Source organism: Corvus moneduloides, chromosome 1 (assembly GCF_009650955.1).
Source record: "Corvus moneduloides isolate bCorMon1 chromosome 1, bCorMon1.pri, whole genome shotgun sequence".
Classification (NCBI taxonomy): Eukaryota; Metazoa; Chordata; class Aves; order Passeriformes; family Corvidae; genus Corvus; species Corvus moneduloides.
Window position 1 is genome coordinate 118,403,856 of NC_045476.1, and position 111,709 is coordinate 118,515,564.

General features: G+C 39.1%; 2 protein-coding genes across 6 annotated transcripts; one reads left to right on the plus strand and one right to left on the minus strand.

Moving 5' to 3' along the window:
* Positions 1-21,614: 21,614 nt before the first annotated feature.
* TRAPPC8 (trafficking protein particle complex 8) lies at positions 21,615-74,634 on the minus strand. 4 transcript variants are annotated; one of them, XM_032124272.1, is made up of 31 exons: positions 74,313-74,634; positions 68,770-68,964; positions 66,059-66,142; positions 63,187-63,276; positions 61,681-61,855; positions 61,127-61,280; positions 59,961-60,042; positions 58,273-58,520; positions 56,599-56,714; positions 55,114-55,264; positions 53,689-53,789; positions 52,114-52,219; positions 50,443-50,574; positions 48,214-48,438; positions 47,082-47,190; positions 46,145-46,339; positions 45,824-45,954; positions 44,626-44,700; positions 43,789-43,915; positions 42,588-42,745; positions 41,352-41,794; positions 38,863-39,010; positions 37,485-37,581; positions 36,960-37,028; positions 36,803-36,843; positions 35,102-35,287; positions 34,480-34,581; positions 27,831-27,878; positions 26,345-26,490; positions 24,683-24,772; positions 21,615-22,659 (listed from the first exon to the last, which is right to left on the minus strand). In XM_032124272.1, the coding sequence occupies exons 1-31, from the start codon at positions 74,467-74,469 to the stop codon at positions 22,425-22,427; spliced, it is 4,416 nt and encodes a 1,471-aa protein (XP_031980163.1). In that variant the 5' UTR covers positions 74,470-74,634; the 3' UTR covers positions 21,615-22,424. The 4 variants fall into 4 exon arrangements, with proteins under 4 accessions (XP_031980163.1, XP_031980181.1, XP_031980173.1 ...); XM_032124290.1 differs by lacking the exon at positions 66,059-66,142 and having other exon boundaries at positions 74,313-74,633; XM_032124282.1 differs by lacking the exon at positions 27,831-27,878 and having other exon boundaries at positions 74,313-74,632.
* A 24,126-nt stretch (positions 74,635-98,760) lies between these two features.
* RNF138 (ring finger protein 138) lies at positions 98,761-110,599 on the plus strand. 2 transcript variants are annotated; one of them, XM_032124322.1, is made up of 7 exons: positions 98,761-99,260; positions 100,135-100,300; positions 101,789-101,904; positions 104,795-104,860; positions 105,351-105,456; positions 106,244-106,351; positions 107,743-110,599. In XM_032124322.1, the coding sequence occupies exons 1-7, from the start codon at positions 99,148-99,150 to the stop codon at positions 107,809-107,811; spliced, it is 744 nt and encodes a 247-aa protein (XP_031980213.1). In that variant the 5' UTR covers positions 98,761-99,147; the 3' UTR covers positions 107,812-110,599. The 2 variants fall into 2 exon arrangements, with proteins under 2 accessions (XP_031980213.1, XP_031980203.1); XM_032124312.1 differs by having other exon boundaries at positions 98,763-99,260; positions 104,792-104,860.
* Positions 110,600-111,709: the final 1,110 nt, after the last annotated feature.

A 111,709-nucleotide genomic window follows, 5' to 3' on the forward strand; every position in this document is an offset into this window, starting at 1 on the left:
GACTTTAGCTAAGAATATAAAGCTTGGACATTACTTAATGTCCCCTTAAACTACAACAGATTGAACTCTCTCAAATTTCAGGAAGGGGATTATTAAATTTAAGAGAGTCTGTATTTCAGGTATCCTGAGTGTCAGCTTTGAACATAAATACAGGTGCTACTATGAAGTCAAGACAAGAGGGATATTGCTCAGCTTTTCCTAGAAAAATCTGTTATGAATAGAGTTACAATAATGAGAAAGAGCTTCTGTCAGCTGTCTTCATGTTGGTCTGAAATACACAATGGTACAACTCCGAAAAATGCCAGTGTTACCACTTGCTTTCCTGCTCTGGGGCCAGACCTGTGACACCTCCCTGAGACCTCACTGCCCATGCATGTGAGAGCAGGAGCAAAGTGAGGACACAGACATGTGAAAAAATGTCAATATATCTGCTAGTGCCATACCCAGATAAGTAAAATCTCCCACATACAAGGTTTGTCACATCACACAATTTAAGGGCAAAGACCTCAGTGAAACTTTCTTCTACCACAATCAGAAAAAAAGGAAAAAGTCTAGAAAAGGCCAATCCTTTTATTTGTTTGGTTTTTTTCTCCTCTCACAGATGTATTGTCTTAACCAGTATTAGAGAGATTATCTGAAGCTGTTCTTGGCAAATGGAAATTACCACAAAAATATGGTGATGAAAGCTCAGCAAAATCCTCCAGATATATTCTCAGGCCCTTGTTTGAGATAATACATTTCCATTGTTGATAATTTCTCACCTTCTCTTTACTTCCATTGAGTTTTTGTTTGCAAAGGGGAATCTCTTGTTTCCTGCTTGATCACTGTGTACTGCAGCTGGCTCTTGCTCCACTGACAGCAGCTCCCAATGAAGTGGCAGGACAGCTTTACATGTTTGACTTGAGGGAAACATGGGGTATGTGAAAAAAAGGCACCTGGAGAATTTAAGTCATCTCAGCAAACAGCCCAGTTCACACAGCACTTAAATCCACTGCATTTTAACTCACTGCTGTGTACCAACATTAAATAGTGACCTTGTAGCTGCATTTCTTTCTTTCAGTGTAATAAGAGAGAGTATTTAAACTCAGCTTGCCATCTTCCCTACAGGTTCCTATAAGCTGCTTATTGTCACTGTAGCCCATCACTTGTTTCTACACAAAATCTTCTCTCCTCAGCTTCTGTAATCCAGGACACCTCCAATGAAACCAAAGAAGCTGCATGTTCATTCACCAGGTGTTCACTCAGGGAGAATTTAAGCCTCGTGCATAAGACTAATAACATTCATTACATTTTAATTTTACCAATGTTTGCTCCTTTCATGAAGCAAATGCAGCAGCAATGCTTCACATCAAAAGCCTCAGCTCCAGCGCTTTCCTGGTGGCCAGTGCTGCGGCATGGGACTGCCCTCTAGAGACAGTAACAAAGACAGCGACAGGACATTCATCTGCTTCTGTCCCAAGGCAAGCTATTCATGAGGAAAGGCTGAGCTCACTTCAGATGTTAGTACTCTGTTTCCAGTGTTCTCTCTCTCCTAGCAGAATAAAATTTCCTATTTGTTAAAGAAAAGACATTCTACCCTAGAATATGCAGTTCTTCAGCTCATCATGGGTAACTGGAAAACCACTTGTGCTCCTGGTTTTCCAAAGTAGTCTGCTCACTTGTCAGAGATAGACTTTCTTGGGTTTTATCCTTGTTGTCTTTGGAATGAATTTTGGAGAATGAAATCCCATGCTGAGAAAAGAAGAGTTTTCCCAGTGCTGGATGGACTCACAGAGGAGCACTCAAGCCACACATTCCATGCTTTAAAAGAGTCCTTCAGACATGACAAAACAGCACTGGTATTCCCCATATATGCAGTGTCCCACATCCAAAAAGCATCCAACCCTATTCTTAATTTGTCTGTGATAAGTGTGGCCCTCTCTTTTCTGAATAGCTAAAAAGCTCTCACCCAGACATGCTGAGGTGATGGGTGTTTGTGCCTCTGACAGTGTGTGTGTTGTACCACAGTTTTCACTTGCCCCTCTAAATGAAAATCACTTCGAGGTTGTTGTAGCTTATTTAATTCTTTCTGTTATGGAAACTCTAGTCCCTGGAGGCTACTCTACTCAGCTTCTCTCTGTCATATTTCTAGCACCAGAGCTTGTGCAAAAACAGTGTAAGAATTACAGTGTCAGCCTTCTGTGTGATATCAAAATAAGAAAATAAAACCAGATATAGGAATTTTAAAGATCAAGTAAATAAAACCACATCCTTGTTGATAAAAATAAACTCAGAAAACCTCCATTAAACAACATTTTGAGAATCCCATGAGCAGTCATTTCCAATTGTTCTTACTTGCAGTGTTTGGAAATCCTCATTTTTCTGAACACTCCAAATATTTCTTCTGATTCTTTTACAGTAAATTTTTATCTAAAATTTCACTTTCTCAGGACCAGTAAAGCCATTTTAATCTTGAACTCCCAAGCTGCTAAATCTTCAGAAACCTGCCACCTAAGCAGTTTCCAAGAACTTCCCCTTTTGTAGATATTTGCGATAGTTTTAGAGCTGAGTACAGTGATTAATTTTGCACATTAGAAGTCAACATCTCTGAGTGGATTACATAAAAAAGGTTTAAAATCAAACAAAGGAAATTTAATGTAAAAATTGTTGTCACATAAGAATTCTGTATCTGCTTTTAAAAAGGTATGAAATGTGGAAAGGTTCTAAAAAATGTGCTGAATTAAATTTCAAGCTGGTGCTTTGAGACATTCCAAGAGAGTACCATGCTCACTCTGCCAGCAGTGCTGACAGCAAGGGAGGTGAAGGACTGGAAGGTGATTTGAGTACCTTGAGAACACCTCATTACAGCACTCCCCTTAACTTCTAATATCTCCTCAAAAAGGCATTCTTCAGGTTTATTTCCCCTATTTCTGTATCACATGTCACATTACTTTGTTTTCAGTAGCAATTCTCTCAGGAATTCTGAAAATAAAAGAAAAATGAAAGAACAGAGACTAAGGCGGGCCCAAAGGTGCAGAGGTGAGCATGGCAGATACTCCTCAGAACAGCCAAAATTCCCCTGTTTTGGCTGGTTATCACTGCTGGTCTTATTCACTGGATTCATACTGTAGTTTTGGCCAGGAGGAGAGGGGAAAGTAGACTTCCAGCAAATGAGAAAACATTTTCATCATGTAGTTCTGGTTTCTTTAGTTAGCTGAATATTCTTACCAAGGCTTCCAATTTATCCAGTGTAATTGGCAGAGTATTTGTACTTTTGTTCTACTTGTTTCAATAACTGAAACAGTAATGGGACTCTATATTTTATATAAATCTCTGAAGGTTCTCAAGTACTCTATTTTCCATCTCATTTGTAAGGTGGAAAAGGACAGACAGATTTTCTACTTTCCATCTACTTTCTACTTTTCCATTGTTTGCTACAATGCCTTTGGGAAGCAGCTATTTTCCTCATTTTGACTTTTTTTTAAAAAGTCCTATTTAACACCCCTTATTTGGTTTTGAGAATCCTTGCCAAAACAAAGCCTGAAAATGAGTGACTCGAAATTCAATTTTCTTTCACACTGTAGATTTAATGGAACCCTACATCAAAGTAAGAATAGAGTTTGTGGCCTGTAGGAAAAGCCAAGAGAAGGCAGTTTTCCCCCTCAACAAGAATTTAGCAATAAAGTTCAGTGTCAGGATCAGGTGCTGCCACAGGAACCTCCTTGAAGCCAGGAAGTTCAGTGAGAAGAAGTTAGTTCTGAGAAAAGGGAGGTAAGGATAAGAAAGAGGTGGAAATAAGATGCCTTGTTATCCCTGCAGGAATCTATTGCTTCAATTCCCTTTTTTGTTGTGAGTAGGATAAATACACCAGGAATTTCTCATTCTCTCTCTGTGCTGCAGGCTCTTCTGAAGTTATTTTGGTGCTGTCACAGCACCCTCTAAGAATCACAGATGGCACTTTAAGAGACCTGTCAGTCTACTACTAATGGAACACTCTCAACTAGGATTTCTGTACAAATACAGCTGGCATTGGATGTTAATTGCCAAATGAAAAAAGATACCTGGCCTGAAAATTTCCTTCAAGCCACCAGTTAATAACACAACTGCTGCTTTCCTCATGAAAATGTCATATCTCTTGTGCTTCAGAGCTTACAACGCCCAGCTTCACCTCACTGCGATATGCACATGACCACGTACATCCTCACAGAAGGTGAAAAAGCACTCCTTAGAAATTACGGTCTGCAACAGATGAGGGAATCTCTTCTCTGGTGTCATACTGTCAGTCCCTCTCTTGTGAGGAAGAATTCAATTCCCTTCAAATTTACGTCCTAGACTGCCAAAGCGATGTGATCAAGTACACCAGACCAGCTAGAAAATGAACAAGGAGGGGGTGATGACTGAAGGGGAAAAACACTAACAAGGAGCAAATGTGATACTGGAATGATGGGCTCCAGAACAAGCCATGTTTGCCAACTCTGAACCAAAAAGACCCTTTCTGTAAGCATGTGATTTGACACTGACACCACAAAGATCAGCCACTCGTGCTGCCTGGTGCTTTACAGACTGACACTGCTCCTCGCTCCCCGCTCTCTGATACAGATGAACTTTTGACAGACATATGGAAGGATTTTAGTCCTTTCAGATTAGAATTAGCTCTGAACAGATCCAAATTATTTCTCCAGAAATGTTGCTTATTTCCATAATCATCCCAGTTGCCAGTGATAAACTGACAATGGATAATGAATGGGAGATATCTCCTCACTATTGTTTCAACTTCTTCCTTGAAAAATTAAAGTGGAACAGGGAAGACTTGTAGCTGTTATTTTTCTAAGTTGGAAGAGGTAAGATTTCCGTATCTCAAAACACTTTGAATTATCTTACATTAGAGATTGTGAGAGAATTTTTCTAGCAGCTAGAAAAAGCTGCATGTTTCTCAGACTGGGACCCTGAGTCTGGGTCAAAGGAAGAGTTTAAAGCCAATGTTTATGAACAACCTTCAGGAAATATTACTGTTCTAAACTGACCTACTGGTCAAGCTTGAAGGAAAGGGGAAAGTTTTTCTGGGAATATGACTCATCAAAAGTACATTTCTTCAGCGCATCAACAGAAAGCAAATAAATACCAAGACTTGCAGAGCTACGTGGTGAGACTAGACATGATTTTTTGACTCACGCCAAAGGGATGCTAAAATTATTTTAATACTACAGTTCTGCTCACGAAATTTGCACAGTTGTTGGGTTTTGCCACACAACAAAGGACAAAAACTAAAATATTTTCCAGGAATTTTTTATGGCTCCAAATTCTTGCAAGTGTTTGGGATAACTCCTTGGAGGAAAGAGCCCAAACAGAAAAGGGGAGTAAACAACCATTAACCAGGAAAAGAGGATACCCAGCAATGTACAGAGGGAGGTCTTCAAGTGAAATGGAGTCCTCATTCCTGAAGGATAGGAGACCATAACTCTGAAATTGTTTCTCTGAAAGAGAGCTAAAATTGCCTTCTCCTGGAGGACTGGGCATGATCTTCCAGCTCACCTATACTGCCAACCAAGGAGCTGTATCGCTCCTCTTTGGAAGCAAGAGAAAACACACTGTAACTTACAATTGCCTGGTCTGTGGCTTCCTCCAGCTAGGCAGATGATAAAAAGCAGATTTCTTCAGACCCGAGTAGTTCAAATGGAAGAGAACAAGAAGGAAAAACCCTTCAGTCCCCCCACTTGGTCCAGGAGACAGGACAGCATAATGCCTATTCCCCTCCACAGCACTGCTCTTTCCTAGAGCCTTGTGCCAAGAAATAAGAAAGTAAAAGGCCTACAGGATCAACATCAAGCATCTGTTTTACCAGGGAATCCTCTTGCTCAGAAGCAATCTTCAAATCTCAGAAGCATCTTCCAGGCTGAATATGTAGGCAAAAAATCTTGGTCCCACTGCCATGGGACACTGACACCATGAAGTTCAGAGCCTCTATCTCCCATTTGGCCAAGGGAAAACAGCACAAAATGATTTTTCTTCCTATCACAGTCAGGATCACAACCTGTAGCTGCTTAGAAAATCCCAGTTGTATAAAGGTTCTATCTCTGAGAGAAGGCTGGATTTTTGAAGAAAAATAGCATATTTCAGTCATGAAATATCTTGGCTATCAGTGAGAATTTGATATTGGGGTTTGAAGGATGCCAGAAAGCATATGTGCCATGCATGAATCCTGATCGCTACCAACAACAACTGTTCCTGACAGCCCTAATACTTATTTACAACATTCCCATATTTAAATCTGATAGGCAAAAGGCAAAAACCTCAGTCTTCAACATTACATGACATAGAAAATGCCAGCATCGTTCAGCTATGAGCAATCCTCTGAAACACAAATACTGCCAGACTTGTTTCAGTTGTTACCCATTTCCAAGAGACGTCACACCTACAATATCATGACATGTGTTGATGATCCCCCCCATTCATTCCTACATTCCTCTGTAAACAGCAAAACTTTTTGGTTTGGGAAGATAGAAATTAAAGTCTGACCAAACGCTTCCCAATGTTGTAATAGCCCCTGCATGTAACCCAGAAGATTTACAAGTCCAGTCACGTAATACCCTCGTTTAAGCTTCAATTCATTCTGACACAGAAACCCTTAGTATAACTGCATAATAGCTGGCCAGAACATCATCTTTTAATGGAAAAAAAAATCTGTTTAAAAGAAGTGTTCCTTGTTTAGTTAAAAAGCTTTGGTCAGCTCTGACAGCAGTTCTTACGCAAGCCAGACATACCTCTCAGCTGGAGAAGAAGCGTCTCAAGCAAAAAGACAAAAGCTCTTGGCATGAAATTCTCTCAGACCAGTGCCTGCTCCCCCAGTCTCTTATACCCCGTCTCAGGATCTCACACATTCACAGCCCCTTGGCTTCTCTGCAGGGGAAGCTGTGCTCCAGTGCTGTGCTGCACCTGAGACCTTGTGTCTTTGAACATATCCCCAGATCAATAACTTGGCAGTTGAGATATAAGAGAGAGGAAAAAACCCAAAGTTTGCTTTCCACAGCTCAGTCCTTTCAGATAATGTTGAATGTTGCAGATTCTCAGGTCTCACTTGCTGTTCTTCTGTGTCTGATTAGAGGCAGACCATGTGCCCCCCAGCCCAGTTGCCAGGGCAGCTGGGCTGTCTCTGTTTATCACCATCCCACAGGAGAGGTGATCCAGCACATCCCATGTTTCTTTCAAAGAACTGACATAAAGAGCCAAAGCTCATCAACTCAAATTAGCTTCCAGCTCACATGCAGCGAATCATCAGCCTGCAACTGACTCCTCTTCTGAGGCTCTGTCCTGCAGGAAAAGTCTGAATACAGGAAAACTTGCCCTCCATGGAGGAGGACCAGGTTAAGGAACATTTACACAAACTGAACACACACAAGCCTGTGGCCTCTGCTCCGACACAACTGTGAGTGCCAAGTGACCTGGCAGATGTTAGAGACAGGTCACACTCTATTTTTGAAATGTCATGGTGATCAGGGTCAGTTCCCAAGGACTGGAAGAAACACTGGTTTCCCACTTCCTTCTTCATTTCTTTTTAAGGTGTTCTAAAGTGAAGCTAAAATAAAGCTACTCTTTCACAATAGAGAATACAGCTTTACCGTGTGTTCCTATTTATATAGACATACACACATATAAATATCATGTGCTTGTATCTCCCAAAGAGGATATCTTCACCTTACAGCCATTTTTAAGCATCTGTTCTGCTCTTCCCTCACTTTTGTGTAAGAAAGCTTTTCAAAAGAGCCAGAAGGGCTTTGAGCCCTAAGAGCACTCCATGAAGTGTTGGCACTGATCAGAAACAAAGGTAAAGAGCTTTCACTTTACAGAAAACAGATAAACAGGAAAGACCAGCATGTGCTCAGGCAACTAAGATCTTTCTGCACTCTCAACTAAAACCTGTGGGCAATGCAGTGAACACTTCTTTTAGTTGGAAGGTCACCACCTGCCCCATTCCATTACACACGAAACCTTAAGGTTTGGCATTGCTTGGTTTTGTAGAAACAGTCCTAATTTCTGGTTGTTCAATGTGGATCTCACCTGCAGAGTGACAAAACATGGCCAGCTCTAGTTTGCTCTTCCTGATAGATACTTTTATGGAGCATTTTTAAGAGTGTCACATGAAGGAGCCTGTATGGTCCCCTTATGGCAGTGTTGGTGTTCTACTAGGCTCAGAAATATGTTACTGTTATAAAGTTTGTCCTAATGTCTTCCTGATCTATCCAGGATGGCTACACAAAATAAATTATCCCCTTCCTCTTTGCAACAGCCTTGAATAATAGATAAAATGCTGTTATAGTCCCATCCCTCTTCTTCCTCCTCTGAGCTAAACTCCTTTTTCAATATTTTTCATGCTTTCCTTTTAGGTAGCATTTTCTTTAGGCTCCCAACCCATAGCTTTTCTGCACTCCAGACTTCTTCCTTCAGTCTACAGTTGTCACCATGACCTCCACAATCCATAGGCAGGATATCTGTGGCTCCTTAACCAGGCACAAATTTGGAAGAAGTTCTGCTCACTTTTTTATTCTGTTTATAGAAACTGGAATCCCTCTGCAGTCACTGGTGGCTTTGGAAATGGGTAGTTTTTTAGATTTTCCACTCTAGCATCAGAAGTTTTTTCCCCTGTGTTTAACAGAGATCATTAAAAACACAGTGGATTATAAATGTTAGTACCTCATGGCCTGATCCCATTGCCATCCCTCCCAGCAGTTACTCTGCTGACAGATAAACACTCCAGAGAGCTCAGGGAACAGACAGAACAAGTGCCTATGGCCCCATCAAACAAGTCCTTTTTCTCTGAACAGCAAGGGTTTGGGGTTTGGGCTTGGTTTGGTTTGGTTTAAATCCCTGTCTAAATGAAAATTAACTCACTGGCCCTGTTGGGCTGGTTTTTCCTTCCATAGCCATCAAGAGTTACTCTGTGGCAACAGTACCAGTGAGGCAAAACTCAGCTTCACAGTTTTCTGTTCTTTAGACAAATTGGAAATAAAAGGAGGTATGCTAACATCCAAATTACCCCTTTTACTAGCAGTGCACACACTACAGAGGTAGTAGCCTAGCTACCTCTGAACACTGCTGTTCTGCCTCAGGGGAAGTTCCTGAAGTGTTGGAGATGGGACGTGCCACAAGAAAACCCCACCTCTCTCACCAGGGATCTGGTACAGTCTCTGTGCAATCATGAGAGGCATCACTTGAAAACACCTGCAGAAGGAACAAATTAATTATGAAGCAGGCCCAGCTCAGTGGTCCACAAACTCAAACCAGCAGATCATAAATTATGGTTCTCTCTAGACGCTTCATTTTGCTGGCATTTTGCCCACAGAAAGTAATGGTAGACATAAAATAGTGGAGTGCAGTTACCAGCAAATTCCTTCTTCTTGTAGAAATTCTTTTATATGCCTTTGATATTCACTGTGCCTTTTCTCATCCTGCTACTTAGTTTAGGGGATACAGAGACTACAGCCACAGATAATACCAATATATTGTGGAACTCCCCGCCTCTAGCTGAGTAACAACTGCTCTCACACAAAATCCATCAGCCCTTCAAATGACTTTGCTCTGCACCAAATACTTAAGACATTCAATTTTCTCCCTCAAGCTCTTTACTTAAGTATTCAGGGATTTCTCTCGTCTCATTTACTTTGTCCAACTTCTTAAAAGGACAGGTACAATCCTTTCACCCAACTGCATCATTTTTGCATTTGTCATTGTCCTCAACTGTTTCGCTTAGCTGGCCCTTACTCTATCTTCTTGCCCACCAAATATATTTTGCATTTTTTTTCCAATTGGCACCCTTTTGTATTTTAAAGTCAGATTTGAAGATGACACATCTCTTCAGCCTTTTTTCTCATATTCCTTTGTAAACATTTTTATTGGCTGTAGTGTCTTGACATTATAGAACTTACATCACGTCACAGGAAAAAATTATAAAGAACTCTCCTTCCATGACCTTCCACCAGGACGGCTGCAACAGAGCCCCCAGATCATCTTCATGGCATCAGGCTTAGTCATTCACTGCCTGAAGAATCCTTTCTGTATGGAGTCTAATTCTCTGTGACTCAAAGGAACATTTCTTATGTCTCATATGATATTTCTGTAAGCCCTGAGGCCTTGCAGGATGCTTGGGAAGCTGCTTCAAGGTTTTTCTCATAAGTGAGAGTTTTTGGAGTTCTGAGAGGCTTTTGAAACTTCAGTGATTCCAGGTGTGGTGCCATAAATATGCAGGTGCAGAAACATTATGGGTCACTAAAGGAACCTGACACAGACCTACATTAATCCATGTAATACATTTGCAGCAAAATTAATGTCACCTGGATTATATCTCCTCCCAGGTATTTCCACACGATGCTCTCAGGCACATGGTGTGATTCTTGGGGCTGTCCTGTGCAGGGACAGGAGTTGCACTTTGATGATCCTTGTGGGTCCTTTTTAACTCAAAATTCTCTGTGGTATCTATTCCCTGAAGAATTACTTTGTCAGCTTTGAGGGAAGAGGACGATGGTGAGGAAAAGAGTGGAATACCTTAACTTTGAGTTTTGTCTCCTCAACAGACATCTTAACCACTTCAGCTAAATTTATATAGTGGTTTGCTTTCATGCTCTGCCTTGCAGGCTGGTTTCTCTCCTATAATTAATAATTTGCAATTCCCTAACCTAAGGGGAAAATACTGCTCATAGAACATCCTTGCAGCATCCTGAACCTGTCTGAGGCCATGAACAGCCTACATGTGGCAGTGAAAGGCTTTGAAACCCTCTGGTGGTGGTTGGACATTTTGAGTTGACCCCCGTCTATAACTTGGTTTGGAGCTCTGAGAAAACCTGCCCAAATGTGTGAGCAGTTGGACACCACTGCTGACATTTCCTGCTCTCACACAACAGATCTTGCCTCCCTGTGTAGGAAAAGGTTAGTACACATTGCTCTAAAAAGTGATGTTACCCTTTCACCACAAGACTGACTATTAGTGAAAAAACGAAAGGCAGAGAAATGTCAAATCCAGTTTTCTATTATCACGTGGGAATAAAACCACACTTCCTGGTGTTTAAATTTCTCTTCATATGAACTTGCCTGAATTGAATTTATATTTACCATTGACAAAAAGCAAGTTGGAAACTCACAGCTGAGATGTTTAATAGCTAAGAACTATTTTTTGTTTCAGGTCAAAGTACATCCAGTTTATGAGGTGCTAAAAAAATTAAGAACAAATCCATCTCCTGTACCTTCACTAATCACATCTCATCTTCTCTAACAAATATTCAAAGACTCAGAGAAATAATTTTCTGAGCTGTCACAGGCAACAATACATTAAAAATACCTCTATGCAAAACCACTCTAAGAATAATAAATTATATTGACCCTTCTACTAATCTCAGGAGCACTAAACTCATGCAGTGTGGCCACCCTGAGAATAATTTAATTTTTTTTTTTGATCATGAGTTTTTATGAGGGTAAATTCCAAACTTCCATTATTTGCCTAATGTTTAGGAAGCATTCAAGCTTTTAGCTCAATGGATACTAGCCTACTAGTGAATCTACAGTTTTCCTGTAATTCCCCGAATCCCAGAACTGACATTCCAGCCATGGCAATGAGGCAACACGGAACAAACAAGTCACGAATGGAGAAGATCAGTAAGATGAACATCTGTTCAAAAGCTCCGTAACTTCCATAACTACATCACAGACAGAACACCTCTCATGATGCATCAGCAAATGTCCCAGGACACCTCTGCAGCAGGAGCACCTGTCAGAGCTGCCCCAGGAAGGTGACAGAGGACAAGGAGGGGTGAGTATGAGCACTCCAGGCCAGCTCAGGGCTCCTCTCCTTTCCGCCCCTTACTTGTACACTCCCAAGGAGTGCTCCGACATCCAGAGTCCTTCTGGCTCTGGCGCCGTCCGTATTGAACGTCCCATCCCTCCAAAGCGCCGGGGAAAGGATGCGCTGCTTGGGCTGTGCAGCTGTCATCCATGTGCAGGTTTGCGAGGCGTTCACGGGCGGAATGAGGAAGGGATGGAGCCTCACGGGGAGCCGGTCCCTGCGCCCTGCAGCTCCTCGCAAGCGCCCGAACCCTGCGAGCGCCGCCGCCCGACGCGAGGTTCCCCCCGGCCGCCTCTGCGGGCTGGGGAGCCGGGCAGCCCCAGCGCGGCACCGGAGCATCCCGGCGCCCCGCACGCCGAACCCCGCCGCCGGCTCCCCTAGCTGTGACACACGATGTGACACACACAGAGCTGTAGCTGCTCCTGTCAGCTGGGAGAAATCTTCACCCTGAAGTCCACAGCACCGAGACTAAAAAACCCCAAACCCAAAACCCAACCCAAACCCTTTATCTCCGCCATAAAATCTGGTGTGTTCTCACCAGTTAAAAGCCCATCCCTCAAAATCTACTTCTGCATACAGAGTGGTGAAGGGGCACCCTATCTGCTTGACCAAGGCAGCTCTAAATCAAACTTGATTCAGACTTAGGCTCTCCCTGTTGCCACACTGGGCTCTGGGGCTCATGTCACATCGAGGCCAGTGCAGAGGAACCAGGGCTGCTCCACGGTGTCTGCAGGGACCCAGGACTCCACAAGCATCATGGGGCTACTGAGCCAACCTCTTCTATCCTTCCCTGGGGCCATTGGAGGCCACTGGGTCAAATACAAGAAAGAAATAAGAGTAGTACACACACATCGACACTGACATCTGGCAAGAAACACAGATGGGTTTGTCACACATTCATCAGAAGCTGAACCCAAAATGTCTCTGAAAATAGAAACTGGCCCCAAAAGAGCAGTACATGGTGCTGAGGCAGAGGGTGGAGGGTGGCATGTCAGCAACACTACCAACCACACAGCATCATTTCTGAGTGTCCTCTAAACCATGACTCACCAGCACTGAGTTGAAATTCTTGCTTTTAAATAGTCACATTTTATCATGTTCCAAAAAATTAAAAAGAAAAAACTCCAATAAAAAAAAAAAGCACCTCTACTTAAAACCATTCTTATAGTGATTTTTGTAACCAAAAAAAAAAGTAATTATTTTCCTTAAAGTTCACATTTTATTCCCATCAAAGTATGATAATGAAACAGAGGAGAATACAAACCAAAGCCTTCTTGCCATTTTTTATTTTCCCTCCACTGAGATATGCCTTTGATTTATTCCAGTTCAGCAAAGCAAGAAGCCACATAGACTGTTGATGTTACAAGCAAAATTATGGCATATTATACAATTCCCAATACAAGCACATCTCCTAGAAAATTTAAATCCTGTTTTCAAAGCTAGTACCCATCTGGAAACTGTTCTGACTTTGACAACAAGCCTCCAAGATATCACCAGTCTCTGAATTCATGGAATATGAGGTGAAGTAACAATATGTACTGAAACATTCTCTCCCTCCCAAAAAGCAACACTTTTAAAGAAACTGGGTTTCTTAGGAAGCAGTATAACCTTATTGTCATTTTTGACCTGAAAAATTAGTAGTCAGGGAATTTGGATTGATTTGCACTGATGATTGAAGTGAAGCAATACTTTGATGGAATGCAAAGAGAGAATACCAGGATTCCTAAAAGTCACTACCTCCCCTGGTTCTTAAGCTGCCCCTTCCCATTTTGAAGTTCTGCCCGAAATCTTCCTGCCTCAGATTTCTGTCTGGGACACAATACAGATACTCCTTCTGTAATTTTTAGGTGTGTTTTGCCAGTTTCATTTTGCTTTTGCAGAAGCCAGTTGTCATAAGCAGCAATTTCAGAGAGGTCTATGATTATTTGTCGAAGCCTTCTGACCTCCAGCCTAATTTTCTTTAACGCTGCATAAAGGATAATAGAGGTTTAATCTCAGAAAAGAAAAAAACAAAACAAAACAAAACAAAACAAAAAAACCTTTAGAAAAGCTTTCTATTATAGGACACAAGTCAGATGTATACAAGTGGATTAGCTTCTGAAAAGCTCTACCAGCATGTTCCTGGGGTTTGCCCGAAACAGCCACCAGATATCTGCCCCTGCTGGTCTTTCCTGATAACTTCTACAGGAACCTGAGGGAGAAGGAGGCTAAGGCTTTTATGCTTATCTCCTTTTCCCACACGAGCTGAGGAATGATGGTTATATCTTTCCTTCTTCCGTTCCATCATCCATAATGAACTGAGAACAGGCAATTTCAAACAGCAAACCTACATAACTTTTCAGATACCATTTTCCACCCTCTTCCTTCTCTTCTCTTGACCACAGGTGCAACAACTGCTCAGAGTTCTCATTAACCCTATCACTTTGTCTTAGCTCCAGTATCAGGACAGAATAAATTTAATTTGGATTAAGTATTTATTTGGATTTTTTCCCCCCTCTGACCCTTTTTAGTTGCCTAGTGACTGTCCTTTCAGCTTTCAGTGCTTTCATCTGGGATAGAGTTAATTTTTTTTTTAGTAGCTGTGTTTTGGATTTAGAATGAGAATATGGGCTTGGAGATTTTTGTCTTTGCTCCTAAAGAAACTTGGCAAACTTCAATTCATTTCATAGCCACAGACACTCTATTATAATCAGTGGTTTCCAATGTCAAACAACAGTAGTCTGTCAAACAGTTGGTTTTGTACTATTAACTTGTAAAAGCAGCATTTTGAAATGAAGACATTGACTTTTTTCTCCTCAGTCAGGAGCCAGTGCTATCAGGGCTGGCATTTCTTATTTCTGTGTCCTTGGAAACGCTGCATTGATCAATGCATCCATCATACAGGTGCTGTGTAAGGAACACCAGACCTGACTGTACAACAATAAGCAGCCACACATGACTAAACACCCCTGACAGGAATAATGACCCGTTTAACAAACTTGACTGTCTACAGCAGCACACTGGATTTTTACTAAGATAGTTGATGCAGGGCATTCATAATGAGCAGGACCAACTCTGTTTGCAGCAGACAATTCTATTTGGTAAACTGCCCCAATAAACAATCAGTCCTCATTTCATTTACCACAAAAGTGGTGGAATTTAGCAACTTGCTTTTAATTGCTAAGTTCCTTCTAAACTCTTTTAGCAAGCAGGAGTTTCTGAACTGCTGTCTCATCTGCCCCTGAGGATGCTCATGCAGGTGTGTTGGTCTCACAGCTCACCCTGGGATTGTTCATGTGATCAGCTAAAGAGCAGCTGCTTGAGCTCTTGTTTTCGTATGCTTTTTCCAGAGGTGCCTGGCACTGCAGGGATTCCACAAGGCTGGAACCTCCCTGTTATGCCCTCCTCACTTGCACTGAGACACAGAGCACTGACAGCTCAGGCAGAGCATCAGCTCACGGAGGAAGGATGTTAGTTTCAAACCAACACACTTAAATGCACAAGTTTTCATTGTAAAAATTCCATTCAGGGCAAAAAAAAAAAAAAAAAAAGACACCACAAAGCTGCTCCTTCACAACTGCTTCTCATTTCCACCAATACTTACTGCAGCCAAAGTGAGGAAGAGGATGGTAGCACAGTGAAGAAGGTTTCCACTACATATCTGCCCTTCCACTGTCATCCCAATGCGCACACACTTGTTAGTCTTGTGTAACAGAGCCATACCACTGTGCAGAGACCTCCACTGAAAGGGATTTAAACATCTTGCTTGTAATTGGAATTTCTCCATGCTAAGGAAATGAATGCATTTTCATGTCAACTTTCACCAATGTTAAGTTTCACACACTCAGAAATTATATTGTAAAATGCTGAAAATATCTACCAAGCCTTCTGAGAAATTCTAGGCCATAGCCAGTTGCATAAAAGACTGAGCAAAACAACAATATTGCTTTGGACAAAAGAAAACTTTTCTGAAGAGTATGTTCAACACCCACTCATATTTGCTGAACTCTGGCTTGCAAAGTGAAAAAAATCTTATCTGGTAGGAAAAAATATGGTGATAAGCAACAATAAATTATTCCCTATCTCCTGGCAATCTTATACTGATCTGTTGTTGAAAAATTTCTAGATATTACTCTAAAATATATATATATATATTTTGAAGTGGCATTTCAGTAAGTTAATGAAATATTCTACCCTAATATGCATCTATAGCAGAATAAATAAATTTAGTAGTGTTTTTAGTGCATCTGAGGATACAATTCATCCAGAATGTTTAGCACTCATTTGACCTACAGATGAAGAGAGTGGATTTGAAAAGCAGCCAGGAAGACAACATGAACCTTTAAGGCAGTGACATGTCCCCTCTGTGGTCTGGAGAATAAAAGCTGTGATCCCTGAAGACAGATGTTAAAATGAAAAACATTATTAGCTGTGATTCCTGAGCCTTGTCCTCTTAACCTGACGTGTTCAATCAGTTCTGTCACAGCAGGAAAACTTTTTGGGATAGTCTTCCCTCATAGGCCTCCCACTGCTCCTCCCAAGCAGAGCCACAAGTGCTCTGAACTGCCACTGCCCTTTCCTCTCTCCAGCAGCTCCCTTAGTTGCCCATGGCATTACAATCAGGAGGGATTTTTATAGAAGTTTTTTTGGTTGGGTTTTTTTTTCGGTCTTGTTTGTTTGTTTGTTTTTTAAACTTGTCTTGTGGCTGCAGAACTTTTGGTACAACTGAATCATGTTTTCAAGTATTTCCCCAACATCATGAGAGCTGCCAGTGCATACTACAAAAATCTGATATTTTCAAAGCATCTCCTGGGTCCAAGAGCTTAGGATTTAGCTGCCACTAAAACTAAATGCAACGAATACAACCCTGGTGTCAGCAACTGTAAGAAGTGGAGCCCATGTCTTGAGCACACTTTTGTCCCTCCCTCTGGCATGTCCCCAATCACAGCATCTGCACTGAGAAGTGGGGAAACCTGGGCATATCACTGATCTTGTCTTCACAAGGATAGGAAGAAATATTTTGCCTGTGAATTTCAGGAAATATTTCTTTTCTTCTTCAGAAGGGGTTCTTTCTCTACAAACTCCTCAACATACAGAAATACCTCCTTCATCCTAGGGCTTCAGAGTAGCTGGGGATCATGGGGCAGCTGTTTAAAGATTATCACCAAGTTATTTCCCTCAGTAAGTAAAAATCTATAGTCACAGTCTTGTTTTCTTGTTTCTTTTCTTAAGCAGAATTTTCTTCATCCTGCAGGAAACAGGGTAAGGAACTATGCCACAATAATCAAGAGGAGAACACCACATCTATTCTAACTTACAAAGAGGAAAACCCAGAGGAATAACACTTGCAAGCATCAGCCGAATTGATTTATACACTGCTATAGTCTGAAGGCAACAGTTTTAAAACTGCATTCATTTTTCCACTTCTTCAGCTACCACCAAGCAATTAGCAGAACTCATTAACCGAGTGACATTTTACAAATTAATGATTTACTCCTGTAAACTAGAAATGCATAGTAAATAAATCTTGAGTTAAATAGGATCAGGAAACAGTCAGTGTTTAATCTGCATTCACGGTTTTAAAAATAGAAGTGTTGAAAAAACTATCATCTTCTGTTCCAGCCTAGCTTTTACTCTATAAGAGTCATTTTTCCCATGAAATTGTTCGAGGGTAATTTTGAAAAGACGGCAAACATTAAGATTTTAAGGGACTGAAGAAAAGGCAATGTGCATATGAAGAAAGACCAAAGTTCCCTCAGTGGATTTCCATTACTGCAGACATCTTTATATTTTAGTATACTCAGAAATAATCCCTTATCTCACTGGAGCAAGAGTGTAGTAAGTGAAAAATATCCAGGAGTCTTTACTGTATTCATTCAGAGACCTGACTTCTGATACACCTGGGCTGGGTGACACTTTTGGTATAGTCAGCTCTGTGTCACAGTAGATTCTGAATTAGAAGACAATCTTTTAAATTAAAAGTTCTGTCCCCATTACTCCAACTTTGGCTGTCATTGCACCACACGGTTCCATTCTCCTCCAGGCACTCTCACTGGCAGGGTAATGGCTTTTCTGTAAGGCAGCTGTACTTACACTTTACAGCTGAAGAATAATGAAAATGTTGATTCTGTAGTTTAGTCAGAGAAGGGAAAGTTTAACTTTAGATCAGTAAGAAAGCTTTGGTGTATTACCAAGATTCTTTACATTGTGTGGTTATTGTGACCTCAGGTTTAAATAATAAAAACCTCTTTATTTATTTTAAATTTTCATTATTCTATTTATGCACTATCCTTCTTCCCAAGGCATAGGCATTTTTCCAGTCAATCTAGCACTTTGACAGAATTTTTCTCCCAACTTAACTATATTATCTTTTTATCTTAACAAACAAGTTATACATGTATGTCTCTGTGTTACACAGGGAAAGAAATTTGGTAACAGCTCAAAATACAACCTATGCAGTGGGACCCACACTGGCCATGGGTATCAAGTATTATTTCTGCTGAACAGGAACTATGTCAGTGAATCCAAACATGAAATTCTTCTGTTTTTATATTGGAACCTTATGCATTTCTTTTGGAACAGCACACAATTTGAGTGACTGCCAAAGAACAGTTACTTTGAACCTCTCTATTCTGCTGGTGGACTTAGCAAAATCCTGTCACAAAAGTGAAATTTAAGTGTAGCTCAGTTTATGCCTCAGGAAACGGTAGAATTTCCTAATACTAAGAACTTTTCCAAAAAATCATGGAATTGTACTTAATAGCTTAGGTACCTTCCCTGTCCAGAGGGAAGAGATGTAACTCCAGGAGTCCAAAGTTATTTAGTAAAAAAACCTAAGATTAAAGTTTTTGGGGGGGGAAAGCTGATGTTTCAAGGCACAGGTCACTAGAGCATTTGTATCTGAACAAAAACTAGTTACAGTCAAAACTGAAAGTGGATTGGTGCTAATTTCCTTTGTTAGCTTCAAGGCTTGGATCCTGAGAGTCAGTAATAATTATCAATGACCTCTGACATGAGGGATAAAAAGGAGTACCATTTGGCTATGTAAGGACTCAGTGGGGGAGAAACAGATCTCCAAACCTTCTATTTGTAAGTTTCTAAATGCAGAACTGACCTCTCCCTACATTATTTTCCCCCTCTGCTATTTTTACCTGAATCTTTGATTATACCAAAAGGATATAAAGAGTTGCTGAATCTGTCCTCCATCAAGTATCAGGTTCTTGCTAGACATAGTAATAAGTTCATTTTCCCTCTCTACAATAGTGCATTATCTTTAAAGCCATTGTAGTGGGTACATCTTTAGAGTTACTGCAATTTATCCATAACCTTCCCAGTGCATGTCTGTGGTGCTTTTCCCAAAAACTGCCAACATTTTTGGGCATCACAGTCAGTGCTTCTGATTTTACTTTTGATTTTTTACATACTCCCTTATCTCATTTATCACTGTAAGAAAATGGGATGAAAATTAATTTTGAGTGGAAATTTTGGAAGTCTCTGGGAAATCTAATAAGAGAAATTCCCTTTTATTTAGGAAAAAATTCTTGTTATTAAAATGCAATGGAGAAACTGGTTCAATGTCCTTTTTCTACTTAGAAAGTTAATGTTTTATTATTTTGAAATAAAAAAAGATTTTATTTTTCTTTCCCCTCATCTTTCATTCTAAATTTTTCACTGACCCTGTGTGTCTAGTCCTACTTGTTTCACTGTACAGACAGTCTTTCCAGGACAAGCGAATGATTTCAGAAACCTGGCAGCTTTTAAACTTCAGGAAACTGTTTTTAAGTTAAGGGGACTTCAGTGGATTTTGTATTAATTGGTATCAAGCCAGGCTGTGTGACAAAGACCAGTTACCTTCAAACTTCCAAACCTGGAGCTGTAACCAGCTCCTGCAGAGAGCAGAGGTTTTCATGCATGCTGAGTATCAGGAGAATATTACCTGTCTTAAACCATGGTATGGATGGATTTCTTATATAATTTGAACTTTTAAACTTACACTTTTCTAGTAAGACAGCAATAATTAATTAAAATTACACCAACCACAAGAGTAAGTAAATGGCAACTTTGTTCACAAGTTAAGCAATTAACACTTTTTGCTACAAACTTTTAGGTATTTATTGCTAGTTAAGTCATTATTCCATTACTCAATATTTAGACAGGATTTTAATAACGTTGTTTCAGATAGAGACAAAGTGAGTTTCTGTCGTAAGTAATTTAAGTATTAATTTAAAGGTATGATAGTTTTTCCTGTTTTGAAGTACAGAAAAGTTCAGGTTACAAGATGAGGCAACAAGTTCCAAAAACTCCACAGCTTTATCAGCATAACCATTCCTTCAAAAAATTTTTAGAATAAAGTACTGTCTTAGTTTCAGCCAGGACAAGTACACAATACTAAAAATCTAAGAGGAATACTCCATTTAGAACGATTTCTACTATTTTTGAGGAAGAAGATGAGGATTGCTGCCTGAGACAATAAAAGCACAAGAACTTGCTATGTTATCATAGTCATCTCCTACAGGATTCACAATGACTGACTTTGTAAAGCCTTTTATCACTCCAGATTTGCATTGCACAAAATAGCAATCTGTCAATGCAGCATTTCAGCAATTTTTGGCAAACCAGCCTACAACCACCTCAATTCCCCTAGCAAAGGATGCCATGAAGTATGGAAGAGATGGCAGAATTCACCTAATCTCAGGTTTTCCGTCATCACTGGGAGTCCACAGAGTGGACACAGAGTTTCCCATGTGAGAATCCACTAAAGAGGCAGGCTTAGCTCTACCACCATGCTAGCTCCTCTCCTAAGCAATCATAGAGTAAAACTTGGTTTTTTAGAACTCCCAAAGACACACTTAGAATTTCTCATGACACACCAGGAGAGACAAGAGCTTGTCTCCAGCTAACCACTGCTACTGCAATTCCAAGAAAGGAAAAGCTCCACTGTTATATTTGAAATCCACAAATGCAGGTTGCCAAGGACCCTCCTCCCCCTAACACCCACAGCTCTTGCTGGGTCTCAGACTGATGAATCACAGACTGCTCAGAGATGTGCAGGTGAGCGTCAGAGCTCACACATTTGGTCTGGAGTCCAGGAGCTGCTTTGCCCTGCATCATCTCATCTCACTGCTCCGTCATTCAGAGACTCTCAAATCTTCACCTGCCTTTTACCTGCCAGCCACTGCTCCATGGCCAGATCTCACTGTGAATCGCCATTTGTACCATCTCCAGCCTCCATCAGACAAGCCCAGTTCCTTCTACAGGGTCTCTCTTCTTTTCATTCACCATGTCTGTTCTTGATAACCTGCTTTGGACAGGCTGTCTTAAAATAGACACCAACTGTGACTGAGAACATTGTGGCTTACTGTGCACAGCTGAATGGCACCAAATATGCCTTCTCTTTCCCTAAATGGGTGTGAAACAGAAAAAGCCATGATGACACAGCTTAAGGCTACAATGCTGAGAATCTTTTAGATTATTCTTTTGAGTTATACAACCTCAGAAAAGAACTCAAGCCCTGAAGCAACACATTCATTTTAGAGAATATTTCAGTAGTCTACTGATTTATCAACATGATCCACAGTCCTATTAAGTTTGACTGTGAAAGGTCATGTGCTGTGAATGGGTTCCAGACTTTCAGGAAGTCTAAAGTCCTGGAGACAGTCATACACAGTAGTACCAAATACAAGTAAAATTGGAAATCTTACCTAGAAAGAATAAAATGCATCAGAAGGTAGATGCACTGTTTCATACACCAGTGGTGTCCTATGACAGCAGCAGCACCTGTGGATTACTACAGCTGTAGACAAAAGGAAGCAAAAAGGCCACCAGTCCATACAGTGAATATGGTGTATGCTTTATTCTATTTACAGTACATTTGTTATAAATATAATACATTTCTTGAAAATCTTGAGTAGATTTTTTTTAAACAGATCAGTTGTTATAGTTACATAATAAAGTAAGTGACAATTTAAATGACAATCTCATGGTTGTGAAATAGTGCATTCTGTTTTGAGATGAATGAGAAAATACTCAAACTGGTTCAAGAAATTATTTTTTTAAACACCCTAGGTGGACTTCTATGTAAACCTTGAAAAGTCACCAGTTTCCATAAATATGAGAACAAAATTTTAAACCAAAGAACTGAGAATCAGAAATGGATTTGAGAGACCTTATTGAACTTCACAGTAAGGTTGGGATTTACCATGACTAATGGCTTCAGACAGGAAAAAGCCAATGAGGTTTTCTTCCTGAACCATATCCTAATACAGCCACAAATATTAACACACCATGCTGGAAGTTGTAACAGCAGTCAAGCTGCACTTTTGACAGGGCATTGGACATACAAGTATGTTCAGATCTGGAGTTAGAGTGTTTAATGTTATGAGTATCTTAATTACCAGAGAAGAAATACATTATAAAAGGATGAACGTATTTTCAGTCCAGCGTGCATTGCATCGAGAAACAAACTGACAAGTCATCTGAATATTTTGCTATTTTCTTTTCTACACGATCTTTAGTAACAAGTTAGATGTCTGAGGTGCTATTTCAAAAAAACTGCAGCAAAATGTCAACCAGCAATGTAAGAAAAGAATCCCATTTATTTTGTCTTTTAGTGCCTTTTTTTTTCTTTTCCAGGAAGTGGTCAGATATTATTGATAATAATCAGTGCAGGCATGGAGTTCTGCTGACTTGTTTCAAACAAAGTAACTTGGTCCACGAGCTTGGCAAATACTCTGGGGGTTCCAAGGTTATAGACACCTGTATGAACGAAGCAAGCCTTGAGCTGCAAGCTATAGACCTCCTGGCCTTTAAGCTGAAGCTTGTACTGTGTTTGCCCAAGCCACGTAAAAGATCCATGTATTTCTAGTGCTTCAGAGCTGAAAAAAAAAAAAAAAGATAAAAATGTTAATTCTCTGCACTTGAAGCATGTATTACCGATTTACAAGACTCCCTCCAACTTCAAGTTCTCTCGAGATTTCAGAATGCACTGTGTATCCCTCACCAGACGCTCACAAAGATTTGTACTTTCTAAAAACTTCTTTTCAGAAGTCAGGAGCTGGGAACTTAGGTTACTTTTCTTGCTCTCTTTGGATGAGTGCCCACTGCAATTTGTCTTTGATGTCTTGGAAGCTGCTGAGTCTTTTTGACTGCTTGCCTACAATCACTGCCCTTAAATCACTGCCTTCCTCAGATGCATACTGCTGCCTTTGTTCTGCACACCCTCCTTATCTTTAAGAGTTTTAGGTTTATCTAGCAAGACAAAGCTAGACTTTGCAAGGATTAACAGTTGCCAACATAGCTACAGACAGAACTCCACTTAACATTTTATCAAGATACTAAATGCAACTTCAGAAAAAAAAAAAAGGGGGGGGTGGAAATCACATGTGTCTGTCTTCTTTCCTACTACATCCATATCCACACACACCTGTCCCCACAAATATTTGCAGATTCAGGATACATAGGGATACCCTTGGGTAAGTTTAGGGATGCTTATGTCCATCTATCAGCTCAATTTAACTCTGGGTCTTACCAAATATTTTTTAATGTTCTCTGACTCACTTAAAACTCCTTAGAGTGGCTCTCCCTTAGCTCAGATGAATCATTACAAATCTTTAAAGCATTTCTTTGGTTCCTAATGTACTGTACACTACACACAGGACATTAATTACACATATATGCATAATGAAGAATTCAGTGTTTTCTCAGCTTTCTACATAACTGGCATGTAACACTAACGCTAGATGTAGTAACAAGATCTGAACTGTCGGAGTTTAAGGAATTCCTATTTAAGGTATTCTTAAGCTTATCCCATGAACTAAATTAGACTGCATGTCACACAGGAATAGACAACATGGACATACACTGCTTTAGAGACATTGCACTAATACATTAGGAGAGGGTGTGTAGGGGTTTTCTTTATTTTTAACTAGTTTCAAGGTCCATGAGTACACCATCCCTCCAAAAACACATCTCACAATGTAACAAAACATGACCATCTTGTGAAAAAAAAAACCGATCAGTGAATGGCTTCCTAATTGTACCTGAAAAGTAAACCACACTTAAATTTTCTGTCTTCCATTTCTGAGCCTGTTTATTAGGCTCTGGGCTTTTAATATCTTACTTGCCCTCCATGGACTGTTGACAAGAAGCCCATGTTCCCCCATGACTAAGCCCTCCTCAATGTATTCACAATCTCTCTCCCCTCCCTGGTGGCAAACAGACCAGGTAGTATTATATCTAAGAGGGCAGAAGGGAGGAAGGGGAGCTGTCACCTGCTTTACCCATGAGTTAAAGTTGCCTTGTTTTAACTGAAGTGGCAGAATTACAATGGTATAGATATCATGGTACTGAATTCTCTATCCCATAAAAAATCTTCAGTAAAATTTTTAGAAGCAATTCATAAACACTTCCTCAATGCTACATTTTCACACATACTACCACAGTTCTAAGCAAAAAGGCGGTCATAAGAATCAGCTGCTAAACTTAGAGGAAGTCTTAAAAATATCCAAGGTTCTACGAAATTTTACAATTAGCCAAAACTGCAGGAGGAAGCTGTTGTCTACAAATTACTCTGTTTTAAAAATGAAAACCCAACAACTTATGTTTAATAAAGGCTGATGAAGCTCCTATTTCAGTAGTTGAAAAGCACTTCCCTTTTTCTAGAAAAGATCTGCAGAGTTTTAACTATTCAAGAGTCACAATTAAAGGCCCTGTCTTAGCAAAGTTGAGACTGAAGACTCGCAGTTAACTATATGAACCCCTTTATCAACTTCCATTCTTTCAAAGAAGCCACTGTTGAAAAAAATCCTATTCTAGATATTCAATATAGTTAAAACATTACAAGACTCCCCAAGCTAGGAAGGGTTCTTAAATATTGCTTGATTAACATTTGCACACTACCTTGTTGGTTTATGCCGCAAATCGATCATCACATCTACAACAGCCTGGGAACAATTGGAAAGTAGGAGAGTGACAGGTACCAGACAGAGGCTGCGAAGAGAAACAGTTTCGTATTAAAGGAAAAATAATCTTATTTTGGATAGTCTTAATTATACCCTTAAATAGTTAAAATGAATTCCAGTAACATGGAATTTTTATGTAGTTGTCAATTATGCCAGAGTCAAGACAGCGTAGGCAGCAATATAATCACTTACGCTGGCTAGAGCTATTTGTAATAAAAGTTGGCAATTAAGGCAAACAGCATTGGCTCATTTGGGCCAAGTGAAGTTACCATCTCCTTTCATAGAGCTGAGAAAGGACAGTGAAAGCGTAAATACTACCTCAGTTTACAGGAACTCTGCTTGTGTGACAAGAGACATTTCAGAATGGGAAAACATGGTCCAGTATGCTATTTTCTGAATTTCTGGTTGGCACATTTTGACGGGATACTTTTCTTCTGCACTGCCTCCTGTAGAGGAGTTGCTGGCATTGGGCCTTAACTTACAGCCTGAGCAGTGCCCAAACAGAACAGACAGCATATGCACATCTGGATTTAATGTAGGCCTTTATCCTCAATAAAACTAATACAGTTAATTGATACTTTTTGTTCACAATTACTATTATTGTTTCTATAAATAATGCTGCAGCAAGAAAGACCCCAAGAAATTGACAGGCAGGAACACAAACTACTGCAGCTGAAACAGCTGTGTGTATTCAGTAAGTGATTTGTGTCACTGGAATTCCTTGCCACTGCTTAACAGTTTAAATATCCTAAACTTGAATTGTAAAAGAAGAACAATTAGCAACTATACCCAATAAGAGGTGAATGTCTTACAGGGATAATGCATGCTTTATCACTGTCATTAATATATAGCACCTTATAAAACATTTAGATGTTAGATTTTAGCAACAAATCCCTTTCTTTGACAACTTACATTAACCTGCTATAAAAAAACTGTAACACAGTAGAGTTTTCAGATAAAACAACTCAAGCCTAAATACGTATCTTCATGTTTCAAGTACAACTCATTTAATGTTCAGAACTTAAGCCAGGGGGCTTTGTTCATATCATTCCAATTTTGAAAAACTGGTGGATTTTACAGGCTCCAACTAATTCACTCTAGCAGCGGGCTTTTTAACAGAGGTTAATTCTGATATTCTTCCAGGAGACAAGCCTCAATGATCTGAACTGTTACCATCTTTCCTTCTGACGTAAGTCAGAACCACATGCAGCTAATCTTGGCAAGTGAGATGCTGTAGACATAACAGTTCCTTTGGCCTAAAAGTACATCTATCTTTCTGTCTGGCTTCTCAAAGATATCACAGTGTATATTCTGACAACAAAAATAAACACAAAGGGTGCAGACTATTTTTCTTTCAGTAAGTTTGATAAAGTTACTTGTTAATGTTACAACTGTGAGCTATGTTATTACAGCCTGGTTTTTCTTTTACATGAAACTTTCATTTCACCTGTAAAATTCTGAAGCAGTGAGTTTAAAAATTGAACAAGATTTCACACTTGCATATCAGACTTTTATATCATAAGCCACATAGCATCTCTCAAAAGGATTTATGCCCAATTAACAATATTTCTAAAGTTTCTAAAGGTAATGTTCCACTAACCTTTTTTGATGAAAAGAATGATTGAAAGACTCTGGATAATGAAGACTTGTCTTAATAAGATTAGAAAGCTGCTCTGGTGTTGGTCTTGCAGGTACTGGTGTGTTTTCTGGTCGAAAAAACTTTAAGAGAACCGTTTCTGGTAGCTCCTGAAAGAAATTCAGAATAACATTCAAAACATAACATAAGGTACAAGAAATCCAGTTACAATTTTCCATTATGAACTATAGCTCATAAGGGAAACAAGTCTGCAGCATCATGAAGCTCACATTTTTTTCCAACGTGGTTTGTATTTAAGCATGCTGGATGAGGAACTGACACAATTTATCTACCACCTTCTTTTGAGACAGATCTCACAGTTGCTTGTGAAAACATTATCTGTGCAAGCTTCACAAAAGCACACTATTGTTGCAGTGGTTTGCTAGTGCTTGGGCTTGGCTTCTAGGGAAAAGGGACAGCATTTACACTGTTCCCTGTTCAGCAGCTGTACCTAACAACAAAAAAATTCATCACCTGCCCCAGGAAGTTCAAAACAGGAAAGTCAATGCACAAGTTTCCCAGAACAGATCCAAAATAAAGCAAACAGAAATTTATAGGAACATGTTAACACTGACAGAAGGATTTAATAACAGAGTATCTTTGAAATTGCTTAACGAGCACTTGCAGATATGAAAGTTACCTTTGCCCCCAGCTGAAAGCCCAAGACAAGCACTGACACACTACTTGGGATTCCCCCTAACCCTTTGGATAGAATGAGTTTCTGAAGCAGAAGAAATTAAGTGATACAGGAAGCTGCAACCAGCCTGCATTTGGTGCAACATTTCTGTCCAACATCATCTAATCTGGTTTGTGAACAGGATTTTTTTAGGCAGGGGCTGTTCTTTAGTATTTACTTATGAACCTATTCTGCAGAAAATCTATCTTTAAAAGAAAAAAAGAAATTGCAGCAGTAAATGTGACTGCCTACTAAAAACATGAAAAAATATTTTTAAAAAGCCACCAGTAAGTTGGTACAGTGTAATAAAGTTAATACGTTTCATTAAAAGAAGATAGATTGTACCTTCTAAGTTGAAAAGAAACACTACAGGCAATGAAACCTGACTTAAAAACCAAACACACTGGGCATTCAGAAACATGTATGAACACCTTAGTCACTGTGCTGATAATACCAGGAAGACACCAAATGTTTTAACAGGCTTGCAAGTCTTTCCTTCAAAAGGAAATGTAGTTTCCTCAAAAAGTAATTTGAGAGGAAAAAGAGATATTCCACAGTAACAATAAAATATATTTTAAGTGTTGAATGAATTTGGTGTTTCTATCCTACCCTATCTAACAATGCAAACTGACAGCATGAAACACAGCAGAGATTATTACAGGTTTTCATTTAAATTATTCTCTCCCCTCAGATAATAGTCCAACCAATTTTCAAGGCTGCCTTCAACCACACAGCAATATCCTACACACTGTAGTTTGCCCTAGAGTCAATTACCTGTTCCAAGTCCTCCCAATCAGAATTCACGAGTATTTTTTTAAAACCCTACAAAAGACAAATACGAATATTTACCTCTACAAGTAGACAAGAACATCATGAAATGCAGCAGGAACATTTACTGGTGAAAGTGCAGACTGCTGTTAATATTTCAAACCTTTAGTTCTAATATTACACCTCTGTTGAAGGACTGGAAAGCAGAAAAATTAATCATTTACCAGCAGAGCTAAATCTTAATTCCAGCCAGCCTCTGGGTGTCAGAGTCAGAAAAGATGTCTGTCTCTCCAAGTTCAGCTGCTCAAACTCTAGGCTTTATGTGACTGTGTACCTCGAACAAAGGCTAAGATATGACATTTAGCCCATGATTCTCTTACCTAATGAATGGTTCAGGAAAGAATTAAACACTTCAAAATGGTAGCCAAGATGTGCACACAGAACAGAAAGCTACCTAGAGACAGCTAATAAATGCTTAGTTTAAGGATGCATTAAACTTCTGCCCTACTCTGGAGCTTGTGAAATTGGATCAAGGCTTAAAAAAACCCAAACCAAAAGCCCATATCTACTTGGCACCTGTAGCCTCCCTTCAAGAATATACACCAAGCAGTAACAGCCTTATACTTAGAAACAAAGCAAAAGACAAATCAAGAACGAAACAGGTGATATTTTGTTGCTGAACTCCTAGATTATCAGCCCAAGTGGAGTATTGCCTTTTAAAAGGAAAACAGAAATTCTGACGCCTAAAAACTGCTTGCTGACCCAGAGTGGTTCTTTGCAAAGCCGCCAGAAGCATCACAAGCTCCAGTATCCAGCAAAAACTGTATACAAGAAAGCCACATCAATGGTTAGGATTGTTCCTTTAAAAAACAGTTATGGTGTAATTTGAGTGTCTCATCCATACAAACTGGTAGAGGTAGAGAGGCTTGACTGGAAGAGACTTTGTAAGGGATTGGAAGGGGGGGGGGGGTGTTTTTGTTACTGTTTTACATTTTATACCTGCATTTTAAAGCTTTTTGGGTTTTGACTAAAAATACACAACAGGCAGTAGCACTAGAATGACAATGCTCCCTCAGTTAGGTTCCAAGAGCTACAAACTGCACAACTGGTGCTTGGAAAGTTGTTTTCCATTTTTAGAAAGCTTCTTGTTGCCCAAAGCCATTTACAAAGGCCAGCTTCAAACAAACACACTCAAACACAAGATTGCTGTTTCCTGTAGAATAATCTCAACATCTTCACTTATTTGTGTTACAAAAAAGTCTCAACCTTTAGAGTCTGATATTTTGCTATTTTGAAATAGCTACAGATCATCCCTGTATACACTTCTGAAATGGTTACACAGGTTTCAAATCTCTCCTGCAATTATACTTAGCTGTAAGTTGAAAAGGCAACATTTAAACCATTCAAAGCATCTTTTAATAGACGTAATAGACAGATCTACCCATAATACATTCTTTAATATCTCTGAATGCATTTCCAAATTGAAAAGTTCTTCCTTTCCACCAGATGGACAGAAGTGATAGTATCTTCACATACAGTCACTTTAAAAGATTTTTATACCTAATATTACACAACTTAAAGTTTTCAGTTTCATAAACAATAATCTTAAAGGCTGGGTCAATGTGCTCTTAAGCACACCAGAAGAAGGTAAGCACCACAATTTGATTTCCAAGTGGTATGGAAAATCAGGATATTTGCACCATAAACCACAAGTCACACATAGCCAAAAGAATTACTGACATGCTCAGGCAAATAGGGGGGACCAATATGCACAGCATGGAAGAAAACCTAAACAGCAAACTCCTGAATGAAGCTAAGCAGAAGTAAAAGCAGAATATATGAAAGCAGTAGAATAAGAGTGAGACATCTAAGTGATGTGCTTTTCTCCCTTTCCCATTTTAGACCTGAGAACTTCCATTTTAAAACCTCAGTTTTAAGTTGCTTCCTTCAACATGTGACTCATCGATACTCATTCTAGCTCTCAACTACAGAAATGACAACTCCAGGAATAGTACTTTACTGACACCAAGAATAATACATTTGAAAACAGATACCATCAGCTCTGAAGTCCATAATGAGTAAAGCAGCAGATCAAAAGTTGCAACTATTTGGAATATTTAATTTATGACAACAATATAAGCCAGTCCTCCCAAACTGGTACTGTATCTGCTACCTTAATTGATACAACGGAGTGAAAAATGCTTATTTCAGCTCTTTATGTTGATTTACCCTTAAGAACTTTGCTTTTTCCCTACTGAGGTGGTTTAAGGAAAGTCTTAAATCCATTCCAACAATCTCTGTTTTATTCAAGCATCTCCCCCATGTATTCTGTAAAAAAAATCCTGAACTAGCAAAAGATGTCACTTCCAGTAATAGTTAGGAAAAGCAGTTACTTAAACCCTACCCTCTTCTACATTTCAAGAATTCCTGCTTCCAACCAAACTGTTGCTGACTCACTAGCTCCATGTATTTTAAGAAGCAGAGTTACCAAAAATTATCCTCTCTGAAGTGAAATACTGCCAGAAAGCCTGCATCCATCCTTTTCACATTTTATGGATTTTACCTTATGCTAGTGCTGGTCTAATTCACAGGACAAAGTGTGCAGCCCAGAAGAACACCAAGTGCAGTCCTGAAGCACACCTGAAAAGGATGGAAGCTACTCCCAACACGCCAACATTCAAATGACAAACCTCTAGGCTGCTTCTCACCTTCCATTGGTGTGAAATCTTGGCAAACCAGAAGTGTGGCAAATGCCCTAGGTACCACACTATTACTTCCATCCCACCATATTACACTGCACTTTTCCTTTGGAATCTTCTGGATTGAATTCACCAGATTAGAAAAACAGGGGAGAGAGCAATAAGAAATAATATTAATCAACAGCCCCGAGTGTGACTGGATGTTTAATGCATTTCAAGTTTTTGTCCTTTCACTAATTTAAGGTAGAGAGGTCAAGAAGAAGAGACAGAATAGCTGTATTTCAGATGCAATCTTAAATTTACCTTCAGTTAAAACTACCTGGTTCCAGAAAGCACATTTCAGAACAGAAACAGAACCTACAGCACAATCATTGTCCAAAAAACCAGCCATGATTTACAAATACTCAGCTGATTTTTTAAGTGAGGTTTTTATTACTTGGCCTGAAATAGATCTATTCAAAGCGATTCACTTTACTAACACCTTATGTGATTTTTCTCTTCATATGGTATTGCCTGTGACTATTAACACAACTATTAACTTGTGGCACCTTCTGATTCAAGGCAACAAACTACATTTAGCATTTTTCCCCTACATTTAGCCAAAGGACTTTTTTTTCAAAAATACAAATGAAAGGAAGGATGACAAATGTTTTCCGTAATATCCAGAGAGATTTCTATATGAAACAAATAAATGCTTTGACGAAGTCAATATTTTGTAAGTGTTCCTTCAGCATACTACATGTTATGACTCCAAACCTCTAGAACATAAAGGTGTAAGTAGTTCATCACCTCTCCTGGTAGGCCTACTGTGTTTAGTAGCCTATGCTCAAAAGTAGTGCTATTTTGTTATACAGAAAAACCTCTAGTGTAAACAACAATAAGAAACATTTGTATTCAGTGACAGAAAACCAGCTTTAAAGCCACAGTTAGTGTAGTGGTTGGAATGAAAAAAGGTTAGTAATCCTACTTCTGTTTTGAACAAACGTGGGAAGAAAAGGGAGCACATGCATTTGAGCATCAAAGATCTTGTATAGAATTTTCCTATTACTCACACTTTTAATATGTGGGTTCACATAGAAATTTTACCCAGAGAAACATTTTAGCCTTTCCCCAAGCCCCACTGTAACCAGAGGTTTTATCTTGATTTTATCAAATACTACAGCAAGTTATGCTACTGCTATACAGGAATAATTGCACCCTGTTGCACCTCCCTGCTGGGCATTAGATGTCCCACAAGGAACTAAGCAGAAGTAACCACCCATCACAGTGGCTCAGTCAGCAGTCTAATACCTTACACACGTAATTAGGATGACTTTTTATCAGTTCACCCAACTACCAATCTACCAGCAACTGCTGGAACCATTTAAACATAAGAGTGCCAAAGAATATCAACCCCCTGGTCTTCACTACAACGCTTTACTGAAGCTTTGTTTCCCTGAACAGTAATAGAAGCTTCTGTAAATCCAAAGTACACCTCTAGAAGCTGGCAAAGAGTTAATCTGACTGTAACTGTAACTGACAATGCAGCAGAAGCCGACCAGTACCGAGAATTTAACTAAAATATAAATTAAACGATCTCAATTTGTTCAACAGGGTTATTTGATTAATTTGGCTAAGATTTGAGTCATTTCTCACAGGACTAAAAGAAATAAAGGGGAGGGCAGAGAGAAATTTTGTTCATGTTTCCTCCATGCCTATTGTGAGGCTCTTTGGGTTGGGGATAGCTGTCTGTCTGCCAGACACAAAAATTGGTTTGCTGGATACAACGGCACTAAGCAAAAGAAGTCAAGAAGAAAGTCACTGTACAGGAGTAACAAATAAAACTCAGCATTAAATGCAGAGTGAACTCTTGCATCCTAGGTGACACCCTGTTCAGAATCTGCAATTCATTTTTTTTTCCCCAGATCAGAGCAGCCCTGTATCATTTATGAACTGGTAACCCACACATGTTGGTAAGAAGCATGCACCTCCATCTCCCTCTGCTGTTGAGTCCTCAGAAAACAACCAACTGCAATACTGTCAGCACAAGGCAAATCAGGAACAGTCTAGAGTAGAGTTTCCAACCCTGTTCATGACTTAAGAGAATAAATACAGACTTAAAAGATAACACTATATACCGAAAATATTAAATCAGAAGTTTGAGTTTGGGATTTTCTACCACCACTCCTCCCCAGCTTTTAACTGCTTGTGTTGCTTGAATGCAAAAGCAAGATAATTCAAAGACAATATGCAATTCTTAAGAGATTAAATATATTATTTTCTCTATCTAATCTAATTCTATTTTAGCAATTATTTTAATTCTGAAATGTGGACTGAATAAAGTAAACTGCTGCAAAGTCTCAAATCAATTAATTTATCATACCTCACTTCCTACCTCAGAGCAGTTTATCTGCTCTCCTCACAGTGTTAAGACCCAATTAAAAAAAAAAGTAGTACATGAGCTTCTCAATTCTTAGAAGTCCTGAGATTACAGGTTCTTAAAATCTATGCTAACTCTGGGCTTTGGTTATCATGAGGATACATAATTTACGTGTTTGTTGAAAAAATACCCAACCACCAATTACTCTTACACCAGATTTCAACTGCATGACAACGCAGATACTTTTTTGCTTCCAACTAAGGTACAGAATGCTTCAAAGGAAGTGTGTTCCTCATGCTGAAGAAAGTGAATACAATAATCAATGTAGAATCTATATGAAGACAGTTGCAACAAAACCTGATGAGAAACAGATTTTAGACAGAGAATGCTAATATAGTAGCATATATTCCTCAAAAAAAATTGAGGGTACCTACGGATCCTCCTTGTTGCTGGTGGCAGGATTACTTTCTTTAGTTTGAAATTGCACATGGTGTAAATAAATAGAATTCCAGTCAACAAGAAATGCAAATTTCTATCCGTACCATATTCAGTGATTTATTTTAGGATGCAGATGCGATTCATTTCTATTTTCTCTTCCTACCCATTTGTGAGATACAGAACTTAGTAAGATCAGAAGTTCACAGTATTTTCTCTCCTAACCTTAGATGTCTACAGTGTGATCTACTCTTCTACATACACATTAAGACAGGAAAATCAGGGGGCAGTTGTTATTAGACTAATACAGCCTCTTGTACTGCTCAGCATAGCTAGAGCCCATGTGTGCAAATTCCCATTTATTTCATAGCACAAAGAACTAAATGGAAAAAATTATCTTAGCAATGTACAAACACTTAAAGGCTTACGAACCAAAGCCAAAGTGCACAGGTTCAGAGTAATTCACTACTTGCATTATATCATAGTATTTATAGGAAGACATTTGTCCTGTATTGTTTTCTTGACAAAATTAATACATAGTACTTTTTCCTGCAACTTTAAGAGCTCACTAAAAGCTATATATTATGTTTGCAATATTGGTAAGAACATAAGAATGGCACCAAAACAAGAAGGAACAGCAATGTGCTGCTCAGGAGAAGACTAAACAAGCACAAGATTCCTCTTATTCTGCACACTAAACTGAATTTAGTATAGAAGTTTTCACAGAATCTTAGCTGTAACTTCCATAGTTGTTACCAATTCATGTACCAGAAGACAGCCACCAGTTTCTTACAGATGGTGTTTTCTTTCATCAAGCAAAACAACTATAAACTTCACCATCTTACTTTGTTATGAAATAATCATTACCTTTAATACCATTAACAAGTTTCTAGTTCTAACTGAAATACCACAGAACAGTTCACTGCAAACAACTGCTCATCAATATACTTACTTGCATATTGCTTTTCTCATGTTTCAACTGAGCATGGCTAGTTCAATACAGAAGACTAAGCAAAGCTGGAGTCAGTCAGCCTGAATTATTTAGTAATAACACGTATCTGATGTTAAGATTATACAAAAGCTTCCACTTATATACTAGAGAATTTATTAAGTCCATTTAGAGAAAGAAGCAATTGTAAAAGAAAACTTCACAGTAGATTACCTGCTTCTGAGGAAATGAAAAGGCCTCCTTCCCAATTGTGTTAAGGGCAACATGATGCTGGCCCTCCAAAATAAGCTGCTTGTTGTCTTCCACAACATATGCCTACAGAATATAATACAAAGACATCTGCAGACCAGAAACTATCATAAGATTCATAATATAGAATTGCTGACTGCCCCCTAACTGAAGTGGAACATGCTGTACTTATCGAAACTTAGAGGCTAGCATGACATATTTATGCCAATTTCCACTTCATAATATCTGCATCCTGGTAAATGAGACCCTTTTCTTCAAAGCAGACTGGGTCACTCTTAAAGTTCTATAAGAGCAAGCATTAACAAACCCCTTAGTTTAAGATTTCCTAATTTTCTTTTTTAAAAGAGAACTTACAAGAACTGGGTGTATCCAGAGTAACGTAAAACCATTTAAGGACACTTATTACAGTAACAGATACTAAAACTATCTTTTCTTCTTACATCATTATAGTTCATTTGATTGTTCCCAGAAAAAAAAATTCGGATTTCATATGCATATGCCTGAAAGTTCAGGATGCCACATTAAACTGTTTTCTAGCTGTAATGTTTCATGTCTAAATTACCACAAAGGCCACAACCATACATACCTTCCACAGTACCACAATGTTCAAATCCACTTCACTGCATCTTTGTATCAACCTGACTGTTTCATCAAACGATTGTTTCACTGCCCTTTGAGATGCATGAGTATGAGATTGCACATGTGTTCTTTTAAATTCAGAGGATAAGCTTTGGAAAAAGAAGTCTCCACAAGGACTGGCTGAACTTACTATCTACAAGAGAAAAAAAGGAACAAAGTGTTCAGAACAGGATGCGAGCTGACACAAGTTGCTCTAATAGAGCTCATCACTGTAGCATTTCAGTTCCATTATCCTGCTTTGCTTCCCTTTGTAAAGCTACAGGATGCCAGACACCTTGGTTTCCATGCCTGGCCTGTTAGAGATCACCCCTATCTAAAGGGCTGTCAAAGGTAATATAGGGAAAACAAGAGCTGTAACTTGCCAGTTTAAAACTACAAATACAGACTTGGAAACAGGAGCTCTGATTATTATCACAAAGCAGCCTACTGTGATGTATCAAGTCTATTAGAGAGAGCTGAAGCATCCAACTAAGTAATATGAAAATCATTTTTGCTTATTAATATTTTCCTCAGCTTAGCTAGAATTATTTATCTAAATTAGGAACATACACTTTGCTAGCAATAGCACAGATAGTAGACTGCACAGCACATCCCCATAGATACGTGGCACAAACAGAAGTACTGTGCTGTTTGTCATCATGTGTGCCAAGCTCCTCCAACACCAAAAGCCTGGTAAGGAAACTGGTTTTTAAGAGCAACAGCAATGATACTGTATCCTGAAGCAACTTTAGCTTCCCAATCCCTCATTTTCAAAAACGCTAGCTTTTCCAGAATATGCTGTTGCAGAGCTGCTAATTATTGCACTAGCAGAACACTGGTAGGGAAACAATCTGCTTTTGGAGCAACTTCTCAGAAGGGAGCACCCCTCCCCATCTCCCCACTGTAATAAATTGTTCTCAAGGAAAGGTAAAGTTCCTGCAGCTCAAATTTCAACTCTAAAAATGCAAAGGACCATCTTATGCTTATGAAATAAAATGGTAGTGAATAGGTTTTCTTTGGCTTTTAAAAGCTGAATACATACAGGAAAGATGTACGTTCACCATAAAATAAGCGATCTGACATTCAGCTGACTAAATCCACTACACAGATTGCTGATCTAATGCAAGTAGCCTACTTTCCTCAGGTTTTGGAAAAGCATTTGCTGTACCAAGATCATTTGCTGAAAGGATTATTCAATACCTGTATGTTTAAAAGTATTAGAGGAGTGTGGTAGTCTAAAATCCTAAACTTCTAGAAAAATCAAACAGACTTCTTGAACTGACTGCAACCTCCTATAGCAGTTTTGAAATTCTGGGACCAACATCCATTAGTTTTCCAGTTTTTCAAGTAAGCTGTAATTAGAATTTTTAACCTGTCTTAGTACAAGTGTAATTAAGAACAAGAATCTGATATCTGCAGACCTCTACTAGAAAACTAGAGGGCTGGGATATATTTAAAAATAACTACTCCAAAGAGCTGAAAAGGAGGAAAAGCATTAGGAAAAAAAGCTAGCACTGCAATGTGATCCCAAAGTAGTTCAACTGTGGAGCTGGGATCCTAATATTCCTGACTATATGCTAGCCTAGGTTACCTTACCACCTCTTTGTCCTTTCACAAGAGAGGGACACCTTGCACAAGACAAAATATGCCGCTGTACCCATTCACCTACCTGTTCATTTCCAAAGACAATATCTGCAAATGTGTAATTTTCTAAGGGATAAAAAGAGAAAGCACCATTTTAGCATCATGAGAAGTCACAACTTCAGCATACAGTATCCAAAAGAGTATTTTTCTCAAAAAGTTACCACATTCAGGAAAGAACCTACCTTCTGAGTTTTTGCATCTCACTGCTTTAAAACATAACTTTGCTCTCTCTCTGCTAGCGAGTTTAGTATCTGAAAAAAAAAAAGGTGGCAAGATTTGTTTTTCACCCTCAGCATCATCAGGATCCCTTAGACAAAAGTCAGTCTTGAACATTTACAAATAGGAAACACACTGATGACACACAAGCACAGCTAATCAGTCATAGCAACTGCACACAACACAACACAACTGTATTTCTTGTGAGGAAAGCTATCAGCCACCCCAGACATGGATTTCAGTACATCACAGAAATAATGCAGCTGTTAATTAAGCTTGTTTTTAAAATTAATTAAGTCTGAATAAGTTAACTGTAAATATACGTTTCCTGAAACACGGACAAAAGAAGGGCTTTAGTATGTTTGAAATGGACCAAGTTCTTGGGTATTAATTATTCTGAAAGCCAAATTCAGCTCCTTATAAGATTCTTTAAACTGTTTTTATCAGGCAGAAGCTAGACTTGCCATCATTTTGGTCATAAAAATACACACCTTTGTCTCCAGAGATGTTAACAGATTTTTGAAGCTTCCAGTGCTTGCTATTGCTTGAAACTTGCACTATATGAAATTCCTTAACACCCGTCTCACTCTAAGGAAGAGACAAAAGTTATGTCAAAGAAAACCAATCACAATTGTGATGTGATGTGCTACATTCCACAGCAAGTGTTCACTGCAAGGTGGCACTGTTAGAATCTTAATTTAACTCATTATTCACACCATTCATAACACACAATACTTAGAGACAAGGAGAGATTGAAGACCCACTGTAAAGTAAAGCAACAGTCCCAGATCACAGCAACTTCCAATTCCAGTAAACAAAGCCACACAAAGAGGAAATAAGGATCCCCCGGAAAAAGATCCACAAGCTAGTATTTTAGATTAAGAACGACTTTAACAAAAACAAGGCTTTTTAACTCCAATGCAGAACACTGTCCACAAAGCTACTTAGTTTCTAGGATTACTTCAGGAGCACTGATTGTTATGTCATAAATCCTAGAAACTCAAGATCTATTTATTTTGGGTTTACATATAGACACAATCAAAAGTTTCTTTCGGAGTTGGCTTCCTTTCTTGTAAAGAGTGAGGTAGTAGTGGAAAACTAAGCCTCATATTGTTAACTTGGTAAGTCCTTTATAAAAACATTCCTCCCTCCCTAAAGGAGTGGACAATATTCAGTAAATGAAGAAAAAAACCAGAATGTACACACCTTTAAAAGAAAATGACAAATCAGCTCAGCAGTTCCATTACCAACTAAGTGTCTATGAATTCTATGAACAGACAATTCAGTTACCTTGCTTTGTGACTGAAAAAATGGGAGCAGCTTTACCAAAAAAATAAGTAAATTTAAATTAGCATGGTATGAAAAACTGAGTATTTTCATCTGCTTTAGTAAGTCAACAGATCACAACAGACATATCTGTATTTGGATTATATTAGCAAAAATGTCTTTATAGCTTGGTGATAAATGTAAACACAGAAACTTCCTTCAAATTGGAGCTTAAATTTTGACTTTGACATTACCACTAATTCTACTAGTGTTTTCACTGAAAGCTTGCAGAGGACACAGGTAGTTCTGAATGAGACAATCTTGGAAGTTGCGATCAAGAACATTCATCGATTTGGAATAAATCTTCCTAAAAACACTCTGAACTGTAGTCTTGCAATATGATTAGTATAGGAGACTTCCAGAGAGTTGAGGTATAACTTAATACTCTTTCCAACAGCAATTGAAATGAACAAATATGCAAGGTTTATTTAGTGTTTGCAAAGTTACTGTAGAAAAACCTTTTACTTGAGTGTTGGTTCCAGTGGTGACTCACATCTGCTGAGCTTCAGGACAGTATTATTATTAATAAAAATAAGAACTTACAGTATTGATATTTTCTACATCCACAAACAGCAACATGTTGTCCCCTCTGCCTTCTTCATCCCCAAGTGCATTACTTCGGCAGACAGTAGCCCGAATGTGCAGAGACCGGCTGGTACAAATAACTGCAGTGTGCCTTAATACTCTATGACTAGGAAAGGGAGGAAGGGGAGGAGAGAAAAGAAAAGAAAAAAAGAAAGAAAAAGACAACATTTTGAACAACCAGGACTGTCCAGACCATGACATCAAGAAATTTAGCTTTTATGTTTGTCAGTACTAGGACCATTAGACAATTTATTTGTTTCAACCACCAAAGATACACTTTTCACTGAAGATACCCTATCAAACCTACTTTATTTTTAACCATCTTGCTGCATGGGTAGGTGCTCTTCAAACACACAGTCTCTTAGCCAGTGTGAAACATTAGAGAAAAAGGGTCACGTGTTACTGTGAGGAAAAATACATCAGAACTATTTCAGATGGAAGACAACTGGCAGAGTGAAAGCAGACAGACACATACTGGCACACAGATATCATTAAGCTATTTAATGCCACGAAATGCCTTGGAAAATAGTTTTTGAGTAAATAAGCCATAGCAAGACCCCTACTTAATCTCATCTCTTGCCATAAGTATTTACTAAAAAGCACTAGGATACCACCGCATTCAATAAATTCTCCTGAAAAGGTAATAAAAGAGAACCAAACCACTGCTACCCTGCCTTTTTCCAGGGGACAGCAGACCCTTTGTGAAAGTTATCTTCCTGTTTTTCTAAAGATGAGTACAATTCCATTCTTAGACACCATCAAAAGACATGAGGTTTTCCCATGTAGAAGCTTTTAGTTACTGTAACTTCCACATGGAAACATTTTAGAAGCATGTTAAAGTTTGATATGCATTACCTACTAAATATGCTGAAACATCATGTGACACTTGTTTTTGGGAGGGAAAAATCAGTGGCTTCCTAAACTCTACTTCACAATGTCACAACTGGAGAAGAAACTTTAAAGTTTTGCAGTTAATATTCAGATATACGGATGCCCATATAGCTTTCAAGTGGCACAAATTATACCATTTTTTAAACATTTAAAAGTTATGCTCAGTCAACAAAGAGCACTGCTAAACCAGAGCAGCTCCCTTAAGTTCCCCTCAAAAGTTACATACCATAAGGAGTAAGTACATTTCTCAAACAACCCTCTTCCATCTCTCAAACACCTCTGTTTCTGAATGCTATGAGTTGTAGGGGGACAAGTTCTCTATTCCTGCAGACTAGCTTAGAGCCAAATGAAATGCTAACTTCGGTATTTCAGAAGCTACGGAAAAATCTAAATCAAGAGTGCATTTGCATGACTTCAGTTTTGAGAATATGCTACTGATCCACTCTCAACCATCTTCAACTTACTCTGCTTTGGTTTACACTGCAAACCAGTCTCACGGTACATGAACTTTGTTTTTCTCTCAGAACTAGCCTGGAAAACAAGCTTCACCCACAAGAAGATATTCAGTCCATCTTACTAGAGCTTATCTGAAGTAACCCTGGTACAGACATCAAGCGTGAGGGTTTAGGCTGGGACAGTCAATTTTCTTCACAGTAGCTGGTAAGTGGCCACATTCTGGATTTGTGCTAGAAATAGTATTTACACAGGAATGTTTTTGTTATTGCTGAGCAGGGCTAGCACAGGATCAAGGCCTTTTCTGCTCCTCACCACACCCCCACCAGCAAGCAGGCTGGGGTTGCACAAAAGGGTGGGAGGGGACACACTGGGACAGCTGTGTCCCCAGCTGATCAAAGGGATATTCCATATGGTGTCATGCTCAGCAATAAAACTAGGGAGAAGGAAAAAGCAGGGCCTGATGACACATCTTCCCAAGCAATCATTACACATGGTGGAGCCCTCCTTTCCTGAAAACCTGCCTGCCCACAGGAAGCGGTGAATGAATTTCTTAGGGCTTTTTTAGCTTGTGGTGTCAAACTTGCCTGTGCACTCTCTCAAGAAACTATAGTCCAAAAAGAAACTACACAACAGCCTGCAAGTCAAACTTGGTATTTAACCCCTCCAAAGAGAACAAATTTCATCACAATACAATTACTAACCAAATTTTAACTAAGAACAAAATCTTTTATTCAAGGTAGACAAGATTTTGTTTTATAAAATGTAGAAAGAAATTAGGTTACGATTTTTCACCCTATGCCTCAGAAAGATGTGGCTCCAGATGAACTAAATATGAACTAAGTTTGTATTACACAGATATCATTAAGCTATCTGAATTCCATTAGCCCATTACTACTTCAATGAAAGCACTGAAGGCTACAAAATTTCATATGGAAATTAGATCATATAGTAGAAAAAATATTGCTTAGAATAGCAGATAACAGGCCATTTTCACATCATCACAGTGATTGAGAGAAATTCAGTAATATTTACTTCTAACATTACAATGTTTATAATGTGTCTAATAAGTATGACAGAAAAGGTAGATTAGAAAAACTTACCACATTTTTGAGTGTTTTTTAATACTTTCATAGTAAAACAAGAAGTTAATTTCATGAACACCTTCTTCGTCTGGTCCCCGTAACCACATTGGCAGCTGCACTGAAGCCCCAGGAAGAAGAACAGCATCAGGAAGCGGAACCTGTATTACTTCAGGTGAACCTCCCGTGCCAATCCCAAAGTCTGCAGAAGAAGCTGAAGACAGCAGTGCTGTTCGCACAGAGGTAGGATCTGTCACAACAGTCTTGTAAGCACTACAGTTCTCAGAGGCTGAAGGACTTAGTGGTGTTAGAACAGCAGTATTCCCACCAAAAGTGAAAAATTCTGGATGCTTGGACACGACCTTCAGTGCAGTAAGAGGACACTTGCTTACATTCACAAATTCTACGTATGCTTTTCTGATTTCTCCACAGAGAAGCCCAGTAGGAAAATTTATAAAGAACACCTATATGGGAGAGAAAAGGGAAAAATAAAAACCTCAACACTGAGCTAAGTTGGGAATGCTCAAGAAAACAACCATTAACACTAACCATACTGCTGCCTAGAGCTTCCTGAGGGGAAGTGAAGAAGGAGGTGCAGATCTCTTTGTCCTGAAATCTAGTGACCAAACACACGGGAATGGCTCAAAGCTGCACGAGGGGAGGTTTAGACTGGACATTAAGATGTGTTTCTATATGGAGAGGGTGGTCAAACAGTGGAATAGGCTTCCTAGAGAGGAGGTTGATGCCCCGAGCCTGTCACTGTTCAAGAGGCATCTGGACAAAGCCATTAACATATTGTAACTGGGTGAGGCAGCTGGACTGGATGATCACTGCAGTCCCTTCTAGCTGATCTATCCCGCTCTATAGGGGCCTGTCATTAACCACTTAGCAAGACCATTTTAATAACCCTAGAAGAGAAAAGCACTATGTTTTAATTAACCAGCAGGAATAACTACTCTATATGAATGGCAAGCAAACTGAAAAAAGCTTCTTTGCGTGTTCCCTGCTCACCTTAAAATCTGGCTACCAAAGCTATTGGCAACTAAAATTCTAAAGGGAATACAGCAGTTTCAGAAGGATACTAATTTTGAGGCTTCAAGTTTCAATTGGAAAAAACCCACACAAGTTTGTCACTGATCACAAATTACCTGGAAAGATTTAGGCATTAACAAAATCCAAGCCTTCATTGTTAGAATTACATTTACAAACTGCATTTAGCTATTTTCTCAAAACTGCCAACAGGAAGTAGCTACACACCTCCAACAAAGGCATTTCTTCCGTAATAATGGGATCTAAACGTCGATCAGGTCCATATTTAATCGATGTTTTTTCCTCTTTTGTGTTATTAAGTCGAGGTCCTTGGATTTCTAAATCTTGTCGTCCTCGTACAGATAACCCATTGGAAACAAACTTTCCTGAAAAAAAAATTTTAAAACTTTTGTTTAGTTGTGTTTTTTAATTCCTAACTTTGCCTCCAAGAAATGATCCAAAGCTCCCAATCCAATCTCAAAAGTCATTTTGATTTTTGTTACTGGGCACATGCAGTGTTCATTGGTTAAGCAGCCTCACTAACAAAGAACTATTCAAAGCTTACAGTCACATAACACACGGCTAGTTCAAGTTCCAACACCCAGTTATCCATTGCTGTGGACTTACTCTGCCCTTCAATAGTTTGACTACAACTGGAAGGGAACTGGCAGACATAGTGCATGAAGTTGATGCATTCGTTTCCTTTCCCAGTTTCTGCCAGGCTGGAAAAGTCACTTAAAGGATTATTTCCTTTAAAGACAGCAACCACTCTCCAAATTGTTTTTATTCAAAATGTTTCCAGCCTCTAGATAAACAAGCTTCTATTTCTTTCAGACACTTTCACACGTTTTAATCTCCATTTCATCCAACAACTAAAGTCTCCATGTGGGAGACAGTTTCAGATGAATGACTCAACAAAACAGATCAAGTAGCATGCAATTAATTGTCCATTTATAGATTAATGTAAAGGAAATTCAAGATGCTAAAAAAAAAACTGTATCAGCCAAATTTAAATTTGGGAATCTATAAAAAGAACTTCAGTGCAACATTTAAACAAAAGTTGAAAGTTAACAAAGCAAAAGGATGCAGAAGAAAAATGAATGGCAAGAGAGTCAATGAGAGTCCTTATAGATTCATCATGGCATAGATGGAATATTTACATTTTGATTTTTTACTGGTTTCAAAATTTCAACAGATTTAAAAGGAGCAATAAAGTATGGATCGGGCATGCTTCCATGGATCCCATGCTTCATGGGATTCCTAAAAGGGACAATTTGTTCTTTTCCCGTTTCAGTTCTCTTATTTCTACGTCCCTACCTGATGGAAAGCCTTGCATCATGGTAGTCAAACACTAGAATTTAGTTCTACCCTGCAGAAGCCATGTCTCCTCCTTCCAAAAACACGCAATTTAAGATAATAATACACTTACCTGTCTGTAATCCAATAGAAGGATCTATCCCATCTAATGACACAGCACCTTGAACCGTGCCAAGATTATAAACGACTCCCAGAATATGTAGCTCCCCTGTTTGATGGGGAAAGAGCTTTAGTCTTGCCTGTGGAGATATGTTAAATTTTTGTTGTTGTTGCTACTAGAAAGAAGTACTATTACATTTAAATGTCCAATTGCTAAACACACTCACAGCTACATTTACTTTATAGGTGTGTCAGATGTAACTGCAACAGTAAATACAGATCATTTACTAGAATCAGCATTTCATATACACAGAATTTACCAAACCAGTTCACAGCTGAGAAATGTTCATTATGTTAGGAAAAAATCCTTAAAGCTAACTTCTACTGTGATTAACAGGGGCAGGATCACAGAATGATTGAAGCTGGAATGAACTTCATGGACTTCTGGAGGTCATCGTGCCCAACTTGCCTGCTCAAGCAGGGCCATTTAGAGCCAGCTGCCCAGGACCACATCCAAAGGGCTCTTAACATCTCCAAAGATGGATACTCCACAAACTCTCTGGACAGCCTGTGCCAAGTGCTCAAACGCCATCACATTTACAAAATAAGTAAGTGTTATAAACAAAGTTATAAATAAGTGTTTCCTGATGTTCAGGTGGAGCCTCTTGTGCCCACTGCCTCTGGTCCTGTCACATTTAAGCACAGTGATAAGATATATGAGGTACTGGAACCTCTGATTCAGTCATGTATTCTGTTAGTTTAGCATTAAGTTCAAATCACAACAGGTTTGAAATGCACACTAAAGTTCAACACTGAAAAAACTATTTTTAAAACAAAGTATAGTACTTACCACTTTTGTCTCCTCACTATTAATTAAGAATTCTGCTATTGCTTCAGTTCCTACCATATCTTCATCACACGTACCCTGAAAAGAACAAACAGCTCTTTAGATACTATTACTCCTAAGCAGAAAAAGTGCCATAAATAATATTTCCAATACCCTTCCTAAAGCGTTCAAGGGAAAAAAAATCATACAAATTTCCGAACAGTTAGAACAAGCAAGTGCTGCATGCCCAGCTTCTAAGCATTTATGAATTAAAAAAGCAGCTTGAGAGCTCAGTAAACATTTACTTTAGAGAAATTTAAGACTTAGGACTATAAAGTGGAACCATTCCCAGTCAGTTTCACTGATATTCACAGAAGTATTTATCACACCATTAAAGTAGCAGTTCAGATCAGGACAGAACGGAAAATGTAGGGTAAGCCTTGAGACTTAAACTATGTGGAACCATGTTTATAACTCTGGTAAATACTTGCAGCACCTTTAGAGATCACTGTGTTCCAAATGTTTTGGCCAGGGAAACAAATTATTTATGAATTTCCTGTAATATTCAGTATTAGAACATACTAAAACCTTTAAAACATACATGTGAGAACAGTCCATTAGAGCTTTCAGCAGCATTAATTGAAGCATTAAGTTAAACAGTAGTACAATAGCTCATCTAAAGTATTCAAAACATTAATTTTTAATACAATAAATTTTAATTTCTCTTCTAATCAAGATACCAGGATGTTCCTATGTTATACGAGCACCATTTCTCAGAACACACATTTCACTATGTACTCAAATGTACAGTAGCTCAAATAGAATAGAGTATTTGATAATCTACCTATTGACACTCATATTTGCAGGTCAAGTCTAGTGTGACTCAAAATAGATGTAGTACACGTACAATGAAATCTTGGAAGTATTTTGTTTTGCATTCAGCTTTATGATACACATTACAATTTGTTTGTTAACTTGGCTGCTTTGTACCCTACAGATCCAGGGAAATCTAGCTAAAATGAAAAGAATTTCCATAGCTACTTTTTTTCTTGTCTTTTTTCTTAGTTTACGCTTAAACCTTCATGTTTAATGTTTATACTTAAATGTTTTCATACTGTGGAATTTTGAAAATGAAAAGAATTTCAGTAGCTACTTCTTTTCTTGTCTTTTTCTTTCCATACCTGCAGCTGTTTGGGGTGGAAAAGGATGAAGCTTTCCTTACCCGCTCTTTTGTTTCACCGTCATGCTTTGCACTGAACTCTTTAGGTTGAAACTTCCACAGCAATGAAAGGTCAGTCAAAAGGAGTGGAACTTTCAGAGGGTTTCGAAAGGACACTTCTACAGTTATTGGTTCTATTAAAAAAGTGCAAGAAAAATAATGACAACAGGCTTTCCCCATTACAGTCTGAAGGCTCACCTATCTCAGAGTATTTATGTACAAACAACTTGACAAGAATGTCAGTTCAAATCTATAATAAGGGGAAATATTATACAAATTTATCTAACTCAGTTTATTTCTGAAGTGTAAAAATTTTAACTTTACCTTCTATCACAGCAAGTGGAAATTTGGAGTTATCTGAGTAGCGATTTAAACAGAACTGTGTTGGTTGAAAGTTTGAAGGTATTGTTCCTTTATTTACCACAGACACAACCTGCTCCTCGAGTTCCTTCCACTGTTGTGATGATTCCGAGTCATACTCCTGATCCAGGCTTACATGCGTGGCTGCCTGCTTTTCACCTGGAGAGAGAAAGGCAGTCTTAGAAAGCGAGAACAGCAACGTGCAACAGCTGCACCAGAGGGCCGCACTGGCAGTTTGGTAACTATTCTTAAGATACTTTAAGTTCTAGGTCACTAGCATTCTTATGCTACAATTGATTTAGAAGAGTGAATTGCAAGACATTTTGAAATACACACATGGAAGACAACACTGAGAATAATTTGAGCATAGTTCAATTTGGATAGCATGGCATTCCAAGATTTTAGCATGCTACATGGTATACTCAGGCTACAGATCATTTTTATTTTATAACAGACTACAACCCCACAGTATAGCCTTGGTTTATATAAGAATTTCCACTCAGCCTTCTTTACATTTAGGAATCAGAGTATTTCAAATATTTCATCCAAGAGGAAGTTAACTATAAAGCTAATTTCTAGCATTGCCACTAGTGTCCAGTATTTGCTCCAGCAATAATAACCCCTTTCATGAAGTTCATTACAAACTTGCATTGACACTTTCCAGGTATGAAAAACAGTGGCAGTGAGCACAACCACATACACAGATTTCATATTTACACAGGAAGTCTGAAAACATCCAGCAAGTAGATACTAAGCTCAAGCTTTTCTTTTAAAATATTTTTAAGTTACCCAGTCATTTTAGTTTTACATAACGACAGTTTTTTTAAATGACACCAACTCTTGCATGTATTTTGGTTCCTTAAAAAAGGGACTTGAAACTGTTTACATATCATTTTCTAACCTTCTGCTGGTCGTCGATCATGCCCAAAGAAAACACGAGTTGCTGAGCTGTTAATATATGGCAAAGGAAGCTGTGGTAAGGGACCATCAGGTGACAGCTGAGTTGCATTCTGGAGCAAAGAAAACAAGAGTGTCATGTACACTACCTACCAATGGCTGAATGATAAGGAAGCCAAGTTAAAAACACTCAATGTTTGACCAGGGAGTACTTTTAAGATGGAATAAATAATTTCAATTAACTCTTTGACATAGATTTTTTTTTCTTCAACAGGAGTTTAAAGATAGCGAAATCTTTATGGGCAAAGGAGAATAATTATTTTAGCCCTGAAATCTAATCATTACTGTGGCTGCGTTGCTATTACAAGCCTTATTTGATGCAAAGCTTGACTCTCTAACTCAGAATTTGATAAACTATATTCACTATCCCACCACCATTAAATGAGACTCTCACCAAGCTGAGCCGTGGACTCAAACACCAGCCTTTGAGTAAGGTCTGCCATAACTTAAACACCACAGAAATTCTGTTCATAAGCTTTAAAAGACAGTATCTACATGGCTGCATATCGTGTGGCAATATCAGCACTAAACACCCCATAATGCATATGGTATACTTCAATCCAGAATCACTCATGAACTTAAACACAACTCAGTGAGTCACTTGATTCATCAAATTTTATCCTTATTAAAGAATGAAATTCACTACATGGATGGTGACAGAGCTACCTTGTCTTTATTAAAGATGTATTATCAAAAGCCCCCCAAATCATTATAAATTCATCAAAACAGAACAGATCCATTTCCTCTAAAAAATGATAAAACTTATCACAACTACAATTGAGCCATGACCCCCAAAAAGAAGACTTCACTTTATTGTAATAAAAACACATCTATTACATTACTGTACTAATAACCCATCATAATATCCATCTGTGAAAGTACTGCACATATGAGATGCAGCATATGTGGGCTTTTGAAGTCTGAAGTAAAAAATTGAACACATCAACTAGATTAAAAAAAAAAACCAACCCTGGAACAAGGCAGATAAAACAGGAAATCATTTAATGATTTAACAGAAAATTAGTGGTAATAAAATCACTTATTACTCAAGAAACAGAGACAAGCAAGTAATTTACCTTATAGACATAGAGATATTCTCTTAAAAAAGCTCCTTGCTGAGCTGGAGGCTGTTTACTGTCATTGATCAAAATATGCCTGAAGGCAGACACAGCATTGTCCAGCTGACGAAGCGTAAAGGACTGACGACCAATGGTGAAGTTAATGTGGTCTTCTGCGAGAGACCAGCCTTTCCCTTTGTAAACCTGCATGGCTTGACAGTAGCAACGTAAGGCATGTTTCTTCTGCAAGAGAAAGGTTCATTTCTCAAATAATCCCATTATCCACTGACTGTAATTATAAATTTAGGAAGACTGAACACTAAGTCAGAAAAGTAGTTTTTACCATCTCCCACCACTATGCAAAGTGTAATGTTTCAGAACTGTGCCTCACAGAATCTGGTCAATACTAACCTAAGCACAGAAGTGTTTGTTCCTACAGTACAGAGCCCAGCCTCTAGATGAAGTTCACATTTTCTAAAGACTAGAGTAACAGGCAGTAAGTTAAAAAAGCAAATAAAAAGAAAAGACTACTTTTAGAACAGTGAGGTTCCTTTAGGACTGACTGCTAAAGTCTACAGAGCTCTGCTGCCAAGATATGTCTGGACATAAACTGGATTTAACACGTTTCATTCCACTCAAACTGAACTTTCAGCGTGACAGTTTCAGCCAACTGTTGATCAGTAGACATAGCTGGGACAAAAATCCATGCCAAGCAAACCAACAAAACAGAGTCCTGCAGTATATACAAGAAAAACTACCAATCAGATCAGCCACTGGGAGATGGATGGTCCGATGCCAATCAGCTCCACAGTTCCTTTCCTGTACATACATCAGGACCCAGGCATTCAATCCCAAGTCTAGGTATTGAACACCTGTATAGACATTCACTGTACAGCTAAGTCTCAGCTTCTAAAAAATGGCAACAGCATTCCCTTACTTACAGCAGTAATGGGGGGGGGAGGGAAAAACCTAATATATGTTCACACTGGTACGGTGATGACAGCAGAGTACAAGCAGTAAATCCTTAACACTGGCACATACTAGTGACACTTTAAAATATGGTATTATGGTCTGCAGCTAAACAGCCTGGCTGATTTCTCTTCAGTAGCATTTTATATTTTGGTACCTCTAAGGATATGAAAAAAAAATAAGCTACATTGCCTATAACACTGTAAAAGTATTTATTGGAAACCAAAATCCCTACAAATATCAGACACAAACAACAAAGAGAGCTGTTACACAAAGTCAAAACTTTTCAAAATGCATTCACTTTCCCAGAGAAAGGAACAAGATATAAAAGAATAAATAAATAAAAATTGATCAATAGCTCCCTATCAGTACTATCCTGTCATAACAACAGACAAGAAAACTACTGAATGAAGAAAACCAAGGAGGGGGAGAAGTACTCCTACTATTCTTCACATCACAGAAGCCAACAATGCAAAAATACTTTTTTTAGTCCTTACCAGGACAGTGAGACTGAGATTGGGTAGGGTGGGAGAAAATCCCCAGCCAAGACCACGGGGCTTTGTTGTAAACAGAATTTTGATGCCTTGGTTCTCCTGTATTATTGTCTTGCAATAACAAGCTCAGCAGGAATCAAGCACAAGCTATCTTTACAGAATGCATCCTGCAACTAATGCAAAAAAAAAAGCACAGAAGTTCTGTCCAACGAAGTTTATCTACCACACTTAGAGCTGCCTGGAAAGGCATGTGAATGGGAGTAAAAACAATCTGATCTGTATTGGTTTAACTGTTGCTTAAGTCTAACAGCCACAGAGATGCTTTGGTTTGTTGCGCAGTAACTGTTCATGCACCTGCACCTCCAATAAAGAGTATGTATTTAAGGCACCAGGAAAAACAAGTATCTAAATTTTGCTATTATTCTAATAAACTGAGTTTAACAAATAATTCTCTCCCACAAGTCACTCTTACCTCAAGAGTGAAAATATTCCTTTGCCCAAAAAAGCCTTGTATGTTACTGTGCATAAAATGAGACTCAGAAATGAAAACACATATCACTTTAGCTGCAAGTCAGCAATCTTCAGCATTACTTCAAAAACAGAAGTAAAAGGCTAAGGCTATCAACGCAGAAGTCATTTTCAGAAGATTACAGAACAGAATACTGCTGACTAACACAGAAGTGTTAGAAGCCAAGAATCTTCTTCCGGACTAATGACACACTTAACATGTTTTTCAAAGTATCAAATACCAGGCATATTTTCCATGTGGAAAGATAATACCTACCTGGCCTGCTTTACTAAACCTGTGGCCAGCCAATATCATATGAAACGCAAACTTTCTAACCATGGGACTTCTCATGTTTATAAAACAATGGGCTGCCTGCTCCAACAGGAGTGCACTGCGAAGATCTGAATCCTGTTTAAAAGGAAAAAAGAAGAATTAGCCTGAGTTGAATAAAAACATAAAAGGCAACAGTGGCCTTGTTTTAATGGTAAGAGGGACAGTAAGTTGTAAGAGTTCTGTGAAGCCAAAGATTCTTTTATATGCAAACATTATATACGTATGTGAGCATATAAAAATAAGACTAAAAGTATTTTTCAATAGTGTTCAATACCATCATGTTCTTATTTCTTCTAGTGAAGAATATATGAACATGTTTCAGTATGAATAACAAAAGAAATATTTTCTGCTTTTTCAGTTACTCAAGCTACGGTTTCAAACACCAGCACCTCTGAAGCACTCTCCTACCTTTCCCCTCCCTCCTCCTGCAGATATTAAGGCTAGAACCAAAAAACAAGACCTCTAACAGGATGACAGAAAAATAGAGGGAGCAATGAAACTTGGTGAACTTTTATCACATGAGCCTTTTGAACCTATTGATTTCTTAATAATGTACAATTTCTTTCTATTACGCCCTTTTCTTCTCCTGCCAAGACTCAGCTATATTACTTTAACCAATAAGAACAGAATCTACTTGATTTTACCACAACTGGACTCCATGCTATCAGTGATGTTCAAGTATATATCTTGACTACAAATACACTCAGACACCAATGCAGTATCCTATGAAGATTCTCCTTGCAACTACCAAAATGCACCACAGGCATACTACATGCAATTTCAAGTTATAAAACGATTGTGCAGAGCTAATAGTATTTAAATCCCTTGCTTAAATATCTTAGGCTGCTCTCATAAGCACTGGTAGCAAGCTTAAGTTGAAAGGGCAAGAATGAAGCTAGAGAAACACTTGAGAAAGAAAATTACACAACTAAACAGATTTATTCCACGCTTAATCTGTCCCAGGAAAGTCTCAGAAGCACCACATTTGGTGCAGCTGGCAACTAAGTCGGAACTACCAGTTACACTTCTCTCCAAGCTACAAAGGAGATGCTATACTATTACTGGTATTACACTTTTCTTCACTCCTTTTCAAGCAAGACAATTTCTGGGTTAGAAGCTGATTCCATGTTTAATTTCCACCAATTAATATCACAGAAGTGTAGGGTTTCACTTACACAGTAAGGCTCTAACGATTCATATGAGCTGAGCTACAGTAATGCCTTAGTTGCTTAAACTATAGAGAACTTCTGATTATATATGGGATAGCATCCATTATGGTTCTGGCAAGCCATGCTAATACTTTTAACACATGAGTTCTTAAGCTACACCATCCAAGAGCTAATCAGATGTCAAAGAAAATTAGTTAAGCCAAAGATAACATATTTAGCGTGGTTAAGGAAGTCAAGAAAACCATTTGACTAGAAAAATAATAACCGTACTAGTTCCTTCACTTACAGTGTAAACAGTTTTCTTCATTTCCTGCTCTATACCTGCTCATTTGCTACCTTTGGCTAGAAAATATTGTAGGAGAAGAATCAGAAGGTAACCTAGAAGTGTTTGGGTAAGAAAACAAATACGGAGAGGGCAGAAATGGAGAAAGCTACTGAGTTTTACCTCACTGGTTAAACGAATCAGAAGAGCAGCTGCCTCTGAATATTTGCTTTGACTTTTTAAGATTTCAGCACTAAGCAGCACACAGCGTTCAGCCAGCACCATGTTCCTAAAGTAAAAACATACATGTATTAATAAATATTTATCAAAATAAACCTCAGAAAACTTTTCAACTCAAATCTTACTTATTTTCTACACACAGCATCAGACTGAGGTTCTGCCGCTTATCCTTCTTAAAGCAAAATACATGAAAGTTCACTCCCCACAAAACAACCACATACAGATTGACACATTAAGTGCCCTATCCCACTATAATATGAGCTTCATAAAAGCCAAAGCTGGACAGCATTTTTGAGAACAGTACTGTATTTATAAAAATACCAACTAAAATAATCTGATGAACAAGAAGTCCAAGAGTTAGAAGCAGGTTGTACTGGCAAGTTGTACCCGGGTACCAGGTGCCCACCAAGCGGCTGTATCACACCCCCTGCTCAGCAACACAGGGGAAGAAGATCAGACTAAAAACCTCACGTGCTGAGAAAGGGACAGGGAGATCACTCACCAGTTAGTTATGGGCAAAACAGACTTGTTTGAGGGAAGATTAAATTAATTTATTGGCAGTCAATAACTGAATAGCACAGTGATAAAAAAAACCAGAAATAAAACACCTTCTCCTGACAAATCCTCCTTCTCAGGCTCAAGTTCACTCCCAACTCTTCTACCTTCTCCTCCCTGCAAGCAGGGCAGGGAAATGGGGAAAAGGAGTTGCGATCACTTCATAACATTTCTCCTACGCTGCTTCTTCCTCCACATCCTCCTCCCCTGTTTCAGTGTGGGGTCCCTCTCACAGATAGAGTTCTTCAAGAACTACTCCAACATGTATCCTTTTTGTAGAGTAGAGTCCTTCAGGAACCAGTGTGGTTTCTTCACAGGTCACAGTTCCTGACAGCAACTTGCTGTGGCATAGGCTCTATACAGCCACCTTCAGGGTATGTCCACCTGCTCTGCCATTGGGACAGGCTGCAGGGTAGATCCCTGCTTTCCCATGTATCTCTGTGGGCTGCAAGGGGAAAATCTGCTTCAGCATGGTCTTCACCACAGGCTGCAGCAAAGCACTGCCTTCTCCTGACCTTGGTATCAGCAGAGCTGTTTCTCTCATTTTCTCACTCCTTTCTCACAGCTGCTGCTGTAAATGGTATTTTTACCATTTCTTAAGTGTATTGTCTCAGAGGTAACACCAGCACCAACACACCCAGCTTGGGCAGCAGCCATGTCCATTTTGGAACTGAGTGAAAACTGATTCTGCCACAGGCAGCTCCTGCTGTCTTCTCATAGAAACCTTCCTTGCAGCCACCCCACTATCTAAAAATCCACCATGTGAATTCAGTACACAAGTCCAATAGGCATTCTGTTAAGAACAGCCCAGATCTCCTCTCATGCTATCCTTGATATGTTAGCTTATCTTACTCTTTAAAGAGTTACCATTACTCTGTGATCATCTGGCACTATCACTGTGCAGGGCAAGAAAGTTAAGCCACCAGATCTTTCATTGGATCAGTACAAAAGTAAATAACATACTTGCAGATATCTCGATAGGTCTGAATTGCTGTCTCCATATAATGAGCAGGATATGGCCTAGGAGCTCCAGGCTGAAGAAAAGCTGATACTGCTGCCATTTCCTACAAGAGAAATTCAGTACTGTCACTGTAGTTTTTTCAACAAATCATAAGCCTCAAAAGGCTGAGGAACATGTTTCAACAGCTACTAGATTAAAGATCTTCATCTAATCAGTTACTGGCATATAAAAGTATCCAACACACTATAACTGATAAAAGGTTTAATACAACAGCCGATTTATGGCTCTGCTTATAATTAGCCACACAGCAGCCAGAGAGTTACACACAGAAGTCTTTGCAGTTGACAGTACCCCCAACATCGTGCAGAAACATTGATTCAGTACTGTTTTACAAATCCAGAAGAATTTCCTACTGCAGGAGCAATCTTCCTGATAAAGTAGCACTACCATGTATTTTAAGATGAGGACTGTTTTTGAGTTTTGACTATATGAAATTACACTATCAGCTTCCAAGGAAGCTCTAGTAAACATGCAGTCTGAAATTTTACTACTTTTTCCATGGATTGAAAACATGGTAGCAAAGTTCTTCTGCAGAAAGTAAAGACTAAGACTAGCATATTGCAACAAATTCATAATTAAGACTGCTTCTATTCATTTGGAAATTAAGATTTCTTAATATTTTTCTGATTATTCAGATTATCCACGTGCAAAGCAACTGTCTGAACTGTAAAAACACACATTTATGTAAAAGTTTTAATCAAGATGCAAAGGTGTACAATAATGCCTCCACAGCTCTGTGAAGCAGAGTTTCAAATTTTAGCAAGTTAACCAGACTAAAATTTACAAAATGTATCTTCTAAAAATTGATCAAATTACTCATTTTCCTCCAGTACTCCCATTTATCTTGTTGAAAATTACTTTAGTCATAAATAAATTCTTAGGAGGAAATAATGAATGAGTATGTGTTTAGAGTGGAATTCAGTTGTAATATACTCAAAGTATAGCCTTCAAGTCTTAAGTCCCCCCAAAATAGGTACAATACAATATTTATAGTGACAGTGTCTTGACTTTCTAGCAAATAAGTATTCTGCCAAAGCCTAGAAGAGATACTATAAAGCTATTTTATATCTGGCTTTGAGTTATCAGTTTAAAGATCCATTTTTCTGGAAGTTGCATTCCAGGTTTTCTCCTTTCCATACTTTAAGAATTAACTCTCCAGTTTTTAGTCACACCTTTATTGCCTTCATATAACAGCAGAAAACAGATTTTACAACACTTTACAGTTTCTTAAAGATATGCAGCAAATTTGGGGAGATCCTTACAAACTTGGAGGTGGAGGAGGGAGATTGCATTTTGTTACCTTCAGACAAATATTAGAGATTATTAGAAAAAGTTCACAGAATGTTCATGTTATGTGAAGTACCAACCAGTGCTCCAGCTGCATAAAGCATTGCCTGATCATTTAAGAAGTCTTTCTTTGCTGTATGGTAACAGCTATATGCAAGTTCATAGTGCTGCACCAAAAAGCACAAGTCTGCCATTTTCCGGATTTGAAGCTCCGGCGCTTCTGGTGGATACCTATAAATACAAATATTTAAATTCAAAGTCATCCTCTCTCAACTTAATATCTATTCACAAAGTAGTAATAAAACCTGCATTGCTTCAGCCTTGCCCAAAAACAGCTAAGGAAAGTGAAGCTGCTTCCTTTCTGCCACTGGTAGCTTGGTTTCACATCCTACTTTCTGATTAACAAGATTCACTGTTCCAGTAACACTCAAAGCAAGCATTCCTCTTAGCCAAGAAATACTGAATAGAGTTTATAACTACCACTGAAACTGCTCAGTCAGATTAACCATTAGAGCTAAGCACAGCTGTATGAGAAGGGAAAAAAAAAAGACTTTGACTGTTCACTTGGCTGTAAGTTATTTCTCCCCATTTTTTTGAAAGAAGTAAGTCCACTAAAAAACTATGCTTTATGCCAAAACACTGTGCAAGTTCCTGTCCTCTGCAAGCATCAATCCAACTTTTAGTTAATCCAATATATATATGAATCACTTCAGTAATAATCAAATACATTTTCACAAACACTTGTATTTCAAATGTTGTAGGAAGTAAATTACACTTACGAGTTCAAAACAAAAAGCTGGAATTAGCAACATTCTGATCATGAATCCAAAGACACACAACATAGACATTTGAAGCTGCAGGTGCATGTCAAGGGCATTACCCTTGACTAGATAATGACCAAAAATTATTTAGACTTCTGTGGTAAAGACAGTTGGAGAGTGATTTTCATGATTATACATCCTAATTCACAGAGGGAAACTACCAAAAGCATACAGAATTAGTATTTTGGTAACACTTAGAACCTGGTTTTAGTGTATACTAAGATGCAGGTGCACTAAGTATGAAATTCCCCTTACTTTAGCTCTTGAACATATTGCAAAAGCAATACACTCAACACTCTACTGGAGTAAATTGCATAGTTACATAAGCAAAAACACCTAAAGATGGGGTTTGGCTGCAATGACAAGCGAAAAAACTTGTACAAACTTGTACTTGTATAAATCTCAAAAGAATCCCTTGTGGCAAACCATAGCTTCTTTTTATTACTATTACTGTTAAAAACATGTGCTCTTATTAACTTAGAAAGCTTCACTGAAAATAGAGCAGGCAGATGACTCCGCAAACAGTTTATTTTATCCCCTTTTTCTTTAAGTTCTGCTTCTCCTTTATTGTGCATATTTAGGCAAAGTACTTTTCATGACTTTTTCTAATTAAAGTCATTCACAACACTCTGGTTTAGTTCACACTACAGAACACCACCATCAAATAAACACAGGCTTTCCCTCCCCATCTAAAAAAGGTACATTTACAGTTTAGATCTAAAAATAAGGACTGAGATTACTTACAGCAAACCAGAAGTGTTCTTGAGTTCATTTATACTTTTCTCTGGAACCTTGCTGCCACTAAACCATTTTTTAGTAGCAGAAAACAGTGATCGGCTCAAGCCTTTCCTGGATATTAACTGGAGAAAGACACTGAATTAGAGCACTACATTGCAAAAGATCTAAGTTAAACTAATATAAAAAGCCAAGCTTCATTATGGCTTTGTAAATTGTTTTTTCCTCCATAAAACAGAAATAAATAAAAGGAGTAAGATAACTAAGATCACACTTCTTTAGAATTAATCTCTGACACTGAGATAGAAGTTGCAATTCACGTATCTATTTCATCTCAGACAGTTGAGGTTCATATTCTTTCTGTAAACTGGAGAAATATCCATCTTAAGAACTTGAACATTTGATACATCTGTTTGAAAACTAAATTCTAAATAATTAGAATATCTAATTTGCGGTAGCAGTCCAACTTAAAATCTAGACTAAGTGCATACTACAAGAAAGAACCTTCTGTCACCATCCACATAAAGCATTATCACACCATGAACATCAATTTCAAGTGTCAAAGGTATGAGCCACACCTCCAAGCAAAGTTACACAACTTTATTCTTTCAGATAACTTCCACTAAGAAGGAAACTTCTGCAGGGAACTACCACTCCCATTCTATAAGGCAAACTATATCACTCTTAAAAGGCAATTTTAAAAAGCGGAACATCTCCATTTTCCTACCAGAACTAGGAGCTTATCCTACATTCCTGTTTGCTACACTTTATGTAACCACTTCTTTTTAATGTTTCTTCATAAAACTTACTAAATGTAAATATGGTCAGCACATACAAACTCCCAGAAGTAAATTCAAGGAGTGAGCATTCCTTACAGGACATGATCCTTAGTATGAAAAGCCCTCATACTTAAAACTACAACTTGAATAGACAATCCAATCAAAATAAAATCAGAAGTCAGATAATAGACTGATATTTGAGTCCAAGACTTAATGCTAAATACAGTAATTTGATTGCACTAATGTAAGTCAATCCATCTCTGCAGTTGTTTAAGGGCATATAAGAGTGAAACACTTGTAAAAGAACTGTGATGCAAATAACTTTAATGTACGCACTTGACTTAACACGGATGTGATATTAATCACACTTCCAAAAAATCCTAGTTTGAGAGAAGCATATTCCCTGCAAAAACTGCTAAGATCAGAGTTACACGATTCAGGGTGTCCCTGCATTTTTTTCCCTGTCAAGTAGCAACTGAAGGATGCAGCTTTTTTTGCAGATGATTATCGATTAAATGCATTTCTTAAATTTAGCTGTGTATTCTGATGTTGAAACACAAAGTCCATTTTGTTCCCCATGCCAGAATCGTCCAAGAGAACAGAATATTAAGATTTTAGGGTCAAGAACAGATTTTCCTGGAAACAGTTCAGACAGGCTTTCACCAAGAAGCCACCTTGCACTGGAGCTGTTGATACAAATTAGTACTCATTTTTTTAGATGACAAATTGAGCAATAATGAGAACTTCAGTTATTTCTCTTAAATCTACTTACAGTTTTCAGCAAGAGCGTTGAATCATTAGAAACAGAAGGAAGTAATACTGTCAAAACAGATGTTTGGATAACTGGATTTATACCCCAACCGTTTTTCCTTATAGCACAAAGTATTTTTAAGAGTAAACCGACCTGATCATTGAGCTGTCGAATTGTTTTCTCTATGTGTGGCAAAAGTCCCCGAAATGTGAATTCCTGTATGAACTGCCTAATTCGATCATGATCTGTGAGAGTTAAACAAGCACCATGAGGTGTCCCAGAATTTGACTTCTTCGAGTCTTGCAGCGATGTAGAAGCCTTCATGTAATCAGTGCTATCCAAACAGCCACTGGGATGATCCAGTTGAAGGGGGTGAGTCTTAAAGTTATTTGACAAGCCATCTGTTGAAAGATTGAAACAAAAACTCCAGTAAGTATAAAGTCACTTAAACATTTTGGGTTTTAAAGATCATTTTTACTAACCTACTTCAAAGCTTTCCTTACTCAGAACTCTGTAAAGCAAAGCAATTCACCAACTGTTCTACACTATAGATCAATGCTGAGCAGGCAGCAGCACAGCACTGAGTATTGCATCATTCCTGAAATTCGCAGAAAGTTCAAGGAATCTCAAGAATTACAACATGGCTAAATATGTACGGTTTTGGTTCTCAACTACAGTGCAAAAAAAATCTTCCAGTATGCTGACTAATATCAACACTGAAGGAAAACTATAGAAACATTAAAATCAAAATAAAGCATTCATGAAAGTTGGAAATGCAGCAATTACTACAATGGATCCATTGGGTCCATTATCTTTTTTCCTGCTTATGTTTTAAGGTTAAAAAAAAACTTAAACAAAACAAACATAATTTTCCATGTCCTTCCAAGCAATCAACATGTAAAACAATTTCCTCCGAACTCCTCTTCATTCAGTGAGAAGGGCTGCTGACTACTATTGCATTTAGCTCTCTGAAATAGACTGAGACACTGCTTCATTCTAAGACTTAAGCAGTTCTCTTATTTATAAGAAAATCAGCTTGCCCTATCTGGCACCAAGCAAAGCTGAATTGTGAAAGCAAATCCTTAACGGATTTTACTCATGAAAAGTAAAGCTGAGTTTGTAAAGTTCAATTAGCAGCTCCCAGACTACATCTGGTCTGCAAGGCCTTAGAAAGATGGCAACTGTAGGCTGTCCTACACATGCTAGGTCTCCAAATGCATTTCAGGTGAGATATGAAGGATCCGGGCTGAGGCAGGCCAGACAATGCAGGGTACCTCACTTTTTCCCTATTTGATAATGCCTCTCATCTGAATCCTACACTGTTATCTGAATTATTTTTTAAGGGTGCATTAATTTCCACTCAATTTCATTTACTATCCTCTCCCATCCACAAGCTGAATTCCAAGGCAAGCGCTTCCAAACAGCCTACAAACTAAGCACTTCCCTGACGTTTACAGATTTAATACTAAAACCAAGGACCAAAAAAGCTCCAAAACCTCAGATTCCAAGTTATAGCAGAGGATACAAACCAAAACTTTCATTATTATGAAAATTGACCATTTAATCATATGTAATTTTTACTAATTACCAGAGTTTGCAGACAGTACGTTCAATCTTACAAAATATGAGTCCAGTACATCATTAGCCATCTCATTAAGGAGATGCCACCAATCCAGTAGGGTCAGTACCACAGCATTTTACTTTGAGGACACCTAGAGCATTCAGAAAACTATTACTCTGAGTTCCCTAACAAATCATCTAGTTAATTACTGTCCAAGACACAAGACAACCGGTTGTGTAAATGCTATAACATCAAGGTTTTCATAAAGTTACAAAGATACCTTTAATTTCACTGTCTATGCCGTCTGATATCAAGTGATCAGTATTCTTGTTTGAAACAACAGTATAATCTTCATAGCAATCCTGCCAGAAAAAGGGGGAAAAGAAGTCAGAACTTTAAGACTACTCAACCACATACAAAAGTCAGTAAACAGTAGCTGTCAACTTCAGTAAGTTAACTGAATTACTACAGCAGCATGTTTGTTCATATATATTAACTTCTCAAAGTAGTTTCTGAGGCTTTAAGAAACTGTCTTATTTAAAAGACGAAAGTTATATTCACCAAATGAAGCAAATACTTTCTGACTTGCTCAACTAGCTCCCCTGTCAACCAAAGCAACTCCAACTCTTACACAGCAATGCCTACAGCAGCAAAAATATATTCCCTAAAGCAGATCCTGAGTAAGCTCACACACACACAAAAATCTATATTGCACAGTTGACGTGGGCCAGAGAAAGAGAAAAACGTATTTTTAGTTTATGGTGGGCTATAACTCACTGGTTCTCTTAGCTTATAGAATATGAAATGTTTTGACTTTCCAATACCAGCTACATTTTGTAAAGAAATACGATTCCACAAACCTTTTAATCATAAGGAGCTATAACTGCAGGTCAGTCAAAAGCAAACTCAAAAAAAAGTATTTTTGGTTCTAAAGCCAAAAATACAGACATTTATGGCAAACTCAAAACACACTATCACTTGCAATCTTAGCAGATGACAGACCAGACTAGACACAAAAAGTTATCATAAAAACCACACATACTCCCAACAAAGCAACACACCCACACTATCTAGTGAAGTACAGAAGACCCAGGGAAAAAAAAAATTAAGAGTGAAGAAGACAAAAATGAAGGTTGAAAGTTACTATGAACAGGACACTTTTGAGGTTACCTCTTACAGCTCTTAAGGCATAAGTATTATTTCTGTGCTACAGTCTATTTCAGACAGTCCAGTATTTCAGTGCTCCTTACTGTCAACTTAAGTACCATAGAGGACAGTTCCTACTGAGGACTCATCTTATGCCCTCACAAAAAGTCATAGCTGTGTCAGAAGTATCCTGACTGCCTATTAGCTCATTCTGTAGAAACACATACGTAACACTAAGGCAAAACTTAATGCAACCAAAAAATATGGACCTTAAAAACTGTTTTTAGAATACTGTAATACCTGGTTCTGGATCGTGTTTTTCTGAAGGTACTGACTCCAAGGATCTGGTATCTGTTCATCTGCTCCTCTGTTAGACACTCGAGAATTTATTTTCAGCAAATAGCAACCCTGAGTTCCATACCTCTGTTTCATCTCTTCATAAATGGAGTCAGCTCTGAAACAGTACAACAACATTTATCCTGTCTTGATATCAAACTAACTTTAAAGTGTGTAGCGCAACAAGCTATTTTAGACTATTATTCATAGTGCTTAAAAGGAAAATTCTCCTATTTTTAAAGCAATCTGTTATGCAAGAGTAAAACTGAGAATCTTTGACAATTAGTTTAGCAAGCTAGCAAAGAAAGCATCTACCTCAAAAGCCAGGACTGATTCATTTCATTTTACATGAACACAAGAAGATGATCTAAAAATAATACTTTCAAATATCTGCCTTGATAATAGCATACTGGCTAATGGATCCTGTTGCATGTCTAATCTCAACAGAATTTATCAATGCAAACATTTTGGTCAAAGAGCTCGCTCATCTGTAAGCTCACTGAAGACAAATGACCCACCTCTGTTCTTCTCCTGTGCTTACATCATGCAGTAACACATAATATTTGAGCGTGTTTGGTATAAACCATTTAGGATACGAGTATTCACTACTGTGCTGAATCCGATGTTGTTCTTGCGACAGCTTCAGAAACTGCTCCACAGGGTCAGGTTCACTAGAAGAAACTACCAGCATACCTGAATTCATTACTAAGGACATATACCCAAAGAATACAGGGACAACCACTGTTCACAGAATAAAATAGGAAGTCTATAAAATAGAATGGATGAGTACAATACTTAAGCACATAAAACATGCTATCACAAAAGTATGTGCAATCAGAATTCGGCCTTAGTCTCAATAAAAAGCAATCAGTTAACTAACATCTGCAAAATGAGATGCAACAGGAGTTTGCTCCAATTCTGACAGTGAATCCAAGTTTAAGCTGCTATGTGATAGCTCATTTAAGATTTCAGATAGAGACGAGACGTTCACATAGCAAACACGTAGCTGAAATTCATCCCCACTGTATTTTAGCTTTCAACTTCCAAGGAGACTTGGGGCTTTATCACCTGAACAACAGTGATAACCAGCGTTCGTAAACACAGGAACGTCACAGCACCTGAGTAAAAAGCGGAAGTGTTCAGATTTTACCTCAATGCAGCTACACAGTCATTAATAAGGAACATTCTGCTCTGCTACATCTACTCACCAAATCAAAAGACATTAACTCAGAGAAGCCAGAAAGCAAAGTTATACTTTAAACATTAGTAAATTCAGAAGTCAGAATCAGTATTTTGCAAAGTTAATTCTGTACAAGTATGGCCATTAACATACTTTTCCATCATACTGAAATTATAAGGTTCAGTAAAGAACTAGGAACAGTGTCATGAAACCTGCAGCATCATAATTACTGTAAAGCTAAACACCAGCTACATCATGAAACAGTGATTATTTTCAATTTCCCTGTAGACAAGCAAATTGGGCCTAAGCTTTGGTTAAAAAAAAAAAAAAGTGAAAGCATTCAGGCATTGTTCCAGTCTTTCCAGACTTCTTTTTGTCCAGCACAGCTCGAAGTTTACCAAATTTCCAAAACATCCTCTCCCCAACCTCCACCACTCCATCTGCTTACAAAAAGCCATTAAAAAGCAGCAGATGCATCCCAAACATACATTCCTCCGTTGCAGATAAGGGACAGTCAAGAGATACATAAAGAGCTACAGCAGAAAGTGTCTTAGGATGATGGAGTTTTGTTTACAGGTATTGGCTTTGAGCTCACTTTGACACCAAAGGAGTGTGTGGAGAAGGGGGAAAAACCCCAATACCAACAGCACAAAAAAACTCAGGCCAAACAACCACAAAGAAAACCCTGATGCCCTTATGAAATCAGTCTGTGTAGTCAGACAGTGAAAAAATATACAGGCTTCCAATCATAATTGAGAAAGAGTTACTGCAAAATTTTCAGTGTCTCCTACATTACATTTTGTAACAGCCTTCCCTGGAGCTGTCTGTAACACTCAAAGGATACATGCAACATAGTGGTTTAAGAATTCATGATCTGATGCAGGCATGGACTGAAGAAAGCACTCTCTGTAAGACTCAAACCACGGAGTAGTAGCTGAAATACACAATAAAATAGGAAAAATTAGACTATTAAGTGAAACTTGTTTACCCGTTAATGAAAAGGAAGTATGAATGACTACACCTAAAAGTGAAGCCTGCAAACTCTGACAAGGTTTGCATGGCAAGGGAAAGAAGGGGAAACAGTCCAAGGTGAAAGTGTTTTAGTATTTACTACACAAGTAAGAGAAACAGTAACACTTGAATCAAATCCTGTGAAACTGAATAGCATCTTAAGCATCACATTCGTAGGCTCACATGTATTCAGTCCTTGTTAAACCAACTACTCTTTACCACTCCTTTAAACACCCACACACTTGGCAAAGAAAGAAAGAAATTCTTCTAACAGTCATTGAATTTCCAGGCTAGGGATGTAGGAATTAACCAAGAAACAAAATTCATTTTTGAGTATGTAGAGGAGCTAAGGATTACCAAAACTCTATCCTGCCTGTTTTCTCTAAGTGTTGACTTGGCTTGACAGCAGTTGCTTTCCCATGGCTGGCTAAAATAAACAGCTCAGCCGGCGAAGATCCAAGAAGGTAAAACCTCAGATCCAAGCTGTGCCATTAATGCCTTAAAATTTTAACCTGCCATGTTCAACACCCTTTTACAATAGGGATTTCATTTTCCTAACCATAACAAATCAAGGGAAACAAAGGATGTCTGGGACATCAAAAAAAATATGTGAACCTAATATTGCCCATTTCTTTCCACTCCAACTATGGGTCAAACAGTGAATTACTATTTCTTCTTTTAAGCCTGTTTTATGCCATCTTAATTCTCCAACTCCTTTCCCTTGAGTGGGAAACGGACTCCAGAGCAAAATCAATCCACTTTCAATAACCTGATTTCACACTGAAGTAACTGGAATCCAGAGTCAACTCACCTGCAAACTAGCGAACAGTAACTAGTAGAGAAAAAAAAATAGTAAGAAAACCTGAAGGTAATTTCCTTATATGACCCTAAAAAATCCACATTGGGACTTTAGTCCCATAAAAATTTCTAATACTTTGTAAAGCTCTCATGCACCCCCTCAAAAAAACCAAGCCAAACCACCACCTTGGTTTCTTAAGCTAACTTTAGGAAACAGGTTCAATTTTATGAATTTTATGTTAGAGCTATCTTCTAGGGCATTCATTTAATGCGTTTTGCTTAATCATACATTGTCAAGACATCTTAAATAGGCTTCAGACACACAGAAGTCAGATATAGTCACACAAACTCAGTCTAGCAGTCTGCACATCTCACATAAAAAAAAAAGCCTAATAGGAGACAAAACTTTGAGCTTTTGATTACAGCCTTTCTAGAAACTGCTCTCTGAGTACTCATCTAGGATATAAAAAGCTCTTGGCTTTACTGAGTCCTGCATGTAAACATGCCAACTATTTAAATTAAGGAAAACACAGCTTGTTATTATTAAAAACAAGCCATAAGAAAGTGACTCACACATTTTTCACAAATATAACAAGCCATGCAGTAACTCAAGTTCAAAGTAAACACTGTTTAACAACCTAAGGCAGAATTTTCAACCACATTGTAGTTTCAAGCACTGTCTTCAAATTTTCACTTCTGTTTTACAGCTGAATCACAGCAAAAGGAAAAAAATCATGTGTTTTTTAAAATCTGACAATTACAAACAGGGAAGTACTACTTTGTTTCGTGGATTGGTTCCCCCACCCTTTTTTTTCATTAGGCCTATTAAGAACCCTGGAAGTGGCCTCAAAGGCAACTAGATTCCCTCTACACAACCACAACATTAACAGGATTCACTTGAGCATTTACAGGGCTGTAATCACTTATCATAGATACTTGATAAACACACACCATATTCAAAATAAAAGCAGTATTTGAAAACCATTTCACAACTGTAACATCTCATAACATGTTACAGCAGTGCATACCAACACTGTCATTTAGGTACCCAGATCTGTGTTTTGCATTTTTCCAGTAAAACATTTCCAGTATGATGGAACAGAACTGAAGTTTTGGCAAACTTGTTAACGTGTTCAGAACTTGTTAAGGAAAAAAAAAAATTTAAGTAATATTTGTACGTAACAGCTTAAAAATGGAAAGTCTACTTCATGAAGTTTTGTGCTCTTTAGACATTTAGTAGGATCTGAACAGATCCTACTGAAAGGACAGCTATTATTAACCAAAGGCATAAACTATTTAAAATATGTAAAACTGAAAAACATCAAAACCTGGCTCTTACAGACGACGACACAGAGCCTTGAGAGGTCAATAACCAACATGGTTTGGTAGCAGTAAGTCTCATAAACTACATAAAATTGCATGACAAATCTTTTTCTTTTTTTTAAGGGTCATACTCCAGAAAGAATGTCAATATAGCAGAGACACTGTGCTCTAAGTACAGTCAGCACTTCAGTTCCAACTTAAAAAGTGTTACTATCCCCTGAGAAGGAAGTTCTCTAGAGAAACAGAAAGGACATTTGAAATACAGCACAGTGACAGTATACAGTTCCATGGGATCAAACAATCCAGGGTTTTTACAGCATCAAGTAATTTACCACCACCACCCTTATTGATTGTATGGAAAGATCAAATGATTTTGATTAACAAGAGTAGAAATGTGATTAAAAGAAAAATTAAAATCACCACCACCACCGATTTTTCAGTTAGGGGGAAAAAATGAAGGAACACACATCTACGTCCAGAAAAGTGCTAAACAGTTGTAGCAGATGGTAAGGAAAGGTGGATGGGGCACATGGAAAAGGAGTAAAGGGCAATTTGGCAAATCGGCACCAACCACAAAAAAATACCTGAATAAAACGTGGATGTGTTCAGTTCCATCAGTGTCTCTTTCCAATTACTGTACCAAGGAACACTAGCTTTAACTGAGCGATCTGATAGAAAAAACATGATATAATTATACTAAAAAGGGTCAGACACAAACACACTCTTGGCTTTTACACTCTGGTAGTGTGAAGTAGAAAAAATCTACACCATGCAGGCCCATGAGGAGCACTGAAGAGATTTGACTCCAGCCAACCTTAATCAGGAATATTTCAGGCTCCTTAACATTTGACAGTGTACTTTAATGGAAATCAATATTAATTTCTAGTTCAGCCCCAATGCTAGGCTCAAACAAAAATGGAAATTCTACCAAGTAGCAACGATTTAACTTGTATCTAGATGTTATCTCTATTTTACTAGTTGAAAGATACTCGAAACCTAAGGCAGTAACTTGTGAGATTTCCCAGCCTACAGTACTAGTTAAAAGTAGCTGAATACATTAGCTGCTGAAAGTGTTGCCCCAACATTCTCCTTCATCTCAATCATATTCCTCCAATGCCACATGCCAGCATTTATATCACGTAGCCCCGAATAAACACAGCCAGGGAACTGATCTGGCTGAAAAATTTTTTTCTTCTCTCAAATAATTTAATTCTTTAGTGGGATCATTTTTCTTCACTTTCTACATACACCAGTACATGGGAGAAGCAGGCATGGCTGAACATAAGCAGCTATTCAGCAACCAAACAAATCTCTCAGCACTAGACCACGGAACTATAAGAATATTAAACAACACTTGTAACAAAGAAGGATTACAAACAATTAAATCAATACAACACAGCAGTTCCAAAACTTCTCAAAAAAAGAGCAGGATCATGATCCCAGAGCCAGAAACAGTCACACCTCAGCTTCTTAAACAATGTTGGTGTCTTTCTTCAAAACAGATTGCACTTGATCATCATTAAAGATTAAGGAAATATAATTTAATATCATTATCCTATAAAACTAATTCAGTCCCAAAAAAGAACAAATTAAAGAACTGATGAGAGTATTTCACATTTACATAACAAATGATTATGTTCTGCTGTCAGGAATGAATGCATCCATTGGTTTGAATAAAATGCTCTAAGAAAGTTGGAAAAAAACCCCTAAATGTCTCAGTAAATACTCATAGTTGTCTAAGCATAACGGAACCCCACTTGGTACTTCCTCATATCCTCTTACACTGTAAGGGGACACAAGTTCCTTCATCAAGAACACCGTCACTGTTTTGTGCTAAACCCCTGAAACGGGGTTCCATTGAACAACAAAGTTACGACATGAATTTGTCTTTCTGTGTGATCTTAAACAGCTTATACATCTCTCCTCCTGTCAAATAAGCATATAGCCAGTCTGAATGGAAATGAGAACCTAATCACCGAGAGACAGAAGATAGTTACATATGGTAATTTGTACATCCGAGGCTCCAGCAGCAAATATGGAAAACAAAAGGAGAGATATTTGCTTCTGTAACTACAAAGCAAGGCCTAGTATAGCCACTATTTTTCTTCCCTTCTTTCAATACCTCACTTCTAAACTGAGGTCATTAGAAACCTTACGGAAAAGCCTCTTCACTGAAACCATTCTGCTTGCTTTTTTTTATTTTCTAGAACTGAAGTAAACTTTCCATCAGAAAAAAATTTCATAACAAAATGGCAATTCACCGATATGATGTATAAACAAGGGCAAAGAAATTGAAAAAGATGTGGAGTTTTCAACAGATCTTAAAAACAAGAGGTTCCCAGGCTCAGGTCTTTTCCTTTATTACCAACACTTGACACCAAGTTGAAGATGTACCTCGTAAATTAGGTGTCAAAGATGTAAGAATTATGCCATTTTTCCATCATCAACATAAAAAAAAAATCTACTACAGCAACATCAGTTAGTAATCCTCATGAAGTTTTATCAGTCTCTTGCTATAGCAGAGCCAAACTCTTCACTGCAGGCTGAACTTTAAATACAATAAATTACGCATGTTTAAATAGGGCAGTGCACACATGCTTTGAACTAAGTATGTGCTCAAAGGCTTTAATGGATTAGGGTCTTAATTGGGAGGAGTTTCATCTTCTCAGCTCCTAAGATGAGGTCTCATTTAGCAGTATTCACAATGCCTCATCCCTTGGAGATCTGAGAAAAAAACATTTTTAGAATACTCTAGTCATTTTGACAGTGAAATATGAAGGACAAGTTTCATACAAGAAAGAAAAAAAAAAAGACAACAAATCAAAGGAGTCACACACCTTTCCTCATAATCTTTTCCTTAAACGTTTTATGACTTTATCATAAAAAATAAAGGAAGCCAGAATAACTAACTTGATAAAGCTGTACCTTAGTACCAACACTATAAATAAGCTCTGATATTTATTCAGCCAAGTGCAACAAGTCGCTATATCAGTTTTGTAACACAAAAATAACACAACCAAAGCATTGGTAATTGCTACATTAAAATAATGATTTAACACAAGTTCAGAAGAATTTCAACATTAGGAAAACTGAAATTATTAATGAAGCTCAACTACTCTTTCAGCATTATGTAAAACCAAAACTATTCAATAAATCCAAAGTTTCAGTAAAAGCAATGATTCAAAACTGATCAACTCTGAATAATTTTAGTACATGCCATGAAGCTGAAATGAAGATTAGAAACCTTACAGCCAATTCCAGTTTACATTATGAAAAATACAATATCATTACATACCACTGATGTTGAGATCATAATCTCCAGCTGTGATCACATTAGCTACCAGTCCTTCAGCAGGCTGACTGACAGACACAACATCATGCAAAAGTTTCCGAATGGCACCGGGCTGAGGTGGGTGAGTGATGATGTTGTTGACAGCAATCTTCAAATTTTTAATGATGTGAAGCTGATTATTAGGATCTCTCATGTGAACTAAAAAGGAAAAAAAAAGAGGATTTGTTGAGGAGTGTAACAGACAGTTAAAACAGTTGTCATAAATTAGTCTTTTTCCAACACGTTTTTTCTTTAAAGATTGCTCCACTAAACTTCTCCATCATCAATTTTAGATCACAGACCGTAATGCCTGACTACCAAAAATGGAGGGGGGGAGGGTGATAACTAAAAATTACTTGATGCTCAACATTAGGCTCATCTAGGCATTAAACAACAGCGTAAGAGCTTGCAAGAATATCCACTCCATCTAACACAGTACGTGCACGTCCTACACTGATGCACTCCCTTCCTTGTGGAACATACCAACTTTTGTGGAAAAGCTATAGGAACCATGTATGGATTTCACACAACACATCATGTTTCAAGGAATCACCCATTTCCGAGAAACCCCCAGCACACAAATAAACAGCATTTAAGAAACTTGACAGGGATAACCTAGTACTCATTCATCCAAAATGAACGTATCCTAAAAGACAGGCTGAAAGAGTTGTGGTTACTCATCCTGGAGAAGAGAAGGCTTGGGGAGACCTTAGAGCAGCCTTCCAGTACCTAAAGGGTGCTTGCAAGAGAGCTGAAGAGGTACAAGGGCATGTAGTGACAGGACAAAGGGGAAGGGTTTAAAACTGAAAGAGGGCAGATTTAGATCAAGAAGAAGTTCTTTACTGTGAGGATGGTGAGGCATTGGAACAGGTTGCCCAAAAAAGCTGAGGATGTCCCAACACTGGAACAGTTCAAGGCCTGGCTGGACGGGGATGTGAGCAACCTGGTCTAGTGGAAGGTGACCCCGACCATGGCAGGGTGAAGTTAGAACCAGATGTTCTTCAAGGTCCCTTTAAACTTAAACCATTCTATGATTTTTAGTACTATAGCTTCCTTTGTAGAATCTTTGTGAAAATTGCTCCCTCAAGCCATCTGTTTTTAAAAAACTACTCACGACATTTTCAACACTCATTACAATTCTGGTCCTGCTGTGATTTTTTCAAGTAATTTTACCCTATTTCAAACCACAACCACCACCAAGCAAGCCAGGTTGTGAATGCAGGCAGGACACACTGACTTACGGCTGCCTAAGCCACCTGATGCTACCACGTGCCCCACAGTACAGCCCTTGACTCCTCTGCATTTTATTTTCACAAACTCCTGTACAGCACATAAAAGGCAGCACAAAGGAATAATCTTGTTTTCCTCATCTTTCAACTAACCACAGAATTCAGACCGTAAAGGTCTGAAACTGAGTATTCAATTTGCTCCAGCCTGGAAAGCACTCCACACCTTTTCTGCAAGGCTCTTCAGAAGTAACAAGTACACAGCTAAAGTCAGATCACACTAGATGTGCTTACAATCCATCTTAAATGTTAAAACAGATTTCTAATGTGGTTCAAATCTTGACTGGCATAGTTCTACCTTCCTCAATCACATATTCACCCAGCGCTCAAGCTTATGGGAAAACAGTAAAGCAAGTTAGAAAACTCGTCCTGCCAAAAACAACCTAAAAATGTGCAGGTTTTTTCAGCTCTAAGTTTCAGACTGAACTTGTACATCATAAGGCTATATCAACACAGGGAAGGGCAATTGTGCTGGCTAAACTTATTTCAGTTCAGCATTTCTATCAGAAACCTGAAAAGTTGTTTTGGGTGGGGTTTTTTTTCATCTTATCACATAGGTAAATTATTGACCCTACTGCCATATAATTACTGAAATTACCAAATGTAAAGGAAGTGGCAGGAACAAACAGCTACGAAACGAGTTTGCCTTCACCAGTGCAGCTGTAACACTACAGCTCATCCTTGCTGTCTGTCCTAAAATATAACAGCCTTAATAATGAAGAGCAACCACATTTCCATACAGAACGCAGATGACATCTCTGGTATATGTTTATTGTGAAGGACTGAAAAAACAGACATACTTGGAACCCCAAAAAGTGCTTAATACCCAATAAAAAATACCTACTGTTACACATTTCCTACAAGTGTTTGTAAGATCATTTCAGAAAGCACTTTGCCGAAAATGGCAGCAGTAGCATATATTAGAACAAAAGCTTTCTCATCAGAAATTGAAAATGATCAGATGCTAAGATACACATGAACAAGGAATTCCTAACATCACACTAAGCTCGAATAAGCACAGTGTTCCCATTATATTTCCTTACATCTTGCACATATTTAAGGCTTAGAATCAGATAAAGTTATCAGAAGGTCTCCCTCCTTATTTTTTTTTTCTGTTTTTTAAGGTCAAACACTTTGGTTTAAGAGTAACCAATGCTTAAAGTGACAGTTGCTAATTGACGTGTATGCTGTAATTCTCCCCCCCACAAAGACAGTATTAGTTCACAGAATGTTTTTAAAGTTTCTTAAAAACAGGATCCTATTTTAAAGAAAACCAACCTATACATATGTATATTTGTTATATTAGGCATCAATTGCTACTAACAAACAGCCACAAGACAGCCACTTTGAGAATAAATATGAAGGTATAAAATCCTCCGTATACTTTTGATTTCCTTTATTAAAGGAAGTTCAAAGTTTGAAGAGGGTTTTGGTTTTGCTTTCCTCTAAAGTCAAGATTTATGGGGATAGTAAAGCTGTCCTTTCACTTTTTTAAATATTTCCCCTTCACAAACAGGAGGTGATTTACTTACAGAAGTCAAGAGGCTAAAAATTACAGAACAGAGCACTCTGCATCTGTGCTCAGGAGGTTCTACCATCGTAGTGTGCTATACTGCAAGGGTATTTTTGGCTACAGCAACATTAGCAAGCCACTGATAGGCCAAAGTGATGAGTAGATTAAATACTGATTTGTGCAGAGGGTGGTCCCCCCAACATCTACATTACATATCTTTGTGGGGTTCTACTTGAAATTAGATAGAATCTGGCCTCCTTGGATTGAGCAACCTCAGCAGTGTGTGGTTTTACACTGCCTGAAGAATCAAACAGTGTTCTGGTCCTTCACATCTCTTAACACATGTAGGACAACTGATATGTGCACAGTAGAGAGCTCAGTTCCTGTTTATCAGAACTGTTTTGAACATTTATCAGAAGACTAACTTCAGAACTGCACTGCTTCTCTAAGCAAGAAGGCTGATGAACACGCAGCCTTCAGCTGGTTCATAAGCCGTGTAATTCCTAATTGCCAACAAAAATATGTATTGTAACAGGACTCTAAAAATACAGTAGCAGATCCATGACTGAGCTTTTCAGGTTATAGAAGAATTTAGGAAGCAATGCATGTACTTAAAAGTTTTGCATAAGTAAGGCTTCTAAAGAGAGAAATACCAATCAATCCAATTTTATGTTACAAATCCAATGAAATAGCCACTAAGTAAAGAGAGATGGATTAATTTAAAATGAACAGCATTTCACACTCCCGTAAGAAAAACTGTGCTTAGAAATGAAGACACCAAAACAGAACTAGAAAATCACAGAATTGTTATGATTGGAAGGGACCACTGGAGATCATCTACTCCAACCCTCCCTGCCAAGGCAGGGTCACTCCAAGCAGGTAACACAGGAACCATCCAGGTGGGTTTGGAATGTCTCCAGAGAGGGAAACTCCACAACCTTCCTGGGCAGCCTGTTCCAGAGCTCTGCCACCCACAATAGAAAGAAGTTCTTCATCATGTTGAAGCAGAACTTCTTGTATTTCAGCTTATGGCCGCTGCTCCTCACAGAATCCCGGAACAGTTATCACCATAATATCACAATTATACATAATATGAGAATAATAATCATAATACAACCATAAGCAGTACAACACACAGTTGTGGAGGTATGTCATGCACACACATTCTGCTGGACCACGACTGGATCATTTAATCATGCCTTTCTTGCTCTTTGTCCTTACCCTCACACATGCTGCTTCCAACACAAGAACTTACAGACAGCATGCAGTAACATTTCTTCCACGGAGCAGGAAGAGGAAGTCACACTTGAAGTGAGGAACTGGAGTCAGGCCTGTGGCCTGCTGGATCAGAATACACACAGAGCAGTGCAGTAAGAAAAACCCACTGTAGAAGTTTCACTTAGGGAACACTGAGGATAATTCAGGTTCGCAAGTTCCTTAAGTGTCACAATAATTGGACCAAAACAGTTGCAACTAAGTAACGCAAGCATTAAGTATCCTTCAAAGTGAATGCTTCACTTTGAATAGTCTGCCTGGTTTTGTTTGCTAGATGCATTTTGAGAGCCTTTCACTAAAAGAAAGAGATAATTAACTTCAGAACTCTAAGGATGTGAGCATCTGCATTATTTTGATCTCTGCTGCATTCTCACTCATGAGTGTTGCTATACAAAATGAAAAACACTTATAAACAAGTTACAGTTGATAAGTTACTAAGATTCACCACAGAATTATGGCAGATTTTTAATACAAAGTAGCTTTTAAGCTGTTGCCATTTTTCAAAAGAGAAATGCAAAAATCTGCCGAGAATGACAGTACGAGCTTCTTTTTCTTTCCTCAGCACATGACACGCAGAGGCTGAAGTCTGAGCTACATGTCTGTCAGAAACTAAATCTGACAAATGTCATTGCATCACTGTTCTGACAAGCAGTTCTCTGCAAACTGCTGTCCTGTACACTAGTGTAATGTGCAGCAGCTTGAAACGCATAGCTTACTTAAATTAAAAACAAAAAAACCCTCAATTCCGGATAGTAAGTTAAAGCACCATAGCTAAAAAATCCTATTGTTTCTCTTAAGTGGTCAATCTCCAGTTTTCCTGATGCTTCACGTGGTCATTTTACCGATGCCACATAAGCAGCTCGATTCCTATTCACAGAAACATCAGCAAAAAAAGTATACCGGATAAAGCTACATGCGAGTGAAAGGAAAGCCCTGCAACTGAAATTACAATTAATGTTTCTGAAAGACTGGCCGTACTTTCAATGCCTGGGTACCGCAAGTGTGAAATCCAGTAGAGTCTGCAGCAAGAGTCAGGCACGAGTACTAGGGAGGTAACAGCAAAGTGGTTTTAAAGGAAGACAAAAATCCGTCTGGAAGAGCTGAATTTACAGACCTCTTCCTCTTCAGCCATGGGATGTCTCCAGGAGAAGCCAAACTTCCCAGGTTCCGCAGACCGAGTGAAACTAAGCTGACTTAACAGCTGTCACCTGCGACAACCCCGGCAAACGCGTGTCTCCGCCAAGCCTGTCAGGGCTCCAGATGACACCCACCCGGGCGGCCGCCGCCGCGGGGCGTCGGGCCCGTCCGCCGGCGCAGCCCCGGCGGGCACAGCCGTCAGGGACCCCCGGCCCCCGGAGGCCGCGGGCGGAAGGGAGCGGCGGCGCCGCCTCCCCCGCCCCGTGTAAACAACGCGCTCCGCTCCCGGCACCGACCTTCCGAAGTGAGGCGGCAGAAGGGCCTGACCAGCTCGGCGAAGCTGAGGTTGTTCCTGCGGGTGAGCCGCTCCGCCTCCTCGCTGCACAGCGCGGCCACCAAGGGCACGAACGAGTCCTGGATGAACTCCTGCACCGACTGCACGCACTGGGCCATTGCTGCTGTTGCTGCCGCCGCCGCTCGGGGCCGCCCGAGACGGCCCCGCTACCTTTGTCCGCAATTCTCCGGATTATTCCCTCCCTCCCTCCTCCCTTGGCCGGTGTCTGCCCGCGGCTCCCGCCCCGGTCCCGCTCGGCTCCCGCCCCGGCCCCGCTCAGCGCCCGCCAAGCGCCGCCATGTTGCGCCTCAGCCGAGCACCTCGGGGAGCGCCCGCTCCCGGCGGCCCTCGCGCCCGCTCATGTGATTGGGCGAAAGGGGCGGCGCCGTGCCGGGGAGGGGGAGGCGACGGTGGCCGGCCGGGGGGGGAGGAGCGTTGTGTGCTTCCCCCCCCCCGCAGCGGGCAGTTGGTGCGGCCCGGGAGGGGGCGGCGGGCCCGTGGGATGCTCCGGGGCATTCCTGGCGGCGGGAAGCTGGTGTGGCGGCCAAAGCTGACCCCCGCAAAAACAGTGCTGGCGGTTTTGCTTTAAAAAAAAACCCAAACAAAAAGACCAAAAACAGCAACAAAAAGCGCCAAAATGACCACAAAACAGGAAAAAAGAAAAAGAAGAGCCCCAAAACAACAAAAAAGCGCGCCAAAGGAACCACAAAACAAATCAAAACTAGAAAATTTAAAACAAAACGAAACAAAATCCCCCCAAAAAATCGCCAAAATTACCCCAAAACAAAACGGGGGGGGGGGGGGGGAACAAAACAACAACAACAAAAGGGTGGAGAGAGATAAAAAAAAAAGGGGGGGAGAATAAAGCATGCCAAAATAACCCCAAAACAAAGCAAAACAAAACCCCACACACGTGAATAAAACTACACACATAGACCCCCAGAATGGTTAGCCATAAAGTGAAACACAGGTTCCACTTTGATACAAGGAGAAGCTTCTTTGCTCTGAGGGTGGCAGAGCCCTGGAACAGGTGCCCAGGGAGGCCATGGAGTCTCCCTCTCTGGAGATATTCACACACCGGGACGCATTCCAGTGTTACCTGCTCTAGGGGACACTGCCTTGGCAAGGCGCTTGGACTGGATCATCTCCAAAGGTCCCTTCCAACCCTAACAATTCTGAGATTCTGTTAGAAAGAGTTGCTGGGGTGTTCTCTGGCAGATCTGTCAGTGCTCAGTTGTATGCAAGACATTCAAGCTGGGCAAAATAACTTCGCTTTTTGAGATTTGCCCATTAAAAGCATGATATTAAACAAAATCCTTTTGCACAGTGTGGTGGTGGCTGCCCTGGCAGACTCCCCGGCACCAGGAAGCTGGTTTGTGGCGGGACAAGGGCCGGCATTTGGCCCCAAAACCTCCCCCAAAGGAAAGCAGTTCTGTCAGTTTTATTTAAAAAAAAAAAAAAGGAAAGAAAGAAATAAAACACCACAAGAACAACAACACAACAACAATAAACAATAAAAGCAGAAAAAAATACCCCAAAAACCCAAATAAAACCGCAAAAAACCCACACAAAACCCCCCAGAATGGTTAAGTGATGCATGGGAGACTGCACTTGAACATGAGGAAGAACTTCATTACTTTGTGGGTGAATCTGGTGTGCTTTTCCAGAGAGGCTTGGAGTCTCCCTCACTGGAGATATTCAAGAACTGTCTGGATGCAATCCTGTGCCATGTGCTCTGGGATGACCCTGCTTGAGCAGGGAGGTTGGACCACATGAACCACTGTGGTCCCTTCCAATCCCTTCTGTGATTCTGTAATTCTGTTAAAAAATAAGGAGTTGTTTGGGTGTTCTCTGGCAGACCTGTCACTACTCAGTTGTATGCATGAAATTCAAATGGGGTGAAATAGCTCCATGGATTTTTTTAGATTTGCGTGTTAAAGCATGATTATCATCCAGAATCCTTTTGCACTTGTCACCTGAGTAAGGAAGTGATGTGGAAGCAAGACAACTGTGATTATCCATGATGAAATAAGTAATTTTGAACATGTTCTTTACAAAAAAGGAGTGTGGTAGTAGGGCTGATTTTTAACACCCTGCCAGGGACAGTCCTTGGGACAGGACTTGTAAACATCACAAAAAAAAAGCCCATCCTCTGAGAATGAAAAAATAGTTTTTAATGTAGACAGTAAGAAAACAAAATCTAGTAGGCCATACAAGTTGCCATTGTTCAGAACTGGGTCCTGGGAATGTTATCGAAAAGTTATTAAATATTGCAGAAAAAAGTTTTTTGGTTTTGATAGATTATTAGAGGAAAGGGAAGGCAAACTTCCACAAATATTTATTGCTTATCCACATTTGGAAATTCCCCAGAGCTATTCCAAAGTCATGTTTTCACAGATACTTTAAGCTAGGACCTCCACATGGACGCTTTGGGAGAATGGTGCTTCTCTCCCATTCCTTTTAATCCATTACTTCTAAACACTACACAAGTAGACTATATACAGATACAGTAGTCTACTATATCTAGTAGACTGAAGTGGATCAGAAGTCCCAATCCTGTGCACACATGACTTGAGATTGAAAATTCTGACCATCAACAGAGATGATTCTGGCCTTCTGGCAGAGATTCAATTTTTGATTCAGGTTTCTGGCAAAGATTCAAATTTCATGTGGCTATCATCAATTTTCAGTAGCCACTACAAAATGACAAGTCATTTTTTTTAATTGTCATTGTGTTGGAGGTTTTTTTTATCGTAGCAATTCTAAACTTATATTTGTGTGCTCAGAATTCATTCTCTGTGAATGAAAACATGTTGTATGCCTTTACTTTCTACCCAGTAATAAAAATTTTGTGCTTAGAATTTCTCTATTCTGATTATCTCTCCCAGTATGACACTGTCCCAAGGACTGGTTTTGTCATGCTAGTTTAATGTTGCTCTGTCATCTCATGGACTGCTCTCCCAAGACAAGGCCAGAGAATCACAGAACCATTTAGGTTGGGAAAGACCTCTGAGATCATCAAGTCCAACCTTTGACAGAAAACCATCTTGTCAACTAAACCATAGCACCAAGTGCCATGTCCAGTCATTTCTTGAACACCTCCGGGGTGGTGACTGAGAACCTTTTGATGCAACCTTGGACTTGCCTGGAGTACTGAGGAGGGATGAATAACCCCATCTTCAATGAACACAGCAGCTCAGGGTGTTGTATACCAGATCTTTTACTAACAAATGGGGAAGTCAATTAGGATTTAAATATCTTTATTTACAAGGCAGAAGATTCATTGGAAGGAATATAACATATCATTGCTAATAACTTGTAGCATCCTAAGTCTGCCAATGTGTGCCAATTTTGCTTTCAAATTCTGACCGTGTACAAATAGATAGGACAGACAGTGGACAGAAGTACAAAGGGATAATACAACGCTATTAATCCATGTTTTAACCATCTGAATTATTTAACTGAAAATACTGGTAATTACAGAGAAAGCAGTGGATCAAAGGAAACAGTATCTAAACAGAAGTCAGAGCATGTAGGATGGAAAGGGACAGGGGAGGCCTAATCAGGGAATAGAAAAAGGGAACAAATAGTAAGAAAGAGTCATGAATAGATCAGAGCATAAACATCACTGAGACAGAAAAATATGTTCACTGCTTCAATTTTAAGAATAACCAGAACATGACTGTAAAATTTGGAGTTGAAACTGCTTAGCCTCCACCCTTTGCTGTTTCTGTGCTGCTGCCAGTCCTGCTTTTTCACTCCTTCCGGCTGGAAGCTTCCTGAACTTGTAAGTTTTGTGATTCCTTTATGCAGATAACCAAACTAGATCTTTCTGCTGAAGTCAGCTACTGCTGAGGAAGTTTATTTGAAAGGTTTTTTTTCCATCTGTTAATAAAATAATATTTGTACTACTGTGTAGGTTTAAAACAGAGGAAAAAGAATATAGAATTACAAGAGCTGCAATCTCAGGTTGAATCCAATGCTTTCTTTTGCAATCATTTAAATATGCAATGTAGTTGTTTCCCTATGGTGGTTACAGGCTAAACTATATCTTTGAAAGCTTACAACATGGACTCCCAGCTCCTTGCAAACTTCAACTGTACATTTCAGTTTATGGTCAGTTCAGATTTCTGAGTTACAGAATTAATGTCTTTCACAGTAATCCTCTGCAGCATAACTTGAAATGAAATTTTTAAGATTTAGCTGAAATCACACAAGAAGCTATCTATTGGAGGGGTGGAGTTGGTTGGTTGAGGGTTTTTTTAACAAACCATAGCAATAAACAAGTGATTTCAAGTTAGGTACCAATGTAGATTTACAACCAGTTAGCTGTTGTGTGGTAACTCCTCAAGGTTAATCTGGGACCCTGATTTCTCAGCTTTTCGATTTGCTTATGATCTTCACAAGCCTCCTGAACGATGTGGTCATCTGTGTCAGCAGTCACTGGTACGGAAGATGAATTGCTGCCAGAGTGAGGCTGTGGTGTCTGAGGCTGTGGTTCCTGCAGTCTGCCATGCATCAGTAGCCCTCTGAGTTTCACTGCCTTCCACAGATCAGGAAAAGATCTTGAAATGCCCTTCTGCAGCTTGCAAAACAAAGGAAAAACAACAGTGGCACAGAATAAAGAGGAACTCATCCTGTGCTGAATCAACACGTGTTTTCCCAAAAGACAATGAAAAAAACAATTCTGAAAGAAGATTTTAGACAGCAAGGCAGTAGGAACTGTTCCAGGGGCCTCAAGTGTGTACTAAGGCCAGAGTGCCTGGAACATGGTCCAGTCGATCCTCAGGACAGAGTCTGCTGGCTGAAGCAGAAGGTCAGATCTGAAGCTGCAAGGATTAATGGGAAAGGTTTGCCCAGCCATGCTTCAAGGTGGTAGCAGAGGTCAACCTCCAGCTCTTCTGAATCAATGGTACAGTCTCCCTGACAACTCAGGATCCCAATGCCCTTGATGGCATGGGATGGGAATGGGTTGTCATGCAGTTCTCCTTCCAGAAATGGTAAGACAGCTCTTCCAGTGAACAGCTCCTGGTATGTAGAGCGAGGTAGGAAGAGCTGGTAGCTCCTGATGATCCTGCTCTGGCTGGGAACTCCAAGGTAATAAGTCTCTATAACCTCTCGTTTGTTCCCCATAGCTGTCTACCACTCCCGTGACTTAGCCCAGGATTAGCAAGCAGCAATCTTCTATTCTTTGCCGGTATTGCCCCAAGGCTTTGAAATTACCAGCCTCTTTTTATGAAGAGATGTAAATCTAAGAAAACTCAATGTAAGTTTTTCATATGAATATAGGGCCTGGCTGTAACAAAAGAGAGAGACAAGTGGAAAAAAAGAAGAAATTAAGTAAAACAAGTGGATCAAAACTCAGCAACAAAGCCCTTGGTTCCATTCACCACAAAACTTCGGACACATACAGATATTCTCACTCTCCTTGTAAGAAAAAGTGAAGCTCTCATGCTCACTCTCTCACACACTCTCATACTTCCTTTTTCCTAATTATCTCAGAGGTTTCTACCTTAAATCAGTCATCCTTGCTGCTAATTTTTTTTAAAACTGTAGTCAGATAATCTTCCTGATTCTGGGAGTCCCTTTGTCAGGGAAATTCCTGGGGTTGTTGCCCCCCACTTGCTGAAACTGAGTCACTACACTAACAAAGGACTAACAGACTGGTTCTTCATTTGTCGACAACATTTGTACTGATTTCCCAAAACAGTTTCATCTTTGCACGTGCCAAAGCCCTACACGTAATATCTCCCTATAACAAGGTGTATACTGCAGTATTTACGACTTAGTATGTGTGTATAGTGTGCAGCTTTGATTTGGTTGGGATCCAAAGCAAGCAGGTACATTTCAGTGGATGGAAGGCAAGCACTGGTTACAGTATACATACACAAAAATGTAGACAAATAATTGGAAGTATTAATTAAAACTGATTAATTAAATCTGGTTCCTCATATTCCACTCTGCTTTCACTGAACTTAGCTATCAGAGTGATGTTAAATTTAAGCAATGTAAAGATAAAGGGAAAAAACCATTACTGGAGCAATAATAGAGAAATGACAGCCAGGGATGTGAAAATGCATTGTCAAATGGATATGTGATTTAAGAACTTTTCATGAGGTAGTCATGAATGTACTACATCTGTTCACCTGAGGTGAATCAACACAAAAAGTCCCTAAATTAAATTACTATTCAATTATGTATATTTTAAGTCAAATGGCAATGTGCTTTATGCAGAAGAATTTGCCAAAACATCTTAATACTACATTTTTTTCATCTTCTTCCTTAAACAGAGTTGTGGCACATTATTTCTGTATTCAACCAAATTGTCTCTTCTGCTTTTCAACACCTTTAAGTAATTACTCTTGGAGACAGAAGAAGATGAAAATGAACCGAACAGTAGATTCTCACTCAGAAATCAGTATTTTCCTGGTTTACAAAGAGTATTTTTGCTGAGGTTTTAGTTATGTAAATAAAGTACTACATAGTGCAAAGTAATACAATAATAATAATAACAAAATGCTGTGAGTTGATCATATCAGTTTTCCATTGTTCACCAGATATTACTCCAGGGGATAAAATCAATTTGAGATTTCCTGTCTTTCCTATATTTAGAATCACCTCTCTGTCTTTCCACAAACATACTCCTTTTACCACATTTAAGAGACCAAACAAATAAAAAAGTCTAAATAAACTTTTCCTTGTCATTTAAAGAAATTTCATCTTTGAATCAGCAGTTCAGATTTTCACTGCAAAATGTATTTCAATGCATTAGAAACAATAGGTAGGCATAGAAAGGCCATTTTGAGCTTGCCAGAGTTTACTAGTTGCAATGGTGAAGTAGATGCAATTAATCTATCACACCACAGAAGAGACAGAAATTTTTAAAACTGTCTTTACTGTGTGCTTTAAGGTGTGAGAAGTAGTGTTTCCAAACAAATATTTTGTTATTTGGGTTCTAATTAATAGAATTCACTGTATTCCTAGAAAGTGCCTGGTTTAGACTCTCTGTCACTGTAAATTACTACTTTTGGCAAAAAAAAATAAAAGTCATTGAAGAGGAGCAGAAAAGCAAATGAGAAATGCTACTCAAGAGATTTATTCTTTTTTTACTAATGGCATTATCAAAAATTCTCTTGGGAAAGGTTAAAGTTACATATTCCTTTTATTCTCTGTGCCTGGAAAGTTTAGGGAAATATGAAACTGGCCAAACAGCATGTAAAATCTATAAGTTTTACTCATTTTAACATATCTTTCAATCATAGTGCTCGCTGAATAAAATCAGCATTAAAAATAACTACTGGGCATTTCTGTTTATCTTAGGAGCCATCATTTGTATTTTAGTTTATGATATTATTCAACATCTCAATTGCTGCATTATAATTTGAAGCACAAAGGAATTAATTCTGATCTGAATTATACCAGGAGTCACTGGATTTAGTGTGCAGGACATGATTGCTCCTGTATTTTTTGTAGAGATATAGACCTCAGCTTGGGAGGAGATGGGGGTGAAAGAGAATAAAGAATCAGAGCGCTCCACTCCAGCAGCTTCCAGATACCACAGTGCAAACACATGAGAGAACCATCCTGCCTGCTAAGAACTAGCACTGAATGGATAATTATATTTTTGCTGTTTGGGGAAGAAAGGAAATGGAGGAAGGAAAGGAGTGTGATAGATTCAGCATGACAATACTGACTTCCAAATTAGAAAGCCCTGATCAGAGGACATAATCTCTTTTTCTTCTATGTCTTGTGTCCTGTACCAGACATGGCAAGGTAAAGTCCAAACCACTTTTAAAAAGCCTGCTTAAATTCTTGCATTTAGTAATTCCATTTAATTCAGAAAGATATTTCACATTCCAGCTGACTTTTTCTACCCCCAAAATGCCAGCTGGTAGGAGATTTCAAAATTTCAATTCCTGTTCCAGTTTAAGGGGAAAAAAATTAATTAGGTCATTTCTTGAGAAACAGAAATTAACTGTTAGATCTATACCTACTGTACTTCATCAAAGTCATCATATGCTCCTGAGCTGAGACTGGCAAAGAGGTGTAATGCCACCAATCTGAGTGTGATCCCTGTGGCTATGCCCTTGTAAGGCAATTTAAAGTTTTTGTGATAGCTTGCTTCCCCTTCCCCTCCTATTCATGATTCCCCAGGGCCTCTTTTCACTCTGGTTCACTTTCCAAAAGCCCAGCCTGGTGGATCAATCAAACTGTCTGGATCCCTCAGCTAGGCAACAACTCAGGCCTGCTGGTTCCTTCCCAGGAGAAGTTTCTTTAGAGAAAATTGCAGAGTAGATACAGAAAAAAAATTGAACATTCACACAAACATGCATTCTCACATGGAGAAAAATAATTTATTAATTGCAAATAACTTCTACTTCAGATTGAACAGGAAAGCAGTGAGTGCTACTGGTCAGGCAATATTACATGACCAAACAATAGACAAATCTAGAAAGCTAAGCCAGCAGACATGGGTTGCTGACTTGCAAAGAAACATGGGTGGGGGAAGAATACACACAGATGAACAGAGCTGGACTTGGAAGGACAATACTGCAAGGAAAAAGCATTGGACTCAAATCTCAGTTAGAGGAGGATGACAGAGCAATACTCTGGGGGTAGGTGAAGGACAGGCAGGAGGGAAGGTTCTTGGGACTGCAGTGGGATGGTCAATGAATCTTTATGGAAACCACAGCTACAGATAGGATCAGAGCTGCAGGCAAATTTGAGGAATGGGGGAATCAAAATACCAAAGGAAGATTCAAAAAGTTTTCCTATATGTTGATACCAAAAAGTAAATTTTGGGCACTGTACTGCCACTTGGACATGAAAGAAGTAATTTTATAAATTAACAAAAGGATTTTAAACCTTCTCTTAAAATCCTAGTCTTTGAAGGTACCGGTATTTACGTGGCTTATCTTTTCAGCCATATTTTCTTTCAAGGGTTTTCCCTAGGGGAACTATAGTTTCTTGTCTCAAGGTACAAGCAGAAGTTAGAAATTACACCATGATTTTGTAAAACCAGCTTCATGTCAACGCATGCTTTCACCAGGCACCATGTGTCTACTTCAATTGACCTTACCCAATTACTTAATTTTATGACTCACTCTAACAAAGGTTAAGACATTAAGGTTTTAGAAAGTTACACCAAACAATATAATTGTCAGAGATTACTTTCTCATATAATAGTGTCATTAAAATCAGTTAAATAGATGAAGGGTCATGATGCAAATAAGCTCACTGAAATTAAAATTCATGTTTCAAGGCAACAGCACTGCTGCCTGACATACGTGCATGCTGTAATGTCTCTTTTTTGGGAGTAGGAAATCCTTGCCTCTTTCTGACTTGCATAAATGACAGGAAACTCATACAAGGAAATCCTCTACAAGCTTAGCATTTTCAACTAGGACAAGGGAACACAGAGGAAAGGCAACTTGGTGTGCTCTTTTTAGGTCGATCAACAAACAGCCCTTGTTGTGCTTCAACATGTATCCTCAACTGTAAAACCACAGCTTCTGCGTGGGTGGGAAAATGCCCTGTGGTTCAACAGCAGTGTTCATTATATGCACGCTCAGGTTACACCAGAAGAATGTATCCCAGATCCTCTGCTTGGGAACCATTGCCTTGTTTCTCATCCCCTTCGAGTAACCCCTTGTCCTTGTGCAGATTATCTGTGGGCACAGGTTATCTGATATATGCTATGCCTTGAATAAAAAAAAAAAATTCACTCAAGTTGCAGTAGCAGAATTTCTTTCACTTGCTCTGCATTTAAGAGCAGTGAATCTAATGCAACAAATTTCCTATTTTTCAGCTTTTCCTGTTGTTATTCCCATCAGAAGTCATTTGCCTTCGTTGATAGCAGTGCTACCCGGGAAGTGCATGCTGCTTCTCCGCCCTGCTGCCAGGTTGTGTTCAGCCACTAGGTAATCTTCCAGAAGTACAGCACGCATTTTTTTCCCCTGCATATATGAGATTGCACTTGACATTTTAGGATCCGCTTTCTCTGAATGGGTCCAATTTATCCTGGAATCCAGATTGTGCTGTGCAATGTCCGTTGCCATTGTGATTTATCCCTTCATCTCTGCTTTCAGCATCTGCAAATGCAGTCGCTTGGTGGTTGTATATTTGTTTCCAGAATGTTCATTAAACTATTACCTACAGTAAGGTCAGGTATGTATGTTTCTGATGCTACTTTGTAAGATCTGTCATACAGCATTCATTATTTCCCGAGTATCTTATTTATATTATATAATGTTCATTTATCTTAGTTTGAAGGCCATGAAAGACTAAGTTAAATACCCTACAGAAGTGTATTACATCAGCAGTTACAAAACCCACTTATAATTGAAGCTCATCAGAGTACAACCTGAATTCAGCTTGCCAAGTCCTGTTTCTAAAACCAAATTAGTGAGCATCAATATACTTCTATTGATGGTACTTCATCTTTTACATTTTATAACTGATGGGGTCAACCATGTTGTTTGAGTCCAGCATTGGAGGACTTTCCATTGCATGCTCAGAATTATTAACAATGATTAACAGCAAGACAGAAAACTCTTCAGCCAGTTCATCTGGGGTTATTGCATGAAAGTCCTCTCTTCCTTCCATTTAGAATATGTATTTATTTTTAGAGTTTTTATTAATGCAGTTTAAAACTTACATTTCCATTTTGGCCTGGCAAATTATTCAGTACCCTGATCAGATGTAAATACATCCTTTTGCTCCTTACCAAATACTGTAGCTAACATTAGCACTCTCCTATCAATCTAGCACCAAATCTTACCTGCAGTTTTACCTTCTTTTGTTTTTATTTTAGATTTCCTTCTGTTGTTTTTATTTTAGATTTCCTTCTGTTGTCCCTCATTTTACTAGGCTTGAATTTTCTTTGGATTTGTGTGATAATTTTTATTGACATATTTATGTTTGCTATCTATTTCTAACTATTGTCTTTCTTTCCTTTTCCAGAAAAAGTTTTAAATAAAATTGTTCATTTTAATATGTAAAATATTGCTTAACACCATGTAATGAAGTCTTCCGATACACACCCTAATTTTCATTAATATTGTTAATTTTCTCCTTCTAATATAGTCTCAGTTTTTCTTACTTCTTAGCTATTTTTTTCTAGGAAACTTAAAATCAGGCATATGTAGACAATTTATTTTGTATGTGTGTATCTCAGTAAATGCAAACATTTCTGTAAATGCCTACTCAGCCATAAACACGTGCACATGTAACAGAGCTTGGCTGAGCCTGTTCTCTGTGTGACCTCATTTGGTGTAATTGGTTGTGAGCATTGTGTCTTCAGGCTGCCACAGTCTTCCAGCTGTGTGATCATTCCAGCCATTCCCAGCACAATCAGGTTTCCATGTGTGCCATCTATTGAGTACTGGAAAAACATCATCAGTAAACCCTGAAATCCCTAACGCAGTTTTACCACTGTCTTCATGAGACTTCCTTTCTCCACATCAACAATAACAATGCCACTTCTACTTTCACGTATTACTGACAGGCACCCAAAGGCTTATTTGCTGGGCATTTTAATGGGGTTTTTTGTATTTTTTTTTAGCTCTTTACTTTTAACCTTCCAGATTTAATGTTTTCCATATATTATTCATTCTTATATTAAGTCAGATTTTAAATGCGTGTGTGATTTACCAGAAGAAAAACTCTACAGATTTAGTCCCTGATTGATTTTTTTAATAATCTTTGCACTTAATTATTTTAGAGTGGCTAATGACCTTTTATCACATTTTATTATTAATGCAATCATATGCAAAGAAATTGAATTTGGGTGTAATTCAGATCTAAATCTTAACCAAGTGACACCAAATGTAATGCACTAATAGACAAAATTAGAATTCAACCAGTGGCATGGTATTAGTATTTTCCTCATGATTTATTGGATACTAAAGAAAACCAGTAGCTGTCAGAGGAAATTCATTGATTTGATTCTGACTGACAAGACTTCACATGTGCTGGAACGTACTTTGCTGCAGTTTCTATAACAATGCATGCTGCTATCCTGATTTTTTCAGGTTTTACCTAAGATGACATACAATTCTTCTTAGATCTGCTTTTATTATTCATCAGTGGGGTAGCATAGGAGTAAATAGCAAGCACAGGGAATATTGCTGTCCTTCTGCTGTCATTACATGTTTGATTTAGCAAGTTAATAACGTGACTGTAAAGGCTGTTTATATGAGATAATAATCATGGCAGCATTTGGGCCCAGAAAATGCTGATAACTTCTCCAAAACCAAATCTGTGATGGAAATTTCCAAGAAAATCACTTTGACAGGAGATTACTAGTTTTACTGCAGGCCAGATGCAAACTGAAAGATAACTGAATGTGTTGATGCTTTCATCTTGGAGGTGCCAAGTCTACTGCATTTCCCATTTTATTTCTTACTCAAAAGTGGGTCATACTTGACTTTGCTTCTGTAAAAATATCAAGCTGCAGAAAATACATTGGATACTGGAAAATATATTAATAAATAACCAGATATTAGTTTTTTATGATTCTATATTCAAATTTTCTCTATAATAAGGAATAATATTCTGTCATGATAAAAAATACACTGCCCAAAAGATATTGAAACCTACTGCAACTGTATTTAATGGAGCAACTTTTAGCCAAATGAGAAGAACGTAGACAGATCCCAAATCACTTAGGTGCATTACTGAATGTATCATATATTTTCCAGTACTTGCAGAAATAAGTAGGAACACTATCTTTGTTCTTCGAGTGTTCACATGCCTGAGGACGCCTAGAAGAATCTGCTTTTCTTTTTCTTCATCACAGGCAAAACCAACCCAACAGTTGCTTTTGGTAGATTGCTTTGACAGATGCATTAAGATCACCGTGTGATGTTTGTAAATGTTCAACTCCTTCCATGATTTTCGCTTGGCTTCAGCACTCATTTCCACTGTGGGTAGAGAAGCTCCATGCACAGGGATGCATGATGTGAGAGAATATGACAAGAAAAATCATAGCTTTGTTTCCATGGCTCAACACTCCTTGGGCACCTTAACTTCCACTAAAATTAACCTATATTTGTGCCTGTTTGTCAACACAAGGACATGTCTCATGTCTTCTGTTGCCCTGTCTTGTCATTTGCCACAGACATCCCCATCACAGTTATCATCTGGGTAAAGAAAAAACAGGCTGAAAACAGATAAAAATTAGAATCCTTCATAACCTTTACAAATAGAGCAAAATAAATTTCTCTGAAATATCTATTGTCATTGTTCATAATTTTTAGCCATTAAGTCTTTCCCTATTTCCTCTGACAGCGGTAGGTGATGGTCCATCATGCTGGCACAAGGAATGTGGGCCACAGCTGCCCACAGCTGAGAAAATGCCATCTCCTGATGCCATGATGATTTTTTGCCTTTTCTTTTATACCCCTTTTATACCTTTTTACAACTTCTGTATTCTTCGTGCTTTTTGCCTACATTCTTGGACTTGTTTGTCAAGCTAGGAGATGAAACATTTTAGAAGCTTTGTAGTTAGGGGACCCCAGTTAGTGTGCCCCAGACCCCAAGTCTCTCCAGAACACATTCTGTAAACTAAGATAGAACCATCCAAGGGAAGGAGCCTCTCATTGGGGAATTTTTGATAGATATGCTAATTAGTAAGACGTATAATGTTATACCAGATCTTTTGGGGGTGTGCATTGTGGTGTGCATTTCGGCGCATTCCACCTGGACACGGTGCACCTAAGGATCCTTAAAATAAATACCAAGGTAAAATCCCTTTTTCCCTTCTAACCGTGTTTGACTCTTGATTTTACGACCAGGAAGAGGCATCATCCAGTGCTAATGAAAATATGTTTTAAAAGTAATCGATGACTGAATCATCAGTTTTGAGATAACCTACCTCTGCCTACCAATATTTTAAATGCCTTGTCAGTTACATCTGTGCTCCACAGTTACTCCCTTTCCAAGCCTGGCACTTGGCACAGGCCTCCTCCTGCTGATAATGGCAGGCAGAAGTGTCACTTAAGCCAGTGTTCAGGAATAATTTGGGGGGGGGGGGGGGGGGGGGGGTGGGGGGAAGAAAAATGAGAAAAAAGAATGAAAGGTTTCCTTGCATGTTTCTGAGCTCCTTTGTTTCCAGGATCATTCGTTGGCCTCAGAAGCTTAGTCAGCTTTGCAGTGTTCCATCCCAACAGTGACCTGGCTAAGCAGTTGCGTCTTTTCCGCTATTCATCTGGTTGGGCTTGTTTTTGCTATTTTATGCCAGGTCACAGACTATGGAAAATTAGGTGCTCCTGAGCTGAGACACACATATATATGCATGCATGTCTAAAAATGCAACTGTTTAGAGCAGCCTCAGTATCTCCTAGATGAACTAATGTATTAGCTTTTGTTGGATTTGGGAAGTGTTAGGCAGCCCCTGGCTAGAGACTCGTGGCAATTGTTTGGAGGCTAGACAGGAAGGGAAAAAATTGTAGGGCTTTAGCAGTGTTCAGAGTCAATATCCTGAGGTACTTAGGTTTTATTTAATCTAGCTGCACTGTGTTAAGTTTTGTTTGTTTATTTGTTTTATGGGTTTAGGTTCGGTCTGAGCAAACAAAGTGATAAATTGGGTAAAGGGTGGAGGAGTTTTTGTGGTTGAAACTGAAATTTTTTGCAAAATGTTTTTATAGTCAAGTGAAGAAATCACTGGCTAACATCAAAAGACAATTTGCGTATAATGCATGAGTGCAGTCGTTCTTCACCAATCCTTCTATCCTTTATCCTTTTTCCTGCTACTGACAGTTTTAGAGGGAGAGTGACCAAACTGGCAAAAGGTAATCTGATTTTATATTCTGTTATATTAAAAGGGGAAAGCTCTCAGACAGCATTTGTGAACCTTGTACAGGGTTATTTATAGAAGACTCATCTGTTCCTCAGGGAAACAAAGAAACCTTTTCAACCTTGTCTAAAGTACAGGAATGATCTAAGTTAAAACCTGCCTGAGGGCAAACAGCGTGTAACAATTCAGAGTTTATCCTTGGACCGGGAGCATGTTGGGTCTCTGCTGTACTCTCTTTGCACCTTGTGCAATCATTTATACCTCTGTGAAATAACTACAAAATACCACCTTTTGTCTGACCAAGGCTTTGATTGTATTTTATAGGGCTCCGTGGAGCAATAGATGATGATGGCTTCCAAAGAAGAGATTGTATCTGAAATCCTCCTATAGATCGATCACAGACTGTTAAGTATGTTAGAAATGCTGTTGCAGAGTGTTCTGGCAAGCTTGGCAGGTTGTTTTACAGTGGTTTGACGTTTTGCCTCAGGATCCAACCCCACTCTCTGCCGGAGCTGCCTTCTACTTAGCAGAGCTGGTGGGGGCAATGTGGACTCCCGCCTTAGCAGTTCTGGTGCAAAGATTAGCATTTTAGCAACGGGCAAAACAGGTGGATTTGTTCTAAAATGGCCAACTGAGTAGAAGTATCTGAGGAAAAGCCTGTGATACACTGCAGGTTGCAGTCTGGTACAACAGCTTCTTCTAGCTCTTCCAAAGCCAGAGGGGCTGTCAGTGAGTCAGTCAGTGTGCATCCTTTCTTTTGTCCTTTCATGCAGCCCCCCAGGCTGTCATTTTGAGTTTCAGATCCCTATCTCGACACGAGGAAAGCAGTAAGCAAATGAGAAGAAAGGCTCTTTCCTCTCCCATTAGCACCAGGAGTTTTCAATGGGCAGCATGGAGTTTTTAAAGGGCAGCAATGTTTTTTCTGTATCTCTGCAAGAAAATTCACCAAATTCATCCGTTGATTCTTACAAATTTGACAAAACCTGACAAAAAGCTTTCAAAAGCAGCTGCAGTGACCACTAATTCAATCTGTGGTTATTCCTAAAACCAGAGAAGTGGCTAAAATACTCCCAGAGGTAGGTATGCCCATACCCAAGCCAGACCCCAGATGGCTAAATCAAGGAACAACTTGCCACACAACAGCCTAACACTTCCCCTGCAACGGCTGCCTAAAACCTCTGAATGTAATTTTCCAGCTCCTGACTTCATCACCTGTTGGAGAAATTGCCTTGTCTCAACAACCTGGATGGTTTATAGAATCACAGAATATCCTGAGTTGGAAGGGACCCACAAGGTTCGTGAAGTCCAGCTCCTGGCCCTGCACAGGACAATCCCCAAATGGTTGTCCCTTATAAGAGCAGCATGAAGTATTCTTCTGTTTCTGGGCTCAGGAAGACTTTCAGTAGTCTGTTCGTGTGCATATTTGTGACATTGTCCAGCAGCAACACTACAAAAATGAAATAATCTTTGCTGTGATGTCAGGCTTTGAAATAATTGACTGCAGGCTTTGCCTGGCCCATGGGGGATGAGTTCCTCACTTCTGCTCTCAGTGAATCCTCACACTCACATGCGTTTTGGTGCTACCAGGAGGCTCAGCTTGTCTGTTTTCAGTGCTCTGCTTGATGCAAGCAGGGCTGCAGGACCAATATGTGCAATCTTAACAACATATTCTAAGAAAAAATATCCTGCATATTACGCCAGGGATGTCATGTGGTGCAAAATGTTTATTCTTTTTCATATACCCTGCCTTATTGAAAGCCTATTTTGAAGCATTTGGTTTTGTTTCTTTCTATGGATAGATTCTGTCATTTCTGTATTTCTGCAGGTTTAAAGAGTATGGCATGGATGTGTCCTTACTGCTGCACTTATCTTCCTTCTGAAGGAATTCCAGCCACTGATATTGCCAAGACAGAAAGTACACACTGAAAGTGAACAGAATGCAAAACATGTGTTTGCAGCCTTGAAAACTAACTGCTAAATAATTCCAGAGATGTATCCATGCATGAGAACTAACACTACTAAGATCCCTTTTTAATGACAGGTATAAACAGAAATTCCACCAGCATAATGATGGAAGAATAAATTTTTGTAATTCATCAAGCTCATATCTAAAAGAGCTCTACAACACTCTATCAGTGCCGTTGCAAATATTAAGCTCAGATCTAAACCTATGGGAGCTGAATCTTCTTGACCCCCTACATTGCCTTTGACTGGATAAAGGACATAGAAAATACAGTGATGACTGTGCTTCATCAGAAGTACAGTACTTCACTGTTATAAGGAGGTTCTGAGTTCATGGAAATCAGACAGCCAGTAGCAGCAGCAATATCAAATCCAAATTTTTTCCTTAATGAAACTACAAGGAAGTTTTGCTCAAGACTTCACTGAGGTCAGAATCAGGCCCTCACATTGGAATATTTTTTGGTTTTAGCACAGTTGGTCTAGATTTTCATCATGAAAAACAAGCCAGATGTGATCTGGGAGGGTCTCCCTCCCCAAACATTTTTTTTTTCCCTTTTGCCTTCCAGATTTAATTAAAAAAATATTAAGAGCCAATATAATGGACAAATAAGTTCACCACAATATAATAATTATTTCACCCAAATGGACTTTACTTTTATAAGTTGAACGTTATTATTATATAACAGATTAGTGCAATACTGAGACAGCAGTAAAATGCTTGAGGAACTGAGCCAATAGTTGAAGGACTAGGTATATGTGGCTTCCCTAGGTATAGCCACAATGTTGTAATAAGGTTTGAACTAGAAAATATTGAGTGATGATTTAGCATTAAGCAGTCATGGTATAAAACATAACAAGCTGCTGCTTCTCACTGCTTAGGTATGTCTGAGTAAAATGAGACCTCATTTAAGAACTTATGAAAAATACTTAGAAAAATATGGACGTATACAGAAGGTTGGAGATGCTGTAACAAGGTAGACCTCAGTGTTGAAGACATTGTAAAAGCACTTTAAAATTTGTTATCCCGACATAGTAAATTCAATTTGGTAGAAGAATTCCTTGTTCATTTTGTTCTGTTTTGTTTTAATTGGACTTGCTTCTGTTTCATGTAATTCAACATGAATCCTTTACTAACATTTTAAAATTATAATACTCAAATAGTACTGAAGATGGACGCTATTTTTTGTGTATGACTACAAAAGAATACATTTTACTGGCATTTAGTATTTTGATAGAATTTAGCTCCACATGTTTTCTACAAGCAGCCATATTTTGAAAAGTTTTTGCTGTTTATCTTGGGGGAGAATTATGTTTACTTTCAAATAAAACTCCTTGAAAATGTTGAATAAGACTGATCATAATCTAAATGTAATTGACCCTCTCCTAAGAATTTGTTCTTCTGAAATAATTTTGAATTATGAAGATTGGCAGCTCTTCTTATTAATATATTTATAGTATATAGGAAGAATATATATATTTTAAAAATATATGTGTGTTGATTGTCAAAAGTTGAAATTCTCTGTTCCTTTCATTTTCTTTCAGAGCAGGACCTGTTAGAGAATTCAATTAAGTGTGTAGCCATTCTAAAATTACTCAGGTCTTGAAGTTCAGTGGCCTTCAGTTTTGTCCATTAATGATAAGAAGCAATTTTGATATCATTATTGAAATGTTTTTATTTATGAATTTAAAGTCCCTATACTCTTTGCTGTGTAAATTCCTAAGTGAGACATTATTCAGGCTGCTGAAGACAGGCCTATCTCCTTTTCAGTTACTGTTCTGATGCTCAGAAAAACTTGAACATTTGTCCACTCTCATTTGAAAATTGCACTGACCTGAAAAATTTTCTCCACCATGCAACAATACCATTTTCTGCACTGAAAAATGAGCAGGAATCCTCTGCTAAGAGGTGTCGATACTCAGTGAGCACTCCTGAGAATTGGTAGTTTGGTCACACCTGCTTCAAGAATATCACAGCAATTAAATGATGCTTTTAGAAAATGCCTATAGTGGTAGTGTTCAGTATTTTCATCTGTTCTTCTCTAAGGTCATGGATAACCATAACATAAGTTGAGTGCTTTTCTGGATCGATACCCTGACATGCTGGCACAGTTCTGTGCAGTATCCATTAGCAAAGCTGACCTCTTGCCAGAATAGCATAAATCAAGTGCCTATTACACACCCATGCTGCAGTCTGGCAGGGCAAAAAAAGATCCTTATGATGTCTGGCCAAGGAAATCTCAATACGTCTTTTATGGTTTGTAGTATCAAAAATGTATCAATTACTCAGCATCCACTAAAAACATACTACCTCTTATTCTCAGATCCTCTTTTCCTTACTACCAGTGCAAAGTCGATGAGGGTGAGCTAATGGGCCATGTCTCATGCACCACAGATCAGAAGGGACAGCACCAGTAATGTACATAAGCATATTATTTTACTGAATTTGCACATTAAACTGATTAATTCTAGCAACCATTGCTGATAGGAATTAATAGACAAAGAGAAAATATATTAATTGTTTAATTGTTTTTGACAGAGGACAAAAGTACCTATATTTGTTCCCCCTCCCCATCTCTCACAGACAAGCATGTATGCGCACAATATTTAAAATTTTAGCACTCCTATCATTGTGAGTGCTGGTTGGACCACTGAAAATGTCTAGTAAGTCTTATGATGAATACAACAAACAGTTACTTACAGCCAAGTCAAAGAGCGTTATTAGGTTCAGTGACTTGCCCAATTTTAAATCCAGCATGTGCTATTTCTATTGCCCTAATTCAGATTTGTGTAGCATTTCCACTGTATTCATGTCTGGGTTTTGAAGTTATAATTTGAAAACTGCTTATGTGGTCTTATAAAGGAATTTGTCATAGCAGGAGTGTTAATTTTTTTTTTTCTAAGTTTTGATAATGCCACATAAACGGCTTCATTCTGAAGGTCCATGGAGGCTGCAAGGTCTAACTGTGACTCCGTTTGTAGGTTTGAGGTCAACAGGGTGTAAACTTGGATCTCAACAAATGTAATTTACTTCTCTGATCCTTATTTGCCATGGCTTTTTAGACTGACTCGCACATCTCACAGAAGAGGTGTTTTAGAGAGGTTACAGACTCAAGGACCTGTAGACAAATCACTCAGCGCTCCCATTCCCTGCAGATGGGGGAAACACTGTTCCCTTTTACACTGCAGGTTAGTTTTCACCACTTTAACCATGATCATGTAAGAGACAGAACCCTGAGTAAATTAAAGGAAACATTCATGCAGAGCATATACAGTTTGCACCTTTATATGTGTTAATGCTTTAATGTATACAGTATACAGATATACTGGCTTTTACAGAAGCCTCTCCTATTTGTTTGCAGCTCCATTCCAGGAGCAGGCCATTCTTGTGCATATTGATGATGACATTGCCATGCTGGAGGTGGATGACAAACAACAGCATTTCCGATGCAACAGGACCAAACAAATTGGAACAAATCCCCCCTCAAAACAGTATTCGGTGTACTACCTACTGCCAAGGGCTGCACATAAGTTTCCATTTACAGTGCAAGAGGAGACTTAAAATAAGCAAGGTTGGTTAAATGAAAGCTGTTTTGAAAGGACAGCACGAAGTGAATATTCTATTTACAATAAGAAAAATCGAACCCTGTTCAAGAGAATGGAATCTTTTAACTAACCTCTATTCTTACTGTGTACGTTTAAAAAAGCATGTCCATTTTTTTACACGTACGGTATAACACTATCTTTCAAAGATGCATTTGATCTGTAAGAAATTAAAATTCATGTTCATGCATTGAAGAATATAAAATGATTAAAGTGGCTGTACTCACATAGTAACATGTTAACCAGGAAACTGCCCTCTAGACTTAAGATTTTGGAATCAGAAGGTGTCTCCTTCTTGGGAAGAGAAAGGTTCAATGTGTCACACTCCTGGCAAGTTGTCTTCCTTTTCTTTGAGAACTGCCCTCAGGAAAGAAAACTCCTCAGTCAGAAAGATGGACAGTGTTGCTCCAAAGGGCATGGTATGGTGGGAATATTTGAGTAAGTAAAAAACCATCTAGTCTGCCAGAGCAAAGTAGCATAAAAAAAGCTATTTGATTTATGGCTTCCTGGACATCTACAAAACTGCTTACATGTATGAAATAAGCTGCAGGACTGTTGTCCTTAGTTTTGTTTGTGGCTGCCAGTGTTTGCAGAGATACACCTGGAAAGAGCAAAAAAGATGTCCTTCCCCTCGCAGACGGCACCTTCTGACCCCTCTGCAGTTACACAGCTTTGCCTCTTTCCCCTTCTGCTCACATCCATCTTTGACTGCTCCCACAGAACAAATCTCTGCATTTTTCATATTGGCAAGTAGGTGTGCTGTTCTTGCACCAGCATTGTCAAGAAAGCAACCAGAATAATAGTAATGCAAAAAGTATTTGTACAAAGTTGCACAATAGTTGTGCAAAGGTGATTTAAAATGTGCCTTTTGAGTGGCAGTTTACCCCTGTGAACAGTAGAAGTTTATGAGCAGTTCTAAAAGTTTTCACTGTTGAGATTTCATTTCACAAACACATTTTATCACAAGGAATAAAATTTGGAAGGGCCATTGGTTTCATTCCATCTAAAAAGTCTGATTTAAAATGCTCTCCTTCAAACAAATGTGTTTCATAAACTTCAGGTGCCTGATTTCTCTTTACATGTTGTTTATGTGAATGGCAAAAACCACCTAAGATTTACAGGGCTGGTGCCATGCTCTATATTGCTCCGTGGTGCACCAGTTGTCAGCTCCAAGGTCACAGCTTTATTAAAGGATCAAGATTTACAATAACGTTAACAAGAGCATGAATGCCTTCACAGACACCTTCCTGTAGTTTACTTCCCTGAAGTCACCAGCACAATTTCTCCCCCTGCCAAAGCTGCTAATCAATAAATACTGCAGTCTCCTGAACAAAGTTCAAATGGATCTATGTTGCTTTAGTAATAAATCTTTGCTTTTGTTTAACACCTGCCTTCAAAAGACATAACCTTCTTTACCTGCAGTAATTAAACTTCCTAACAGCCTTATTTGGTGATTAAAACCTGCTCCCTTTTTAAAGATTGAGAAACTGAGGTGTAAGGGCATGCTTTGCTGAAGTCATACAAGAAGAGTAAAAAGACTTGGAAGCCCATCTCTGCCAGCTTCCCATGTGCTGAGGCTGAAGGCCGTGCTGCCTGTACCCCAATGGTAGTTGTGTAGCATCTGAACTGAGGCTTCTGTAATTCTTCCTTTTCATGTACTGTCACGGCCTGGCTAGGGCGCACCTGAAGCTGATCTACAGCTGTGGTATCATCCTCATTGACACAAACACATACAAGAAGCCCTCTGCAGGCTATTTACCACTTAAGGTGTAGTTCTGTGTCTTCTTCTGGCTGTCCCTGCAGTGCTGATGAGGTTACTGCCACCAGCTGCTGCTAATCACCCATCATGCCTACTCAGATTGACTGGTCTGGCTTCCTGCTTCATTTCATGGAAGATAATCAATCACTTTAAATAGCTGGGGGTTTTGCCAGCCTCTGAACAGTTCAGATAACTCCTTAGCACCAGTGATGAGAGCAGGACAACAGTAACCTCCTGAGCTAGTACAGCCACATCTTACCAGAGGACATCTTATCACACCACCTCAAATCCTAGGCCTGTCTTCCCCTGGGAGATCCCTGCCCAGGGAGTTCTGCCTTTTCCACTGGATTTTCTCCCAACCTGAACCATGGGCAGCAAATATCCCAGCCCAGGCAACTTAATTCACTTTGGGCCCAAGGCTATGCAAGTGCTTCTCTTTAGAGTTTCAGAAAGCTTGGTACTTAGGCATGAAAATTTTGTCTCCATGCGGTCTAAAAAGAAGGTATTTAGGGCAGTCATTGGCTTTTATTCTCCTGTCTCTGCCTTTGCTTAGGAAGATACTAACATTAATAGGTAACAGTAATTGTGACAGATACTGAACAAGAACACAGCCAGCATCCTTCACAGAATCACAGGATGGTTCATCTCTTACCTTCACCTGGAGAGCTTAGCTTCAGCTTCACTCCCTGCGGTTCCCTCTCCCCTCCAAACCATGAGGCCAGATGGTGTTGTGGGCATTGCCTCTTGCTGCTGATCACTAGCAGCAACAAGAAGCAGCTCTGATGGATGTCTCAAGCATTTAGGTTTTCATTTGGTTTTGAAATGCTGGAGTCTGAAAGCATATGTGAACCATAGCTCTTAATGTTTTGCACTCTCTCTTTCCTAAAAGTCTAACCCCAGGCTAGAGAGTGAGGGGGAATCTCCCCTCCTAGTGATCTCCTCTGAACATCTAGCTATGGTACAGACAGCTACAGTCAAGGAGACAGGGGAAACCAAGATGAAGGATCCATTTTCTCTCAGTCCTGGCACTGGAACAGGTTGCCCAGAGAAGTTGCAGATGCTCCATTCCTGGAAGTATTCAAGGCCAGGTTTGGATGGAGTTCTGAGCAACCTCAACTAGTGAAAAGTGTCCCTGCCCAGGGCAGGGTGGATGGAACTAGCTGATCTTTAAGGTCCCTTCCAACCCAAACCATTGTATAATCTCTGAGCAAAAAAGACCAGGCCTAGTCTGAATCTTAGATTTATCACGATTACAACCTTCACAGATTAATATAATTGATAGACTCTCTACAAATCTGTTTCTTTTTAAAGCATTTTCATTATTTTGGTTTTTGTTTATATGCCAAGAGTTATGTTCAGATGAGGTCAGTGCTAGATTTGCTTAACAAGTCCAAAGTCTTCTCTACCTGGAGAAATCTGTTGACATCACTATACCACTAGACTGATATTCTTGAAAGTCCTTATTCTGGAAGAAAAGTGCACACTCATACCACTGAATTAAGATTTTTTTTTTTGGTCAGAATCATTCAGGAGGCTGAAAACCTGCCCCAACTCTCAGTAATACCACTAAAACTACTCCATAAAATCACCACTAGTGCCAGTCCCAGAACTCCAGCATCAGTTAGGTTGGAGAAGACCTCTGAGATCATCAAATTCCAACCTATGACCAACCACCATGTCAGCTAGACCATGGAACGAAGTGCCATCTCCCATCTTTCCTTAAATGCCCCCAGGAATGCTGATGCCACTACCTCCCTGGGAAGCCTAGTCCAATGTTTAATCACCCTTAAGAAATTCCTTCTGATGTCCGACCTAAACCTCCTCTGGCACAGTTTGAGGTTTAATTCCTCTTGTCCTGTCACTTGTTACCTGGGAGAAGAGGCCGATCCCCACCTGGCCGCACCCTCCTTTCAGATAAGGTCTCCCCTGAGCCTCCTTTTCTCCAGGATAAACACCCCCAGCTCCCTCAGCCGCTCCTCATACGACTTGTGCTCCAGACCCTTCCCCAGCTCTGCTGCCCTTCTCTGGCCTCTCTCCAGCACCCCAGTGTCCTTCCTGGACTGAGGGCCCCAGAACTGAACGCAGGATTGGAGGTGCGGCCTGACTGGTGCCGAGTACAGGGGGACCGCACTGTTCGCTCTAGAAATAACCCGGAGCACGAGCGCTGTTGCCACCGTGCAGGTTTCTGAGCGCTGTTCCTCCCCCGCAGGGCCGCGGGCGGGCGGGCGGCGGGGCGGACGCAGCGCGGTGGGCGGAGCGGGGAAGCCTCACGGACAGGGCGGAGCGGGGGCCGTGTCGTAGCAGGCTCGCCGGGCCGGGAGGCGATCGCCATGGAAACCCCGGCCCCGCCCCTGCCCCCCCGGGTGCCGCCGGGAGCGCGGCCGGAGCTGCCGGGTCCCTCCTCCCCGGGCAGCGCCAGGTAGAGCGCGGGGCGGGGGCCGCCGCGGGCCGGGCGGGAGGAGCCGCGAGGGGCGGCTGGCGCAGCGCAGGCCGGGCTCGTTCCGCTGCCCCGCCGCAGCCCGCCCCGGATCCCACCCGGCGCCGGTGTCCCCAGTGATCCGCTCCCGGACCCCCGGCGGCGCCCCCCGGGAGCGGAGCGGGGCTGGGCTCTCCTCAGCCCGCCAGGGCGGGGCTTGTTCGTCGTCCCCGATCCTGACGGAGAGGCCCTTACGTGTTGCCATGGCCGAGGGGGCCGCGGCGGCCCCGGCGTGCTTCAGCGAGGATGATTTTTACTGCCCGGTGTGCCAGGAGGTGTTCAAAACGCCCGTGAGGACCGCCAACTGCCAGCACGTGTGGGTATCCCGACCCCCCGCCCCTTCCCAAGCCTTTTCCTCGCCTCCTCCGGCTCTCCGCCTTGTGCTCCTCTGCTCCCCCTGCCCCTGGTGCACGGACCCTCGGCCTGGAGCTGCTGAGGATGCGAGCCCGTTGCTGCCCCGGCCTCCCCTCGCCTCTCTCTTTTGTAGCCGACGAGGACCAGTCATTTGGTAGAAGCCCTCCCCACCCCCGGGTGTCTGGTCGGCGGTGGGGGAGTTTTGCTGTGTTGTCTGACCTAACTCGCGGTTTTTAACTTCATGGTTTTCCCCGTTCCTTTTCGAACAAGGACGGTAGTGTGAGTTGTTCTCTCTTTTCAGTTCATCTATTCAGCATTTTTTTTTCCAGAGGGACGCTTAATTACAACGTGCTACTTTGTAGAAAAGCAAGATAGCTTTGGCAGCTGGTGCGTAAGGAAAGAGAGCTGCAAAAGCTGGTGAAATGAGGTCTCTGGAAACGCGTGCTGAATGAAGCTTTGCAGTGGTTTTGACTCTATTAAGGACAATAAGGAGTTACTCTGATAAGATTGTCCGGAATCACGTGCTTGCTGCACCATTTAATATCTCATTAGTGATCAATCTGGTGTGCAGCTCGGTAATACTAGTCAATAAATAATAAGAGTTTTACCTAGAGTGCATTGCCAAGCTCCCCTGATTTCCATATACTTCATCGCAAGCACCATTATTTCATATTTCTTTTAAATATGAAACTTTGTATTCGGTAAACTGTTATTCTGATATCTCTTTTTTTTTTTTTTTTTCCTTTTTGCCTAAAAATCATCCAGCTCTCTCAAGGACAAAGTATCTAACTCTGTATGTTTTGCTAACCTGTGTTTGTGGTAACTTTTCGATTTAGGTTTTGCAGGAAGTGCTTCTTGACAGCTATAAGAGAAAGTGGAACACACTGTCCTCTCTGCCGGGGGAGCGTGACTAAAAAAGAAAGAACGTATCCCAAAAGGGCTCTAGATGTTGAAAACAGTATGAAGAAAGCTTCTGGGGGCTGTAGATGCTGTGAGAAGCAGGTAGAGTAAAACTTTAAAAAAAAGTTGAATAAATTTCTCGTGTTTTTGTCCAGACACATCTTTACTGTGTGTCATTCTCATCTTGGAGCTGAAGAGCCTATAGCAGTTAGCTTTGTATGGCTTGTGCATATACTGGGCATGCAGTGCCTGCTAGCTGTACCTAACAGGTGTAGACTGAAAGAGCATTTTGAATTGTCAATAAAGGCATTTTAAGTGGAGTGCCAGCTTTTCCCCAAAAAGATGGAAAAAACTGGATATAACTATAAAACTGGCAAAAGGAAAGTTAAGGAGCTGAACATGAAAATTGCAGATATATGGAAAACCTCAGAAACTTTCAGTATGGAAATGAAACTGCTTCAAGTTGCCATAAAATTTAATTTAAAACCAAAAAAATGTGAGTTGATTACTTGCAGTGCCCGCATGATCAATCACATGTAATTTCCTCCTTGCCCATCAATCTTTTTACATTGCCTTCATTTCCTTTCTAAAGGGGTCATTATTTTTGGAACACTGAGTGAAATCTTGAGCCTCACTGAAACGAAGAGTAATGCCTCTTTTGATATAAACAGATGCAGGATTTCAGCCACACTTTTTGTTTATAACAAAGTGCATAAAATCCAGGTAGTCTTTATGATGGTTTCATTCCACTTGGGACTTCTGACAGTGTGAAGATCAGCACTAATAGAATCCTCAGCTGCTTGCTTTGTTCCACATGATTCATTAGGATGAAAAGTGGGGAGAAACAAACTGATAGCAATTGGTAAACTGGAAGGAAGAACCAAACAATAATGGAATTTAGGCACAGGCATGTGAGATGTGATCTTGTTCAGCCTCTAGACCTGCGAACACCTTCTTGACAGTGCTGTTGGGCCTGAATTTCAGATTTAGGGTATGTCCAACACAGCTGTCTTCTGACAAATCTAAGCAACTCGTTCTCTTAATTTGAATTAAAGGTGAATAGGCAGCCTTAAGTTGGTGATCATTCACCTTTTTTTTTTTTTCCCTCCCCTCTCAATGAGAAAAGGAACACACCTAATGCAAAAAGAAAATGTTTCTCTGCATGAGGTAACAGCAGGCCAGAGAAGACTGAAGGAGCAGTGGTGCTTATCCCATCCTCATGGCCACTCTGTTATAGCTCATCAGCTATTGATCCTGGATCTGGGAGGTGTAGTTCCAGTGACTTTGTTTCAGTTAAACGGTGTTTACTTGCATCTTTCATCCCTGAGAGGGCTCTCAGGTGTCCAGCAGTTTGAGTGGCAGTGTTCTTCAGTCTCACAGAGTGACACTGAAGAGAGGAGAGAGGAATCGGAGATGTCCTGTTGGTCAACAAAGTGTTCATGCTCAGAAGGGAGACACAGGTTCTGGTTTCTGCTGCATATGATGCCTGTGTAATTCCTGCATGCATTGCTTTCTGTTGGCAGAATTCTCTCTTCCTTCTATCCCTGGATTGTTTAGTATGATTTCAGTAATTTGGCATTTTATTTTCAGGTTAGATTTTCATGGATGAGACAGCATTATAAAACGTGTAAGAAGTATCAGGATGAATATGGTGTCTCTTCAATTATTCCAAACTTACAGATTTCCGAAGATGCAACAGGGAACAGGTAATCAGGGTGTTCTGTGTGTAACCGTGCATCCTTCCCCTGCCCCTCACCCCATGGGAAGTATTTTTTTCCAGGGCATTGCTTCTTTGTGAAATAATTATTGTCCGTATTTTTGTGCTTCAAAATAGGAGTTTTTCCAGGTCTTTTTCTTTACTCTTAGCAGACAGAAGAATACCTTTCTGCATGATGGCTTTGAAATGTCTTCTAGAGACTCTCCTAAAAAGCATTTAATATTTGTAGCTTGCTTTCCTTGCCTTGACAGCATTTGAGCAGCCTTCTTTATAACATATTTCATAATGTTTACCTCTTGAGAAGTTCCTGTGTGTTTGTATTGCCCCTCCCCTTTCCTAAGTTTGTTTTAGTGGGTATCCTGTTTCAAAACATTACTGTTCAAGCTTTTGCTTTCTGATTGAATTTATTTTGAACAGCTCTCTTTCGAAATATATAAGGAACTCCAGTATGTTACACACCGTAAAATCAAATGCACTTGCCATTAGTTTTCAGCTAGTAAAGTTAACCTTTTTTTTCATATATTCTCACTCATGGTAGGGGTTGGGGATTTTTGGTTATTTTTAAAGAACTTTTTATGTGCTCATTTCACAGAGCTTTATTATATGTATCCCGTCTTTTATTTATTTTATTTTGCCATTGATTTTCTATTTTTAGCAGTCTGAACTACTCTAGTTTTCAACCCATCAGTCTATTGAAAGTTGAAGCTGTTACTGGAATTAGCTGCAGCAATGTTTCACCAAAGTGTCTGGATATTCTGATATCACTATTTATGCAGTATGCCACAGTAGAATACCTGTGATTATAATATCACTGAAGTATAAAAAAACTTACCATTACCATATTTGTGACTGTAAATATTCACGTTCTTAGCACGTCTGTGCAGTTTCTTCTGGCTTAGCTGGAGGTGCATATATGGTCAAATTTACTTTCTAAAATGTTCTTCTGCTTCACTCTTTCTTTAGGAAAAAAGTTTATTTTGTGCTCAGCAAAAGAAAACTTACCTTGCCGTAGTTGAAAGTTGCAAATTATTTGTTTGAATACGTGGCAGTTAAAGGCCTATTTACACCTTCCTAGTCAAAAAACTTAGGAAGTGCTACCTGTGTTATATTCATATAGTTCATAATGCTTTTTTAATTACTTGGCTGTCACCTGCATTGCCGTTCTTGTTGACTAAATGTTTGTTGTATTATATGCCATTTTCCTGTAAAGTTGTGTAGTATGCCACCAAGCATCACCATGGTAATTAAATTATCCAGAGAGGTCCCACCTGACTGGAAATTAACAAATGTAATGCCCATCTACAAGAAGGATCAGAACGATGATCCAGGGAACTACAGACCTGTTGGACTGACCTTAGTGTATCGGGGAAGGTCATGGAGCAGATCATCCCAAGTGCCATTCTGTGGCATGTGCAGGACTACTAGGGCACCCGGCCCAGCTAGCATGGGTTTACAAAAGTCAGGTCCTGGTTGACCAAACTGATCTTCTTCTATGACAAAGTGACCTGCTTAGCAGATGAGGGAAAGACTATGGATGTTGTCTATCTAGACTTCAGAAAAGCATTTGACACCATCTCGCACTGTATTCTTCTGGAGAAGCTAAGGCTTGGACAGGTGTGCTCTTCACTGGGTGAAAAAACTGTCTGGATGGCCAGGCCCAGAGAGAGGTGGTGAATGGAATTACATCCAGTTAGCACCTGGTCACCAGTGGTATTCCTCAGGGTTTGGTTTGGGGCCACTCCTGTTTAACACGTATACTGATGATTTGGATGAGGGGATTGAGTGCTCCCTCAGTGAGTTTGCAGATAACACCAAGCTGTGTGGAGGTGTTGATTTGCTGGAGGGCAGGAAGGCTCTGTAGAGGGATCTGGACAGGCTGGATCAGTGGGCTGAGGCCAGTGATATGAGGTTCAACAAGGTGAAGCGCCAGGTCCTGCACTTTGGTCACAACAATCCCAGGCAGCACCACAGGCTGGGGGAAGAGTGGCTGAAAAGCTGCACAGTGACAAAGGACCTGGGGGTGTTGGTTGACTGTGGTTGAGCCATGATCCCGCACTGTGCCCAGGTGGCTGAGAAGACCAGTGGCATCCTGGCCTGCATCAGAATTCATGGGGGTAGCAGGACCAGGGCAGGAATTGTCCTGTACTCGGCACTGGTGAGGCCACACCTCGAATCCTGTGTTCAGTTTTGGGCCCCTCAGTCCAAGGAGGACACTGAAGTCCTTGAGCGAGTTCAGAGAAGGGAAGTGGAGCTGGTGAAGGGTCTGGAGCACAAGTCCTGTGAGGAGTGGCTGAGAGAGTTGGGGGTGTTTATCCTGGAGAAAAAGAAGATCTTCTCAGGGAAGACCTCATTGCTAGTTACCTGAGAGGAGGTTGTAGTGAGGTGAGGGTCAGTCTTTTCTGCCATGTCTTCAAGTGAAAGAACAAGGTGGAATGGCCTTAAGTTGCACCGGGGGAAGTTCAGATTGGATAGTAGAAATTTTTTTTTACTGAGAGAGTGGTTAGGCATTGGAATAAATTGCCCAGGGTGACAGTGGAGTCACTGTTTCTGGAGGTGTTCAGGAGGTGTCTGGATGTGGCACTTGGGGATATGGATTAGGGGTGATTATGATGGTGCTGGGTTGACAGTTGGACAGATGATCTTGAAGGTTTCTTTCAACCTTGGTGATTCTGTGAATACTGAGACATAACTTGATCCAAAGGAAAAGCTATGAGGATTAGGATGTTGTGCCAGTGTATGTTGCCTTGAAATTCATGGGACTTAATACATTTGCCCCCCACGTCTGTTACTGTTAAACTTTTAAAAATGTTGATAGTGGAGTGAAATAATCTCAATTTTTGGTGGTTTTGTTTTTTTTTTTTTTTCTTCATTTAAAGTAGCAGAAGTGATGCAATATCTGATACTGGTGAGATGGCTAATAATCAAATACTTCAAGGAGAAACAAGGTAGGTTGCTTACTTGTCTGTAGTTGTTATTAAAATAGATTCTGATAGTCACAGTGCAAACTTTTTAATGCAAAAAACAAAACACAAAAAACCCACACAAAAACACTAGGAGCTGTATTTATAGAATCCTGTAGTTTCTTGTACATTTGTATCGATATGTTAGAATTTGGGCTTTTTAGTACTTTCCTGAAGGATTTGCACTAAAAGGTGTTACAAGACTGCAAAACCACGGTGTAGCTGCAGTGGGAACAAAAGAAGCCCAAGTCTCAGAAGAGTGCATTTAGGCATACCAATTGTAAATGTACTTCAGAATTGCAATTTGGTAGTAGCACTGGGGCTCCTTTAGATCTGCTAGTATGTCAGTGGGAGTGTGGGGTTTTTTTGGGGGGGTTTTTTGTTGTTATCAAAGCAAGGGAAAACATTCATATGCTTTCTTAATAATACTTCTGAAACTCTTTTCTGTTTAATACTGTTGTATTTCTGTTTACAGTGGACACCCAACCTTCAAATGCCCCCTGTGTCAGGAAGCCAATTTTACCAGACAGCGCTTGCTGGATCACTGTAATAATAGACATCTTTATCAGATCGTTCCTGTGGTAAGTACAGTTGCTTATGTATGTTTCTTAAGCTACTTTCATTGTAATTATGTGGACAATTTTAAATGTGCAGTTGCTGCTCTATATCTTTAACAATCACTGTGGTTTGAGAAAGACAATATACTTCATGCAGTGCATTTAAATTGAGGAGTGACTTTGATTTGAAAACATTTCATGTCCAGCCTGCTGGTTCTAAGGCATTTCTGACTTAGCTGTCTCATTTATCTTGATGTGAAGCAGGCTCAGTTTTTGAGCCTGATGCTTTACGCTTCTTTATTTAGTAGTTCAGGTCTGTTCCTAAAGAATCCCATTTGTAATGTAACTATTGTTTCATGTGAAACTTACAGTTACTTGAAAAGTAATCCTAGGTAACCAAAGGGTCTGAAGGAGAAAAATTGGTTTGGTTTTCTGTATTTTCTTATGTATTGGGTGTGTTACTTCTTCTTTCGGCTTACTTGATCATCTCAATTGTATGAAAATTCTCCCAAACAATAAGTAGGATACAATAATCACTTTCTTTTCTAAATTGACTCAGACAGATACGATTATCTTCCACTCCTAAGAGAAACACTTTAGAAATCTACAAAGTTGAAATGTAGTTTTTGAATGTTACACAGTTGAGGAAAAGCACGCTTAGAAGTATGATTTGATGTTAATGTCTTACTGTATTTTTGGTAGTGGATGAGTAATAGACCAGTTATTCCTGTAGAACATGTTTTTAATGCATTCTATATTGCCAATAACTTTTTTTTTCATTTTGTCTCTTCCCTTTCCCCTCCAAATTCAGATCTGTCCTATTTGTGTATCTCTTCCATGGGCAGATACTAACCAGGTTACTAGAAATCTTGTTAGCCATCTAAATCTAAGGCACCGGTTTGACTACGGAGAATTCGTGGTAAGCTTTTTCTTCTTTGATGTGTGGAGGAATAAATGGTAACTTCTTTCTAAAAATCAAAATGCCAGATAAAAATGTTGTCCCAAACTTGTGCTCTGGACGTGCTGTATTCCTGTTTTGCGTGGAACTCAGAAGCAGACCTGTCTGTTCTTAATCAACATGAAGTGCTACTGGTAATAGGTGTTGTCAATAGTTGCACTGCTCCAAGCTGATGAATTAAGTCTTTGACTTAGTGTTCTAAATCTGAACTATTTATTACTTTTACTCTGTTTAATAGAACAGTTTATTACTGCTGTTTCTGGGGGGAATAAAATAGATGCTACTCTATTTTGTTGACATTGACCTTTTAATGCAGAAATTGCTAAATTATGTTCTTAGGACTCAAACTGCAACATGACTAGCTGGTATTGCTGCTGCAGCTTCTCTTCTTGTGTGTTGTGAGAGAGACTGAAAAAGAGATGTCATTTAATCAATGTTCAGGTTGCCTCTTTTCAGGCTTTCTTTTGCGTAAATGACCTTGAAGTACATGCAGAACTACATACACAGATGTAGACAGTGGCTGATTCATAAGTCAAGCCAACCATTTGGGTTCTGCATGTGGGATCAGAGAGCTGGAGAGTTTATGGTAGTTTCTACAGAATTTGACAGGCTTTGGGGTGTGCTGCATGAGCTTTGTGTGGGACAGGGATAGTATTTGAATCACAGGCAGCCTCCCTGGTTCAGGATGGCAAAGATGATGTATATTGTCCTTTGAGTTGAGTGAGCTGTGATAAGGGCCTGAAGAGCTAGGGTTTGATACAGGGGATTGGCCTCTTCACCATGAGTGCATGTTTGATGACATAAAACTGGTGACAAATTCTGATTTGGGGAAACTGCCAGAATTGCTCTTAAAAGATGCATTACTCTGGCATGTTAACAACCTGGAAGATATTTCTGCAAAAGTAGCAGATTTTTTGTGTTCTGTATTTGCTTTCTCATTTTAAGCAGTATATTCTCAACAATCTATGATTACTGTTGTCTGGGGATCCCATTTTGGTTTTATTAATGGAGGATGTTATGGCTGGTTAGAAGCCCTGTTAAAAGAATTGCATGACACAGTCAGCTTTCCTGAGCTGGCTGTTCCATAATGTAATTGAGCCAGGGAGAGAAGATGGACCCTTCTGCTTAATGAGCCATGTCCCACTCAACTGATTCTTCTCCTGTCTCATGTGTCTCTTGGTACTTGGTTCAATAAAAGATTCTGTGCAATATAAACAATCATGTAGTAGCATAAAGAGTCTTCAGTTAGGTGCCATTTCCTATGTAAAAACATAGCAGATGAATGATTAAACTAATGACTATGCTACATCTTGAATATTTGTCCATTTTGATGATGTTTTTATTTTGTTTAGAATCTTCAGCTTGATGAAGAAGCCCAATACCAAAATGCAGTTCAAGAATCCTGTCATGTGAACTTTTAAAGTAGAGTCCCATTCATCTTCATACTGATTATCTGAGAGAAAAATGACTTTATTCTGTTGGCAGTCTGCTGGGTATATTAATAAAAATGTCGTTCAGTAACCACTTTTTGGGCTAAGCTTCTTTTCACACTCATAAGAACTTCTGATAAATGATTTTGCTGAAACTCAAGTTTGACATATTTACTGAGATCTGCCCCTGTGGAATTAGCGACATTTTTGGAACTTCTCACTCCTGTCTTGATTTTCTCTAACTTTTACTACTCTGTTAATTACATGTTCATATGATTAATGTAGGATGTTCTAATTCACCAAAACCAACTTTGAAAGTATCTTTAGAAAGACATGCACTGATGCTCTATTGCACTGTTGGGTTTCTTCAAGTTCAGCCATCTTCTAAGGTATCTTACGAGATGATAAATTTTTTTTTTTTTTCTCTTCCCACCAAGGACAGGCATTTGTCCTGCCAAGAACTAATTTTATTTTAATGTTGTGATTTGTTTTTTACCGTTGCTATGTGACTGAAAATAACAACAGCTTAAAACATTAAAATATTTCTTTTCTATAGCTCAACAATGCAGAGCAGGGCTTTTTTCACCTTTCATTGAGAAAGAATGATGCCATTGCCTAGGAATAATTGCATCTATTTTTTCCTCTTTGGGAGCATAACTAAAATAGGATGCTTGCTTACTAATATGATGAATGAGGAGTATTCACTGTACTCCCAACTCCTAAGGAAGATTACATATTTTCTGAGCAATTCAAGATGACATGCAAAAGGTGTACTTTTTTGGCTTATGGCTGTGACCAGATTTTGTTGAAGCTTTTTGAGAATTTCTGGTTTTGCATTTGGAATTGAAGTTTTGGTCTGTCCTGTTTCATGGAAGGCTCTGTAGCTAAATAACTAAACTGGCTTCACACCTACCAAAACACTTTTATTTTGGTAAAGCTTTTTAAAACTTGTACATCTCCTGTATCCAAAGGCTTCAAAAAACAGTTGAGAAGAAAAAACTACTCTAAAATAGTTACCAACATATTTTAAGAGCTCCTGTTCTAGATTTCCACCTTCCCAGCAAGAATATTGTTAAAATTGGAGAAAATGGTAATAATGCAATTTTGAATTTAAATAGAAAATCTGTTTGTAAAAACTTTAAGATCTTTTATATAATACTAAAAGGGAGAAGGGGGAAGATGGCTGCACAGCATAAGTTTTGGAGTTTTAAATAGAGAGTGTTCTGAACATAACACCTGTTAGGACTGACTCTACGTCCTGTGTTTCCATCACCCGTTGTCAAGCTGTTGTTATTAATGAGCATTGCATATGTGGTGGAAAACATCCCCAGTAGTTTTGTTAGTCTAGATGGCATTTTATGTGTAGTAATATCAGTTGTGCAGCCAAAGTACAATCTGCTTCTTGTGCCCTGCCTCCCTGTTCTTCTCCAAACAGAGGTTTTGATTATTCTTTAAATGCTGGGATATTTCATATTCCAAAACTGGTAAGGATGAAATGCCTCATTTTACAACGTAATGTTTCAGAACTGAAAGTTCTAATTTATTGAGTGTTGGAACTAAACCACTGTACATTGTAACTTGATTTTTCTATCTTATTTTTTTTATGAGTGCAAAACATTACTGAAGGCATTGCTGGCTAAAATACAGAGAAAGTTGTCTATTTCAGAAACAGTTGTCTATTTCAAAAACCTTGCCAGAAGATTATGTCCTTTTTATAACAACACTTCTTGAATTTTGTTGCAGTCTCACTACGATATTTTGACAGCAGACCACGCTTGGAACTTGTATTCCAACTTCCCTGTTTGCCCCCATACTCTTGTCTGTGTATTCTCACTTGTTTGTCTGCTCTAGTGCTTATGTGACCACATTCTGATTTGGAGTGGTTCACTGAGACAACAGAAAAAAAATCAGATTTCTACTTTTGCTCTGTAAAACCAACTATGAAACAGTGCTGTCATACAAAAAGGAACTTCAAGGTACCTGATGCTGAAGTTTTACCTTTTAAAACAAAGACACATACTATGGTGATTTATTACTGCATACATCATTTCCTAAGGAGTTTAACAGTTACATGTAAGTTTAGTTAACTTTTCTAGATTCAGTGAAATGTTTATATGATCTGGCAATAAATGCCTACAGCCAATACAGATTCTGAATGCCTCATGGACACTGGAACTAGTTATTTCTATTACTTGAATATATCTTGGGAATTGCAAGTGAAATGACATCTGTTTTAAAACTCTGGGAAACAATTTTTTCTATAGCAATAATTAGTTGTCACTTGATGCATAGTTGCTGAGCATCTTAGTCATGTTTAAATGTTGAGAGACTTTAATGCACATTTTTAAAACAACAAATGTGTATTAATGCAATACAAATAACCCTTTCAAAATGTTTATCCTCTTTATTTAAAATCTGTATTGGCAGGTGCTGCCTTGCTTAAGATTTTGTACTTTTAATATGAAGAGATTGCATCCAATACATTCACTAGGTAAGCGTTTAATGAAGATTAAACTATTTAAATATGTTGCTGCTGGTCATGATCTTTCTCACTGAAACTCAGACATGCACAAAAACCGGTGTATTTGTGATGGGTAATGCTCAAAACATGAAATCTTTACTAGAAGATTGCTTCTTAATGTTTTCATGTTCACATTGCATTATGTATGGTTTCAGTATGTTATGTTCGAATTGTACCTTCTGGTTTTTTTCCTATTAAAGTGTTTTTACTATTTGTCTTTTTGTTGCGTAATAAAGATGATCAATTCCCTTGGTGCTACTTCTTCCTTTTCAGATCATTTCTAAAACTTAGATATGTGATCGGTTGTATGTCTACGCACTTTGAATTACTGGAATGGTGTGTATGCTGCTGGAATGATAAGATGTGACTGATGATGCATCTGTGAGCTGACAAGTTACCTTATATCATATCTTGGGTATTTCCAGCAAGCAGAAAAGATGATAGGTTGGCCAAGATCTACTTTGTGCATCTTTTCTTGCTTCCATGTTTGTATTTTGCTGTCCCATGTAGTGTTAATAGAGAAATAACATCCTAAAAGGAGAGGGAAAGATGTATGTAACACTTGGGGTCATTAGCAAACCTTGTTATTTAAAGGTAGATTTTCTGAGAAGATGTAATGCTTTTCTGAGGAAAGAATTGCCAGTAAGTTTGGGCTGGTTGCAAGTTTTAACTTGCACACACTTTAGCAAGGTGGCAGCTATATGATTTATCCTTCTGCCCTTTGTTCTTGTGCTGAAAATACCTTTGGTTGTTTCTTGTGCTTTTACATTCTAAGGACGCACAGATGATAATACAGTAATAAAATTGATTTAATGTGTTATTTTGAATGACAGAAATTTAACAAAACTATGTACATTTCCTTTTTGGTAATTTATTCTTTCCCCATAGAATCTAATTTTCTGATCTCTAAGTAAACCACTGTATCTTCTGAATCTGCTTATAAGTCCTTTGTTAGAGATTTCATTGGATTTGATTTTATTACAGCAATTCATATTTCACTGCTTAGAGAGAATGCATGTGATGTGTTTAATTTTCATTGGCAGTTTCTTGGTTATAGGATACTTGAGCTCTGTAAAACTTGCCTTTGTTCTCTAGTCTTACGCCAGGGCCTCATTCTCAGGTAGAGAGGGGGATTTTTGTGCACCCAGCTCATCTTCTGACAGGTAGTTGGGGCTAGAAGGCTTTTTGCATTTGGAAAGCATTCCTGGGTCCCTCTTTTTTAGATTTGACTTTTGAGTCCCATGAGATTTGAATGAGTGTCTGTGAGGACTCTGCTATAAAAGAGTGGATAGTGTGGTTTTTTATATCCTTTGTTGTATGCAGAAACAGACACACCAATTCATGAACACTGTTTAACAGAAATGGAAA

Coding starts and splice junctions, on each gene's coding strand:
- TRAPPC8 (XM_032124272.1), bottom strand. CDS start 74,469: ATGGCCCAGTGCGTGCAGTCGGTGCAGGAGTTCATCCAGGACTCGTTC. Junction 45,955..46,144: donor TCCACTTGCTGTGATAGAAG/GTAAAGTTAAAA, acceptor CTTTTTTAATAG/AACCAATAACTGTAGAAGTG. Junction 36,844..36,959: donor GAGATGCAAAAACTCAGAAG/GTAGGTTCTTTC, acceptor TTTATCCCTTAG/AAAATTACACATTTGCAGAT.
- RNF138 (XM_032124312.1), top strand. CDS start 99,148: ATGGCCGAGGGGGCCGCGGCGGCCCCGGCGTGCTTCAGCGAGGATGAT. Junction 99,261..100,134: donor ACCGCCAACTGCCAGCACGT/GTGGGTATCCCG, acceptor TTTTCGATTTAG/GTTTTGCAGGAAGTGCTTCT. Junction 105,457..106,243: donor TTTATCAGATCGTTCCTGTG/GTAAGTACAGTT, acceptor CTCCAAATTCAG/ATCTGTCCTATTTGTGTATC.